This window comes from Theropithecus gelada, chromosome 2 (assembly GCF_003255815.1).
Source record: "Theropithecus gelada isolate Dixy chromosome 2, Tgel_1.0, whole genome shotgun sequence".
Lineage (NCBI taxonomy): Eukaryota > Metazoa > Chordata > Mammalia > Primates > Cercopithecidae > Theropithecus > Theropithecus gelada.
The window spans coordinates 137,637,077-137,781,255 of NC_037669.1; the positions used below are offsets into that span (position 1 = coordinate 137,637,077).

The following is a 144,179-nucleotide window of genomic DNA, read 5'->3' on the forward strand; positions in this document are numbered from 1 at the left end:
ATTAAAATTGAAGTTTTCTTTGACTGCTCATGACACATATATTATGGCAAATATAAAAGTAATTACTTACTTTGAAGGTTAGTCATGTTATACTAGTATAAAACAACTAAGATAAATATCAGAAATGAGATTTTATTTTAATGCAAAGTACAGTAAATAGGAATAGGAAATGAGGTTAGGGCATAAGAAATAAGTACCTTTTTAGGCTCTTAATGCAATTTTGAGATAATGTTGTGTTAATGGAAATATTATGAACTTTCTACTCAAGCAAACATGATTCTCAGTTTCTGTTCCACCACTAACAGACTGAGTGATACAGCATGTAGTAATTAACTTCTCTGAGATGTTACCCTGATCTGCATAACAGGAGAATATCTACTACCTCTAGACCATTGTGAAGATTAAATCCAGTAAGTGACTAAGACATCTAATAGCAAATTACAGATAGTAAATGATCTTTCCATAATTGACATTGCTATTTTTGCATCTTTCTTTAGAATGTGAAGTTTTAAAAGGACATTTGTATGATTTGAGAGTCTTCTTAGACATGAAATCATTTCTTTTCTCAGTCACTCTTCTCAGACTCTGCTACCATTTCTTGAGAAATTTGCCTTGTTACTTAAAGTTTCTCTTATGGGAAATACATCATGATTTTTAAACCTGTCTTAACTGGCTCTGTCATTATTATGTGACTTCATAATATTTTTCTAGGCAACTAAGCTCTAGCTCATCAGAGATATGCTATCCATGATGAATGAAGAGATAATATACTTAGGAAAATATTTGACCCATGTTTTACTTTTACCTGATGTAAGACAATGATAAAATTTTCTGTCCCTCCTTGGATACAGACAGGAATGTAACAAAACACTGGAGTATGATAATAGCCACAGTAGAATTAGACAGATTGAGCATCTCTCCTTTAAAACTGATAACTAAGTTGAAAGATTTTAATATAAAAGATTTCTTTTTTATGTGTTAAGAGTCATTCTTTAGAAATATCTGGGACCAGGAACAGTGGCTCACATCTGTATTGCCTACACTCTGGGAGGCTGAGGCAGGAGGATCACTTGAGCCCAGGAGTTCAAGACCAGCCTAGGCAACATAGTCAGAACTTGTCTCTACAAAACTTCAAAAAAAATTAACCAGGTGTGGTGACATGCACCTGTATTCCCAACTAACTTGGGAGACTGAGGTGGTAGGATCACCTAAGCCCAGAAGATGGAGGCTGCAGTGAACTGTGATCATGCCACTACACTCCAGTCTGGGTAACAGGGTACCACTCTGTCTCAAAAAAAAAAAAGAAAAAAATATATATATATATACACAATCATATGTTATTAGTCCAAAGGTGGTATCTTTCTCCTCTCACAAAAACCTAGGGGAAATCTTCATGATATCATCTTTTCAGACGTATTACTGATTGTGAATTACACTATTGAGAAAATGTCAAACTCTTCTTTAAGAATAAGAAAGGACAAAGTTCTGCCTTGGGTGGGGCCTTGGGAGACTCTTTGGGCGAGGAGTGAGGTGAGGTCAGCCCACCCTGTGCAGCAAGAAGCCTAGGCAGAGGGGAAGGATAACATTCATGGAGGAGGGCAGCTCAATGCCAAATAAACTAGTCACAGACAGAATGAAGCTAGCTCAAAGGGGTCAGGAAGAAAGATGAGAAATTGTTCCAAGACACTATGTCTGTACATAGAACTAAACATGTAAGGAGGATAGGTGAGACTGAAAAGCCTCCAGTAAGAAGAGCCAGGGACCACCTGTGACATTATCTCGGAGATGAACGGAGCCAATGAACGTAATTCAGTCCAAAGATTACAATTAGTAGAGGTCATCACCACTCAATAGCTCACTTCCCAAATGCTGGTTTAAAATAGAATCTCCGGTAATATATTTCTTCTCCAAATATTTTTTGGCCACTTGTGTTGCAGGACTATCTATTATGTGACTTTATCAGTCACATTAAGCTGACCCTGAAACTTACCTTGACTAAAAAATAATTCACTGACAGTTTGGGTGCAGCAAACATGTAAAATGGGCCTAGAATATTACTTCTTACCACACCAAAGAGAGAGAAGGCAATTAAAGAATACAAATCCAGTCTAGATAATTGTTTTTATAAGAACTTGTTAGTATTTTTATGTTTCATGGTATGATTTTAACAAGCAATGTTTATCTTTGAAAAAGACAGTACATTCTAAAATATTTCCAGATGAAAAGCCATGGTATCTGGAATTTGCTTTAAAATAATCTAGAAGGAAGTGGTGGAGCACAGATGAAACAAGTCTGACCATGAGCTAAGAATCGTTGAAGTTGGGTAATGGGGGTTCGTTATCCTCTTCTCTCTACTTTTAAATGTATATAATTTTTCATAATAAAAACTGTTTTATTAAAAATCCTTGACCTTGACCTTATTGTCATTTAGTTGGGTTGACTTTTTATGGTTAGAATCACAATTCAAAGCTCATTAGAAGGTTATTACAAGGAAAGAATATTTCTATGACCATTGCCTCACAGAATAGACATGAGGTTATAAATAATAAACATAAAAAAAATCCTAGCCATTTCCTTACACATCAAAGATGTCCAATAAATAGTGGTTATTTTTATCATCTGTTTGACTAATATATTCCAAAATGAGTACATCTGAAAATACAAACTGGAAACTTCCTAGAAATGTGGTAAATTGAAGTTATGCTAGAAGCTTCTCTCTCCAGCCCTTGCCTCTGCCTTAGCTAGTAAAATTTGTTGACATGTATTGAGAGCTCACAATGTACCAGGCACTGTTCTAATAGTCCTCACAATAGCCATATGGAATTGCTACAGAGTTAGAAAAACTGAGGTACTGCTGACAGAGTAAGAATATGAAGAAATGGCTTGTGTTCCTAACCTTGGGTTAGATTGTCTCTCCTATATGAACATAACTGAAGAAACTAGAATATAGCTAAATAAAAGTAAAATTATTTCACAGTATGCTGAATTTGGATATTTTCCCAAAAACAACAACAAAAAGTAGACAACACTGAGGCTACCTTAGAATCATGTGTTTTCAGACAGTCAATCATAGTAATCCCATTTGCCTTGTCATAATTGGTTTAGGAATGAACCTACAAGGTGATTTTGGCCAATAATACATGACAGAAAACCTAGCGGTAAGATTTTGTAAATAGTGTTCTTTGATACTACAAAGGAAAATTAACTTTTCTACATTTAGACATTGTCTTGTGACATCTGGATGCATGGCAGCCGTCTTGAGACCATGAGGTGAACCTAGCTCTTAGCTAAGTCTACACACTGCAGAAACTAGATGTCCAATAAAACAAGGTAAACCCTAGTTCTTTGATGGCATGTTGCACCACTGATTAACCAACCCTCGGCACTGTCATTTAGATCAGTTGGCTTCAACCATTTTCGTCCTCATTTCCTCAGGTTTCAAAATTACAGGAGGGACCAGCCAATGGGCTTAGCTTGGGCCACATGTCCACCCCTTAGGTCATGGAGAGTAGAACACCTCGAATGATATTATCATCACAATGCTGGCGTGCTTTACCACAGGTTGGAGAACTGATTTTATCCTATGGAGAAAATAGGAAGCTTCTGCTTTTAGCCCAGTATGTGATTTTTATATGATGATTCAGTATTTATACAGTAACACTGGCCTTTAATAAATTTAAGTTCATCCTAAATCCAAACTAAATTTATATGCAAATATTTAGATAATACATAATGGTGATTAACATTACAATCAGACCTTAAAATTTATTTAGGGTTTCAAATTGAGTTCTTTTAAAACCACATTACTATCTTCTTTACAATTTCAATTTGAGAATCTGTCTCCTCCCCACAATTTATGTAAATGGAGTAAAATGTCACCATCAAAGTTACAGAATAATGTTTTGAATGGTATGTCTATTACTGTCATAAATACACCTCATTAATGTAGGATCACAATGTAGTCTGCTATACCATTACAAAAAGTACCCGACTATGACAAAAATCAAACCCTAAGCATTTTAAATTATGTTTGCATAATAGCTTACAATATTTTGTTGTGGAAGAAATATTGACATTTTTAGATAGTTAAGATTTCAAAGCTCTTAATTTCTTTCAAAAAGCAGTCTGTGACGGGACGCAGTGGCTCAAACCTGTCATCCCAGCACTTTGAGAGGCTGAGGCAGGCAGATCACCCGAGGTCAGGAGTTCAAGGCCAGCCTGACCAACATCCTGAAAACTCGTCTCTACTAAAATACAAAAATTCGCTGGGCATGATGGTGGGTACCTGTAATCCCAGCTACTCAGGAGGCTGAGATGGAAGAATCACTCGAACCCAAGAGACAGTGGTTGTAGTGAGCCAAGATCACGCCACTGCATACCAGCCTGGGTGGCTGAGAAAGACTGTCTCAAAAAAAAAAAAATGCAGTCTGAGTGAAAAAGTACCACTACAGTGCCACTGTACTTTAGCCTGGGTGACAGAAGCAAGAAAGACTCTGTCTCAAAAAAAAAAAAAAAAAAGAAAAAGAAAAAAAAGAGCTGGAGGAACTTGGAGTAAATAACTTTAAAAATGCAACCCACTCACTCGGCAGATATTTATTGGACTCTTCCTTGTTCCAAGTACCACAATAAATCCGTGGTATATAATGATCAGCAAGATACATTACCTTACCTCCCTCCACAGTGCAGAAAAGAATACTCCTGTCTAAATAACCACTGTAATTAATGCTATGTCAGAATTCTACACTCAATTCTGTGCAAGATGGAGGAGTGCCAAGGTTCCCTTGGGCACCAAGAAAGAATGAGCTGGAGGTGGGAACAATATGGATTAAGTAGTAGCAATGTAGTTTGACTATAAAATTCATGGAATTTCACACTTCAAATTAATAATTCAAACCTGTAGAGCCACGGTTATATAATATACATATTTTTAGAAAGATAACTCTGGCAGCAATGTGGAAATGAATTAGTGTGGGGGTAAGACTGGAAACAAGAACACAGGGAGAAAGAAGTTTCAAGAGGGGAGATTTAGGACAGAGGCAAGTAACTGAAGAGGAGACTTGCATATGAGGATATTTAGAAGGTAGGATTCAGGACATTTTGTGAGTGACTAGAAAGCAGAGGAATGGAGTAAGAAAGGAGGTTAGAACAGTGATTCTTAAATGGTACCTGAGACAGCAGCATCAGTATCACCTGGGAACATGTTTGAAACAAAAACTTCTCAGGCCCCACCCTAGACTGTCTGAATCACAAACTACTGGTTTTCAAATATATATGCACCTTGGAATGACCTGGGCAGCTTAGAAAAAGAGTATACTCATCCTAGAGATTCTGATTTAATTGGGCAGACTCTCTAATTGGGCAGAAAGGGGCTGGGATGTGGGAGACCTAAAACCTCAGAAAATCATTATTGAAACACTTCGATTGCCAAGCAGAAGAGTAAGGAAACTTCATCACCTCAAAAACACTGCCAGAAAACGAAAGCATTATCTGAGGCTTAGTGGGCTTGGAATCAAGGCCAACTCTGCCATTAGCTAGCTCCTGAGCTTGTGTGAGTCACTTAGCCTCTCTGAGCCTCAGTTTCCTCCTCTCCAAAATAAAGCACTGACTAATAATCTGAAAGGTTATTTGCAGCTCTTTGATTCTAACAGCAGATTGAAATTTTAAGCTCTTTCAAGGACAAATCAAATACTTTCTTTTAAATTCATTGAGCTATTGCAGGGACTCTAGATCTCATTTGTGTGTAATAATACTGTCTACTCTTAAAATTCACTATGTGTTTAAGACTTTTATTTATAATAATAGAGACTGATACTTAGTTTAGGATAATTACCAACAAATTCAGCTAATGCACTAGATCAATTTATTTTTAACCTTGAGCCACCCAACTCAATTTTATAATAGCAAAACACTATGAAAATCCTAATGGTCACTAAAGGGTCGTTGTAAACACTAGCCTGAAAATATTATAATGCCTATTTAGTTCTTGAACAATTTATTAGGAAAATTTTAAAGATTGCATCCGTTATCTGAGTTGTGATTATTCTCTAAGCCTACAAAAAAACTCAGCTACTAACTCTGAGGTGGGTAGATAAGAATAATGAGTCACAAGTCTATGATTTTTATGTTTAGATGCAATTGCACATATCACATTTAGGGATTTGTGTCAAACTTGGGTTTAGATGGTGACAACTTATTTCTCTATTTTGAATTGATTCACAAAATGTCAGAGCCCTCAAAAATAAATCTCTTTGCAAAAAGACATCAAGTTATTTGAGATTTTTACTACAAAATCTACTATGCCTCAGATATGCTATCTCTAACTGTTCTTAAATGAACTCTTAGTTGGCATAAACCTTCATCATACCAGGACTCTTGATAGCTTCAGAAAAACACTTTATTAGATTCTAAAGCACTCAAGTCAAAACTCCAAAGAACAGGCTAACCTACAGAGTCTCCATGAATTACTCATAGCCCAGCTACTACTGGGGCCATAAAAGACAGCCTCAGGCTTGGCACAGTGGCTCACGCCTGTAATCCCAGCATTTTGGGAGGCCGAGGCGGGAGGATCACGAGGTCAGGAGATCGAGACCATCCTGGCAAGCACGGTGAAATCCCGTCTCTACTAAAAATACAAAAAATTAGCTGGGCATGGTGGCGGGCGCCTGTAGTCCCAGCTACTCGGGAGGCTGAGGCAGGAGAATGACGTGAACCCGGGAGGCGGAGCTTGCAGTGAGCCGAGATCGCGCCACTGCACTTCAGCCTGGGCGACAGATCGAGACTCCGTCTCAAAACAAAAAGAAAAAAGAAAAAAAAGACATAGCCTCAGAACCACAGAATTAAGACAGAAATTATTTATTCTGCTACCTTTAAAAGGATTATTTTTCATGTTATTAAGATCTCTAAAGCACTGTAAAATATCATGTTCTTATCAATATTGACTTTAGATAAACATTCTCAACGTGAAATTAGTTCCCAGCAACTTAAAGTCAGTTCTTTATTTGGCATATAGGTAGGGCTTACCATTCCCAATGAAACATTCTTCACATTGAATATTTCTAACCAATATAGAAGGTTCATGCTATCCATTAATTTATCAATATTTTTGCCTATTTACATGACAAATCTTTTGCACAGAAGTGAGAAATTTAACTATTAAGTGAATCTAGCTGAACACACATTATTATTATTTATTTATTTATTTTGCCTTCCTAATCTCAGTCTTCTTTTATTAACTTTTTTTAGTTCTATTGAGGTATAACAGACAAATAAAATTTTTATGGATTAATAGTATACAATGCAATGTTTTGATATACTACATAGACATTGTGAAAAAATTGACACAGTCAAGCTAATGACACATTCATTGATGCACATGGTTTCCATTTGTTTCTGTCATTAGAACATTTAAGATCTACTTTCTGAGCAAACTTCAAGTACATAATACTTTTTTTTTATTTTTAATTTTCTAATTTCAATGGGTTTTAGGGAAAGAAGTGGTGTTTAGTTACATGAATAATTTCTTTAGTGGTGGCTTGTGAGATTTTGGCACACCAATCACCCGAGCAGTGTACCCTGTATCCAGTGTGTAGTCTTTTACCCTTTGCCAGTCCCCACCCTTTCCCCCAGCTCTCCGAAGTTCAGTATATCATTCTTATGCCTTTGTGTCTCATAGCTTAGCTCCCACATATGAGTGAGAACATACAGTGTTTGGTTTTCCATTCCTGAGTTACTTCACTTAGAATAAGTGAACTCTCCAATTTCATCCAGGTTGCTGCAAATGCCATTGTTTTGTTCCTTATTATTGCTGAGTAGTATTCCATCGTATATATATATACGACAATTTCTTTATCCACTCATTGATTGATGGGCATTTGGACTGGTTCCATATTTTTGCAATCGCAAATTGTGCTGCTATAAACATGCGTGTGAACATGCAGCATCTTAAAAAATGTTTTTTAAAATCTACTTGAAATTCTCGTGAAGTCCTAAGAAAAATTTTTTTATAAAAATGGCCTCTGAAAGAGAGTCAAATGCTCATGATGGTAATTAAAATGCAGAAGAGTCGTAGGCTGCCCAAAAACAGATAGTTCTTGACTGGAAAAAAATTCTATGGGGGAAATTATATACCATAGGAAGTTATTGTATTGTACATTCTGAACATTTTGGAATATAGCTATTGCAAATGTTAAAGGTTTGTTGTCATATAAAAAAGACAAATAATAAAGAATCCTAAGTATTTGTTAAATCAACTACACTGTAGTAAGAGTAAACAAGACTCGAGAGGCAGAGGCTGAGGCAGGAGAATGTGGTAAACCCAGAAGGCGGAGCTTGCAGTGAGCGGAGATCCAGCCGCTGCACTCCAGCCTGGGCGACAGAGCGAAACTCCGTCTCAAAAAAAAAAAAAAAAAAAAAGAGAGAGTAAACAAGATCACAAGGTGAAATTACATAGTAAACTGTATCACTTTACAGATATTAAAAACAGTAGGAGCCACATAGATAAACATAGTAAGATGCACCATGATTTTAAAATGCTAGAGTGTAATAAAAGACAGAGACCATTTTTGTAGTCCTGAGAAAACAAAAAATTCTAGGTACATTTTGCCTCTAGGCATTTATGTTTCCACAGGTTTCTAAAAGGGAATTCTGTTTGGAAGAACTAAATGGGAAACAAAATTAGAAGCATTAGGGGAGATGGAGAAAGAGAGAGAGAGAGAAAGAAAGAGAGAGAGAGAAATCAATCTAAACTAGAGAACTAGAAGATTTGTGTATTGCATGTGTTTAATTGTGGATAAGTGGAACTACAAAAAGAATATTTTGTAGTCTTGTGTTGTTTTCTGTCTTTTAAATAAACTGGTGGGAGTCGTACATTGGGTATTGGCTATGTCAGCGGAAGAGTAAAACTCTTCTGGGGATATGTTTAAGAGACAAGTGTCTTTTGTTGGTTTTATTAATCAAATATTAACTAGCCTACAATTTTATTACTTTAATATGTGTCTCAAAGTCTGGTGGAATAATTTAAATCTAGGAATAACTGCAATATCTCATTATTAAAAGCCTATATTTTTATTCCTAAAGGTGCATTACCTTCTTTAATGAGATTCAAGAAATGGATTCTAGAATCACAGAGTTTCAGAATTGGAAGAGGTCTTCAATGTCACTCAGTCTAACCTTCAACTGAAATCATGAATCATTTCTAAAACTTCCCAAGCCAATAAGAATCTAGGTGCTCTTTGGACACTTCCAATCATAGGAAATCTCACTACTTCAGGGGATTCTCATTTGAATTTCAGTGAGTTCTGGTCTTTTTTTTTTTTTTTTTTTTCATTCATGTATTCACTTTAAATCTATCCCTTTCTAATTTCCCTTAGTTCTAATTTTCCCATTTGGAGAATCAAAGAATAGATCTAAGTTCTCTATTCTGTTCCATAAGCCATAAGCCATTATCCTCAGCAAACTAATGCAAGAAAGAACAGAAAACCAAACACTGCATGTTCTCACTTATAAGTGGGAGCTGAACAATGAGAACACAGGGACATAGAGAGGGGAACAACACTCACTGGGGCCTGTCAGGGGAGGGCAGTGGGGAAGAACATTTGGGAAAAGAACTAATGCATGTGGGGCTTAATACCTAGGTGATGGCTTGTTAGGTGCAGCAAACCACCATGGCACACATTTACCGATGTAACAAACATGCACATCCTGCCTGAAACTTTTAAAAAATAAAATTAATTAATAAAAAAACATAAAAAAGAAATAAATCTAATATCATTTCTCTAATAAAAACTCCATAAATGTTCAGAGATAACTATCACAAGTAGAACCCTTGGAAGAGACTCTAGTATGAAGTAACCACTCAATCAATGCAAGCTATTATTATTTTTATCATGAAAATCCCAAATTTTTTATTTTTCTGGCCTCTATAACTACTTTATTCAAAACCCCCTTATTTAGAATGTCTTAAAGACTTCTCTCTCTCTACCTCAACCTGACACCATGTTCAGGACACTCAAATTATTCACAGAGAGTTTGAGAACCTGACATGAGGTGACAAGATGCGACGTTTTCATCTTTTTTTTTTGCTCCCCCCTTCTTTTTTTTTTTTTTTTACAAAGGCAGCTTAACTCAACTCAAAAAACAAATATTTGTTGAAAAAGTTATACTCTGTTTGTGACACTATACAGTCTAGTCTTCTTCCTACGTGGCTGTAAAAAGAGAAAATTATAATGTAGATTTTCCTTTACTCTTTTACAATCATTATTTACAGAACTTTGATCCATTATCAATATACATTAAAATCCATTTTCATTCTTTATATTGTCATCAATTGATACTATTCATCATCTTTAATGTCACTATAATATGTATATTATATTATATTGTAAATAGTTATAACATATAAGTGCCCCTTATTTTTATAGGACAAATCCCATTACATCCAAAGCCTATAAAAAAAATTATTTCAGGATTCATTTTAGAATCCTCTAGGAAGATCCTAAAGATCTTCAGAACAATAAAATCCAATACAAAGAGAAGATTGGAGGAATCCTATGAAGAATTATGAACAATTTTTATTATAAAACTTGCCTAGTCAGGCCACAACCTAGGCTCTTTGTTTTGACTTAAAGTAAATACATTCTTACGTTCAAAATAGTTAACTTGGACATTATAATCATTATCATCAAATTGTATTTTAAAATAGTTATTAAAGGGACTTCCAATCAAAGATTGTGAAAACATAATTTTACTCAATTCTTCTCTACAAAATCAGCCATCCTTCCTTCCAAAAATAGAATTAAAAATAGAGACAACCTGTAATCCCAGCACTTCGGGAGGCCAAGGCGGGTGGATCATGAAGTCAGGAGATCGAGACCACCCTGGCTAACACCGTGAAACCCCGTCTCTACTAAAAATACAAAAAATTAGCCAGGCACGGTGGCGGGCGCCTGTAGTCCCAGCCACTTGGGAGGCTGAGGCAGGAGAATGGCGTGAACCCGGGAGGCGGAGCTTGCAGTGAACCAAGATTGCACCACTGCACTCCAGCCTGGGCAACAGAGCGAGACTCCGTCTCAAGAAAAAAAAAAAAATAGAGAAAAAAACCTCCATCTTTGATGACTAGTGCAGAGAATTTTTTGGTGAATGTGATGGGAAGATGACAAGAGCAAGCATGTCTCTGTAGTTGTCCAGAAACAGACTTATTCAAAATTCAGTGCCAAATGCTCTATCAAGAGGATATATCTTCTTTTCAAGCGCCTGTGAAGATTTCATAAAAACAAATCAAATATTACACTATCAAGAAAACCTAAATTCATTCCAAAACTTAAAATAATAGGTCACCTTCTCTCATCCAATATAATAAAACCAGTAATTATGTTTAAAAAATATGAAAACATATCCTCCCACCTAGAAATCAGAATAAAAACTCTCTCAGATAATTTTAGGGCCAAATGAAAAGCAGTCTAAATTGCACATAATTTTTGAAATAGAGATTATGCAAGCAATATGACACCTCTACTTTCTCCTTCATCTGCTTCCTCCTGTGCTGCTCAGTCTGTGCAAATCTGATGCATGTTTTATGAGGAGGCACCTTAAAGAGACGTTGATGTTCACCATACCCAGGGAAAAGGCGAAGGAAACAATCAAAGCTAACAACAGAAAATTATCCAGTTTTTAAGCAGAAAAAAATCTTATTGTGAGTGGAAAATTATGTCGTTGAGGTCAGAATATAATTCCAGATCGACGTTCAGTGATTCAATGAAATAAATACATTCACATAGTTAGAAATAAAAGAGCAATAATCATTTGAGCTCAAAAGAAAAGATGCTAGTTTACTCAATAACTGTTTTTCCATAGGCAACAATACAATCACGATTGGAAAGTTACCATTTGGTTTCAGCACATACAGACTAACACTTCCGTTCTCACTTCAAATCAGAACCCAGGGGATTCAGCTATAATGGAGTTCAGCTAAAATAAACAAGTAAATAACCTCAAGCATCCACATTACCTCACAAGAACAAATGAGAATAACTAATGAAATATGCAATCCAAGTTAAAAAAAAAAAAAAAGAATAATTTGACTTGTCAATATAAAGAGTTTTAAAAAATGAAAACTGAATTAGTAAATAATCCAGAAGCTTGTACTTTGAATAAAACAATAAAATAGACTACCCACTACAATCTAATCCAGAAAGAAAAGTGCCAAAACACAAATATTCAAAAAGGAATTTAGAAGGAGAAAAATAGCTAAGATACAAAAAAATTGTAAGAATTGTTACAAAAAGCTTTTCTCAACTGTATGCACATATATTTGAAAACCCAGAAGAAATGGATGATTTTCCCCCTTTCTCCTTTATTTCTATCCCTCATTGCTATTTCCCTTACACCTTAGGCATCTAATCTATTTTGTTTAATATATACACTGTTGTTCGCATGTGTACTTACAAAATATGAGTTAAGGCTTTAGTGTATTTCTAACATCTGTAAATAATACTATGTGATACATTTTCCTTTTCTTTCTTGAATTTTTCTTTTAAACAACCAGCTTTCTAAGATCCATCTATATTGCTCTGTGTACAAATCACCAATGTAGTTTTTTTTTAATTTTGTTTTTCCTTTTTTTTTTTTTTTTTCAATTTTGGCTAACACCAGTGCTTTTGACTGCTGTATGTTATCTGTCACATTTTATGTATCCTCTCTTCCAGTTATGGACACCCAGGTCACCTCCAGTTCACCACCCACATAACTAAGGTATAATGAATATCCTGTTACGTGTCCACTTATTAATTCATAAAAAATTTCACGTTCCTACCAGGTTATAGGTATGGAATTAAGGAATTAATTTCCCTAAGGAGTGCTTTCCTAGAATGCATCACTCTATACTTCCGCCAGCAATGAAAAATGTTTCCATGTCTTCATAACCCTGTCAGATCTTGGCATTATTCACCTTTCCTATTCTCGTTGGTCTAATAAGTGTAAAATGATATCTCATAATTGTTTTAATGTTTAGTTCTCTATTTTTAACACCTCTTCACATACTTCTTGGCTTTTAGTATATCTTCTTTCATAAATTGCCTGTTGGTACACTTTTCTCATTTTTGCATCAGGACAGTTGTCCTCCTACTATTGATTTGGAGCTATTCCTTTCAATAGATGCTAATCATTTGTTTTTCTTCAGTTCTAGCAACTACAAAAATATTCTTTCCTTTTCTCACCTCTCCATAAACCTTGGGCATGGTATTTGTTTTATAGCAAAAATTCTAAATTTTGATGTAAAAAGCTTCATCAATATTATTGCTTTGTAGTTTGTGTTTTAAGGTTTAATAAAAAAGATCTTCACTGTACCAAATTGCAAACAACTTTTTTTTTAAGTTTTCATTTCTATATTTAGGTCTTTAATCCATCTAAAATTACACTTCCTTGTGTTACAACATCAGGAGCCATTTTTATTTTTCTCCATAAAGTAAGTCAGTTTTCCCATTATCAGCTACCCTACAGCCTGTACTTCATGCGTTCATGCTTGAAATACAATAAGTTGTCATATACATTCAGCCTGTCTCTGAACTGTCTTCTGTTGTATTGGTACTTCATATGTTCTTGTATTAATACCATACTACCTTTACAACAATAGCTTTGTTGTATGTATTGTGGCTTTTTTGTAAAACTGACTTAGCTTTTCATGGACCTCTATTTGTTCCAAGTAATTTAAGCTTATTGAACTTCTCAAGAAATTCAACTTGAATTTTTATGTGGATTATATTTAATATGTAGATATTTTTAGAAATAATTATATCATTTTAATACTAAGTCACTTTATCCAGAATCATGGAATCTCTCTATCTATTTAGATCATCTTCTATGCCTTTTTGATTAAAGCTTTCAAGGTTTCTCTAAGTAGAGTTTGAGTGTTACTGGTTAAACTAATTCCTCAAATACTTCATAACTTTTAGTGTTTCAAGGAATGCAATTATGAAAATAAGTATTTTATTAGATTTTTTAAGTTGTTTGTTCCTGCTACTGATTTTTTAAAATTGATCTTATACCCGACAATTGAATTCCCTTTGTAGCAGTTATAATGTATCTGTAAATTCTCTGGGTAGTTTTATGCTTACGATAATTTCATCTGCACATTATGATAATTTTTTATTTACATATATCCTTTTCAAACTCTGTTCGTATTTTTCCTCATAGCACTGGTAATATTATTAATGATACATTAAATAGTAATGCCAATAGTGGATAGCCTTGTCCTATTCCTGTGGGGAGACAATTCTCCATGGGTCTCTCATGTTTCTGCATGTTTTGCAAGAAACTAACTGCCCTTTTTTCTACACTCTCTTTTCAGTGCAGTTTGTATACTAAACAGCTTGGGAAGAAAAATAAACTATCTCCTTCCAAAATAAAGGGCAAATTTGTTTACAGCCTTGGAAGAAAGGGATAGTGTCTCCAGCGTAAGGGGCAGGTATTCTCATTATAAACTGCAATCAGGTGTCACTTAATGATAGGGATATGTTCTAAGAAATGTGTCCTCAGGCGATTTTGCCACTGGATTATGCTAGTATCATAGAGTGTGTTTACACAAACCTAGATAGTATAGCCCACTGCACATCTAGGCTAGATGGTTCAGCCTATTGCTCCTAGACTGCCAACTTGTACAGCATGTGACTATACATGTTACTGTACTGAATTCTGTAGGCAATTGTTAACACAATATTTGCCTAAATATTTGTGTATCCAAACGTATCTAAACATTAAAAAGATACAGTAAAATAGTGGTATAAAAGATAAAATGCTGTACTTCTACAGGGCATTTACCATGAAAGAAGCTTGCAGGACTAAAAGTTGCTCTGGACGAGTTAGTGAATGAATGATGAGTGAATGTGAAGGCCTGGAACTTCACGATACACCATTGTAGACTTCATATACACTGTATACCTAGGCTATACTAGATTTATTTTTAAAAATTATTTATTCAATAATAAATTAACCTTAGCTTTCTGTAAGTTTATAAACTTAAAATGTTTTTCACTCTGACTTTTTGTGATAACACTTAGCTTAAAATGCAAACACATTATGCAGTTAAACAAAAATATCTTCTCTCTTTATATAGTTATTCTACAAACTTTTTATATTTTTAATTTTAAATTTTTTTTACTTCTTAAATTTTTTTTTTAAACTAAGACGCTTCACATTAGCCTAGGCCTGCACAGGGTCACAGGGTCAGGATCATCAATATCACGGCCTTCCATGTCCACATCTTGACCCACTGGAAGTTCTTCAGGGGAAATATCATGCATGGAATTGTGATCTCTTATGATGACAACGCCTTCTTCTGGATTACTTCCTGAAGGACCTGCCTGAGGCTATTTTACAGTTAACTTCTTTTTTGTAGGTATAAGATGCAAAATCTAAAATAACAATTAAAAACATAGTACAGTATATATGTAAACTAGTAACAGTCATTTATCATTATTATCAAGTATTACGTCCTTCATGTAATTGTATGCACTAGACTTGTATAGGACTAGCAGCACAATAGGTTTGTTTACACTAGCTATTTATTAAAGAGACTTCCAAACAAAGATGGTGAAAACATAATTTTACCCAACTCTTCTCTACAAAATCAGCCATCCTTCCTTCCAAAAATAGAATTAAAAATAGAGACAAAAACTCTAGCATCACCACAAACATGTGACTAATACTACAGACATGTGACTAATGTGCTACAATGTTATGACAGCTACAGTGTCACTAGGCAACAGGAATTGTTCCACTCATATGAGGCCACCTTTCTATATACAGTCTGTCATTTACTGAAACTTCATTATGACCAAAATGTCATTATGTGGCGCATGACTGTATTTGCATTCTCTAAACTCAGGGTTCCTCTTCTCTAACAACTCTTAAGGTATGTATGGATGTTACCTGACCCTCTGCACCTGTTCCTCTAGGAATTTGGGGTTGGGAAACTGGCAAAAGAAAATGATAGTATTTTGAGTACTGCTGTTGCAGTCTTTTATTTCTCAACCAAGAATTCTATGTCTTTTGCCAAGAAACTGTAGCAAGCTCATTTATTAGCTTGGCAAGTTAGCTTGCAAAGGTAAACTGTACCAACATTTCTTTGAAATATCCCCCAACTGGCAAAAACACATATGTTCATCTGTGTTGGAATTAATAAATAAATTGTGGAAGGTTCATAAACTTAAATACTATACATCAAAGAGAAAGAACAAACCACTATATTCCAAAACATGAATACATTTTACAAACATTATGTTGAACAAATGAAGCTAGACATACAAAATTACATTATCATTCCAAGGAATCCTGATCAATAATACAGATTAAAAATCAGCATAGTGGTTGTGGGAGGAAAGGTAGTAACTAGAAGGAGAACGACATGGCTTCTTACACTCTGCTAATGTGTTTTTCTTCAAGGTTAGTTCACTCTGTGAAAACTTATTGATTTGCACACTTATCATTTGCACACTTTTCTGTATTCATGCTATACTTCAATGGAATTCATTGAAAAATATTACTTCTTTGGATGAATCAACAGAAAATAATCTCTAGAACAGAAAAGAAAGTCGTAAATAGACCTAATTCATATGGGAAATTATTATACCTGTATATTAAAGGTGTCATATCAAATCCAGTGGGAAAAGATAGAATACATAAGATTATGTTGGTGCAACTGAATAGCTTCTTGGGAAATAAAAATAAAATAATGTTCTTTTCTAAGTTCTTATGCCAAAATAAATTCAACAGGTAAAAATTTAAATGAAAAAGTGGTAGCAAAGACTACTATCAATAAAAGAAAATAGCAAGTGTTGGCAAGGATGCAGAGAAATTTAAACCCTTATGTATTGTTAGTAGGACTATAAAACGGTGCAAACACTATGAATAACAATATGATGATTCCTTTTAAAATTAAAAATAGAACTACCACGTGACCCAACAATTTCACTTCTGGGTATATATCCAAAGAATTTAAAGTGGAATCTCAAAGAGATATCTGCACATGAATTTTTATAGCATCGCTATTTACAATGACCAAGAGATGGAAGCAACCCACATGTCCATCAACAAATAAAATGATAAACAAAATGTGATGCATACATACAATGGAACATTATTCAGCCTTGAGTATTTTCTTTTTTTTTATTTTGATGAGACTAAGTCTCTGTCGCCCAGGCTGGAGTGCAGTGGCACGATCTCAGCTCACTGCAACCTCAGCCTTCCAGGTTCAAGCAATTCTCCTGCCTCAGTCTCCTAAGTAGCTAGGATTACAGTCACGTGCCACTACGCCCGGCTACTTTTTGTATTTTCAGTAGAGATGGGGTTTCGCCATGTTGTCCAGGCTGGTCCTGAACTCCTGACCTCAGGTGATCCACCCGCCTCGGCCTCCCAAAGTGCTGGGATTACAGGCATGAGCCACTGTGCCCGGCCCAGTTTTGTATATTTTGATGATCTGATATTAGATACATAAATGTTTTTTATTGTTATGTATTCTTGTTATATTGACACTTTTATTAACATACGATGTCTTTTTTTGTCTCTTGTAAGCATTTTTTTGTTTAGTCTCTAATGTCTGGTATTACAATAATCTGCTCTCTTTTTTCTTACTATTTGCATGAAATATCTTTTTCTATCCTTTCACTTTTACCTACTGTGACTTTAGCTCTAAAGTGAGTCTCTTGTAGACAGCGTTTGGGATTGTTTTGTAAAGCAAAATAATAGGAAAAAAACTAATACGTACTTCAATGAGAAAATAATTAAATAAATTATAGTTTATCCATAAAATAAAATACAAAATAGTAATATAAAAATAATTAAGTGATGATATGATGCTTTCTCCAGTGAAATTTGATTCATGAAAGAACAAGATATTGAGATATATGTAAGTGTAGATTTCATTTGTGTGTACACATGAAACTGCCAATAGTCATAACTGCTGCACGAGGAGAAAGTAGTTTTTTTTTTGTACTTTTGTGACTGTTGTTTGCCATATCTTTAGTTACATTTAGCCCATTTTCAAGTCTGACTTAATGGCATTCATCTCAAATCTTTTTTGAAACAAATAAACTTTAAAATGTGTAATCTTTGTCTATTAACTTGTCTATATCCCTAACCTTTCTGGGCTGGCCATATTTCTTTAAATTCCAATGCCTTGACACAAGCACCAGAATACATCTGCTCGGACACCTCAAATTCAAGTCCACTATGTATTATCTTTCTTCCTTCCCTTTTCTCTTCTCTCTCTCTTTTCTCTCTCTCTCTCTCTCTCTCTCTCTCTGGCTTCCACTTCCCTTTCTCTCCTCTCTTTTCATTGCAAAGCTTATTAATCTGAGCATCAAATGGAGAATTTAATTGTGTATACAGTGACTTTTGTTATTCTGATCTGCTTTTCATCTAAGCTTTAAAAGTTCTTCAAGATAGATATTACTATGTTTATGAAGATAGTGGAATTCAGCCATAGATTAAGTGACTTGTTGAAGGATTCAAGGAAATCCACAACGAGACATTTGGGTTATCAGATTCTAACTTCTCCACTATAGTAACTAGAGAAATGATATCAATTTTCACCTTTGCAGGATTCTTATTTTTAAGCCCTTGCCATGTTTTTCTTTCATTCAAAAATTTTAAAAGTCCTTCATAAATGCTTCACTTCGAATGCACCTAAAGTTTGGGCATGGTGGCTCATGCCCATAATCCCAGAACTTTGGAGGCCAAGGCAGACAGATTACTTTAGCCCAGGAGTTCAAGACCAGCCTGGGCAAGAGAGTGAGACCTCGTCTCTACACAAAAATCAAAAAACAAGGTGGGAGTATGGTTTGAGCTTGGGAGGTCGATGCCGCATTGAGCCGTAATTGCACCACTGCACTCCTGAATACACCAAACTAGGGGTATTTCTCACTACAGATCTTAAAGACACTTCCACCTTTGTGAGTAGACAAGGCATGAGGAAAATCAGGGAGATCAATTTAATTTCTAATTGTTACCGAATTGCAGTGAACAAATGATTTTGTTTGCGTGCTTTAACATCTCAAGTGCAGAGTTTGGACAAAACCTAACTTTTTTTTAGGAAACTAAAAGCTACTGAGGTAATTTTTGTAAGACCTTGGAGCTCAATGATACTAAATGAAAAGAAATAACAGGAGGCCATCTGCTGATTTAGGAACTGTAAAATGTGTATTGCCTCAAGAAGTTCTCTTCGCTAGCAATCACTCTGATTTATTGAGGCTCACAGTATGCTTGGAAAGGCAAGAAATCCAGAGAATAGGGCAGAAAAATAAAGCACTTACCATCCTGTCCCTATAAGCCAGGGTTCTGTCTCTGAATAATCAGGTTCAATCCTAACCCCTTCGATTACCAGCAGTGTGGCTATAGTTTGGTCATTTAACCTCTGCTTCAGTTCCTCTGTCTGGAAAATGGGGCTAAACCTAATAGCCATATCATGAGATTGTGAAATTAAATTAGTCAATATATGTAAATAGCTTAGAAGAATGTCTAGCACATTATAAGAACTAAAATATTAGCCATTGGTATTGTTCCCATTAATGTTATTATTAATAATTATACATAATTTATGTATAAATATAACATATTTTATTACATACTATAGCATATTATTATGTATTTTAGAATAGACAGGGTATATGGACATGTCTAAATCTCACAAATGACCCAAACACTCTACCAATAAGAGATAATTTTACATTGAAATGTTCCTCCTTCATATAAACCAAGAATCAACAAAATGTTTTTTGAAAAGGGCTTTCTTGTTCACATAGCACCTTTCAGAGCTACTCAGAGTTCAACTCTGTTGTTGTAGCTTGAATGCAACCATTTAAGAAAAAGTAAATGAATGGGTGTGACTGTGTTCTGATAAAACTTTATGTACAAAAACAGGTCATAGTTTGCCAACCCCTAAAATAAACCAAGAAATCTTTCAAAGTCCTTGTTTTAACTTAGTGAGGAAAGCTTAGACTCAATAACACAGTTGGTTTTCGCTGAAAGACATAAGATAAAACATATTTCCCATTACATGCTCCAGATATCACCTCAAGACAAGATAATGATGCTTAAAGGGTGCACGGAGTGCTCAGGTTAAAAAGTAAAGCTATAGCACTTAGCAAAATTACTTCCAGGGCCATGTATGTCATTCATTTTGCAAAGGATTGGAAAGAGCAACCATCTTTGAGAACATGGTTGATTAACTTTTGGTACTTAAAGCAAACGTTGAGCAATTGTATGTGTAAAGAATGAGATATTTCTGAAAATGCTAAGAAAGACATTATTTTAAAAGGAGCAAAACCCCAATACATCCCGGTATGGGACAGAAATAATGAGTGTGCAGGGGGTGGCACATAATCATCATGGATTAGCATAACATAAACCATGCAAGATGAAGAGAAAGGGACTATATCAGAACCAGAAACTATTCTCGTAACTACATAACGGTTTTCACCAGCTATCTAATGAAAAAGAAACTAAAAATTAATGGCAGAACTGCCTTGCATATCATTTATAGTGACAGTAATTAACTCAGGGTAATATTCTATTTTTGAAATACTGAGATGTTAAAAGAATTTCTTTTTTTTTTTTTTTTGAGACAGAGTCTGCCTCTGCCACCCAGGCTGGAGTGCAGTGGCCGGATCTCAGCTCACTGAAAGCTCCGCCTCCCGGGTTTACGCCATTCTCCTGCCTCAGCCTCCCGAGTAGCTGGGACTACAGGCGCCCGCCACGTCGCCCGGCTAGTTTTTAGTAGAGATGGGGTTTCACCGTGTTACCCAGGATGGTCTCGATCTCCTGACCTCGTGATCCGCCCGTCTCGGCCTCCCAAAGTGCTGGGATTACAGGCTTGAGCCACCGCGCCCGGCCGTTAAAAGAATTTCTTTGAAATCTTGTAACTCAAGTGGACCTCATAATAAGGCACAAGGGTTCGCCTTGCATTACCTCATTACTAACTTAAGGCTTAGTCAACTTTTTTTTTTTTTTTGCATCAGAGCATTCTCATCCCAGGCATTAATTATTTAGTATATTGAGTCCCTTGGGATGAGAGGTTATTTTCAAAAAGAGGAATTTAAGGAAAGTGATAATATGAAAAATGATTAAACTGTAAGATTCACAAGAACAGGAACTACAATGTTCTGTCTACCACTAATGTACATTGTCTGATTGCTAAACACTCAAATAGTTGTTGAATAAATGAATGAATGAATGTTTCTAGTATATTATTACGCTTAGGATGGCAGTATGTTATTTATATTTTTATTCTGTGGGATGGGTTGAGTCATTCCCAATCCATTTAACGGCTTCACACAGCTCTATATAAAAGCTCTCCTCCAGATATATTTATTGTATGGCTAGGTAGAAGTTACATAACTACTGTGGTTAAGATCCATGTCCAGAATGAGTATTATTAAAATTGAATAAACAACACCCACTAATGAGAAAGCTTTTTCTCTCTAGCTGGTCTACTTTTATACATAAACATACATCTCTTTAACATTTTTGTGTCTTATCCATGGAATCGGTTAAAAAAAATGTAATTTCCCATTTGAGAGACCTTTAAAACAATCCCCACAAATGTCAAGTACTGTCTTTGAACTGACAGCATATTAATCAGGTTTCTAAAGATTATATTCACAAAAAAAGTCTCTCTGACTTGGAGTCATGTGAAATTGTGTCCTTAACTCATAGTGATTAGATAGTACTAAGATACTGTAGGTTTTTAATGATACATTGATAAAGAAGAAAATAAATCACAGCATTTGGGTTCTCCTATGATGCCAAATTGCTAGTCACTTTCTTGGAAAACTATCAGCTGAAGCAGACTATGCATGTATTTTATATAATAAAGATATATATACAATTATATAAATTATAAATTTATATACTCATATCTATTTGCATTGATAAGATATGACTTTTATTTATATGTTTTATGCATGAAATTGAATAATTTATGGATATTTCACTTGAGATTTGTTGATAAGTTTGTAAGCATCTTATGCTAAGCCAGTACTCTTAATGTTTTGGGTGCATAGCACGCCATTTCTAAAAACAGAAAAAAAAATACCTTCATGATTAACTTTATCTATGATGCTTTATTTATTTTTATAAAACAAACTAAACCATTTCATTTGGTCCTGTGGTAACTTTTTTATTGTTAAAGCCCCACATTGCTAAGAATGTTATTTTATAATATTCAACTATAACTTTTTACACTATTTCCTAGTCTTTGAGGATTTTCAGATGTGATGCTCTGAGAATTTTTAGATATAGTGTGGACTTTTAGAGAAATAAATTGCCTGTAGTGCTTTGCAAAGATATAATTACATCAGGGCTTCATAAACTATTAGCTTAATGGAATTATTGCCATGTAATTTTCTGTAGGTTGTTTAAATTGTCTGCAATTTATTCCTGTAAAATTTCTGTAATTTAGCACTCTGTAGGTTGTTTAACAGTTTATAATGCTATATTACATATGGTACATGTTTTAAAGTAGCCAAAGCAGCAGTGGGATAAAAATAAATGTCTTCACCTAAGCCGTTCTGGCAGAACCGTAATTTTTATTTAAATTAATGTAAATTTGCATTAACAAATTTAAGGACAGAATTTACAATCATTGAAGATATAAATTTCTGTTACAGATGAGAGAGATGAACAAAGCTCACTCACGGGAACTGAGTAAGATTTTTTAAGGCACAAAGAAGCTTCTTAGAAATCTTTCTTCATGGTCTCCTAAAAGTTATTTTGGTTATTTAAAATGCATTGAGAGTGATTTTTTTTCCCTCAGGAGGATATCTTAAAGAAAATGAAATTATGGCTCAAGAGAGGGTTTACAATTTTCAAGAAACTCTTCACTGATCCGTAATAATGTTCATTAACTCAATTTACAAACCATATTTTACCAACCTTTATGTTTTATAATATATATAATGCATTATAAATACATATATACATTTATAATACATATAATGCATTATAAAACATATATTTATATATTTTGTGGATACATATATAATACATTATAAAATATAAAACCTGGTAAAATATTGCAGATTAAAATTTTATAAAACGAGACATTTCAAACATCTTTGAAAGAAAGAAAAGCAGAAATAAAACTTTATGATTATCAACATCCATTGGAAGTGTTCCCAAGGATGGAGAACTAAAAGGGAGTTACTAGCAAATATGTATCTGTTGTGATTAAGAATACAGAACTAAACTACAATTTTAAAATCTGACTCCACCACTTAATAAATGTGTGACTTTGGACAAATCAATTAATCTCTCATGCCTCTGTTTTCTCACCTATGAAAGGGGAGCAATAATACATCTAACAATATTGGGATGAACTAGGATATTATCCAGTATCGGTCAACTCCCCAAATTCAGTGATTTACACAATAAATTTTACCTCTCGTTCATGCAAAACTTGCTATAGGTTCATACAGATCTCCAGAGCAAGCCTTAATCTCTCAGTTGGCTCAGAGATTTCAGGCTGCTTGAATCTTATACTACCTTCATATAGACAGTTTCCTCCATGCTATCACTGAGAAGGAGAAATCAGGCAGACCCAAGCATTAGTTCTTGCTGGCTTCCACCTCTTATTAGATGACAATGATGATTATTGTAAAGTAGGCAGGAAATAAAATAGAGATAAGGTTAACTGAACTTAAAAATTATATCATTTAATTTTAGAACAGGAAAAGTCTCTAAAAATAATCCAGTCAAACCCCTCACTGTGCTTTGAATGTGTCCCCCAAAGCTCATGTGTTGAAAAGTTAATATAAGTGCAAGAGTCTTGGAAAGTGGGGCCTAAAAAGAGATGATTCGATCACGAGGGTTCTGCTCTCATGAGTGAATTACTGCCATTACCTCAGAAGTGGGTTAGTTACAGAAGGTGGGCTTGTTATAAAAGTGAGACCATGTGCAGAGGCTCACGCCTACAATCCCAACACCTTAGGAGGCTGAGGTGGGTGAATCACTTGAGGTCAGGAGTTTGACACCAGCCTGGGCAACATAGTGAGAACCTTGCCTCTAAAAAATTTATAAAAAAAATTAAAAAAAAAAACTGTGCGTGGTTGCTTAAACCTGTAGTTCCAACTACTTGGAAGGCTGAGGCAGGAGAATCACTTGAGCCCAGGAGTTGGATGATGGTGCCACTGCACACCAACCTGGGTGACAGAGCAAGACCCTGGATCTTTATTAAAAAAAAAAAAGAAGAAGAAGTGAGTTCAGCCCCTTCTTTCTCTCTTTCTTTCATTCATGCTCTCTTGCCCTTCTACCTTCTACCATTGGATGATGCAGCAAGAAGGCCCTTACAAGATGCTAGCACCTTGATATTGAATTTCCCAGCCTTCAGAACTATGAGAAATAGTTTTTTTCTTTATAAATTTCACAGTTTGTGGTGTTCTGTTTTGGCAACCCAAAACTGACTAAGACGCCTCTTTATTTTACAGATGCAGAAACAGACACCCAGAGAAAGTACTAGAATTTTTGTCCTAGGTTACCTATCCTGCAATAGCAGAGTAAAGTTCAATTGAGATGTCTCTACTAGCTCTCTCCTGGCTGCAGTTCTACTACCAACCTTTGGAAGTGTGCTAAACATTCTTGTTTCTTCTGTAATATCCTAAAGAACAGTACAATATGGTGATTAAGTATCTCTTTTCCTAATTTATATTTAACGGAAAACCCAGAAATGATAGTAATAATAGAGGAAATGTTCTCAGACCTGAAATGGTACTACAGTAGCTATTATTAATTTCTATTCATTGCATATTAACAATCTGAGACTTACTGCCCAAACTAACTGAAAATGCAGGATTCAGTACCATATTGAAGAATAATATTTTTGCCATAGCAAGGAAGAATAAGGTTTGTGAGAAGAGGCAGAATGGCATGTCATACTTTGAAGTCTTCAAAAATAAGATTTGTTTTTCATCATGCTTTCTGAATCAATGTCATTTTAAAATGAATGTATGCCCAGCCTTTCTTACTCACACAGCCCTACACAGTCTATACTATCAGTAGGGAGAGCTAGAGTGCTGACTTAGCTGTTACATGTGGTTTTTGTTTCCATTTGCTGAGTGAGGGGGAAAATCAAACAATCAACATATCAAGATAAGTGAAATACCTGCTGTGTTTATTGAAGGGTGTGACTGGCAATGACTAATGCAATCATTTTCTACTAGAACAGATTCAGGTTCAAAATGATACTTCAGTTATTTCTAAAATGAAAAGAATGATTGCAGTTCTATTACTACTTCCAGTTATTAAATCATTGTCATATCAACTGTTTCCTTTCCCTTCCCCTGTTTCCATTTAGACCTCCAGCACTATGTGGGAGAATGCAACCATTTGGTCATGAGGCTGAACTGAGAAGAATGCTACCCTACAGCATACTGGGAAATGCTGGACCAGAAGTACTTCTGTTCGTTACTTCTTTGCTAAATCACTCATCTTGCAAAATTGACCATTCAGAGATACAAACTATTGCATGTCCCAAATACTCTGGTTAAAAATGTAGGGTGATCTTCCTTTTAGGCCCTGTATAATATCATCGGACTTTATGGAAAGTTAGACATATCATTTATTCGAATGACAGCCTGCTTACTTGATGCCATTGACAGAAAATAAATAGCTATAAATAAATGTCTAAAGCTAGTGTGACTCTATCCAAAGATTCTGCATAATCCCATTTAGAGTAATGAGGACTACAACGATAATCTTAAGTACACTAATTTTTTAAAAGAAATCTCCTTCATCTTATTCTTATACATGGCATCGATTATATTCTTCCTCCATTGGATTAAGAAGCAGGAAGTCTAGATAAGAATAAAAGCAGTCCCTTCGTTACTGGAGTAGCTTAGACCTCTCACAGGTGATATTTGTAGTTCACATCAAGCCTGAGCAAGTATTTGGACTAGTTTTACATGTTGAAACCAAAGGGGAAGCTTAGCAAGGACATTGTTTCTTGCTTTGAAAGAGGCAGGCTAAGATATATGTGTATCATTTTGTTCACACACTGAACTCCCCTCCCTTTTTTTCCTGCTTCTCTCCTGCTTGGAGCTGACTCCTCCTTCCTGCAGCTCTGAGGATCACAGGCTGATTGAAGAACACAGCAGTTCAGATGGAATTCTGCGCACAAGCTCCCTCTGACTGGCTCACGCTCGCCCTCTCTCTCTCTCTCTCTCTCTCTTTCTTTCTCTCTACCTTCAAAGCTGAAACCTACCTGACAATCTCCTGCCTTTGAATCCAGCTCTGCAACCAAATGCATCATTTTACTGCTCTTAAAAGTGAACAGAGTTTGATTATCTCAAGCTACAAGCTGCTTTGCTCCATAAGAAGAACCCCAAAGGATCCAGACATCATTGGTTTTCAATGTACCTGAAGAGTTGTTTTTTTGTGGGTTTTTTTTTTCTTTATTCCCTGAAACTTGACAGTGGGAAGGAGTTTTCGCTTTGTTTTTAGTTGGAATGTTGAAAAGTTGTTTGCTCGGGGTTTTTTTTTTTTTTTTATGCTTGAAATGGAACCTAATTTTTAAATATAGCTTGAGTCAGATCTAAAGGAGACACGCCTGACCATTTCCTGCAGGACTGACCGGGAGAACATCTAGAGGGGAACTTGGTAGGAGAAATGAAATCTGATTTGCAGCAGCCAGTCTTTCTTTTGAGAAAACTATCAGACTCATTGATAAGAGAAATTAAATATTGACCAAGGACAATGTCTTTATTTCTCAGTAACTTATCAGCAAATGACTCTAGCCTGTGGAAAGAGAATCATAATTCTACGGACCTTTTAAATCCGCCAGGAACTCTGAATATATATCTTTTTTGCTTGACATGTCTCCTGACTTTTGCAGCCTTGGTGGGCAGCATTTATTCACTAATTTCACTGCTGAAGATGCAGGACAGAACTGTTGTGTCCATGCTTGTGGCTTCCTGGTCTGTGGATGATCTCATGAGCGTCCTGTCGGTGACCATCTTCATGTTTTTGCAGTGGCCAAACGAGGTCCCCGGTTACTTCCAATTTCTATGCACCACATCTGCCTTATTGTATTTATGCCAGGGCCTCTCTAGCAACTTGAAGGCGACTCTCCTAGTCTCTTACAACTTTTACACGATGCACAGGGCTGTGGGGAGCCAGACAGCCTCCAGAAGATCGGGCCAGGTGCTTGGCGTGGCGCTGACCGTGTGGACAGCCAGTCTGCTGCTCTCGGCGCTCCCGCTGTGCGGCTGGGGCGCCTTCGTGCGCACGCCCTGGGGATGCCTGGTGGACTGCTCCAGTTCCTACGTGCTGCTCCTCTCCACCGTGTACGCTTTGGCCTTCGGACTCCTCGTGGGCCTCTCGGTCCCACTTACATACCGATTGCTGTGTTCTGAGGAGCCGCCGAGACTCCACGCCAACTACCAGGAAATTTCCCGTGGAGCTTCAACTCCTGGAACCCCTCCTACTGCGGGGAGAGTGGTTTCCCTGTCCCCAGAGGATGCTCCCGGCCCGAGTCTGCGGCGCTCTAGGGGATGCTCCCCGAGCTCAGACACCGTGTTTGGACCGGGTGCGCCCGCTGCCGCTGGGGCTGGAGCCTGCAGGCGTGAGAACCGGGGAACTCTCTACGGCACCAGGAGCTTCACCGTGAGCGTAGCGCAGAAGCGCTTCGCTTTGATCCTAGCACTTACAAAAGTCGTCCTTTGGCTGCCCATGATGGTAAAAGTGCAGTTGCTCACAAGGCGCGAGTGTGGGTGCCAGACAGTGTAAATGAGTGTCGGGACCGGTGTCGCTGGTTTGGGGAGTCACCAAGAGACACACAGTGAAGTCCACTTGCAAGTGTCTCTCGCTGGGTTTTAGAGATGCACTTAGATAGAGGAAGGCAGTCCGGGATAGGGCTAGTTGGCGGCAAAACCTTTGCTACTAAATGCTTCTCCTTTCAAAAGTCAGGGGCGTGGAGATCGCTTTCCGTCGCGAGCGGCTTAGTTTTCCATATTGGTGGTGGCCAAGGATATTGTCTTACACAGCAAAACCTGAGAGTATTCAGAAAAGGAGAAAGGGAATTAAAAGGTTTTTTCCCTTCAACCTTCTGTCATCCCTTTCTCGCCGTTCCATTCCCGCCTAGTAAGGACGACGCCCATCCTCAGCAGGGAGGGATAGAGGGGAGGAGAGATCAGTTGTGGAGGGAGAAGACAGGGGACAAAACAGGCTTTTGTTCCTCCTTCTAGGAGGAAGCCGATTAAAAGGTGGCAGAGTGGCGCCCCGCTGTGACGAGCGCGCATGGGCGGAGGTGAGGGTCCAGGGAGGCGACAAAGACCATTCGGAGAACCAGATGCAGGTTTCCCGGACGCCTGTTTCCCAGCTAGCGTCCTCCACGTTGTAGACTGTGCCTTTCTGGTGGAGTCTTGAATAGGCAGCGGGCGCAGACACGGCACTCAAAAGCAGAAACTCCTCCCAATCCTGTGCTGTCTGGCGTAGCGGGGTGCGTCCCGCCGTTCCCAACAGCCCACCACCAAGGACAGGGCGCCAGCTCAGTAGCAGAGCTCCCCTCTCGCTGTCAATCATGAAAAGGAACTGGAAAGGGAACTGAGGCAGCGTGCGTGGAGAAAAGGCTTGGGAAGTACAAAGTATAATTTTAGGTTAGATCTGAAGTTCTCTTGCCCTTGCAGATGCACATGGTGGTCCAGAACGTCGTGGGGTTTCAGAGCCTTCCCTTGGAGACATTCAGCTTTCTACTTACCCTGCTGGCCACCACTGTAACCCCAGTGTTTGTCTTGTCCAAACGCTGGACCCACTTGCCCTGTGGCTGCATCATCAACTGCAGGCAGAACGCATACGCAGTGGCATCCGATGGGAAAAAAAGTAAGTCCTCAACACCGCGGTGATTGGCAGCAATACTCGTTCAGTGACTTTCAGAAAAGTAGTCTACTAACAAAGCTGCCTCAGTAGGGAATGGAGAGTCCAAGGATAAATGTAAGTGGTAAATAGTGAGAGGAAATTATGAAACAATCACTACCACAGTTTGGGGGTAAATTTTAAATGAGGCTGGTTTTGAAAAACCCCATGAAGTGCTGTGGCACTGAATAATTATTTTAAGTAGGGAAAAAAAAAAAAAAAGGAAAGACTAGAATTCATTTAACACATCATGTCAACAAAGGCACTTAGATGATGTATTCACTGTAGTTCTTAGTCCAGAATAGAAAACAAACTCCTCTCCCAAGTCTAGAATGAGATGCAGCATTGCCATAACAAGCTTGAATTTGAAAAAGGATTATTAACCCTCTGAAAGGAGTTGAAAACTCATTACACTATAACCCATTATTATGCAATCGAACAGTAAAGAAAGACATTTTTGTTGTTTTACTGCTTGTATTCTTCCAGGGTTTTGGAAAGTTTTCAGAGTAAGGAATCAAGAGTGCTTGAAAACAGTTCCAAAACAAATTGCAAGTGTAGGCCTCTCTCTCTCTCTCTCTCTCTCTCTGTCTCACATAGGCACACACATACACACACGCGTGCGCGGGTGCCCTGGACCAAACACAAAAACAAACAAAACCCTCAGTTTAAAAAAAAAAAAGACACAAGTGACAGTTTGTTACTGTGTGTTCATGTATGAATCTAGCCAAGTTATTTACTTAAAGAAGATTCTGTGTTCTGAAGAGTACACCTAGAATGAGAGTGGAAAGTAGGGTCCATTCCAGAACTCCGTACAGTGTAATTGTTCCCATATTCTAAGACAGGAAAAGTGTTGAGGAGTGAGCTGTATATTTTGACTCTGCCAGGAAGAAAAAGGATATTATTGTATTTTTCCAGACAGAATATAGGATGTTTTATCACTTAATAAATCTGAGAATGCATTAGTGTATGCTGCATTAACTGTCCTATTAATTGTCCTTTGCTCAGATCATGCAAGTATATTATTATTAAACAGAGATGAAGGATAAATAAAAACAGTCCATCTCAGGCTATTTTAGGGTTGCAAAATCTAGAGAATAGGATGTTTTATCACTTAATAAATCTGAGAATGCATTAGTGTATGCTGCATTAACTGTCCTATTAATTGTCCTTTGCTCAGATCATGCAAGTATATTATTATTTAACAGAGATGAAGGATAAATAAAAACAGTCCATCTCAGGCTTAGGGTTGCAAAATCTAGAGAATATCAAAGTATACTCTGCAATCAATTAAACAACAAAGTTATTTGATGTAATTAGCCATGAACTGGCCATTTTTCTTATGTCATAATGATGGCATTTAAAATTTAGAATGTCTAGATATTTTTCAAATGACCAGAAAATTTTTTATTGTTAAGAATGTCATTAAGTTTTATTAGTAGTAGATGACAGATGCATTTGTCTTTAAAATAACCTTAGAACTTATAATAATGATGTGTCTCTAAAGATTAATATCCAGAGCAACAGTGACAGGGAAAATTAATAATAAACCCTTATGGGCCACTTATAAAGACATGTAACATAAAGGAAACAATTCACAAGCCTCAAAACTCTAACATTCTAATAAATCTTAGCATTTTGCCACTAAACTAGTAAACCAGCCCAGTTTTGCGACATCTAAAATTGTGAGAGGGATGAGTCTAGTGTCAGTGAAAATGAAAAGTCTTAGTGAATTGGTTGAAGGCAGTCATTTTTAAGAAGTGGGGACCATCCATCTCAGAGCTGAAAACAAAGCAGACAACAGACTTACTCTTGTAAATGACCTATGAAATATTCTACTTTCTGTACTGCACAGACAGAAGAGTCTTATGGCAGGCTAGCAGAATCAACAGTCACACTCATATCACAGGTTTGAAATTAAAAATATGTCTTTTGAGATCAAAATAACATTTTTTTCTAAAATTACTATTGCTTTTATTTGTGTTTATTTTAAAATTCCAAAGAAGGACTTATATGAAGGCTTATAAAAAAAGAAGCATGGCTTCACAAATAAAACATTGTGATAAACTTTAAGATACTTATAGTTCAAACGACTCCATTCCCGCCATGATCCAGGCTGTGATATCAGAACTTTCTGATAATAACAGTGATGTGTTTCTACTGTCTGAGAAGCCACCATCAATTTTGCTATTGCTAGTATAACACAACAAAATTTTAAAACCCCAAACATAGCACATGCTTAGGTGGACCAGGTGGTTGATCAGCTAGAGTATCTTAATTCTTCGATGGTTCGAGTTTTATGTTTAAACTTTTTGTCCGTAACAAACTAAGATTCCCTCTCTTTATATCCTTTATCAGTCAGCGAACTTCAGAAGCAAGGGAGAGAAAATATATTTTTTTCCTAACATATTTATCATAGGTTAATTTTGAAGATGTAAATATAATTATAAATCTCAACTTCACTAAATGGGAACTGAAAGATGTGCAACCAGAAAATGAATGTGAGCAGTGGAAAAATAATTTGCAGAAATAATAATCTTCTCCTGTTTCCAACAAGAATCTGTACTACTAGTGTCTCAAAAGTGTTTTTTTTTTTTTCTCAAATGATTTTAACATAGAGGTCTCAGGCAGTAGACATACTGGTTGGATAAAGCTATCAGACCCATTTTGTTTGCCTGACATGATGTTTTTTAAATAGGTAAATGTCAAATACATTATATAAAAAATAGATTTTTGATCTTTATTTTTTTTGACAAAATGATAGTATCTGGTAAGTGATATTACTCTGAAGAATGATTTTTTTTTACAAGTTGGTGTAATTACATCTAAAATTGTAATTGGCAAGATGTGATTAAAAGCAGAAGACTAGAGCTAATTCATATTTTATCGAGGATTTTGGAAGAATAAAGATTTTGCTTTTAAGAACAAAAAATTATATTTATTTTTTAAGATGTTTAGTATAAATTTCAAAGGATTCTGGACAATATTCTGATGGCTTTTAAGTTTCTTGAAAATTACTAATCAATGAAAGATCTCTGACTTTCACAAACAGAAATACACAATACAAAAAATACAAAAAAAATACAAAATACAAAATACACAAAATACAAAAAAAAGTTTTTAAAAAATCTCAACTATGTAATTTTTTAGTGATATAAAACTGTAGCACTGTCAAGGCCTTCCTCCTATAAACAAATCAATATTATAAAGATACCACTTTTTTGAAATCATATTTTATTCAGCTAGCATCATCGAGTCAAGGCTAACCTAACAAACCTTTCCTATCACATCAAGCATTATTCCTACAGGTTGCTCCATTCATTCATTCATTCGCTCACTCAATAAATACATATTTATTAGGGAAAACATCACTATGTGTCTAGCACTGTGCCGCATGTTCAATAAGGAACAGAAATTCCCAACCCATGACCCATTCGCTGAATTTGGTTCAAAGAGCTGGTTTTTAACCAATGTTTATAGTTACTTATAACTAATTTTAATTATGGACCGAAATTTTAAGATCAGGATATTTTATATCAAGTCTATGAACCTGGTTTGTCTGAAAAATTAGGATTCTTGACAACCCAACCCCTAATCTCCCCACAAATGGCTGGAGCTGAGAATCCTGCTTTAGGTGGAGAAAGAGCTTTCCCATTTGTCTTTGTTAATAATTAATGTTAGCTAACTGGCCCCATAGACACTTTTTATTTTCTGCTTTTGGTTCATTTAAAAAAAAAATACCCAGTCTTTATCCTCAAAGAACTTAGAAATGATTAGTTTTGACTCTGATTCTCATATTTTCTTCAACATAATTTTGATTATTAACTATATTAATGTATTTTTATAGGGATTCACCCCCTTACAACCAGCCTCTCATCTTACCTTGTCAACTTTGTGATATTGTTATAACCTATTATCTCAACTTAAGTATCTCAGGTACATTAGTTACTTCAGGCAGAATTTGCCATTTAAGTGATAAATCACTAACAAGAAATGTTTCATTGATTATACTGCACAATTACTGTATTTCGTCTGACTTAAAAACAGCACATTGTGTAACTCTGCTTCCATTAACATAATACTTTCATGGGTCTGATTAGCAATAAAGCAATTTCAAATAAAGGCAAATAACTCCAATTCTGAAAACAGCTAGCTTTAAATTCAGATCATTTTACCTGTAAGTAATCTTCAGTAGCTTTTGTCTGTCATCCCCAGTTTTCTCCAGCGTAAAATAGAATCAATAAGTTTTTTACTAAGTAGGATTGTTGGTGTATTAAATGAGATATTCGATGTGCAAAACGACCTCAGAATGTTCTATCACATCATGGTCTCTTGATAATCCTCCATTCTTTTCATAACCTACCTCACACAGCCCTTTGTCCCTTGTGATATGGAGGTGAAGTCCGCATTAACACATTCTGCACACTCCTTCACAAACATTACTCATTTTTACTTTATATATTTGAGATTACAATGTGCAACTCATAAAATTATAGTCATAGACATCAATTTTATCATGTTATATCACAAAATTGGGATTTTATGATAGCATTTGTTTTCTTAATGGCCTTGAATTGACAATTTGTCATTTTATATCTTTTTTGGAGAAAAATAGAAACCCATCAATAATTTAAACATCCTTTTAGTTCCTTCACCTTTCACATTCTTAAAGCAAGTTAAACAGCATAACTTGATTTTACTTGACTACATTACTAGAAGACGTCAATAAAAATATAAATGAGACAGTATATAAAATATGAACATCTATTTCTACTTTTATTTTTTCTTCGAATCAAAATTTTTCTTGCTTGTATTCTGGCTCAAATAACAATGAATGATACTGATAAATTCTATTTTTCAGTCAACAGAATTGGTTTACAAATCTTAGATTCTGAGAAACATCTCAGTAATAGAATCAGCATATGAATGACACTAGGGTATGTTGCAAAATGAACCAAATTTTACTTATTTTTGTAGAAAGTTTAAATCTTTTCATACATTTTTTTCTACCAAAGACAGCTAAATGTCTCACTATAAAACACAGAGCTATCAAAGTAGAAAATTTGTTTGACACAAACCATGTTTTGACAGATGAAAGAAAAAACATTAAATTATATCTTGTCTACCACCTTAATATAACTTGATTCTTAATATATAAAACTTACCTAGCATTTAATGACATTCAAAATAAAAATTGTATCACTTTCTGTTACTTTCTTGCTTTTTATTCTAAGACTTTGCATCACTCCACCAACTAATAGTACTATAATTAGTATATCATCATATTTCACCTGATTTAAATCATAAAAATTTTATGCATTCCTGCTAAACTCTTATAATAATCAGCTTTATAGACATTATAAAGTGCTTCAATTTGCAAAAAATATTAATCCATCTAATTTTTTACCGTTCATTTCACATTTACTTGTATCAGAAATGTACATTTTTTTTTTTAATTTAAAAGCTATTTAGCAGCATGGTCTAATTTTAACTGGATGCATTTATAGACATACAAATGACAAAAATTATACACCAAAATATTTAAAGAAGTTATATTTATTGGTGGTATTCTTAGCTGAATAACTCATGTAATATTAAGACTACTTAATTAATTTCTAGCAAAATAAAATTTATAAATAATATATCTTATCCCAAAATATAAGGAAATGTGCAAAATAATTGGTTAGACTAAGATAAGCTAAAACAATGTATTTGAGAATTTCCTAATGTATGGCTTAGTTTTTGTTATATAAGGCTTCTTTAGTGACCAAAAGAGTTTTTAAGATTGTATGTATTTCAAGACCCTCATTGTGTAAATGAGAAAAATTAGACACAGGGTAATAAGATAATTTTGTGAGGCATAATTTCTTTGCATAATTAACAAAAAGTAAATGAAGATAATTTTAAAACTTATAATAATCAAGTTGAATGCACTTTCTATTTTTATTTGCTATATATAGCCAATGTGGTTTATATCTACCTTACTAGCCATAAACTGTTGTTTTTATTTTTACTCAGTCAAGAGAAAAGGCTTTGAATTCAATCTATCATTCAAAAAAAGTTATGGGATTTATAAAATAGCACATGAAGATTACTATGATGATGATGAAAATTCCATATTCTATCACAACCTGATGAACTATGAGTGTGAAACTACAAAAGACCCTCAGAGAGACAACCGTAACGTCTTCAATGCTATAAAAGTAGAAATCAGCACCACGCCCTCTCTGGACAGCTCCACACATGGCGGCATCAATAAATGCACAAATACTGATATTACAGAAGCTAAACAGGATTCCAACAACAAAAAGGGTGCGTTTTCTGACAAAACAGGAGGGGATATTCACTATGAAGAAACTACCTTTTCTGAAGGGCCAGAAAGAAGACTGTCTCATGAAGAGAGTCAGAAACCAGATATTTCAGACTGGGAGTGGTGTAGGAGTAAATCAGAAAGAACCCCTCGTCAGGTACAGTAAAGATTGTTCTTGCTGTTAAATTAAAGGTGATACTAAATGTGATAGTCATGAAAAACATTATCAGTTGTTTATTTTATTCAATCTAGTCCAACATTAACTTCACTTGCCTCAATTAATTTCCATGATATTTAATTTTATTTCAAGGTGTCTTTTGAAGGACTTTTTAATTCTTTTAATCAGTTTAAAATCTATACATTTTATAACAGGAAGAGTTAAACAGGCTCTAGGGCATTCTTTTTTAACCTCAAGTAACCTGCATAAATTCAGATTAGATTCTCAGAACTCACGGTTCAAATTAATTTAGTTTGTAGATATTATTTTTCCCTCCTCTATTCCAAAGGTATCTCTTAAGTCTCCAAGGGAAGTTTTTTTTTTTTTTTTTTGTAAAGGCAAATATTTATACAACTTGCAGTGAGAAGTGTTGTTCTGTTGAAAGTATATTAGGCAGCTTGCCTATCAGTCTTACTAGAACTAATCCCTCCAGTACCCAGCAGAAAAAAAATTAATCCAGAGTACATTCAGGTGAGCATTTGCAAGCCCTTATGAATGTTCCATCTCCTTAAATATGGAAGAATGGTTTTATAGTATTTTATAAAGCTAAAAGAATTTGCATTTGAATTTCTCGTCCTTTCCTAAATTTCAGCCTTCCTAAAATGGTGAGGGATCCTTCTCATTTATTGAAATGGCAGTGTGACATTGATATGAGATTTTTTTCTTTCTCCAAGCTTTCATATGTGATAATTAAGTTGCCCTTGCTTTCCACACTATTGATTTCCTAGGAAAAAGGAGTCTTTTTTCTACATGAGTTAATGGAAATCAGAATCTACATGCACCTAATCTCTGGAATCAAAAGCATTATTTTAGAAATACACTGATAGGAATAATGTATTCATTGATCAAAAGTATGATCATATAACATGAACTATAAATATGAGCAGAATAATTTGAGATTTTCTTTATTCTCATTAAGTAAAACTACTAGTCTCCTGATATCATTGTTTTTAAAGTGAGTTGAATAGTAAAAGAAGGTGTATGAAATATATTATAAGAAGAGATAATTGTGCATATTGTTTAGAGATTAGAAATCAAAGGAAAATATGGAAAATATCACTAAATATTTGTCATAAATTAAATAATACAGTAAAAGGTGGAGGCCAAAGAACACAACGCACCATATGTTTAGAAAAAATGTTTTTTCCCAACTAAGAGGGGAATTCCGACACTTTCATCATCAATTTGCTCCTGAATAATCTAAACCTCTTAGTCTTGCACTTAGAAATTGTTTTAAGTTATGTTCATAATGAAGCGAGTGTGTGTGTGTGTCCATCCCAATAACTTGTAACTACCTTCGGTGCTAGTCACCTATATCATCCGCGTGATTAACCCTTACGGATTACAGCTATCTTGAATCTTACTCATATTTTTGTTACATTCTTTTATCACAAATGTATGTACTTCTAACATAATACATTGTTTAGCTTTGCTAATTTTGAGCCTTCTAAAGATGGTATCATGCTGTATATAGTCTTCTGGGGCCTGCTTTTGTTCATTTAACATTGCTGAGTAGCTCAATTTTCTTATTTATTTCATCAAAACAGTTGGAATTATTATCTAAAATACCACAACTAAACGCCTTCATTTAAAAGCCTTGGTTATAGTTTGGAAAGTGGAGTCAAATAACTATAACTAGAACATGAATAACTGTAACTAGAATGTGAAAAAATCAGACACTGTTTGCACATAAGAATGATGAACAACTTACCCACAATCTTCTTTAAATCAAAAATTAAAATGATTTATGTAAAGTATAAAACTTTGATCAATCCAGATATCTTTCAGCTATAAATATTGGCTTATTAAATATAGATATTTAAACAACTGTAATGATCAAGTCTTTCAGGAAACTTCTCTGAAATGGTCACCATGAAAAAAATGATTAGAGGTAAGATGGATAATACAATATTCTGGAAAGGTAAAACTTTTTATTTCCAGGAACTAATTAAAATTAAATAAAATACTATCATAAATTTTAAAACAACAGGAAGAAATCCTAAACTGCAGATTGACATTTTTTGTATAACCTTCCCTTAGTAAAAGTACCTGTGGTCTTTAAGGTTAGCCTCAAATACAAATACAAAATTTTAAATTAAAAAAGTGTTACAAAATTATACGAAACATTTTAAAGCACAAAGTTAAAAATGTTCACATTGTAATTTAAAATGTTAGCAAAAAACACATTTAGGACTGAAAATCTTATGAGAACTTTTCCTAAGACCAAAACAGCTTTTAATTCTTACCCTTTTCTTCAGCAGCAAATATTACATGGAAGTGAATGATGACTTAGAAAGGACTTTCATTTTTATCTTTTTCTTCCCAGTGCCGTTTGTTGCTCTCAGCTATGTTAACATATGTATCTTATATAGTGATGCATTAAACTGTGTGGTAGACACTGCAGTTACTCTATAAAAACTCTACTTCTTTTGATTGTTTTATGGTTGTACTTTCAAACATTTAGGCTCAATTTATCAATTTGTGTCTAATGGTACTACATTTAATAGTATGTGTTCTCGGGATTTTTTAAAAAGCAGATTTGATTTTAAACATATTTAGTGAGCTCTCCTTTATTTGCACAGTATGCTTTGTTTAATTTTTTATTGAAGTTTATGTTAACAATTCTCAGTATATTTTCTTGGAAGTCCTGGTAGGAGTTAGACTATCATCACATCAAGGTTAAGGTGTAGAAATGATGGTAATAGAATGGCTTCAGTAGATTTAAATGTGATCCAATAAAATTTACAAGAATTGAAGGTATTCATAAGACTGAAATTCAGTTTTAACCTGGTCACGTAATTGCTTCTTTTTGAACACCTAAGTAGAAATCTAAGCAGTTTACCATTTTGAAAGTTCAGAAGGAATAGTCAGAAGGGTCAGAGATTTTTAGTTAGAAAGTCTTAATGTGATAGCCACTGGTATGACTCTTTCTGAAATGAAATGATAATTTTCTAGAACCCCAAATTTTGTCATCTATGAATAAAGAAAATTAGACTTATAAAATAATTGACTGGCCTGTGGGTGATCACTCTATTTTCTCTTTTAATACTAAGTTCATACAGTTACCCTGGATTCCATTTTCTTTCCTTTTAATGTTCTGTTTTAGAGTTCCAGAAACTCACTCATTTATTTTTGTGAATCAAAAACATAGATATTCTGAAACTTTTAATCTATTTACAATCCTATCATTATAGGATCTGTAAGGCAGAAGGTCCTCCATTTTGCCAGTAGGCTGTTTTAAAAACAGATTCTGAAACATTCCCTCTCAAGTCGCCTGAGAATCAAGGAAATTTTATTTTCATTTTAAGGAAAATGTTTTAGCTGTCTAAAAATAGTTTTCTAAAGTTATGTTGTATCAGTTGTTAACAGAGTTTAGTAGCAGTATTGGTTTCTATAGTATTTTAAAAATATTATTGTTTAAGTAATTTTCATAGGAAACTACAGGATCCAAAAGCTAGCTAGACTATTTTGAGTTCTTTAGATCAGAGCCTCTCAGGCTTTAATGTGCATACTAGTCAAATGGGTATCTTATTAAAATGTGGATTTTGATTGATTAGGTATGAGATGGGATCCAAGATTCTCCATTCGTAATAAGCTTCCAGATGATTTCTGTACAAAACCAAGATCCCACCTCAGACCTACAGAATCAAAATTCTGTAGGTTAATATACACATTAAAAATTTAAAAGCACTGCTTTAGATTCTAATTGCTAGAGAATGGGCATGAGTTTGAAGTGCAGGGCAAAATTAATTCTTTCTGTTTAAGATATGATCCATTAAGTATAAAGCTGGAAAAAAATACTCAATACACATATCTCTTCCCTCTTCCTAAAAACTGTGCATCTTTTCTTTTCACTTTAAAAAACAAACTATTTTAAAAATGAGGACAGCATATTGCTGTTTTCTGTGACACTATTAGCTTAAAATGAAGATGCCTAAACTTGTCTGAGTAATTTCTGACATTTTAACTGAAATGATCATACTAGAAAAAATTCACTTAAAACCTATTTATAGCCTCCACCTGGTCATCTTAACAGAAATGATCATCTGGAATATACTTTAATTTTGACTACATTCATTTGTTTGAAGTGCTTAGTTTATTGCTCGCTGCTCAGAAACTTGAAAATTTGCTACACTGCCTAGTTTTTATAAAAGTATAAAGTTTATTGTTTTTATAATTATTAAACTAACTTACAAATATTGTAGAAAATCTAGAAATTGCCGATAAGCAAAGGAAAAAACTCATTTCCACCTACCCAGAGTTAACCACTGTTTACATTTTGTTGTATAAAATATCACGCTCTTTTCTATGCATATATTTTTACTTTTGACAAAAACAAACAAACAAACAAACACAGTCCTGCTGTATGTACTGCATGCGCTCTGCTTTTCTCCACTTAACAGTGTAACTTTAACCTCAATTTAATTGTTTCATCCCTTTGTGTCATTATCTCGTGTAGTTTACAGTGGCTATTTGAAGTGTGGCTGAAAACTCATCCATGAATATAAATTTGTTCTCAAGTATATAAAATCTTGGAAGTTGAACCTAAGGGAATTGTATTCTAAACTACTTCAGATATTTCATAGTACATTTTGTGATCCTCACAGCATGCATCATTTTGCCGCAATGAGTAAAAATAGCTCTAACTGCTCACGTTCTACAAATTCAAGGGAATTAGCATTGGGTCAAAGCTTTCATTGAATCATATATTTACCTGTTAGCTAAGAATTCTGTTAACATTCTCATAAAAGTCTCCTGGCTTATGAAACCTAAAAGATTGTGTACTGAAATGACCCAGCTGTGGCTTAAATCTCTTCTTGGTTACTCTCTACTTGAACTCAAGTAACTAGGAACTCACCGTATTTTTAAAACTTTTTATTGTGAACTAATACATGACCTACAAAACAGTTGCAAAAAATAGTACAGAGTTTCAATATATCTTAATTCAGTTTCCACTAACGTAAACATGTTACACTGTACAGTGCAATTATCAAGAAATTAATAACTAATCTCTAAATTTTATTTCAGTTTTACCAATTGTCCTCTTTCTGGTTCTGGATCTAATCCCTGATGATATATTGTACTTGTTTTTATGACTCCTTACCTCCAATTTGTAACAGCTTCTCACTCTTTCTTCGTCTTGCATGATGTTTACTCTTTTGAAGACTACTGGTCAATTTTGTTTTTGTTTTGGGAATACCCCTCATTAGTAATTGTCTTATTTTTCAGTTGATAGAATTAAAGACAAGAATATCACCAAAGTGATGTTTGTCTTTTCTAGTTCGTCATATCGAAAGGTACATGATGTTGATGCATCTTATGAAGGTGATGTTCCCTTCATAAAATTGGTGTCTGCCAGATTTCTCCATGTAAAGCTTCTATTTTTCCCCCTTGTGATTTTTAAGTGTCTTGTGAAGAGATATTTTGAGGTTATGTGTAGTCTTTTATCCCTAGCTAACCCCACCCTTTCCCCTGAGTCTCCAAAGTCCAATGTGTCATTCTTACACTTTTGCATCCTCATGGCTTAATTCACACATATGAATGAGAATATATGATGTTTGATTTTGATTCCTGAGTTGCTTCACTTAGAATAATAGTCTCTAATTCTATGCAGGTTGCTGTGAATGCCAATATTTTGTTCCTTTTTATGGCTGAGTAGTATTCCATGTATATATACACCACAATTTCTTTATCAACTCGTTGATTGATAGGGTTTTGGGCTGATTCCATATTTTTGTGATTACAAATTCTGCTGTGATAAACATGCATGTGCAGGTATCTTTTTCGTACAATGACTTCTTTTCCTCTGGGTAGATACCTACTAGTGGGATTGCTGGATCAAATGGTATATCACTTTTAGTTCTTCAAGGAATCTCCACGCTGTTTTCTATAGTGATTGTACTAGTTTACATTACCACCAACAGTGTAAAAGTGTTCCCATTTTACCACATCCCTGCCAATATCTATTTTTTTTTTATTTTATAATTATGGCCATTCTTGCAAATGTGAGGTGGTATCACATTGTGATTTTGATTTGCATTTCCCTGATCATTAGTGATGTTGAGTATTTTTCTGTGTGCTTCTGGCCATTTGTATATCTTCTTTTGAGAATTATCTATTCATATCCTTTGCCCACTTTTTGGTGGGATTGTTTATTCCTTGATGACCTATTTGAGTTCTTTGTAGATTCTAGATATCACTCTTTTGTCAGATGTATAGACTGTGAAGATTTTTTTCCCATACTATGGCTTGTCTGTTAACTCTGCTGATTATTGCTTTCACTGTGCAGAAGCTTTTTAGTTTACTTAAATCCCATCTATTTATCTTCATTTTTGTTGCATTTGCTTTTGTGTTCTTGGTCTTTAAGACTTTGACTAAGCCAAAGTCTAGAAGGGTTTTGCCAATTTTATCCTATAGGATATTTATGACTTCAGGTCTTAGATTTAAGTCGTGATCCATCTTGAGTTGATTTTTGCATAAGGTGAAAGATGAGGATCCAGTTTCTTTCTTTTACATGTGACTTGCCAATTAGCCCAGCACCATTTGTTGAATAGGGTGTCCTTTCCCCCACTTTATGTTTTTGATTGCTTTGTCAAAGATGAGTTAACTGTAAGTGTTTGGCTTTATTTCTGGGTCCTCTATTCTGTTTCATTGGTCTATGTGTCTGTTTTTATGCCAGTACCATTATATTTTGCTGACCATGGCCTTGTATTATAGTTTGAATTTGGGAAATGTAATGCCTCCAGATTTATTCTTTTTGCTTAGTCTTGCTTTGGCTATGTGGGCTCTTTTTTGGTTCCACATGAATTTTAGGACTGTTTTTTCTAGTTCTGTGAAGGAATGATGGTGGTATTTTGATGGGAATTGCATTGAATTTGTAGATTTCCTTTGGCAATAAGGTCATTTTCACAAAATTGATTATACCCATACTTGAGCATGGGATGTGTTTCCATTTGTTTGTGTCATCTATGATCTCTTTCAGCAGTGTTTGGTAGTTTTCCTTGTCTTTCACCTCCAAGTATTTTATTGTTTTTGCAACTGTTGTGAAAGGGGTTGAGTTATTGGTTTGATTCTCAATTTGGTTGCTGTTGATGTATAGCAGATCTACTGATTTGTGTACATGAATTTGTATCCTGAAACTTTGCGCATTTATTTACCAGTTCTAGGAGCTTTTTGGATGAGTCGTTAGGTTTTCCAGGATCATCGCAAACAGCAACAATTTGACTTCCTCTGTGCCAATTTGCCCTTTATTCCTTTCTCTTGTCTGATTGCTTGGCTAAGACTTCTATGTTGAATAGAAGTGATGAAAGAGGGTATCCTTGTCTTGTTCCATGTCTCAGGGCGTATATTTTCTACTTTTCCCTGTTCAGTATAATGTTGGCTGTGGATTTGTCATAGATGGCTTTTATTACCTTAAGATATGTCCCTTCTATGCTGATTTTGCTGAGGGTTTTAATCATAAAGAGATACTGGGTTTTGTCAAATGCTTTTTCTGCATCTATTGAGATGATTATGTGATTTTTGTTTGTAATTCGGTTTAGGTAGTGTATTACATTTATGGACTTACATATGTAAAACCATTCCTGCATCCCTGGTATGAAACCCACTTGATCATGGTGGATTCTCCTTTTGACATGGTGTTGGATTCAGTTAGCTAGTGTTTTGTTAAGGATTTTTGCATCTATGTTCATTAGGAATACTGGCCCATAGTTTTCTTTAGTTGTTATGTCCTTCCCTGGTATTGATATTAGAGTGATACTGGCTTTGTAGAATGATTTTGGAAGAATTCTCTCTTTCTCTATCTTTTGGAATAGTGTCATTAGGATTGGTACCAATTTTTCTTTGGAAGTCTGATAGAATTCAGCTGTGAATTCGTCTGGTCCTGGACTTTTTTGGTTGGCAAATTTTTAATTACATGTTAATCTTGCTGCTTGTTATTGGTCTGTTTAAAGATTCTATGTCTTCCTGGTTTAATCTAGAAGAGTTGTATAGTTCTGGGGATTTATTCATCTCCTCTAGGTTATCTAGTTTATGTGCATAACGGCATTCATATTAGCCTTGAATAATCTTCTGTATGTGTGTGGTATCAGCTGTAATATTTCCCATTTCATTTGCAATTGAGCTTATTTGGATTTTCTCTCTTCTTTTCTTGATTATCTCGCTAATGGTCTAGAGATTTTATTTATCTTTTCAAAGAACCACCTTTTTGTTTAATTTATCTTTTGTATTTTTGTTTGTTTGTTTGTTTCAATTTCGTTTACTTCTGCTCTGATATTTGTTATTACTTTCCTTCTGCTGGGGTTGGGCTTGAATTGTTCTTGTTTCACCAGTTCCATGAGGAGTGACCTTATATTGTCTATTTGTGTTCTTTCAGAATTTTTGATGTAGGTATTTAATACTATGAACTTTGCTCTCAGCACCACTTTTGCTGTATCCCAGAGGTTTTGATAAGTTTTGTCACTATTATCATTCAGTTCAAAGAATTTTTAAATTTCTATCTTGATTTCATTTTTGACCCAATAGTCATTCGGGAGCAGGTTATTTAATTTCCATGTATTTGCCTGGTTTTCAGGCTTCCTTTTGGAGTTGATTTCCAATTTTATTCCACTGTGGTCTGAGAGAATACTTAATATAATTTCAATTTTCTTAAATTTACTGAGACTTGTTTTGTGGCCTATCATATGGTCTATCTTGGAGAATGTTCCATGTGTTGATGAATAGAATGTATATTCTATTGGGTAGAATGTACTATAAATATCTGTTAAGTCCATTTGTTCTCGGATACAGTTTAAGTTCATTGTTTCTTTGTTGACTTTGCGTCTTGATGACCTGTCTAGTGCTGTCTTTGGAGTATTAAAGTCCTCCACTATTATTGTGCTGCCATCTGTCTCATTTCTTAGGTCTAGTGGTAATAGTTTTATAAATTTGGGAACTCCAGTGTTAGGTGCATGTATATTTAGAATTGTGATATTTTCCTGTTGCACTAGTTCTTTTCTCATTGCACAATGTCCCTCTTTGTCTTTTTAAACTGCTGTTGCTTTACAGTTTGCTTTGTCTGATGTAAGAATAGCTACTCTTGCTCACTTTTCGTGTCCACGTGAATCCTTATGTGTTAGGTGAGTCTCCTGAAGGTGGCAGAAACTTGGTTAGTGAACTCTTATCCACTCTGCCATTCTGTATCTTGTAAGTGGAGCATTTAGACCATTTACATTCAATGTTAGTATTGAGATGTGAGAAACTATTCTATCCTTCATGGTATTTGTTGCCTGAATACCTTGGTTTCTTTTTCACTGTGTTATTGTTATACAGGTCCTATGAGATTTATGCTTTTAGGGGGTTCTGTTTTGGTGTATTTTGAGGATACGTTTCAATAGTTAGAGCTCATTTTAGCAGTTCTCGTAGTGCTAGCTTGGTAGTGGCAAATTCTGTCAGCATTTGTTTGTCTGAAAAAGACTGTGTCTTTCCTTCATTTATGAAGCTTAATTTCACTGGATACAAAATTCCTGGATGATTGTTTTGCTTAAGGAGGCTAAAAGTAGGGCCCCAATCCCTTCTAGGGTGTAGGATTTCTGCTGAGAAATCTGCTGTTAATCTGATAGGTTTTCCTTTGTAGGTTACCTGATGCTTTTGCTTCACAGTTCTTAAGATTATTTCCTTTGTCTTGACTTTTGGTAACTTGATGACTATGTTCCTAGGAGATGATCTTTTCGCAGTGAATTTCCCAGGTGTTCTTTGAGTTTCTTGTATTTGGATGTCTAGATGTCTAGCAACACCGGGGAGGTTATGCTGGATTATTCCCTCAAATATGTTTTTCAAACTTTCAGATTTCTCTTTTTCCTCAGGAATACAATTTGTTCTTAGATTTGGATGTTTAACATAGTCCCAAACTTCTTGTAGGCTTTGTACATTTTTAAAAATTCTTTTTTCTTTGTCTTTGGTGGATTTGGTTAATTCAAAAGTCTGTCTTTGAGCTCTGAAGTTTTTTCTTCTGCTTGTTCAATTCTATTGCTGAGACTTTCCAGTGCATTTTGCATTTCTCTGAGTGTGTACTTGATTTCCAGAAGCTGTGATTGTTTTTCCTTTACACTTTTTATTTCACTGAAGGATTTTCCTTTCATATCCTGTATCATGTTTTTGATTTCTTGAAGTTGGACTTCACCTTTCTCTGGTGCCTCCTCGATTAGCTTATTAATCGACCTTCTGGATTGTTTTTCTGGAAATTCAGAGATTTCGTCTTGGTTTGGATCCACTGCTGGTGAGCTGATATGATCTTTTCAGAGTGTTAAAGAAACTTGTTCTGTCATATTACCAGAATTGTTTTTCTGGTGCCTTCTCATTTGGGCAGACTATGTCAGAGGGAAGATCTGGAATTCAAGCACTGCTGTTCAGGTTCTTTTGTCCTATGGGGTGATTCCTTGATATGGTGTTCTCCTTCTTTCCCTAGGAATGGGGCTTCCAGAGAGCCAAACTGTAGTGATTGTTTTTGCTCTTCTGGGTCTAGCCACCCAGCAGACCTACTGGACTCCAGTCTGGTACTGGGGAGTATCTGCAAAGAGTCCTGTGATGTGATCATCTTCAGATCTTGCAGACATGGATATCAGCACCTCCTCTGGTGGAAGTAGCAGGGGCGTGAAGTGGACTCTCTGAGGGTCTTTGGTTGTGTTTTTGTTTAGTGTGCTGGTTTTGTGTTTGTTGACCTTCAGCCAGGAAGTGACACTTTCAAGAGTGTATCAGCTGCAGTCCTATAGGGAAGATGCAAACTTGCCCTGGGGACACCTGGTTAAGTATTCAGGCCTCTCAGGTCGTGGGCATGGCTATAGAGCTCCCAAGAGATTATTGCTTTTGCCTTGACTACCAAGGCAGGTGGAGAAAGACCACTAGGTGGTAGCAGGGATAGGCATGTCTGAGCTCAGCCTCTCCTTGGGCAGGGTTTGCTGCAGCTGCTGTGGGGGATGGGGGTGCGGTTCCCTGTCCAATGGAGTTATATTCCCAAGGAGAGGATTATGGCTACCAACGCTGAGTCACACAGGTCACCAGGGAAGTGGGAGAAAGCCACCAGCCACAGGCCTCACTCCTCTCCCAAATGCAGCCCACAGTCCTTGAGGTCAGTCTCACTCCCACTGTGTCCCCTTAACAGCCTGGCATCTAATTTCCAGGCAGCCAGTGACCAGGCTGAGAACTTGCCTCAGACCACCAGCCTCCCTGCTAAGAATGTAAGCTGACTCACAGGTTTTTGGAGTCCCAGGGAGCCTGCAGCGGTGATCCAATTCCTTCAAATGATGTGTGAATTCTTTTGGCTTTCTTGGTATGTTCCTGCAGTAGTTCTTGGAACAAAAGGTCATGATGTGAGTCTCCACATGCTGCTCTGTCCGTCTGAGTGGGAGCTGCAAGCTAGTCCTGCCTCCTATCTGCCATCTTCACAAGGTCTTATTTCTACCATTCTTTCTATATTTAGTATGGGAATTCTACTATAAGGAAAAGCTATCTCTTCTCCTTCATTTACCTATTTATTTATTTATTAATGTCCGTATGGACTCATAGATGTTTATTTTAACTTATAGATCATAAACTATACTATCATTTATTTTGTTACCCCCAACTATCCTATATTTGGCCATTGGGAGCTCTTTTATGTTGGTATCTCTATCTATTCAACGTGCCGTAATCATTTTTTAGCATTTTCTGACTTTCCGACAGCACGAGATATTCTGGCATCATTGTGTATTTTCCTTAACCTTGCCTCAGAATCAACAGTTTTTCCAAGGAGCCCTAATTCCTTTAACTGGAAAATAGTATTGAGAAGCCGAAATCTGGGTGCTAGATATACTTATTGCCACTGAGGTATCTTGCTGCTAGCCCCTATCCTACAGAGCTAGGAAATGTGTGTGTGTGTGTGTGTGTGTGTGTGTACATGTGAAATAAATACACATGAACATATATATACACATGCTGATGTGTTTATCTATATTTCTATATTAATTACTCCATATTAGTAATTTTAAAACGAGTTTATACTGATACCTCCAATTCCAATCAACTACTACAGAGTTCTTTCAAGTCTTTCTTTTTTCTTATATACTTCCTTTCCTGACAGTGAAAAAACAGGCTCTTATTCACAAATATATTTACTTTTTTGCCCAGTTCTGATATACACATAAAGAAATTTAGAATTGCTAACCCACACCCTCACCCTGTAGGAAAAAAATATTAAGAGTATAATAATTACAAATGGTTCTTACCTTTAGCTTACAGGTTACAGTCAAAACATTATCTTTCAAAGTTACTTAGATTAGTTCTTTGCTTTTCCATTTTTCCATTCCCTGCATTTTATATTACATTTTTCATGATTTATATTTGACTGTTGAAGCATGATCAGGTTTTCAAATGTCAGAACGATATAAAACATGATGTGGTTTGGCTGTGTCTCCACCCAAATCTCATTTTGAATTGTAGCTCCCATAATTCCCACACACTATGGGAGGAACCCAGTGGGAGATCAGTGAATCATGGGGTTTAGTTTCCTCCATACTCTTCCTGTGGTAGTGAATAAGTCTCACAAGATCTGATGGTTTCATAAGGGGAAAATCCTTTCACTTGGTTTTCATTCTCTCTTGCCTGCCACCACCTAAGACATTCTTCTCCCTGTCTGTCATGATTGTGAGGCCTTCCCAGTCATGTGGAACTGTGAATCCATAAAACCTTGTTTTCTTTATAAATTACCCAGTCTCAGGTATGTCTTTATCAGCAACATGAGAATGGACTAATACAAAAGACATATACGCTTCATTCATTTTTCTTCCCTGATTTTATTTTTCTCATTCTTTCCACCTTGTTCCTACATACCCTCTATAAGTAACCAATCATATAGTTTATGGTTTAACATTCCTGTATTTCTTTTTGCACAACTGGGTAGATACATGTTTATCTTCTTATATCCCCTCTTCTCTTACATGTAGATATGCTTCATGCTTTACTTTTTTCCTTAACAATAAATACTAGACACCACTACACATTAGTTCATAGACATCTTCCTCATGGCTGTGTAATAACCCAGTGTGAATATACCATAGTAAATTTAACTACTCTAGCTTGTTTCCAATATTTTGCAGTAAAATCGGTACTGCAATGAGTAACTAACCTTGTGTGTATGTATTTGTACTTTGTTGGAGGCATAGCTTCAGGATAAATTCTTAGAATTAGAGTTTCTTGGTCAAATGATAAATGTAGTTTTGTTAGGAATCGCCGAATACCCCTCTAGAAGGATTATACCAGTTTCTACTCCTATCAGCAATGTATGGAGGAGGATCTTTTTCCCCATCACTTCAGTGAGAGTGTATATTATCATACTTTTAAACTTTTTCCAGTGTGATAGGAGAGAAATGATATCTCAGAGTTTTTTTAATTATAATTATCTAATTGTAAGTAAGCTTGAATAGTTTTTATATATTTAAGGGACTTCTGTCTTTTTCTCTCTTATAAATTGTTATTATTTTTTCTGACTTTTATATAGATTTTTTTCTTCTTCTAATTTTTAAGAGTTCTTTACATATTAGAAATATTAGTTATTCATCCATTAAATACTATGTTACAAATATTTTTCATCATTTATCAGATGACTTTTGATTTTTGTTTATGGTATTTTTTACCATGCACAATTTTGTGTTTGTTTGTAATAAAAATTGTCAATCTTTTTATTAATTGCATTTGAATTTTTTTAGTAATAGTTAGAACTCCAGTTTAAAATGGAATTCACCCATGCTTGTTTCTAAGTCCTTGTATGGCTTAATTATTTCTATTTTGATCCCAGGTCCATTTGGATTTTATTTTTGTGGTAGATAGAAGATATGGGTATAATTGTATGTTTTTTCCAAATGGTTGCTTGTAATTATTAAAAAGTATTATTTATTTAAAGGTCAATCATTACCCACAATGAGTTATCATCTTTATCTTACGCATTTCTATATCTACTTGGATCTATTTCTGGACTTTCTACTCTTTTTTTTTTTTGATATGGAGTCTTGCTCTGTCACCCAAGCTGGAGTGCAATGGTGCAGTCTCAGTTTACTGCAGCCTCCACCTCCTGGGTTCAAGTGATTTTCCTGCTTTAGCCTCCTGAGTAGCTGGGACTACGGTGCAAGCCACCATGCCCAGCTAATTTTTTGTATTTTTAGTAGACACGGAGTTTCACCATGTTAGCCAGGATGGTCTCAATCTCCTGACCTCATGATCCACCCGCCTTGGCCTCCCAAAGTGCAGGGATTACCAGTGTGAGCCACCGCACCTGGCCATATTCAATCTTTTTTGTCTTCAGTATAAATGAGGTTTTCTCTGTCATTGTACCCTCTCACTGGCTATTGTTTGTGTGTGTATTGAAGGTATTGATTTATGCCTGTAAATTTTATATCTGCCACATTACTGAATTCTTTTATTGTTTAAATTTATTTTATCATTATCAAAAATTTCTAGTCATAATATGATATCATCTGCAAATAGAAATTGCTTTACTACTTCTTTATTAATTTATGCCTCTGTTTAATTTCCCTTGTCTGATTATATTGGCTAATACTCCTAAAACATCGTTGAATAGTAGAGGAGGTGGTAAGCACTCTTGCCTTCTTCCTGATCTTAGTGGAAAGGTTTCTGATGTTTTCCTATTAAGAAAGATGACAACTCTCACTACTTTGTGAGGCAGCTAATTTAAATTTCTGCTGCTGCTGCTGCTGCTGATGATGATGATAGCTAGCATTTATTGAACACTTGCTATGTTTCACTTGAGGTTCTAAGTACTTTACATAAAAATTACTCACTTAGTAGTCACAGCAACTCTATGTGGTTGGTACTGTTACTCAATTTTACAGATGAAAAAACTGAAGCACAGAGAAGTTAAACCTAAAGTCTATCAGAGCCTGTGAACAAGCTTAGGTTATCTGATTCCAGAGACAGTCCATATGTTCACTACCATACACTGTTTCAGAGAGATAATTTTGATAGTTAGCAATCCTTTCTTACACTAAGTTTAAATCTATTCCCCTCACAGAGGCAAATTAATATCACCTAGGGGATCTTTAAATATGTCACAATGTCACCCACAGAAGCTATGATTTAATTGGTCTGGAGTGAGATTTGGGTATTATTCTTTAAAACTCTGTGTGTGGATATTTGAAAAATAGACAACACAGAACTAATATTTAGAGTATATAACTTATAAAGAACACCAATAGCACAACAAGAAAACACCAGGCAACCCAATAGTATGTGAGCAAAAGATTTAAACTGATACTTCATGTAAAAGGAAATTCAAATAATCATGGCCATGTGTAAAGGTATACCACGTCGTTAATAATCAAGATATCTCAATTAAAGTAACAGTGAGTGACCACCGCACACCCACACAAATAACTCCAATTAAGTAGTCTGAAAATTTCAAAAGTTAATGAGAATATGGAAAAACGTAAACGTATATAAAGTGTTGGTAGGACAAATTGTTAAAACCACTTTGTAAAACAGGTTAGCAATATTTCCAAAAGTTAAATATATCCATGCCTTATACTTCAGCAATGACACTCTTAGTTACACATCCTAGAATTGCACTGTCCAATACACTAACCACTAGTCACATGTGGTTGTTTACATCTAAATAAATTAAACATTTTTTAAATTTAAAACTTAATTCCTCAGGTGCACTCACCAAAGCTCAAGTACTCAGTAATGAGATGTGGCTGGTGACTACTGTACTGAACAGCACCCAAATGGAAAGTGACCATCTTGCAGTTCTATTGGATAGTGCCACCTAAATCATATTTACATGCTGGCAGCCCTGTTTTTTTCATAGAGTTAGCATTTAGGAATAGACCAAAAGTCCATCAACGTTAGAATATATTGTTGAATTATTTTTACAATAGAATACCACATGCAGAATTGTATTTTTCATGAAGCCAGTGAAGCTAAAACTTTGGGCAACTTGCTTGTGCTGATTTCTTCCGAGGCTAGGAGGATCCCTGTCAATGTGTTCATGGGGAAATATGTTTTCATAAGGTTAAAAAAAGAAGATTTCTGTCCTTTTTTAAAGAACAAAGCTAGGTAAGCTTTCAAGTCCCTTGAAATCTGATTCTACCTCTATCTAAAAAAGAACAAAACAAACTAAAGCTAACAAAACATGAATGAGTTTTGCAAACATGATGACAGCAATGTAGCATAAAAAGAGCTGACACCTTCAAGCCCTTTTTGCCCATGCTACTGCCTAGCATAAAGTGTCCCGTGTTGTACATTTGTTATCTGTTGTTTGGACCCAATTATGTCTTATCTCTGTTAAATTTCATCCTGCTTCCTTTAGTTTACTCTTCCTTAATTTCAATAGCCTTTTCAATGCTGTAAAAAATACTTTCAGATGCTGATCCTAAGATCTGGCTTCTATACTATGATTCCAAAATTTGTGTCACCCAAGTTATGCTTCATGTTTCTATCCAAACAGTTGATTGCAGATCAAGACAGGGCCAAAGACAGAGCCCTGCTATACTCTACTAGAAACAAGTCCTCTCATTCATTTTGATTTATTTAAAAACACTGTTAATATTGGCTGGGAGTGGTGGCTCATGCCTGTAATCCCAGCACTTTGGGAGGCCTAGGCGGGCAGATCACAAGGTCAGGAGATCGAGACCATCCTGGCTAACAAGATGAAACCCTGTCTCTACTAAAAAAAAAAAAAAAATACAAAAAAATTAGCCAGGTGTGGTGACTGGCACCTGTAGTCCCAGCTACTCAGGAGGCTGAGGCAGGAGAATGGCATGAACCTGGGAGGTGGAGCTTGCAGTGAGCCAAGATTGTGCCACTGCACTCCAGCCTGGGCAACAGAGTGAGACTCCATCAAAAAAAAAAAAATCACTGTTAACATTGTGGGTTCCAATAGTTATAATTTCCTAGTTGCCCTTGCAGTCAATATATTTTTCCTCCTTCTTGTTCACAAGGATACCACTAGGAAATTACAAAATGCTTTAATGGAATACTAACATAAAATTTTCAAATGCATTTTTTTCATCTGCCATTAGTTTATTCAGTAAATATTTTTCATAGAAGCACTGTGGATACAAAGCTATAAGACTCCTGCTTTCAAGCTCCTCACAGGCGTGTATGTGAAGAAGATTTTCAAACAATTAGCGGCACTCCATTGAGAAAAAAAGTGTACAGAATATAGACAATGCACTTAACAGACCACAGAACGTGGAGTGGTAAGTCCAGCAACATTCAGGAAGAAAGGAATTGATACACAAAGACTTAGTTGTAGAGAACTCATACTGTGGTTTGGTCTTACAGCTTTTTTTTCTTGGCTTTCAAACTCTGTCCTTTCATCTTAGAAAGACGGATCTTAGAAACTTTCATGGATCTTAGAAACTTTCTAGGAATTGATGTAAATATCACTTGTCTACTTTGTTGAATTCACTGCTTCCTATTTATTTATTTATTTATTTATTTGAGACAGGGTCTCACTCTGCCATCTAGGCTGGAATGCAGTGGTATGATCATAACTCGCCATAGCCTCCAACTCCTGGGTTCAAAAGATACCCTGCCTTAGCCTCCCAGGTATTGAGATTACAGGTGTCAGCCATGGTGCCTGGCCTGCTTCCCATTTTAAAAATTGAAAATATTTGCACAGTTTTAGTGTTCCCATTTGCTTTAAGGACATCAGCAACAACCATATTCATATAGCAACTTTTCACGGTAACTTTGAGTATAATTATTTTCAGAGAGAAATAATTCTACAGTATGCTTCATACTGTATGAAGCTACATAATGCTACAGAAATGCTTCTACAGTAGAAGGATCTCTCATTTTAATTTTAAATTTGTCTTTCTTAATGTTCACAAATACTTTCTTAGTGCTTTAAGATTCATTTACAAAGGATACAGAAACAAATTAGGAGCTGAGGATATCAGCTTCTTCTTTGCCATCCCTTAACTTGATGGCATTAGCTGCAAGAAGTGAGAACTATTCCTTTTTTTGACCTTTTGATTTAAACATAGGTTTCCAAAGACCTACTTTGTTGTTTTAGTATTTTTGCAAGCCACAGGTTATTATGTTTATTTAGACTTCCTAACATCAACCTTCCCATCTTTTGCAATGAGTAATTTACTGTATAAGTCTCCCTCAGGCCTGACCTGATCTGCATTAATTTTAAAGATGAAATTTTCCTTTATCCCTTAACTGGATCACTTATGATTATACAGCCAAAACTGCAGTCTTGACACTCATATGTGGGATTTTCTTTCCTGTTTTCCCCCCAAATTTGCCTTCTGAAAGTTTAAATGTATCTAGCCAAGTAAGTTCAGCATTTTTCTTCTGGATATCACATACTCTAGGAATTAATAGTTGTTTTTCTCCTTAGGTGTCCAACTCTTCTACTTTCACTAATTATTTCTCTCTTATTGATAAAAATTATATTCTAAGAAACTGTTCCTTCTTGCTTCCTGTACTCTCTGTGAGATGAAACTGTCAGCAAGGCAAGGCAAAAATATGCCATCTGATTTGCTTTATAGTTTAACAGATCTCAGCGAATCATTTGAAAACATTGCCTTGCTACTGGGCAAACACAGATCCTATTCCCTCTACCTTCATAAATAATCTCTGTTCAAGAGCCACCTTTTCTATACCTTAAGCTGTGATTTAGAAATCTTTATTTAGTTCAGTGGTACTATCTGCAAGGCCAGAAAAGTGTCAACACAAAAAGCAAATTAATACCACTTACTTACAATTATTAGTAATTTATAAGAGTCACCAATTTTAAGCAGTTACAGGAATTAAAAGATAAAAATTTCAGAAATCAGCTCATAGTTTTTTGCATTTCATAGCTTGAACCAGCTTTCTTCTCTCATGAATCATACATTAAGTGGTAAAACCAGGACTCAAACACATTTGTCATCCTGTGATACAACAAAAAATTCTACAATATTTTAGTATAAAAGTCTAGTGTGTATCCATTCATTTTGGAACAAACATTACTCTAGATAAAATGATCTTTAATATCCTTTGTTTTAATCACTAATTATCATGTGTTTTCACTTTAGTAATGGCTAGTCTCTTATGAAATGTTGCAGGTAGAGCACAGGCTTTGGAAACAGGCAGGCCTGAACTTTAAATCTCCTTCAAATATTTCAAGATTATCTATAACTCTTACCAACTGCATATAACTTAATTCTGTAACCTTAGGAGGGTGGGTTTACAACTTTTGATTCATTGCAATAAAAATGAAGCGGAAATTACTCAGAGATGATGTCATGTAATTCAATAGAACATAGTACAGTGATATCGGGGGGGCTCCAGGATTTCTACATAGAGAGAGCATCAGAATGACAATCTTGTGGAAGGAGTGTGTAGATAAATTATCTTAAAGTGCTTTGCATATAAAGCTCCTTGATTTTCATTAGAGAACATGTTTATTGAAGTGGCTTTGAAACCACCAGTGAAGAATATTGAAAAGGATACTAAGACCCTCTTCAAGGTTATCCATTGACACAACCACTACATATTATATGAAATATTACTTAAGGCAAAAAATATAATCTCTGATCCTTAGTAAGCTTATAAAACTATGAGGATTCAATATTGTGATGATTTGTACATAATTTCAAATACAATTATTGACACACGTACATGATAATAGTACAGAAGTACTAGTGACAGAACCTTCAGATATGCATGTATTTCATAGAGTAGGGGCTCTATAATATGCTGTGAACTGAATGAATAAATTTCAGTGAAAGCAATTGAGTATTTCAAGCTGGAGTGTGGAGGTGATTTAGGTGTTTTTAATAGAGTTGTTTCCTTGCTCTTTGGTAAAGAAACTCAAAGGATATCCAAGACTTCCTAATAATAGTGCACCAAAGATACCTCAGGCCATGCCTTCAAATATTTCTACAGTTTTAGATGACTAAATGGACCATCAATCTGTAGAGCAGAGGAAAGTTGCTAACAGCTCTGAAAATGCTGAGGGAATTTTGATTCCAATATGAAGACTTAAGTTCCACATTGAACTTAAAGTTCTATCTGGAACTCTAGGTTCAAAGTAGAATACAGAGTGATTAGAAAGAAGGATTACACACTTAGACTAAGGATAAAGGTGATAGTTACGACACTAAGTGATGATTGACAATTTTTGAACATTTTAGGGGAAAGAAAGGTTATAACTGGCCATCTTTATGTGAAAAATATTAATTTATAATAGCATTTATTAGTTTTCTAATATTACATAAGTTTAAGTTTTATAGGAGAGTTGCAGTATTTTTTACAAAAGTATGAAGAAAAAATTATTGTAATCTGAATCTTTGACAAGATATTCACATTACAGGTATAAGCTCTGACTTGTCTTTAATGAGCCTGACCTCTAGAGAAGTACTTACTATAGGAAAATATCATAAATCCAGCCAGTGGTGCTCAACCTCCTCCAGACGTTAAAACTTAAAAAAAATACTAATACCAAGGCCCAACTTCTGAATAACCAAATGAGGATCCCAGCAGGTTGGTACTGGCATTTAGTGTTTCTTAAATTAATGATTCCAATGAACATCTTAGATTGAATAACACTAGTCTGCATTTTATAAATCTAAGTTATAACATAATGAGGGGAAAAGTGTTCCAATTTTAATTAGAGTCCTTTTCTTATGTTTATTGGAGTCACATTCAGCTCGATGAATAGGATGAGACATTATTTTGTACTTTAATTTGAGCAAATGGTGAAAATTAAGCAGAGTTGACTTGATCCAATCTTCCTGCTGTTTGCCAAGTCATCAAGCGGTAATAATCATGAGCATCCATGAACAAATGGTATTGGTTTCTCTGAGTCAGTTCCTACATTGATGAAATGAGTCACGGCCATTTTTAATTATTTAACATCCAAGAGCACATATGGAAATAGTTGGGTTTTTGAACTTGTCATTTCAGCCAAATTTCAATTTTAGTAATTATTCTGCTTACCTCATTTCCCCATGATATTATAGGGTTGTTGTTGTTTCTTTCTTTTTAAATTGTACTCAAAGCTTCCTGTTCTCAGCTGTGTAAACTGAAAAACCACAATGGTTTCAATTCAGATGCAAATAGAAATAACCATTCTGAATGATCTATTTTATAGTTTAGGATAAAAGACCATTAAAATAAGCAAGAAAAATATCAGAGATAGAGAAAATTGACACAAGTTACTATAAGCAACTTTCTTCTCCAGTGAAATTTTTTGTTTCAGAAAGTCTAGATATTGTCATTGTGAAACCTTAAAGAAAGCCTGGACCAGAAGAGGAAAAGTGGTTTCCCTAATCATTACCTTAATTGTTATTTGTGTAGTACTTAGCAGTGTGTAACAAACTTTCACATGCATTGCCTAATTTCATCCTCTTTCTAGATAGTCAGGGAAGATGTTTTCTTCTGCTTTGACAGATAGTTGAACTGAGATTAATATCCCAATGGTGTGTTGATAAATATTTAACAACTGAAACTGGCATTGTGGGGAAAATGGATGTGTATATAAGTGTGTATATATATGTAAGCTTATACAAGCTTTACTGATAACAAAGGATGTGTGGCACATAATTTACAAATAATATTAACATAGATATTACTTTGTATTGTAATTTCCATATAGCTACCTGATTCTCACAGAGTGCTTTGGTTGATTTTTACAAAAATCTTATAACCTGTGCCAACCTGTAGTTACAACTGACAATATAAATGTCGGTTAACATTTATATGTACTAATGAGTTAGATAAAAATTAAAGAACTAAGGTATATGCTAAACTCACTTGCCAATGATATAAATGATTTCTTTATTGAATCACACAGTAGTTTTCAAATACACAATTTCCCATGCATCTCTTCCCAAGTCTGCATTCAATGTCACAGTGGTAGCTATAACTCAGCCATGGTGGGAGTATTTATAGCATGCAAGTCAGAAATTGCAACAAATTAGGACTTGTGATGTGCAGCAACACAATATTATATAGTATTTCCAACATACAGATAGAATAGATGGAAATAATCTCAAGAATGTGAGTAATAACAAAATATATTAGAATAATTGGGAGTGATGAGTTTTGAGTATTTATTGCCTTTGTTTTTAATAGAATTCAGTTTAATCTTTTATAATTTATTTTTAATAATCAGCTTGCATGATTTCTAAAAATTGCATGAGCCAGTCTGAGTCAACTCTAGCTCACTCCTGACACAATCCATTCTTTAAGAAAATACAGCATAAAATGCATTCAAAAACAGCCAAAGTCTGATCATATAAGCCATAGTCCCTCCAAGCTGCCTGTCCTGAACTGCTCTTTCCCTCTCTGCCATCTCTTAGAATGATCTTTTCTGACCCTTCTTAAAATCTGATTCTTGCTCTGTTTTTTTCATTTATGAGCCTGTCCTTTACCAGACACCTCACCTGAGAATTGGTTTAGGTATCTGGTCTTCTTAGTTTGACGCTCAACTTTCCCCAAGTAATAGGGGTTGGATTTGCTTCCATTTCAAATTCAAGCTCTAATTCAGCAACACTTCTCTCCTTCCTCTCAGCATATCCAAAAGACAGAAAAATCAGTGGGAAAGACATAAACACCCAAGTTTCAAGGCAGCATTATTTTAAGTTTTAAACTCAAGGCCATATCTTCTGACTCAATGTTTAGTGCTCTTAAAAAAACAACAACAACAACAATGACAAAAAAAAAAAAAAGAAAAAAAAAAAAGGAGATGACTAACACAAAAGACTACCTACATTTTTTTAACCTCTATCTCCCTCACTACTCCAGTCTGATAGAAATGATTCATGAAGAGCTGAAGTGTTAAAAAGACAAAGGGAAGAGCAAAAGGAACTCACACCCACCAAGTTCTTACATACATAATAAAGCCTGATCTTAATATTTATATTCCTAAAAATATTTTGTTTATATCAAGCTTTATTTGTAATTGTGTTTTTTAGAATCATATTTTGTTTACATTTAGATATATTATAATTTAGATTTAAATTCCCTAAAAATGATACCCTACCAGATTATATAATGATTAAACTCTCTAAAAATGACAACCTACCAATGCTGTCATACTAAGCTACAACAAATTTAGATTTGTGGAGACTTTGAAGCAAAAGAAGAGTAACAAAGTCATCTACAGATGGAAACATTTTAAGCCTCCCATTGCTACAATCAAAAGAACATGTATTTTAAGCAGATATATTTGTAATCAAGAATATTGTTGCTTTAGTAATGTCTAAAACTAAAATGAAAATTTCTTAATAATGGAAATAAAAAACATGTGAACTCTACTATTCCTCAACAATTCATTAGTTGCTTGAATTTGTTTCTTATGTGTCTGTTACCTGTCTTGTAAAATGAGAATAGTTATGTTGATCCCACACTAAACAAACATTTCCTAATTTTAAAAATCGGAGTTGATCCGAATGAAAAATTTACATAATTTTATATGATTTGTAAGTTAAAATTCAGCTAGGCAACATTAAAAAAAAATTGCATAGAACAATATGTTCCAATGAAAATCTCAGAATTCAGACCACCTCCGTGCTTTTTAGACTTAGGTTCAAAACTAGACACACATTAGCATATTTATAATTCTTGATTGCTGTTTCCTCTATCTGAGCCTAAGGAATCAGGAAAAATATTGAATAGTCAAGAAATTATACACTTTCAAATATTAAATATTTTGAAGCCCCTGGGTGTGTTTTTTTAATAAGGAAATCACATTTGGTTTGTTTGTTTGTTTGTTTGTTTGTTTAGGAGAGACAGGGTCTCCCTCTGTCACCCAGGCTGGAGTACAGGAGTACAGTGGCACAGTCATAGCTCACTGAAGCTTCCAACTTTTGGGCTCGAGGATCCTTCTATCTCAGACTCCTGAGCAGCTGGGACTACAGGCACACACCACCATGCCTGGCTAATGTTTATTTTTATTTTTTGTAGAAACAGGGTCTTACTATGTTGCCCAAGCTGGGCTCCAACTCCTAGGCTCAAGCAATCCTCTTGCCCTGGCCTCCCAAAGTGCTAGGGTTACAGGCATGGGCTAAAGCCCAAAAAGTAACTTTTAAATGATTTCCTGCTTTCCTACTATTTTTAAAATTATATATATATATGTAATTATATATATTGTGTTTTTAGAATCATATTGTGTTTACATTTAGATATATATATATCAAGGTTTAGAAAACATTACCTTTAACTGACAGAGTGTACATGTTTTTTAAGGTATTCATGGTTTTAGTCTTGCTCTAGAAATTATGATAAAACTTGATTTTAAATACACTTCCCAAAATCTGCCTTCTTAACTTGCTGCTCACCTAAGAATAAGTCGTTCTTAGATGTATTGCTCTTTTTTTGGTCAGTATCTCAATCTTCATATCTGTTCTGGTTTTCTAGCAAGTTAGTATCCCAGCACTCACTATTCTTTCTAAAATATTCTGATATTTAAAAATCCTTCCTCAATATAGTTTTTTACCTACATGAACTATAGACTTGTTCCATTGGTCTGTAGGTCTGTCTTTATGCCTGTACTATACTGTTTAAATTACTATAGCCTTGTAACATATTTTGAAAATCAGGAAATGTGCTGCCTCCAGCTTTGCTCTTCCTTCTTAAAATTGTTTTGGCTATTCGGTGTTTTTTGTGATTCCATATGAATCTTAGAACTATTTTTTCTCTTTCTGTGAAAGATGTGATTGGGTTTTTTGGTAGAGATTGCATTGAATCTCTACATTGCTTTGGGTAACATAGACATTTTAACAATATTAAGTCTTCCAACACATAAACATGGGATATCTTCTCATTTGTTTATATTCTTTAATTTTTTGTCAGTGGTTTATACGGTTCAGTATATTAGTCTTTCACCTCCTTAGTTAAGTCTATTCCTAAATATTTTATTATTTTTGATGCTATTGTAAACAGGATTGTTTTCCTAATTTCCTGTTCAGATAGCTCATTGTTAGTATATAGAAACACAGCTAATTTTTGTATGTTGATTTTGTATCCTGCTATATTACTGACTTACTTATTAATTATAATACTTCTTTGGTAGAGTCTGTAGGGTTTTCTATACATAAGATCATGCCATCTGCAGGCATGGATAACTTTAATTTTTTCTTTCTCACCTACATGCCTTTTTTTTTTTCTTGCCTAATTACTCTGGCCAGGATTTCTCTACTAGGCTGAATAAAAGTGGCGAGAGTGGGCATCCTTGCCTTGTTCCTGGTCTTAAAGAAAACACTCTAAAAAGCTCTTCACTATTGAGTATAATGTTAGCTGTGATAATCTCATGTATGGCCTTTTCATGTTAAGGTAATTTCTCTCTATTTCTAGCCTGTTGAGAGTTTTTAACATGAAAAGATGTTGGATTTTAACAAATGCTTTTTTGCATCTATTAAGATCATGTGATTCTTATCTTTTATTGTGTCAATATGGTGTATTACCTTAATTGATTTTCATATGTTGAACCATACTTGCCTTCCTGGGATAAATTGTGCTGGTCATGGGTGTCTGATCCTCTTAGTAAGTTGTTGAATTTGGTTTGTCAGTATTTTCTTGAGGATTTTCGCATCTATGTTCATCAAGGATATTGGCCTGCAGTTTTCTTTTCTTCTGATATTTTTGTCTGGCTTTGGCATCAGGTAACACTGGCCTCATAAAATCAGATTGAAAGTGCTCCATCCTCCTCAATTCTTTAGAAGAGATTGAGAAAAACTGGCATTAATTCTTTTTTGAATGTTTGGTAGAATTCACTATTAAAGCTATTTGGTTCTAGGCTTTTCTTTGCTAGGAAGGTTTTGATTACTGTTTCAATCCCGCCACTGGGTCTAGGTCTGTTCAGATTTTCTGTTTCTTCATAACTCAATCTTGATAGGTTGTATGTTTCTGACAATTTGTCTGTCTCTTCCAGGTAATCCAATTTATTGGTATATAGTTGCTCATAGTAGTTTCTTACAATCTTTTTATTAATAGTTTGGTTCCATCTGTTGTAATGTCTCCTGTTTTATTTCTAATTTTATTTATTTGGGTCTTCCCTCTTTTTTTTTTTTTTAGGATCTCCCCCAGTTGTATGGCACCATGACCATGCCAGGGGTAGGGCCCGTGGCAAGAGGGTATCCCTGTCTCTCCTGCTGGTTTTCATGTACTTGGTTTTACACTTGCTCCAGGATGCAGGAGACTTGTGACTAGTTTCTGGATTTCTCACAAAATAAATTAGTTTGTGCTTTATTATAGAATCATTGTTTCCATTGAGGAGAGAAGGATCCAGGGCTTCTGTTCTACCATCTTGCTGACATTACTGAATGAATTTTCAAATCTTTGTATCTCCAGGATCCTAGTATGGTGCCTAGTGTGAAATGAATACTCCATAAGAATGAATGAATGAATGTTCTGGGGTTCAACCACTTTCTCCCATATTTCCCTACAAGTGATTTACCTTTCTATTGAATTTTGAGGAAATCCATTTGTTCTTCCTCCTCACCTGGATTAACTCCCATTCCCATTCAGGGGGAAGTGCTTTTATGCAAGACACAATGTTTCTTTGTGTGCGTGTGTGTGTGTGTGTGTGTTTTATATGTGTGAAATGTTTACCATAATCCTGGTTCTTCTAACAGTAGTCAATTTATCAGAAAGAATTCTGTTTTCTAGTGTCTGTGCCATGAATGATAAAGTTATGTGTTAGGATAGTCAACCTCTAAGACATACGGATAGACTGGAGTCAAGTTAAAGGCAATAGAGTCAGGTGGAATAGAGTTAGGGAATGTTGAGTAATGGATCATAGCCTGCCTGTCAGCTCCACAGGCCTTGCTGGGAAGGAGGCAAGGACTATGCTTTCTGAATGCTGTTTCTAAGGTACCAGAAAATTACTCCTAAATTAGCCCTCAGGTAAAAGCACAATTGGAAGCTCAAGTATACAGAAACGGAGAAAAATGCAGAAATAGCAGCTTAGATAACAGTGGAAAGCTGGGGAGAAAGATAGACAGAGACAGAGACAGAGAAAAAAAGATGTAGAGAAATTATTTGAATTCTCCTAACACACTTAGGAAAAGCAAAAGGAAAATTGGATTCCAAATTGGCACTTTTCCCACAAACAACAGTTCATAAGGGGGTATGTGTATATATATATACACACACATATGTATGATCCCATGTCTCCTTCAATTATGTATGTGTGTGTATATCTATATATATCTATATATATATATATATATAGATATATATGAATACTGCTGTTTACTCATCAATTTACAGTGTATTTTTCAAGACTAATTTTACAGATGAAAAAACAGTAAATGTAAATGCACTATAAATGTAAGGTAACATAGATCAGTGGATTTTTCTAAATAACTCATTAACTAAAGCATACTTTTCCAAAATAACCTGAAAAACCAGTGTTTTTAAAAGTATTTTATTAGAAACTATACAGTTCACATATCAAAATGCTTTTCTGCAATTCAAAATAGGCAAATATGATTATTTCTTTATTTTAAATATATCTGCACATTGAGGCAAGTTATAAAAATCAATGTCCCCACACATAAAAAAAAAAAAAGCTATGCTTAGGCTTGTTTTTCTTGCTGTTTGTCTTATTATTTTTTTCAGTTTTTTTAAGGTCATGCCATAGAGGTTCATAAGATGTGTACTGTTTAATAATAGAAACAGCACAAGTAGAGTAAAAATGTTTCCAGTTTTGATTTGTTTTGTTTTTCCTGAAGGCAGATTTTTTAGCACTCTGGAGAATGCCCGGAGCTCGCTTGATATAATGATAATAATGTACTCTCTAATAAGAAATCCTGGTTCTTTAGATGTGATCTCATTTATTTTTCACCATTCCCATGAGATGGAAGAAGGCACAGATTTTTGAAGTTTAATAAGACACCCAGAGATAGTAGATGATTGAACTAGGGAAATAATTTAGGCTCACTGACTCATACTCTACCAAAATTGAAGGAGACATGGGATCTGACCTATACTTGGCTCCAGACAGGTTTGAGCTTATGTCAGGTCACTGCATTTCAACCTCAGACACCTGAGAAGAATATGAGTATACTTGTGACATGGCCTATATTATTCACTCAACAAACATTCATTGAGCCCAAGGCTGGGTCTGAAACATTCAGAGCCAAATAAGATCAAGCCCTTGTTCTCAAGTAACTCAGAGATCAGAAGGAACGGGAGGGCACAGATAATGACAGTACCTCAAGAAAATTGAGTTCTACAGTTTGTGCAAAAGTGTTACAGGCACAGATAATCTTGCCAAAAGGAAAAGTGAAATCATTACAGCTTTCACTGTAAGCCTTAAAAGGAGTAATAGTTCACCCTGCAGAAAAGGTGGGAAGAAGAGAGTGTGTTCAACACCCAAAAGCATGAAATGTCCAGGAACTTTTCGCATTTCTTTTCAGTATAAAATGCATATTCAAAAATCGTCATGATAGGTATTGTTTTATATATATTCAGTTAATGGTTTTAAATGTTAACATATGTTGTAGCATAATCCTAGATTCTCTCGGCTATTTCCCTTTATAGGGAAAAAAAAAAAAAAGAAAAATATACTTTAGCTCCTTCTTCCAAAAAAGAAAGGCTGAATTTATCCCAGTTGAATAGGAGGGAAATACATACGTTATTATAAAATTTTTAAAATATTGGCTCTTCTATTCAGACATGTTTAACCTTATTATTGGGAATGGTTTTGTAACAAAACAATATAACAATATTTTTTAGCTATCCAAATCTTAACGTCAGCTCTATGAGAATTCAATCCGCAGTGGTTTTGCTTCTTTTTTGTCCCTAATCTTATGTTTTCTTCAGCAATGTCTTTTACAGGAATAGCTTGTCCATAGAACACACAGTCTCTCTAAGGCAGGTTCTAGGTGAAATCAAAGAGTGGGAGGTGGTGTCTCCTGAGGGGATGACACATATTGCCTGAAGGAACTGGTTTGCACTGCAAAGGGCTTCCTGTGCAGTAAAGAGATGAATACAAGCTCAACCTTGGAACTCTGATCTTCTCTTTTTAAATGTCTGTACAAACAACATTTTCTTATGACTACAGAGTCACACTATGAGACAGTGCCACCCACATTCCTCAACAGAGTATGCCCTTGACATCAGGTATGAATCTCTGGTGGGAACTCGTCAGGCTGAGTCTGTACTGTTGCAAACAAAGGTAGACAGACATTCTTGGGTCTTTACAAATGATGTGTAGCTCTTTGCAATTGTGTAAGTTTTAATTGCAGGTCTTTAGAGTCAGACCCAGGTACTTCAAAACTGGTATTGTCTAGTCCTGATTCACAACTATTGTTAGACCTCTTTTTGACTCTCAATTCCCTTGACTAAAAAGGAGGATGAAAACACTCACTTCACCAGATACTAAGGTAAAACAATATAAAAGTATGAAATATCCTTCAAATATTAGATATTTGTTGTTCATTAAATATGTATTTAATAATGTATTCATTCAACTAATATTTGTCACAAGTCTTTAGTCATTTCCCTTACCTGTACCTGAAGAGACAGAGAGTTATAGAAATTCATGAAAGTTATTGCACTGGAGATCTTTGGATGTGTGACTGTCCCTTACATGGCTCCTAAGAATGAAGTTCTTGTGTAGATGTGATTGTATAATAAAAGCAAACCAACCAAAAAGAGTTTCCTTAAAATCACGCAGCTGGTAAAAAGCCTAATCAACATTCTACCCAGAGTGTCAGACTCCAGTATTCACTTTCAACTCTGTTTTTGCCCTACTCACACCCCAGGAGACAAGGCAGTAATTCACAAAGAGGACAATTATTGGTTTATTGGAATTTTACAAAGCATTTGTACCTAAGGGTGTTGTTCCTGTATTAAGAGTGCCTCTTCTGATTTTTAAGCTTCTTAGCGTTCACAACCATTACAAAAAGTATGAAAGCCCGCTCTGAATTTTCCATCTCCAAAGAATTTGTGGGGATTGGGGATGAAAGCCAGGTGAAATAAACTCCAATTCCATCATTCTGCCCTACAGCAAACATAGCATTAATTTCTTTTCAGCAAATTAGCTGAAAATCTAATCATCTCTAGTTAAAAATATCTAAACACCAAGTCCCCAGGCACAAACAGATCCAAGTACAACACATAAGCTCAGCTCTGCACTTCATACTTGTATCCTTTAGGAAACACACACATATCCTTTGAGAAACAATATTTCTGAAGCACAGGCATGTACTCTACCACACACAAAAGATATTCATCAAAGGCTTTAGTTTATTTATATATTCATTTGGAGAAAGTCCATAGGAGAATTTGCCAGGAATGAAGATGAAGAAGAGGCAACAGTGATTCATATTTTGCCCTCTTTTGCCCAGGAGAAATATTGATAACAGTGGTCATCCTGATGATAGAATTCCAATGACAAACCCTAAATTAGCTCTAACCTGGCACAGAGTAATTATACCTAAGGGCACATAAACCCCAGAACTTTGGATGGCTTCCTTGTTGCTGGGTAGATTTTGGACTCTTAGCTCTGGTTCTGGAACTGATTAATTGTGTAACAGTGAGCAGGCTCTTTGCCTGTGTTTTCTCATCTGAAAAATGAGGTATTTGAGAAAAACAGAAAGATTGAAACTAAATAGCCTCGGGTCTTTTTCAGCCCTAAAACGCTATTGTTTGTAATTCTTTCATACATTGCACAGTCCCCAAATTCCACTTTGAAAAGCTTCTGTCTCCAGAGTATTAGGGTTTTCCCCATCCCAGTCACATCAACACAACTTTTAGGCTTCCATGGTTACTATATAATTGTCTCAGTTGGTATTTCTCACTGATGTTGTTTAGAAGAGCTGTAGAGGTACGCACCTTGATTATTGGTGCAGTTATTGATGAGGCAAATAACCTTGGTCTGGAATAATTCTTTTTATGCTTGGGGTGTTCCTAATTGCTAAAGAGCCTGAACATATAGAAGCTATGAGGAAGTGTCTGTACTTTCACTTTATTAATAATAGCTATTTATAACTTTGCTTTTTGAGTTTAGTTTACTGAAAATAAGATCTTACCTGAGGCTTTATGTAAATGCCTGGGGCTTTTTAATCTTCACAGTTTTCTAAATCTCCTTTAACTTTCAGCACTCTAAGTGCAAAGTACATTGTTTCAACGCAGTATCTTGTATGTAAATTTCTCTCATCTTGTCTTAGTTGGCAAGGGCTGTTATAACAAAATACCATAAATAAGCTTATAAATAGCTTATTTCCTCCGAATAGCTTATAAACAACAAAAATGTATTTCTCACAGTTCTGGAGGCTGGAAAGTCCAAGATCAAGGCACTGGCAAAGTCGGTGTCTGGTAAGGGTCTGCTTTTTGGTTTGGAGACAGCTGTCTTCTCACTGTGTCTTCACATGGTGGAGAAAGGACAAACAAGCTCTCTTGGGCTGTTTTACAAGGGCACTAATCCCACTCATGAGGGCTCTACCCTCATGACCTAATCACCTCTTAAAATGTCCCCCAGTACCATAACTTGGGGAGTTAAAGATCAACATACAAATTTTGGGGGGACACAAACATCCAGACCATAGCATCTCCTCAAATATCAAGGAATGACTGTAGTACCTCTGTTTTCCAAGCATATGCCCATGAACTCTAAACACTGGAAAATTTGCCACACAAAGTATAAATGAGAACTCTGTCATGGAAGTGTCCATAAATGACTTGAAAAGAGTCTGCAAGTGTCCACATATGACTGTATCAAGTTAATGGGCTTTTTTTTTTTTTTTAATTACTTCGATGTAGCCAGCAGTGTGCCCCATATTCACTGTGAAAGACTCACACAAAGTAATAAATAAAAATACTGCCTCCTTCCTAGGAAAGAAATCTACAGATTCAGGTGCCCCCAATCTCAGCCAAACCTTCCTTGAATCATTTCCTATAACAGAACTGCCCATGATTTCAAAGAAGCAGAGATGATATGTTAACTCTGAGATAGCTTAAATTTGTTCTGCTCAGTGGAATGTCTCGCCCCCATTCCTGTTTCCCCAGCTTCTGCCTTCCCCAGTTCTCTCACAGCTGGGTCAACTCATTTAATCTTCTACAGATCCAGCCTCACTATTTATTTTCAGAGCAATTTGGGTTTTAGCAGGATATAAATAAGTAGCCTCAAGTCCAATGTCTCCATTTATCTAGGCTTATTATAGCACCCCTTTTCCTGCAGGCTGGCCCCAGCGATGGGCACAGGCACTATGTCCTAGGCTGCCCTCGCTTCATTCTCAATGAGAGCCATTCTGTATTGTTTCCAGATCTCACCACCCTCATCTCAGCCCTAATCCTGCCCCAGTAATTTCAGTCCACATTGAAAACAGACCAAGTCATCAAAAATCAGTTCCCTGAAGGAGCAATTTTTTGAATGACTAATTCACTGAATGTAATGACTTTTCTAATGTGCCAACAATTTTGTTGAAACATTTATTTTGAGTATATTAAATTAATTTGGATATATTCTTGTTGAGCCTATATTAAAGACACACTTTGTTTAGATATGATTAAGAATGTATTCTTCTTGAGTATATTAAATATGAATATTCTCATCAACCTATTCTTCAGGAACATACTCATAAGAAAACTGAATGACTCGTGATCTTCAGCATTTAATAAATTTGAACATTATTTAAAATACAGCTGAGTAAAATATATTAATTGAAGATATTCAAAAGGACTATTTTTTAGTATGAGATTTTGATAATTGAAAAATTTGATCAAGTGGTCATTTGACTTTTGACCCTTCAGTGAATTAGCTTTCTGCAAATTGACTTGTCAGTGTCATCTCGAGCCATCTGGGTGCTGTGTTCATACTTCTATACTTGTCAGCAGCCTTCCTTGATTTCTGAGTGTTTTCCACACCATCCACCTTGGTTGAGTTCTGCTATATCTGGCCCCTGGTGTTGACTGGAGAATGCCATTCCCTGAAGTAGCTGGGTCTTACTTATGTGACTGAAACACCATTGCTAGATAACTTGCCCTACCCAAATGGTGCCACATAGCTCTAAGACCCAACTCCTTCTCTTCCAATCTCCTGCTCAGCATCACTGGCGAACCTTGAGCTATGACAGAACCCATAGCCTGTGCTCTTCTACTTTCAAAACCCAGATTTTAAATGTCTTCTAGTCTCTCATAATCATGCAAACGGGATAAGAAAACTTGAAAACTCTCAGGGGTATATATTAAGATTGACTCACTATGTTGAGAAAAATCTTGTTTGGCTTTTAGCAGACTATCTCTATTAGAAAAAGCCTTATTATTTAGGGTATGATAGAAGTAGTTAGGCAAGAAAGTGGATCATTTTTAGCATCTATTTCATGCATCTGGGTTAAGAATAATATTTTCCCTTACTTACTGATAAAGACAAATATGTATTCCTAAACAATTTATGCTAGGAAGTAATCACATATTTTTTTAATAGTTCACATCACCAAATTCAATTTTGGGTATTATGACTTATCAACAAGGCTTTCCTGGTCTTTCATAAACAGACTTCAAATAATTACCTTTATTTCTTCAAATAGACCTAGATAAGTTGTTAGAATAGTTCCACCAAACATCCTAAAGTCTGTTTTACCTTGCAGATCCTCATCCTCACCACGGATATAATGACTTTATATTAAATATCTTAAACCAATTAGAGATTTCTGGTATGGTATGAAACATTTCAAAATAATTATCAGTTATATATTTAAAAAAAAACTAAACCCTAACAACTTGGAGACTAACAGAGCTGTATTAATTTATAAATACAGCCATTAAATAGTAAAACTTTATTTTTCTTAGCACACAAGAAAAATGCTAGTTTAAAAAGCTTGATTTCTCAGATAAAAGTATTGTAATAATTGTTGAACTGCCACATGTATAAGGTATAGTTATCAGAAAAGCAAATATATAAGGAGCAACAAGAACACATCAGTTCTTTGGGTTATTTTCTGTTAGATTGCGACAACGTGAATGTAGCAGACGAGTTCATGTGAATAGCAACAGGAGTTGGGGTCCAGTGAATACACCATGATGGTCTACAGTGAGCTTCTCTAAGGGTATCCATGTTTTATTCAGTATAAGAATTTTAACCTGGAAAAAAATATTTCAATTGCATCTATCATGATGGAGTGCTTAACTGCCTTTTGGAGGCTTTATTTATAATAATGGTTATCTCAAACTGACTACAAGTTAGAATTATCTAATGATGTCCAGTTTCACATAGACTAATTAAGTTAAAAAATTCTGTGTGTGGAAACCCGATCTTTGTATTTTTAAAATTTTCTCCAAGAGAATCTGACGAGTATCTAGAGTTGAAAAACACTAGAGTTGAAAATCTAGAGTTTTGAGCATAATATCTGCTGTATTCAAAAAGTAAAACAGCTATAGGAATTTTCCTTCAGCTGTTTCTGCTAATAGAGTCTGGTCATTGGTTTTAATGCTCCTCCTTTGAAAATCCCATATCTAACATTGGCTTAGCTCAGAAGATACTGAGCTTGAATTTGCTTGGGACTTATTTGGACACCTGGTCTAATAGCAAGTGATTAAGCTAGTAGGCTTTCATTATAAAAAAAAAAAAAAAAAAAACTCTATATGAATAATTTAATCCTCAAATGCTTTTATAGAGTTGGATATTGGCAGTTTGAATTTAATTGATTTAGGGACAAAAATTTGACCTTGAAATAATTTATGGGGCTGGGTACCATGACTCATGCCTCTAATCCCAATACTTTGGGAGGCTGAGGCAGAAAGATCCACATAAATAATTTAGTGGAATCATATAAATGTAAGAATAGTGTAGAGGCAGTTCTGTTGCAAAATATGGTTTGTGCCTTTCTTGTTAACTTTATTTTGTTATCTTCCTTATTTCTGTTAAATGACTGGGATAACAGTGGGGATTAGGAGAGATGGACATCAATTCAAATAGAGAAACCTTTACACCAAACAATAAGTTTTTGATTTTGAGGGTTTCTGCAGTGCAATATAATGCATGCCGTGAACTTCCTGGAAGCACAGTGAAAGCATCAAAGCTAGTTCCAGTCCACTGCACACCATTGATACTTGCAAGCTTAGCCAATGGGAGATTCTCAATCTCTCTCTCTCTTTCTCTCTCTCTCTCTCTCTCTCTCACACACACACACACACACACACACACACACACAAATTTTGTCAGAGGTGTTAATGAATAAGAGCTAGCAAATGTAAACTGTGTACCAAAACAAAATATATATGTATATATATTCACTTATCATATGAGCCTGATTATTCGATTCTCTAGACAATTAGAAGATTATTTTGGGTTTTGTTGGAGGAGTTGTTTATTTTTGTTTGCTTGCCTGCTTGTTTCTACTAAAAGATGAACAGAAAACACACATACATGTATATATCCCCAAATTTATCCTGTGTTTAAATCTTATATTTTAAGAAAAAAATACATAGAACTTATACTATCTGACTTCAAAACTTGCTATAAAGACATAGTAATTATGACAGTTCAGGACTGGCATAAAGATAGACATATAGATATTATAAATGAAACAGAATTAGAATCCAAAAATAAATTCTTACATTTATGGGCAATTGGTTTTTCACAAAGATGCCAAACAATTTAATAGGCAAAGTTTAGACTTTTCAACAAATAGTGCTGGGACACTTGGATATCATGCAAAAAACAAAAACAAAAACTTAGGCCCTTGCCTCATACCATACACAAAAAGTAACTCAAAATGGGTGGAAGATTTAACTGCCAGAACTAACAAAACTTATAGAAGAAAATTTAGGAAAATATTACTGTGACCCTGCATTAGGAAAAGAGTTCTTAGATATGACACCAAAAGCACAATCCATAAAATAATAAATTGGTAAAGTTTAACATCAAAGTAAATAAATAAGTACATTTAATTTATAAAAGAAAGTAAACAAATAACTTTGTCCTCCAAAAGACATCATTAAGAAAGTGTATAGATAAGCCATAAACTGGAAAAAAAAAAAAAAAAAAAAAAAAAAAAACCTTTGCAAGTGATATATCTATCTGATAAAGGACTTTTATATCCAGAATATATAAAGAACTCTTACAAACAAGACAACCTAATTTAGCCAGTTTTTAAAATGCAGAAAAGATTTGAACAGATATTTGATCAAAGATATAAGAATGGCTAATAATCACATAAAAAGATCCTCAAAATCATTAGATAAACAGAAATTAAAACCACAATAGGATACCACTACACATCCACAAAAATGGCTACAATCAAAAAGATATACAGCAATAAGTGTTGGTAAGGTTAAAAAATGAAACATGCATTGCTGGTGGGAATGTAAAATTCTAAATTTCTGTACAAACTATTGCACAAAGTGTTTGGAAAACAAAGTTGTACAAACTAATTGGACAATAGTTGAGCAGTTTCCTTTAAAATTAAACATAAACTTATAACACAACCCAGCAATTCCACTCCTCTCATTCTACCAAAAAATATCAAAAACATGTGTCCCTACAAAGGCAGCTACATGAATGGTTACAGCAGCATTGTTCATAACAGCCAAAGATTGTAAATAATCCAAATGTTCCTCAAGTAGAGAATGGATTAAAAATGTGGTATATAGTTCGGGCGTGGTGACTCACATCTGTAATCCCAGCACTTTGGGAGCCCGAGGTGGGCAGATCACTTGAGGCCAGGAGTTCAGTACCAGCCTGGCCAACATGGTGAAACCCCGTCTCTACTGAAAATGCAAAAAATAATAATAATAAGCCAGTTGTGGTTGTGCACACATGTAATCCCAGCTACTCCAGTGGCTGACACTCAAGGATCACTGGAATCTGGGAGGCAGAGGTTGCAGTGAGACAAAATCATGCCACTGTACTCAATCTGGGCAGCAGAGAGGACTCCATCTCAAAAAAAAAAAAAAAAAAAAAGGTGGTATATCAATAGAATGGGATCTCATTCAGAAATATAAAGAAATGAACTCCTGATACATCTTACCACATGAAAAACTTCAAAAACAGTATGCAAAGTAAAAAAGCCAGACCCAAAAGACTACATATTGTGTGATTTCTTTTATATAAATGTCCATAAAATTTAAATCTATATAACCGAAAGCATGTCAGTGATTATCGGGGCTGGGAAGTTGGAATCAGGAATTAACTAAAAATGAGCATGAAGCAATTTCTGTGGGGTATAATGGAACTGTTCTAAAACTGGATTGTGGTGATGGTTTCACAACCTATAAATTTACTAAATATCTTTGAATTGTACTCTTTACAATGAGTTCGTTTAGTGGAATTCAAATTATATTACAAAGAAGTTGTTAGTAAAAATAATTGCGAGTGGGCCGGGCACAGTGGCTCACACCTGTAATCCCAGTACTTTGGGAGGCCGAGGCAAAGGGATCACGTGAAGACAGGAGTTCAAGACTAGCCTGGCCAGATAGTGAAACACCGTCTCTACTAAAAATACAAAAATTAGCCAGACATGGTGGCGCACACCTGTAGTCCCAGCTACTCAGGTGTGCGCCACCTGAGTCCCAGCTACTTGCTTGAACCCTGGAGGTGGAGGTTGCTGTGAGCCAAGATCATACCACCACACTCCAGCCTGGGTGACAAAATGAGACTCAATAATAATAACAATAATAATAATAATTGCAGAACAGATCAAGATCTTCTAGCGCAAAGTTCACTGTCCAATATTAGCTTACAAAGACATGCTTTATAAATTTAAAGACAAAACATCCTTTGCCTAAAATCCCTTTTATTTAATATTTTTGTTAAAAGGCCACACTATCAAATATTCACTAAGTCATAACACATTTCTATTCCATTTACTTTAAAATTATGTTCCACTGCCAATTCACGTCTTTTTACTTTATAAATGCCTGCTATGATTTTCTACTCCCCTCTACCCCATGTATTTTATTGTTTGTTATCCTCTGTTTGTTTTTTTTTTTTTCTTTTTTAATTCAGGGCTACCAGTGCTAACACTAAAAGCTAACATTTTTGAAGTTTACACTCTTCTAAATACTTTACATGTTTGTTTTATTTCATTATTCCACCTTACTTTATTTAGTTCTCAAAATAATTCTACGATGTGGTCATTATTGTTATCTTTTTATTACGTAAAGGCAACTGAGGCACAAAGAAGTTGCCTTACCACAGAGTGGTAAGGCCGAAATATGACTCCTCTACCCAACCTCTTAACCACTGAGCTGCACTGCCTCTCAGGAGCAGTGCAAGAAAGGGAGTGTTTTGCGTTTTATCTTCCCTATTATAATAGACATGTATATTTTTAGATAAAGCTCTCCAAAACAGGAATACCCTGCGAACTGTATTAATATACTGTTCCTTTCCTCCAGTTTCTCTCAGACAAAACATGAAATATGTGAACACATTATATGAATTTGTTTTCCATTCCTCCAAAATATTTGTTTGGTGCTGGTAGCTGGAAAAAAATTATAAATTCACATACTATATAAATACACATACATGTACACACTTACAAATTTATTTGACTTCATTGTAGAACTTTGACATTAATCCCAATAACTAATCCCTTTATACAGTGTTTCATCCTGACATACATTTAAGGAAGAACAACCTGAACAGGGAAAATTGACTTATATAAGCACATAGCTACTATAGATGTCTTTTTAGAAACTGATTATTGATACAAAGCAGAGAAACTTAAAATATCTTTAACTAACTTGAAGTCCTGACCATATGACTTCTTTACAATGAGATGAGTACTGTGAGACATGCTGCTTCCAGCAACTAAAGATTGAATTAAATAATTAACAAATACATGATAAAAATAGGAATACATTGTATACATTTTGTATTAACTAGGGTTTCCTAGAGAAACAGTAGATAAATGATAGATGATAGATAGATAGATAGATAGATGACAGATAGATAGATAGATAGATAGATAGATAGATAGATAGACTGATTAATAGATTCATTATAGAATTTGGCTCACATGATTATGGAGACTGAGAAGTCCCACAAATTTCTATTCAGAATATGAAGAAGCTGGAAAGCCAGTGTATAATTCAGTTCAAGGCAGAAGGCCTGAGAACCAGGGGAGCTGATGGTGTGAGTTCCAGTCCAAGGCCAAAGGCCCTAAAAGCAGGAGCATGGATGTTAGAGGACGGGGAAAGATGGATGTTTCAGGTAAAACAGGCAGCAAATTTGTGTTTTCTATGGCTTTTTGTTCTATTTAGGCCCTCCATGGATTGGATGATGCCCACCAGCATTGGTGAGAGCAATATTGTTTGCTGGGTCTACTGACTGAGATGCTCATCTCTTCTAGAAACACCCTCACAGACCACCCTCACCCCTCAGAAAATAATGTGTTATCACCTATCTGAGGATCCCTTAGTCCAGTCAAGTTGACATATAAAATGATATACTTTCCATAATCAGGGACATGAACATCTGTCTATTTTCAACGTAATTCATCTGTTAAAATGTTTGATAAGACTGACTGCAACTGGGGAATATGAGATATGAGAAAACATAATTTTATTTGTGATAAATTTCAGTGTTAGGATTTATTCAGCATGTTAAAAGTTTACATTCTGGAATGTATAGTCCTCTGGTAAAAATAACGTTTTAGTTTCAATTTGACAAAATAGCCTACAGATACTTTGGACAGGAATTTATAGAGAGTTAATACCAACAAAAATGCCCTGTGATAGGCTATGATAATGGTACTGAATAGAGTTCGATAGAGGAAATAGAGAGAAAAACTCTCTTAAAAAGATTACAGTCATTTGAATTAATACAACATGTACATAATGTAATGTTTTGACATGGAACTATTGAAGACAAAGTGTCCTCAAATCATTTGTTAAATTTTTTAAGGTAATGTTTCCTATTTAACCCAAATAAAATTGAATATTGACACAGTGTGCCTCTAGTAGGAAAAGGAGAGTAAAGGAAAAGAAAATGAAAGAAAAGGAAGCAAGTGATATTAAAAAGTGGCTCTTGGGTAAACATTTTAATTAGAATTTCATATTGAATATTTCTTAAGGAGCATATGAAATGTGAATTTTCAGGAACAAACCTCTGCCAAAAGCTGCCATATAACTAATTCTAAATATTTATCTTTGCTCAAACTATACCACCTTATATAGCTTGGAAGGCTAGTCAGAGGAAACAAGGCTAAGTAACTGTAATAGCAGTCTGTTAGAAAGGATGGGTGTGTTATTGGAAATGCCAGTAGGTTTGCTTAGCCCATTTCAAATGTTTCTCTGGGGACCAAAGGCTGCCTCACTAATGATGGTATCAGAAAAGCACAAGGCAAGCCAGCAGTCAATTGCTTTTCAATCTTCCCTTGGTTCATAAGATTTGTCATGCTTTCTTCTAATATATATATATATACCCTTTGGACCTATATCATGACCCATACAAATTTGGCATGCCAGTGTTCCTCTTCTTTGCTTTTTAAAAATCAGGATATTAATTTTTATGCATTTTGACTAACCCTAGTTTGAGTCTAAAACATCCCTCTATTTCTGGATATTGTGAGGGACTAGAGAGCCCTCACCTCCACCTACCTACCATTTGGGGACCCTTGGGGAATATAAAGACTTTTGAACTGGGTGTGATCACTCATGCCTGTAATCACAGCACTTTGGGAGGCCAAGGTGGGTGGATCATTTGAGTCTAGGAGTTCGATACCAGTCTGGCCAACATGGCGAACCCCATCTCTACAAAAATACAAAAATGATCTGGGTGTCATGGAGCACACCTGTCATCTCAGCTACTCAGGAGGCTCAGGCACAAGAATCGCTTGAACCCGGGAGGCAAAAGTTGCAGTGAGCCAAGATTGTGCCACTGCACTCCAGCCTGGGCAACAGAAAGAGACTCTGTCTCAAAAAAAAAAAAAAAAGGAAGAAAATAGAAGGAAAAAAAAGACTTTTGTTGTTCATTTTAGATATATGATTGAGTTCTCAAACAGCTCATAAATTTCTTAAACTGGTCAGGAAAACAATAAGCACCCAAAAGATATTTTCTGCTTTTGTTGTTTTGTTTATTTTTGCCCTTTTTTATTAGACACAAAAATTAAAATTTATTTTCCCATTTTTCTTTATTCATTAATTGAATGAACATTTATTAAGTGCCTACTATATGTCAGACCTGTATCAGGCACTGTGAATACAGCAATGAACAATCATCTACTCTATTCATGGTATATTAGCTTTACCTAAAATCTCACTCATCATACTGGTGCAGAAGACTTGAGGTGTAGAGGCCTGAACAAAGGAGTCCTGAGAGAAGTAGAAGACAGAGAATTCTAGATGCAACCCATGTATGTTCTTTTCTAAGCCATTTAAGTACAAGAAGGTAGAAAACAGGATGAGTTGTACCTCTTGTTCTAATCATGTCTATTCCTAAAATATACAAGCACCATATTTCCTTGAACAAAAACATCTGATGATTAGTTCTGACAAATACAAACAAATGTAACAAGAGAGGATTTTATAAAATTGAAACTGTCAGATAAAACACAGGCTATTTGATTAAAGTACTTGGCAATCAGTGATGAAAGCTCATGGTTTCCTTTTAAAACCTTCCAAGTGCTTTTCAATGTAGGTTTCATCAGCCACTGTCCCAGTATGGGCCCCTGGTAGTAAAGAATCTGTATGTTCATCTTTACATTGATTCCACTGCAGTAGCCTGTTTGCTTATCTTTTATTCCCTGCTCTTTCAGGGATCAATGAGCTTTTCAGTTCTTATCCTACCTGATATCTAAGCAGCATCTGACACTGTTCTACTCTGTCCTTGACTTTTATGACGTAACACATTCCTAACAATCCTCCTACCTCTTTGGCTCACTTTTTCTCAGCCTCCTTTATTGTCTCCTTTATCTCTGCCCATTCTTTAAATGTCCATGTTCCTTAGTACCCTCTTCTCGTTTCACACAAACTCCTGATTCAATTTTATTTCAAATATATACCCAAATATTTACTGAAATATATATTCCAGAAAAAGTATCTCCTGAGCCCCATGTCCCAAGCCCAGTCTCCTGCTACTGAATTTCTAAAATTGGACATTCAATTTCACCACAATTTTAGCTTTACAACACTGAATGTATTATCTTCTCCTGAACCCATTATCCCATCCTCCCAAACTTGCTTCTCTTCTGTGTTTCCTGTCTCTGAAAATAATACCCATCATCATTCAGTTGCCCAAGCCAGATACTTGGTCTACATTCTTAACTCCTCTTCCTCTGCCCCAACTCACATCAAAGCAGTGACCAAATCCTAAACCTAGATATGTCTTGATATACCAATATCTCACTATAGCCACTATTTCTCATCCATCCTCATCACCATTCTCTCTCCATGACCTCCATAGTGGTCCTCTGGCCTCTAGGTTTGAACCCCTTGCTCTGGTTTGAAAATAATGGTGTCCCCTTCAAAACTCATGTTGAAACTTAATCCCCAATACAACAACAGTAGTAACCTTTGGAAGGTGAATAAATCATGAAGGCTCTGCCCTTATGCAACTTTATAAAAGAACTCAGAGTTGAAAGGAGTGCCCTCTTGCCATTCCCTCCCTTCGGCCACGTAAGAAGATATTATTCACCCCACCGGAGGATGTAGCAACAAGGTGCCATCTTGGAAGTGTAACGCCAAAGGTTCTTGCCTTAGCGGCAGCCCGCAGTGAAAGGAAGACATGGATCGCAAGAGAAAAAAAGCTGTAGATTTTATTGAGCAGAGTGACAGTACAAAGCTTCCACAGCGTGGAAGGGATCCCAAGCCGGTAGCCAGTGTTAGATTTTTCAATTACCTTTTAAACTCTTTAAGGCGGGAAATACTTGCATGTGGCAGGAAGATGTTACCAGAGGAGAAACAAAGACAATTAACATATCTCAGATCTTCAGGAGAACCGGAATTGTAACTTAAGTTTTATTTACTTTATAACCTTGCAGGGGCATGGCAAAGGAGACAGGATCTCACAGGACTTTACAAACTGTGTTTACAAGGAATTGGAATTGAGAGCATAGATAAGGTCTGCTGATCACAGAAAAACGGACTTTTAACATTTCTTTTAGTTTCAGGGGAGGGGGAAGGGAGAGAGGGAGAGAGGACACAGGGAAGCTTACAACAAAATGTTCACTGTTTATAGCTTTCTTGGGGAAGAAAACAGAGGCACAAATTCTGATGTTAGGAATATTTTCAGCATATATCTTCAATATTATTCATCCAGGACCAAAGTAAGTCCTGATGCAGGAAAGGAGTGAGTTTCACAGCTTTCTGAGCCCCTACTCCACCCAGGAGGCCCAGCTGGAACTTCTCTCAGAAGCCTAGTGTAGCCTCCAGCAGACACCAATCCTGCCAGAGCCTTGATCTTGAAATTTCCAGCCTCCAGAACAGTGAGCAATACATTTCTGTTCTTTATCCAGTCTCAGGTATTTATTTTATTAAAGCAACACAAATGAACTAAGATGGAAATTTGTTGACAATAAAACCAAGCTATGTAAAATATTTAAAGAGGTTTATTCTGAGCCAATATGAGTGACCATGTCCTAGAGAACAGTTTCAAGAAATCCTGAGAAATTGTACCCAAGGTGGTGAAGTTACAGTTCGGTTTTACAGATTTTAGAGAGACAGAAGTCACAGACAAAGATATAAATCAATACATGTAAGGTATTGATTTGGTTTGGCCCAGAAAGGCAGGACATCTCAGTGCCAGGGCTTACAGGTCATAGGTAGATTCAAAGATTTTCTGACTGGCAATTGGTTGAAAGGAGTAAAACTTTGTCTAAAGACTTGAAGTCAGTAGAAAGACATTCTCAAGTTAAGGTAAGGGGAGTTGTGGAGACCAAAGTTCTTGTTACTCGGATGAAGCCTTATAGGTAACAGACATCAGATAGAACAGACGTAAATGTCTCTTTTGGACCTTAAAAGGTGTCAGACTCTTAGTTAATCTTTCCTAAATCAGGGAAAGGCCTAGCTGCATTAATGGAGATTGTCTGCTGGTGCAAATTTCCCCCACCAAAGGCAACTTTGCAGGGCCATTTTAAATTATGTCACAGAAATGTATTTTCGAGTAAAGTATTCTGATTTCCTTCAGGGTCTGCTATCTGTCATGTAATGCTGTACCAGGAATTTAATATCTTATTGCCTCAAAGAGATCAGGCTTATGATCTCTATTTTAATGTCAATGCTGGTCAGTTGTTCCTAAACTCCAACAGGAAGAGAGTATAACAAGGAGTGCCTGACCTCCTTTTTTGTCATGGCTGAGAATTTAGTTTTTAAGATTTCTCTGGGGGTCTCTTTGGACCAAAGAGGGTCCAGTCATTTGGTTGAGGGCTAGGATTTTATTTTTGGCTTACAAGTTGGTACCATAAGTAAGGTATTGTTATAACAAATACCTGAAAATATGGAAACAGCTTTGGAACTAGATAATGGGTAGAGGCTTGACCAGCTTTTAAGTGCATGCTAGAAAAAGCCTAGATTGCTGTGAATGGAGCATTAAGGGCAATTCTGGTGAGGGCTCAGAAGAGAAAAGCAGTATAAAAGCTTCAGTGTTAGATATTATCTAAGTGGTCATGAACAGACTGTGGGTAGAAATGTGGAGAGAAAAGAGCATTTTGAAGACATCTTAGATGGAAATAAGGCATATCTTATTGGAAACTGAAGGAAAGGTCATCTTTGTTACAAAGTGGCAAAAAACTGGCTGAATTATGTTCATGTCCTAATCCTTTGTGGAAGGCAAAATTTAAGGGCCATGAACTAAGACATTTGGTGGAAGAAATCTCTAGACAAAGTGCTCAGGGTGGTGCATGGTTTTTCTTAACCACTTATAGTAAAGTGTGAGAAGAGAAAAAATAGCTCAAGATCGAATTTACAATCAAAACTAGAGCAGAAGGTAAAGATCTGGAAAACTTTCAACTTGGTTATATAAAGAACCAAAGTATGGTTAAAGAGGGAAAACTGAGGGTGTGGCCAAGCTACTCATTGATAAAGAGATTAGTATGAATAGAGGGAAGCCAGATGCTGTTGATCAAAACAATGGAAGAATCATTCTGAAGGCATTTTGGAGATCTTTGAGACTGCCACTCCCATCATAGGCCAAGAATGACAGAGCCTTGAAGGCAGAAGTTTCAAAGGAGGGGCCCAGGGCACCTGTGGAAACTTGGGGCTTGCTGCCCAGGGCCACCTCAAGTCTCTCCTCCCCCATACTCTAGTGAACTGCTCCCAACTGTGGGGTTAAAAGGTATCAACATTCATCATTGAAGTGCTGCTAAGATTGCAAGCATGCAAAGTACACAAGTTGTGGAGGCTTTGCTACCTCTACCTAGATTTCAAAGGATGACTCAGAGAGTCTCAGGAGGCCAGGCAAAGAAATGCTGCAGGAGCGGGGTGGCTGCAGAGTCTCCAGTAGAGCAATGCCTAGCAGAGTCATGGGGTGGGGCCACTGCAAAAAGTCCCCACCAGGGCAATGCCTAGCAGATCTGTGAAGATGGGGTCACCACAGAGTCTCTACTCAGGCAATGTCTCATGAAGCTGTGGGAGTAAGGCTGTCCTGAAACTGCAGAACTCTAGAACTGCCAGAGTGCAATCCCAGCTTGCAGGCACCTGACTCCAACTTGTGAGAACTGCTACATGAGCAGCACCCAGCAAAGTCATGGGGGTGGGATCCAACAGGGCCTTTGGAGCCCAACTTTAGTCTCAGTATGTCTATAAGACAGGAGATAGAGCTGAAGAAGATTATTCTCAAGCCTTGATATTCAATGTTGTTTTCCCTTTTTGGTGTTGGACTTACTTGAAACGTATTACTTCTTTCTTCTTGCCTATTTCTCCCTTTTGAGATGAAAATGTCTGTGTCAGGCCTATCCTACCATTGTATTTGGGAAATAGATAATTTGTTTGATTTCACAGGCTCATAGCTAAAGAGTAATTTGCCTGAGATGACTAATACCTTGAGGCTCACTCATATCTGATTTACATGATATTTAGATAAGACTTTGGACTTAGACTTTAAAGTTGATTCTGAAACAAGTTAAGACTTTTGGGGGCTATTGGGATGGAATGATGTATTTTGTATGTGAGAAAAACATGAATTTTGAGGATCCAAGAGTGGAATGCTATGGTTTAAATCAGATGTCTTCTCCAAAACTCATGTTGTAACTTAATGCCCAATGCAATAGTATTAAGAAGTATGATTTGTGAAAGGTGATTAGACCTGTGGATTCTGCCCTCATGAATGGGACTGTTGCAGCTTTTTTACTCCCATAGTTCAGCAAGCAGGAGGGAGTGGCACCAGTGGCTTCACCTCTTCACTCCCATACCTTGGTGAGTAGGAGGGAGTTTTGTGCCCAGCAGCTTCACTTCTTCTCTCCCATTGTTCATGAGAAGGAGAGAGAGTTATAGATTTTTTATTCCCACTGCCCACCGCTCAGCATGGTTTCCATTCCTGCATTTCAGTGAATTCCAGGTTCTTGTCCCACAACCAAGAAGAATAAGGTACATGAACACTGGAGAGTGAGTAAGGCAGAGTAGACCTTTATTGAGCCACAGAAAGAAAGCTCTCAGTGGGAGGGAGACCCAAAAGTGGGTTGCTGTCTGTGAGGCTGAGTCTGGGGTTTTTATGGGCTTACAATAGGGGAATGCATGCTGATTTGTCCATGAGTGGTCTTGGAAAAACTACCTTTGGATTGAAAAGGCATCATTCAGAAGGAACCAATTGAGAGAGTGGGCAAGACAGGGATGGAAGTTCCCACTCCTGTCATGGACTCTATCCAGAATTGGCAGTTTGGTTTTCAGGTTTTAGACTGTCCTTGGCTTGAAGGTTGGGTTACAATGCGGATTGTCCCTGTCTGCCTAAGGAATTTGTCTGTCTCCAGTCACTATCAGGATTAGCACCCTTATAAATGGGCTCAAGGTTGAAGAGAGCACCCTCTTGCCTGTCACTTTTGCTATGAAAGGACACAGTGTTTGTCCCTCGGGAGGCTGCAGCAATGGGGCAGTATCTTGGAAGCAGAGAGCACCCCTCACCAGACACTAATGCTAGAACCTTGATCTTGAACTTCCTAGCCTCCAGAACCAGGAGACCAATTATTCAAGACTGAATAATTTGTAAATTATTCAGTTTGTAGTATTTTGTTACAGCAGCAAAAGTGGACTAAGATAACCCTCTGATCTACACATCACAGCCCAGAATAAATTTGCAAAAATATAATTTTTCTCCTGTCAACTTTGTGCTTAGAACACTTTGGTAGTTCCTTTCCCCTTAAGGACAAGGTTGAAACTCCTTAATGTGGCTTAAGTGGTTGACTCCTGTGGTTTCATCTCTCCTCAACCTCCCCTTGAACCATTTGCTTCAGTTTCCAACCTATTAATTTTATTTCCTTGAATATGTCATGCTCTTTCTTTCTACAAGACCTTTGCACCCTCTACCCAAATTCTTCTTAGAGGATTCTTCAAAGAATATCTGCTAATGTGTATTATCAAGTGATCTCACATGTAATCTTTTCCCAGTGGAATATCTCTAAATAGCCCTGATATTTCTGCACTGAATCCTTAATACTGACCATTGATACATGGGTGGATCCAGGTTATATAGGACTTGAATAGTGTTTGTTTGGGAAAGACAACTGTAAGAAAAAGTATGCAAATCATGAATACAAAATTAGATAAAAAAATGAATATTTATTTACAATAAAAACAATAATAAGTGCATTGGTGCATTGGAGATTCAGACACATTTTGTCTGAGATCTCTTTAGGCCATTTCCCAGATACAGTTACAAAGAATGCATTCTGATTGCAACCTGGCTTCCAGTCTTCACTCAGGGCACTGCCACTTTCAACAATAATCAGCATTCAGAATTGCCCATGCATGTGATTGGTTGTGGAACTTAAACTTCTTTAGCTTCATGATAAATGTTTCTTTCCCCTGAAGTTCTGATATTTTAATAGTTTTTAAGTGTTTCAGCTAACACAAATGCTTATTGGCTTCTTTAGTTGTAATTCTGACTAAAACTTGGGAAACAGGAGAATATGGAAATCTAGCAAGATATTTCTCCATGTCCTTTTTTGGGCTGTCAGTAAATTAACCAAGGAAGTGCTTGCTTCCATGTGACATCACAGCTCTGTCATCATTTTTTAGGATATTCTAAGTCAAGTGGTTCTCAAATCTGGCTATATATGAAAATCATCTGGAGAACTCTTCACAAATATAAACTTTGGCTTCCAATTCTAAAATACTAAGTCAAAACCTCTCAAAGTAGAGACTATAAATGTATCTTTCTAATAAGCTCTGCTTGTATTTGTATGTGGTCAGTTCAGCACCAATCTAAGACTGGCATTTGGAAACAACATGTCTAAAGAATAAAGATTAGAGGTCTGGATCCTGGAAGAACAAATAGGCTCAATCAGTGCATTTAATGTTCCTCGAATACTTTTATAATAAAGGGAATTATTGGTTCTAAGAAGCTGGATACCCAGATTCCTAGACTTCCACATTAGGAAGGCCAATTTATTCTGAAACCCTAACAAGTTTTGGTAGAGAAAAGAAAAAAAGCACCCTGTACTGGTCCAAAAGTTTTGAAAACAAAAGCTTTGGAGCATTACAAATTTTCACCCTATAAAATTAAAATATACATTAGTGCATATGATTGTCCTATCCATTATATGCACAGTGAATGTGAATTAAAACCAAAACTGAGAAAAATTTTAAATTCAAACATCTTAGTAATTCCATCAATTGAAAAAGCACTATCAATCAGGTTACAAAGAAACATGTAGATTTTATTAGGACGCATACTTTTCTGTATTCCTGATGTTGTTAAAATGCGTATGCTATTCTCTCCCCAGGAATAAGAAGACTAGTTGAATATGCCATTTTCACTTTCACAGAACTCATTTCCTCTGAAGGCAAGTGTCTAATTTCTGAAAAGTGTGCATATGAGTGATGTTCTATGTATAACTTCATCATTAGCTTTCTTTTTATTTGAGATTCAATAATACCGCTAGAATTTTCAGTTAATTTTTTCTAAAGAATCTTTGTAATAATGTATTTTAAAAAGAATTGCTTTAGTATCTTCTGTGTGGGATGGGAAGATTTTGGAGACTTTGTCTTCTAAATCAGTTTTAGAAAAGAATTTTCCACATACTATATTCTGTTGCTATGTAAGTAGTGGGGAGAAAGAATACTTAAAAGCGGAAGAAACAACAGAGCAGTCTTTTCATACTCCTTTAAGTTTAAGACTTGAAATTTTACTTTGTATTTTCTTCAAAAGAGAAATTAGTTGTGTTCAGTTTTGTCTTAAGGATAATTACTTTATTGTTTTTAATAAAAATAGCATTTGCTCATTATTTGTAAAATTCAAGCAGTACAAAAAACTACCAAGAAGAGAGAGGCTTCTAACCTAAAATTATACTACCCAGAAATTACCATAGGTCTCTATGCACATACGCAGAGAGAATAATGAATGGATGTTTGGGTGGACAGATGGATAATTATTTTGTATCTCCAGTCCCTGGAGCAGAATCTGCCTCATATTAAGTACTCAATAAAAATACAGTGAATGAATAAATCGAATTATCTGTCTATTTTTTTTCTAGTGCCATACTGCCCAGATTGGAATTCCAGTTCTACCACTTATTGGCTGTTTGACCTTGAAAAAGATACTTAACATCTGTACATCTCAATTTTCTCATCTGTAAAATGGGGATAACCATAATACACACCTTCATCAAGGACATTCTTAAGTGAAATTATTGGTTTATTTTTTACTCTATGTGTGCGGTGATTAGATATACAGTGGCTACCAAGAAAATGTGGTGCCACTACCTTGATTCTTGTTAAACTGCCAGCAGTTTTACCCACCATTGCTTTAGTACCTTTAGAAAAAATGTTAACATGGTGAAAATGACAAATAAAACCTTAATATAGTCATTAAAATAGTTTTGGCCATACAGACCCCCTGAAACTGTTTGTAAGATGGGTTTTGACCACAGATCCCCTGAAACTTCTTGCAGACCTCATTTTGAGAATCATTACTTTAAACCATCTCTTGGCAAAATGGAATCCATTCATAGCCAGAATTCTCAGGTTTTTTTCAACTGATCTTCTTTCTGGGCAACTGCTTACAGAAGTGGATGAATGTTTTGTTTCTGTTTGGTGGCCACCACTCTTAGAAGTTTTTGCATGAGACTGGACCCTTATTTGGTTGTTGCTAGTGAATCTATGACTGTTCTCTTTCTTCATTTTACTGGATAAGAGAGATTCTGTGATTGGACTACCTTCCGCCACTTTCATCCATAAATATTTCTGGGTTTTTGAATTAATTAAAATCTTCATATTTTTCTTCACTATTTTAGTTAGGTTTTCTCTTCCGTTGGTTAGGATTTTGTATCTATTAAGGTTTAGTCCAAGGAGCAAAAACACTATGGGTGTTGTGGGATAAGATATTTCATTTAGAATTGTGGAGACAGCTGGAGAAGAAGAGGACTTGAAGAGAAGTTTGAGGGTCAGAGACAGAGTTACCACTCAGTCCCCTTGAGAAACCAAGGATGTCTAGCCAACAAAGTAGGACCACAAAAGGGAAATCTGTGGAGAGGTCTATGAAAAGCTGTTGCCTCTGAATAACCACGACCTCTGTGTGCCCATAGCCAAGCATCTGGGATAGATCAGAGGCTCTGTTGGTCAACAATAACAGTAGTTAAGAAAACCTAGATGTGGAGCAGAAAGGCGTGATGACAAGCTGGCCCCTGTCTGGTACCCTTCTTCTGTCTGTCTCTGATTCTGCCTATGAGAAGATTTTCAAATGGTTATGGCCATTGCTTTTTACACTTTCTAAATAGCATGTAACTTCCTTTCCTGGACGACTTCAATCTGGAGAGATACAAGAAAGAGACAGGGAAAATGTAATTAATTCCCAGCTTAGCTTCACTGACAAGAATACAAACTACCAGAGTATAATATGCCAGATGTTATGTTTTTAAGGCATAAATATTAAACTTATCAAATTATTTTCTAGATAAGGAGTATCACAGAATTTTCTAAAGAATGTCCCTTATTTTGCATGAAAAAAAACTGAGAAGAAAATTCCATTGATTTGAATAATGCTATCCATGTAGCCTCTATGGAGTTAAATGATTTCTTTCACAAGAGTTAAAATTACTAACATTATCGTCATGTAGAAGTCATCCTTAATTTTCTATAACCTAAGGCACTTCTTGGTCCATGTTCTTTAGATATATTTCAATAGCAAAATGAAGCAGTATTCTCTCTATCACCAGAAAAGAGTTAACACTGCATTATATATACAAACATGCACACGCAAATATATAAGACATGTACATATCTGTATATACCCATATCTACAGGATATTACGTGGTCTCTTACCTGTATTCAAGCTTAATAACTGTTTCCTATTGAAAGAGGATATAAATTAGAAGTATATGCGCTTCATTAAATCATCCTTATAGGTTTTGTTCTAGTTCACAAAGGTCTATGAAACACATAAACATTGGTTTATAATCTGCTTTCTTTTCTTTCTTGTTATATCTTCCCACCTCAGACATTTTCATTACAGGCTGTGTAGTGGCTTAGATTTCATATGTTTTGGAAGGATACAAATATTCCCTCAACAACAATGCTTTATTGATAAATAAAGTTTCTTTTGAAGTGTCTTGGATCCACAATTTCTTTGGGGAAGTTTTTAAAGAAGGTTTTGTGATTTTAATTTTTTTCAGAAGAGATTTTATACTTAGATATTTTTCAAGGAAAAAGGTGCTTTCATTGAGGGTACTTTGCCAAAATAGTCACAGAATTTTAGAATAGGAAGAGATAAGAGATACATTGGGGTTTATTTAGCCCAATTCTTTATAGATAATGAAACAAAGATCTTTTATGAATACACTCCTTGTTTATACAGGGTCATACAGCTATTTAGTGGCAGAACAAGTGCTGTCTTTCATGGTCTCCTGAATGTCAGTAAAATGCTTTTTTTTTTTTTTTTTTTTGAGACAAAGTCTTGCTCTGTCACCCAGGCTGGAGTGCAGTGGTGCTCACTGCAACCTCAGCCTCCAGGGTTCAAACTATTCTCGTGCCTCAGCCTCCCAAATTGCTGGGATTAGAAGCATATACCACCATACTCAGCTAATTTTTTTGTAATTTTTGTAGAGATGAGGTTTCTCCATATTGGCCAGGCTGGTTTCGAACTCCTGGCCTTAAGTGATCTGCCTGCCTCAACCTCCCAAAGTGCTGGGATTGGAGACATGAGGTACCTTGCTTGGCCAAAATGCTCTTTTCTTAAGAATACTTCATTGAGGAATATGTTACACAGCCTTTGATATAGTTTGATTATGTGTCCCCACCCAAATCTCACCTTGAATTATAATCCCCATGTGTGAAGGGAGGGACCAGGTGGAGGTAATTGAATCATGGGAGTGGATTCCCCCATGTTGTTCTTATGATAATGAGTGAGTTCCCACAAGATCTAATAATTTTATAAGCATCTGGCATTTCCCTTGCTCTCACTCATTTCTCTTGCCTGTTGCCATGTAAGATGTTGCCTGTTTCACCTTCTGTCATGATTGTAAGTTTCCTGAGGCATCCTATGCCGTGCAGAACTGTGAGTCAATTAAATCTCTTTTCTTTATAAATTACCCAGTCTCAAGTATGTCTTCATAGCAGTCTGAAAATGGACTAACACAGCCCATAAGTCATCCACTTCAAGGGAATAAGTCAATGATTTCTAGTAAGTTTACCAACTTGTACAAACATCACCATAAATCAGTTTTAAAACCTTTTCATCACACCAGTAAGGTCCCAAGTGCCCATTTGCTCTTATTCCCTGTCACTAGCTTCCTCTGCCCTAGGACACTGCCTAGTGTATTTGCCTCTGTAAATTTGCTTTTTAGTTTGATGCTCTTTGTACCACAATATGATGTTTGATAAAAGTATTCTTGCCTTCCCCACTTATATGAATATCATCAATGTAAACTTTAACACCTTTTCTGGAGTATAGCAATCTTACAAAAACATTGTATTTATCCTTTTAAACGGTCTTACAAAGGAAAATATATCATTTCTGACCTAATTCCGGTTAATTACGTATGAGAAATTTTTTTCTTGCAAATATTTTTGTGCGGTATTTCTAACATCCAGTCAAATGAGTGCTTATCATTAAGATATAAAAAATTATTTCATTTCTTAGGATTCATTTATTCTTGATGAAATTTTATTTTCTTGTAAACTGGAATCAGTGTATGCTTACTTTCAAGCTAGTTTATCCTCTTTTATTTTGTTAGAAAAACAGAAATAATGGATAAAATATGGAAATAAATTTGGATACACATCATATCTGATTTGAAATGCCATTTTAGGAGATAAAACTAGAGATTTCATTTCTATTAGAACTGAGAATGGAGAACCCTGTCTAATAATTTAAAGAGCAACAACACACTTAAATCCAAAATTCCCTAAGGATTTTTTGTAGCCTGTGATGATTGTACACACGGATTCACACAGGGCTAAAAAGTATGAATTCAAAATACGAGAATACAAATTCCCATAATAAGAAATAAAGTGGAGAGGCATGGTGTCTCACACCTGTAATTCCAGCACTTTGGGAGCCCAAGGCAGGCAGATCACAAGGTCAGTAGTGAGATCAGCCTGACCAGTGTGCTGAAACCCCATCTCTACTAAAAACACAAAAATTAGCTCGGCCTGGTGGCACACACCTGTAATCCCAGCTACACAGGAGGCTGAGGCAGGAGAACCGCCTGAACCCAGGAGGCAGAGATTACAGTGAGCCAAGATCGTGCCACTGCCCTCGAGCCTGGGTGACAGAGTAAGACTCCATCTCAAAATAAATAAATAAATAGTAAATAAATAAAGTAACTTAAGTATTATGATATATTCATTTCAGAAGCTTATGTTTTGGCCATAAAATCAATGTAAAATGAGGTTTCATGCAGAAACTTGATCATTTTTCATCAGAATAGTTCATCATTTTCAATATCGGTACCATTTGAATAAAGCATTAGGCCCGGCTTCCTTCCACGCTGTTGCTGACTGCAGGTGGTTGTGGCCCCTGTGCCCAGAGGGAGGCAGTGGTGGCCAGTAATGCCTGGGAAACTCCTTGGGGGCACATTATGGAGCTGGAAATACCCTTGGAGGAGTCTGAGAGCCAGAAGAAGGAGAGGCAAAAGGCATTTATTGACCTTAATTTGTACCATACTCTTTGCTGAGCATCAAGGAGCTTAAACTAAGTAAGAAATGGTCCCTAACCTCAAGGAGCCTGTAGAGGAGTTGTGGCATCTTTCCTCCTCCCACCCCCCTGCCCTCCAAAAATAAAAAGGGGGGCAAAGGGAAAAATTCCTGAAACACTCAGAGGATCACAAGATGCTGGAAAATGCACAGATAAAATTTTTACTGGAGACATTTGACCTGGAAAAAAGAAATCAGCTGAAGCAGCTAAGGTAGCAGTATTTGAAGGCTGACATTCAACAAAAGAATGAGGCTTATTTTGTATAGCCTTAGGAAGCGGAATCTACCCCTCTGACCTTATCAATAAGAGCTCTATGGATATCACAATTTCAGATAAGGGATTATAGACCCGTACTTCCCTTATAGGGTTGTTATGAAGATTTAAACAAGATAAACTGAAAACACATTACACAGTGCTGGAGTGACAGAAGGAAGTCAAGGCACCATTATGACTCGGATGAGAAATCAAAAACAAGAGAAAATGGTGTTACAGATGACCTGGATGTTCCCAAGGCCAAAAAAGAAAAAAAAAAAAAAAAAAACTAAAATGAAAGAAAAGCTAAATGGAGACACTGAAGAAGGATTTTATAGACTTTCAGATGAATTCTCTAAATCTCATAAGAAGAAAAGATCTACCAAATGGAAATGTTGATGAATATGAAAAAAAAATCAAAGCGAATATCATCCTTAGATAGTTCTACTCATAAATCAAGTGATAATAAACTAGAGGAGACCTTAACACGTGAATAGGACGAAGGAGCCTTCTCTTATTTCTGTATTTCTGAAGAGACTATAAAGTTTCTGAAAGGTCAAGGGGTAACATATCTCTTTCCTATTCAAGTTAAGACCTTGTCCTGTATATGAAGGAAAAGATTTAATAGCTCGAGCATGGACAGGAACAGGAAAGACTTTTTTTTTTTTTTTTTTTGCCATCCCTTTGATTGAAAGACTCCAAGGAAATTAAGAAACAATTTTTAAAAAGCTGCTCACCAAAGGTACTTGTTTTGGCTCCAACTAGGGAACTGGTAAACCAAGTAGCCAAAGACTTCAAAGATAAAACTAGGAAATTCAGCATGGCATGTTTTTATGGTGAAACACCATATCAAAGCCCAATTAATCATATGCAAAATGGTATTGACATCTTGGTTGGAACCCCTGGTCATATAAAGACCGTCTGCAGAGTGGCTGATTGGATCTTTCTAAACTGCACCATGTTGTGCTTGATGAAGTGGATCAAATGTTAGATTTAGGTTTTGATGAGCAAGTTGAATATATGATTCACGAATCCTACAAAACTGATTCTGAAGACAATCCTCAGACTTTACTTTTTTCTGCAACTTGCCCACAGTGGGTATACAAAGTTGCAAAAAAAATTACATGAAATCCAGATATGAACAGGTTGACCTTGTTGGAAAAATGACTCAAAAGGCTGCAACTACTGTGGAACACTTGGTCATTCAGTGTCATTGGTCTCAGAGGCCAGCAGTTACTGGAGATGTCCTTCAAGTCTACAGTGGGTCTGAAGGGAGGGCTATTTTTTTCTGTGAGAACAAGAAGAATGTAACTGAAATGGCCATGAATCCACATATAAAACAGAATGCCCAGTGTTTACATGGGGACATTGCACAGTCACAAAGAGAAATTACACTAAAAGACTTCAGAGAAGATAGTTTTAAAGTTTTGGTGGCAACCAATGTGGCTGCCCATAGTTTGCACATTCCTGAAGTAGACCTGGTGATTCAACATTCTCCTCCTCAGGAAGTTGAGTCCTATATCCATCGCTCTGGATGCACAGGTAGAGCTGGACAGGGATTTGTATATGTTTTCATCAACCAAGAGAAAGAGGTCAACTAAGATATGTGGAACAAAAAGCAGCAATTACTTTTAAACGTGTAGGTGTTCCTTCTACAATGGATTTGGTTAAATCTAAAAGCATGGATATCATCAGGTTTCTGACTTCCGTTTCTTATGCTGCTGTTGATTTTTTCTGACCATCAGCTCAGGGACCGATAGAAGAGAAAGGGGCGCCGGGTGCGGTGGCTCACGCCTGTAATCCCAGCACTTTGGGAGGCCAAGGTGGGCGGATCACGAGGTCAGGAGATCACGAGGTCAGGCTAACACGGTGAAACCCCCTCTCTACCAAAAATACAAAAAATTAGCCACGCGTGGTGGCGGGCGCCTGCAGTCCTGTGCTCGGGAGGCTGAGGCAGGAGAATGGCGTGAACCCGGGAGGCGGAGCTTGCACTGAGCCGAGATCGGGCCACTGCACTCCAGCCTGGGCGACAGAGCGAGGGTCAGTGGATGCATTGGCTACAACTTTAGCCCACATTTCTGGTGCATCAAGCTTTGAACCACGATCTTTGATCGCCCTTGAAGACCATGACTCTGGAAAGCCTAGAGGAAATACAGGATGTCACCTGTGCCTGGAAAGAATGCAGTATCTCGGATTACCAGCATGTGTCTCCTGAAAGGAAATATAGGTGTTTGCTTTGATGTTTCTACAACTGAGTCAGAAAGGTTACAGGCAGAGTGGCATGATTCCAACTGGATACTCTCAGTGCCAGGCAAATTACCTGAAACTGAAGAATATTATGATGGAAACAACTCTAATCCCAGACAGAGGAGTGACTGGTCAAGTGGCTGGTCGGGCAGGTCAGGCGGGTCAGGTGGTCGATCTGGTGGCTGGTCAGGTAGACAGAGTCGACAAGGGAGTCACTCAGGAGGTTGAAAAGATGGTAGAAGACGAAGTGGGAATAGAAATCGATCAACAAGTGAGGGCCACAAATGGAGTTTTGATAGAGTATTTGATAGTTAATCTACCAATGTCAGCTTGCCTATTTCTGACTAGTTATGTACATTATCCACCAAAAATTAGCCCGTGATAGTTGAGGTATGTGTCTGCTATTTTCAAAGAAGTTGGTCGTATTTTTTTAAAAAAAGTATTTCACAAGAATGGTTGTAAACAAATCTACTTATCCAGTTATACCTTTGAATTAAGAAACCTTTTATTGTCTCTTTTTAGGAAAAAAAAAATAGAATATTAGATAATTAAAGACATTTGAAAAGATAAGATTTTGTTTTTTATTTTATGTAGCTATAAAGTTGGGTTTTGAGGTGTTTCTATTATACCTTCAACTGAAATTATCTCCTCTACTTCTCCAAATTGTGAACCCTATAAAATAACAAAATTTATTTATCCATTAAATTATTTGTCCCTATAATTTGAGGACTGTAAGAAGCCAGAGTGTCTGTCTTTTGCTATTCAGAGCGTGGTTCCTACACCAGCAGCTTCAGCATCATTTGAAAACTTTTAGTAAGTGCAGAATCTTAGGTTCAACCATAGACCCCATGAATCAAAATTTGCATTTGCACAAAACAAGTTTTTAATTTAATGAAATCCAATTTATCAAATATCCTTTTATGGATCATACTTTTTGTGTCAAATCTAATAACTCCTTCCTAGCCTTAGATCTCAAAGATTTGCTCCTATATTTTTCAAATAAAAATTTTAGTTTTATATTTTACATTTAAGTTTACGATTCATTTTGAGGTAATTTTTTAATAAACCATGAAACAGTTGTAGCTTATTTTATTTTATTTTTTGCATGTGGATGACTAATTGCCCTACCACTGTTAGTTGAAAAGGCTAACTTTCCTCCATTGAATTGTTTTTGTACCTTTGTAAAAAGTCAGTTGGGTATATTGGAGTGAGTCTACATTTGGATTCTCTATTCTGTTCCATTTTTTTATGTCTCTATCCCTCTAGCAACAACACAATTTTGATTATTGTAGCTATATGGAAATTAGATATCCTGATTCCTCCCATTTTACAGTCAACTCTCCATATCTGTGGGTTCCTATATACGAATTCAGCCAACTTGGGATCAAAAATATTCAACTACAAAATTGTGCCTATACTAAACACATGCAGACCAGACATTTTTTCTTGTCAGTATTCCCTAAACAATACAGTAAACAGCTATTGACATAGCATTTACATGATATTAGGTATTATAAGTAATCTAGAGATGATTTCAAAGTATATGGGAGGAGGTGCACAGATTATATACAAATACTATGCCATTTTATATAACGGACTTGAGCATCTGAAGATTTTTGCTATCCACAGGAAGTCCTGGAACCAATCCCCCACAGATACTAAAGATCAACTGTATTTATTTTTTTGAAATAATTTTGGTTATTCTGGTTCATGTACCTTTTCATTTTAATTTTAGAATGATGTTGTCTATAACTGCAAAAATATATTGCTAGGATTTTGACAGGAATTATATTAAATGTATAGATCAGTTTGTACAGAACAGATATCTTTACTGTCAAATCTTCCAGTCCATGAACACAATATGTCTCTTCATTTATTCAGATTGTCAATTAAAGTGTCAAGTAGTTTCCAGTATATTAGTCCTATACATGTTTCATAAGATTTGCACCTAAATATTTAACCTTTTTAGCAATTATAAATGGTACTGCATTTTCTATTCTAATATCCATGTGTTCATTGCTAGTACATAGAAGTACAGATGATTTTGTACATGTATCTTATATCCTGTGACCTTGCTTAGCTCAATCATTAGCTTAAGGATTTTTTGTCCATTCTTTGGGATTTTCTACATAAATCAATCATGTCATCCACAAGTTGCAACAGTTTCATTTCTTCCTTTCTGGTCTGTACAATTTTTGTTTCCTTTTCTTTTCTTTTTCTTTTTGAGACAGGGTTTCACTCTGTCACTGAGGCTGAGTACAGTGGCATGATTATGGCTCACTGCAGCCTCCAACCCCCATGCTCAAATGATCCTCCCACCTCAGCCTCCTCAGTAGCTGGGATTATAGTCACACACCACCATGCATAGCTAAATGTTTTTATTTTTTGTACAGAGAGAGGTGGAGGCTACAGTGAGCTGAGAGCATAGCACTGCACTCAGCCTGGGTGACAGTGCAAAACCCTATCTCAAATAAGTAAATAAATAAATATTGACACAGCCTTAAATTTCTGAAAGAAACCCTGCTTGATTATTGTACTTAATTCTTTTTATAGATTGCTGAATTCTATTTGCTAATATTTGTTAAGGATGTTTGCATCTATATTCATGAGTGATACTAATCTATAGTTTTATTTTTTGTACTGTCTGTAGAGTTTTATTATTAGGATAAAACTAGGTTTATAAAATGAATCAAGAAGTATTCATTCATCTTACATTTTCTGTAAGAGATTGTGCAGAATTTATATTAATCCTTACTTAAATACTTACTAGATTTCTCCAGAGAAAATACATGAGCCCAGAGAGGTTTCTTTTTGAAGGTTTTTAAACTGCGAGTTTAATTATCTTAATGGTTACAGGGATATTCAAATTATCTATTTTGCATTAGGCACATTGTAGTAGTTTGTGTTTTTCAAGGAATCAATCTACTTCATGTAAGTTGTCAAATTTAAATGTGTAAAGGTGTTTGTAATACTCCCTTATGATACTTTCGATGGCTGCAGAGCCTGCAGTGATATCCTGTTTCATTCCTAATACCGGTAATCTGTGTCTTCTCTTTGTCACTGCTGCTAGAGATTTTTCAATTTTATTGATCTGTTAAAAAAAAAAAAAAACTTTGTTTCATAAATTTCCTCTTTGTTTTTCTGTTTTCAATGTCATTGATTTCAGCTTTTATCTATTTCGTCCTTTATATTTGCTTTCAGTTTAGTTTGCCCTTCCTCTTCTAGATTATCAAGGTGGGAGGCTAGACTATTGGTTTAAGACTATCCCTCTTTTGTAATGCATGCATTTAGTGCTTTAAATTTCTCTCTCAGATCTTCCCTAGCACAAATTTCAATAGGTTGCATTTTCATTTTCTTTCACTTTTTTTTATTATTTCCCTCAAGACTCCCTTTTTAACTCTTAGATGATTTAGAAGTGTTTACTTTAGTTTCCAAGAGCTTAGAGATTGTCTTGCTATCTTCTGCTATTTATTTCTACCTTATTTCTGTTGTGGTCAGAGAACACACTGTTTAATTGTGTTTCTTTTAAATTCCTTAGGGTTTGTTTTATGACCTAGATATGGTCTATCTCAGTATATGGTTCATGGGCACTTGAAAATAATGTGTATTCTGTTGTTGTTGGATGGAGTGTCCTATAAATAAACATTTTCTATCCATAACATTTTCTACAAATGTTGATTAGATTTTATTGATTAATGGTGCTCTTCTACACTCTTGCTGATTTCTTTCTAGTTATCCTATGAATTGTTGAGAGAGAGGTATTGAAGTCTCCAACTTATTTGTAAATTTGACTATTTCTCCTTTCAGTTCTATCAGTTTTGCTTTACATATTTAACAGTTCTGTTGCTTGCTCTATACATATTTAGGATTGCTATGTCTTCTAAGTGGATTGATCACTTTATTATTATATAGTAATTTTCCCTGTCTCTGATAACTTTATTTGGTCAGAAGCCTATTTTATCTGGTATTATTATAACCACTCTCGTTTTTCCTTTGATTGATGTTTGCATGATAAATCTTCTTTTTTTACTTTCAGCCTGCTTATATTATTATATATGAAATGAATTTCTTATAGACAATATATAATTGATTTGTGTTTTTAATCCATTCTGCCAATGTCTGGCTTTTAATTGGTTTATTTAGACCATAAGAATAAACTCCTGCAGAGGAATCTGCTGTCTAATTCGGAGATAAAGATTGTAGAAATCATGTTTTATTATCTACCTCTTTCTAGTCTCAGCTATTGGCACTAGACACTAGGATTAGAAACCTTAAAAACATCTTAGATTCCTCTCTCTTACTCACCTTCCAATAATAACTAACATTTATGGAGCACTCACTATGTATGAGGCACTCCCCTAATCATTTCACGTGCATTAACTCATTTAATTGTTATATTTTGCAAATGAGACAACTGAGGCTTAGAGAAGTAAGGATTATAGAGATAGTGACTCAGGTGTATGCGACTCCACAGCAGTACTTCCCCACGACCCTCCCCAGCCTCAATAGTTTTGCCTTTGCAATATTTCTATAGCCCATCCCATGTTTGCCATTTTTGCTACCTATGGAAGTTCAGATCTTGTTTTTTCTCTCCATGTATGATTTTAAAAACCTTCTATTGGCACTCTCTTCCACCACACTCTCCTTTCTCCAATTCATCTTAGACCCTCAGTGGCATCATGGAAAGGATTTGGAATGTGAGCTGAATTTAGATCATAGTTAAAACTTTACCTTCCTGTATTACCTGGGCAAGTTAGTTAATCTCTTCATATTTAAATTTATTTGTCTGCAAAATGCAAATAATTTTACCACCCACGTGATAATATTATATATTTCACTTGTAGTAGATTTCACATGTAATATGATTTGGCAGTGTCCCCACCCAAATCTCATCTTGAACTGTAGTTCCCATAATCCCCACATGTCATGGCAGGAACCCGGTAGGAGGTAATTGAATCGTGGGGACTGTTACCCCCATGCTGCTGTTCTCGTGATAGTGAGTGGATTCTCATGAGATCTGATGATTTTTATAAGGGGCTTTTCCCCTTTGTGCTCAGCACTCCTTGCTGCCACCATGTGAAGAGGGATGTGCTTGTGTCCTCTTCCGCCATGATTGCAAGTTTCCTGAGGCCTCCCCAGTCACACTGAACTGTGAGTCAATCAAATCTCTTTCCTTTATAAATTACCTAGCCTCAGGTGTGTCTTTATTAGCAGCATGAGAACCAACTAATACAATATGTAAAATGCCAAGTGCAGTGCCAGCACATACTAGACACTTAATATATATTCATTACCTTCCCTTATTACCTCCCTATGACTCAATTATATCATCTACGAGTTCAGGATAATTACTCTTTCTATTTTATAAGGTTGTTGTGTATATTAAATAAGAAAGTACATAGAAACTGCTTAGCAAGAAGGTTGATACATGGCTGTTATTCAGCAGGATCAGTAAATATTTTGGGGGATGGATATCAATCCTAAAAATCTGTTACTCAGTTGTTAGAGTTTTCATCTTTAAAAAGAATAAGCTGGCCAGACGCTGTGGCTTCAAGGTGGGCAGATTACCTGAGGTCAGGAGTTCAAGACCAGCCTGACAAACATGACAAAACCCTGTCTCTACTGAAAATACAAAAATTTAGCCAGGCATGGTGGGGTACACCTGTAATACCAGCTACTTGGGAGGCTGAGGCATGAGAATCACTTGAAGGAGGTGGAGACTGCAGTGAGCCAAGATCATGCCACTCACTCCAGCCTAGGTGACAAAGTGACACTCTATCTCAAAAAAAGGAAAGTAAAAAGAAAAAGAGAAGAAAACAAAAACCTTAATTTGTAACTTGAACCTTTTGAGGATTAAATGTGAAATGTGTTAAAATTCTTAGCACTTTTCATGCCTCTTATAGACCCTTGATGAAGGCCCTCATTTTCTTGCCCTTGTTCTCTCTTTCCTTGAGGAATTCATGTGTTTTCTCTAATTTGTGTTCATTAAACATTTAAATGAAAATGACAGAATGACGCAAGGTATATTCTGTGAGTTGAATATGTGAAAACAGTAACCACATAGTTTTGCATATTGAATAAAAAATAAAGTCCAAAAAGTAAATTATTAAAAATCTATTTTTGTTTTTCTCACAAAGTTCTTGTTCTTCATGCTATTTTTTTTCCACTCTCAATGTCCCTATCTCTACTAACCATCTTAAATGGTCGTGTTCCACTTTAATTCCTCAATGTCTGTATTTTAAGAGGCCTAAAGTCACCCAAGTCACCTAATGATCATCTATATGAGTTTAATTGAGATTAAAATTGTCAGTCATTTGGGTTACTCATGAGTTAGTGACAGAATTCTACCTTGCAGGGCAGAAAACCTACAGCTGACTCTTAGCTAGAGCAGATTTCTTTTAAAATAACAACATGATACAAATAATAGAAAGAGCACTTAACTGAGAGTTAAGAAAACTGAGTCCTGATGCCAGTCCTGATACGACCTATGTGACCCTGGGCAAGTGTTTGATCTCTCTGGCTGTGAGTTCTTGTTTCATAAAATAAGAAATTTAAATGCCATAGTTTCTGCTAAGTGCCATGATCCTAGGTGCTATATTATGTCTTTCTAAAACTGGAATGATTCAGATTATCAACAGACTACTTCACCACCTTAGGAAAAAAATTTGCAGCAACTCTTTTTATATTAAAATTTCACCCTGAATTCACCCGGAGGCTCATAGTGAAGAAATCAAAACATTCAATGTGCCCAAGGTCAGTAAGTCTGAATCAATTATCACAGGAGATTATGAGTGCTAATGTGTTTACATGGCATGCTCTCTTCTCCTGGAGCATTTGTGTGGCTTAAAGACTGCTCTTTATTACCAAATGAAAAAGCTCCTTGCCACCTACACTCAAGAATATAGCAATAAGGGATTATCATTATTCCTGACAGCATATGCTAATTCATAGACTTTTAAACAAAAAGAAAGCAGAGACTACAAAATGAATCGTTCTATGCTCTCTGAATCTATCATTCTTTGTCATGCAATAACTTTCACATACAATTCAGTGCCATAATATTTTATTTTGATAAAAACAATCTGTTCTAATATGACCTTCTGATGTACTTGTAACTATCATCATTTATTATATAGGACTGTTTAAATATAAATGTTAAACAGCAATGTTTCAAAAAATGATCCTATTTTTGCGCGAAAAGTTAAAATATGGAATCTGGAAAGGACATGAGGTCAGTTTTGCCAATTTATGCACACTTTTGTTTATCCATTCTACAGATATTTTTGAGGGCCTGTCATATGCCAGACACTGTTATAGGTAGCAGAGAAGATAAAGATCAACAAGGGAATGTTCGCTTCCTTTGAAGAGATTATATTATATGTGGATTTGACAGAAATGGCCACATAGCCCCAGTGTCCAGAAAAAGATGGTCTGTTGTAGGACTTTTAAAAATAAGTTTTTTTCCAAATGTATTTTTGCACATGTTTGCATACAAGATTGAATTAGTTTCCTAGGGCTGCCGTAACAAATTATCACAAATCAAGATGTTTGAAAACAACAAAAATGTGTTGTCTCACATTTCTAGAGACCAGAAGTCTGAAATAGGGTGTCATGAAGACCATGCTCCCTCTGAAAGCTCTTGGGGAGGATCCTTTTTTGCCTCTCCCTAGCTTCTGGTGGCTCCAGCAATCCTTGGTGTTCCTTGGCTGGTGACAGCATAACTCCAATTGTTATCTGCATCTTCACATGACTGTCTTACCCCAGGTACATCTGCGTCCAAATTTCCCTCTTCTTATAAAGATAAGAGTCACTGCATGAGGCCCATCCTCACTCAGTATGACCTCATACAACTTGCTTACACCTGCAAAAACCCTATTTCCAAATAAGGTCATATTCACAGTTTACAGGGGGACACGACTTTGGAAGAGGATGCTATTCAACCCATTACAAACATGAACATAAACCAATATTAACAGTTTTTGTATCATATTCTACTTCTTTCAATTAATGTTCATTTTCTGTTAAGATACTATTGCCTTTTACTTTTGAAGTCTCTTTTTGAAACTGTCCTTAAACTTTCTGAATGATTTTCAAATTTGTTGGCTACATTGTGGTTTGTGATTCAAGTTGTATGGTATTTCCTTGTTTGTTGTTATTGTTTCCTGAGATGAGACTCTTTATTTGAACTTTACATTGGTGGCTTGTTGGACTCAAATGTTTATTATAGTTTTCCAGTAAAATTAGTGAGGATAATCTGACTTATTACAGACACTGGACACTTTGAGAGTGTTATATATATTTGTCTTACTAGAACCATAGGATTATTTTAATCACTTTTCCTTTTAGATAATTTTAAAATATTTCTTTCCTGTCATAAGTGCCATTCTCTACATTTTTTCTTTTTCTTTCTTTTTTTTTTTTTTTTTTTAAATGTGAATGGGAAATTAGCTATGCACCAATTGAGACTCTCATTCTAGTCAACCAAACCATTAGGGCAAATTTTTGAAATAGTGCCCTCTACCCAGCTTGTCTCTTGTCTCTTAACCTAAAAATAGAACAAACCCCAACACATACTCCAGATGATGAACCCTGCGGCTAACTACCAGCATCCAGCATCGGCAACACACTCAGTACCCTGCCCCTACATCCTGGATGCCTTTCTAGCAATATTTTGTAATCTCTGCCTCCTTCGCTACCTAATAAACTTCCTTGATCAAGAGTAATCATGATCATAAGAAGATAATTTAGAAATATAGAAATACTGAAAGTGAAATGCCAAGCCACTATTCACTCCCAGAGGAAACAATTCTTGGCGTGTAGCCTTTCAAACTTTTTTCTATGCCTGTCGTATATAGGTATGCTTGTATGTCTGTGAATCTATTTTCATTCCTATACATGTTTAATTTTCTGGGCTGATTTCTCATGATTATTTTTAACAAGAAAACTAGATTTTTAACAAGAAAACTAGATCATACTGTACAGATTGTTTTGCAATTTGCTTGCTTTTATATCTTAAAATGTATGGAAATTATTTTACCCGGGCAGAACTTACAGCCTTCCCTCAGCTGTTCAAGATAGCTTTTCAGGACATGACTGTATCACAGTTTATTTAACTATTTTCTAAATGTAGACCTTTAGACTGTTTCTAATTTGGGGCTTACAAAACTGCTGAAATAAACTAACATTATGATGTTCTGGTATTTGGAGGAACCAACTCACAGACATAGGGTCAATGGTAAGCATATGTAATTTTTATTTTATAGTCAAATACAATCAAAATGTACTCTAAAGATGGCATCAATCTTTTTATTTCTGCTGTTTTTTTTTTTTTTCTGTTTACCTTTTATGGAGGGCATTCTGAAAAGCTAAAATGACCATTGTTTTTAGTTACTTTTAAAATTATTTGTAAGGCCGGGCACAGTGGCCACAGCTGTAATCCTAGCACTTTGGGAGACTGAGGAGGATGAATCACCTGAGGTCAGGAGTTCAAGACCAGCCTGGCCAACATGGCAAAATCCTATCTCTTCTAAAAGTACAAAAATTAGCCAGTCCTGGTGGGACACCCCTGTAATCCCAGCTACTTGAGAGGCTGAGGCACAAGAATCACTTGAACTCGGGAGGTGGAGGTTTCGGTGATCTGAGATCACATGTACCACTGCACTCCAGCCTGGGTAACAGAGTGAGACTTTGTCTCAATAAATAAAATAAAATAAAATAAAATAAAATAAAATAATTGGTAAAATTGCACATATTTTTATGTGTTTACTCTCCATTTTTCTTTAATTGTTTTTTGCCCACTTCCCTTTTCCATTTTTCTGCCAGAGTGTTTATCTTACTGATTTAGAAGCATTCTCCATAGCATCACTATTCAACTTTGTTCTATATAGACTACAAATGTATTCTTCTAGGTTGCCTTTAGTCTTTCACTTTTGTTTATAGTATATATTTCTGTGTAGACATTTTAAAGTTTTTTGCAATGAAATCTGTCCACCTTTTACTTTGTGGTTTCCAGTTTTCATTCCAGATTTGGAAAGGTCGTATTCACGCAGCACTTTAAAATAATTATTAAGAATAATTTTTTTAAATGTTTGCATGTAACATCAGAAAGCTATCTAACTTAATTTTGTAATGGATAATGAATAATATGTAAAAAGTTTATTGGAATAATTTATTCTGTTTTTTGTTTGTTTCTTTTTAAAGTATAATTACCCTGCTTATTTTGAAATGCTATCTTCAGCGTATACTATATCTACTTTCTTGGCTGTATATTTTCCTTCATGGATTTACCAAATCTTGCAATGAACACCCTGTATTAATTGCTGTAGCTACATATTATACTTGGGAATCCACCTTATTGTTTGTTTCCAAGTGTTCTTGGTTATCTGCAAGCATTTACCCCTGAAACTATATCTTAAGAGAAACTTCTAAAACAAAATTTCAGTGGAACTTTTATTAATATTGTATTAAATCAGTAAACTAAAAGAAAACTGCCGTATTCGCGAGAAAGTTTTCTCATTCAGAAACATTATTCTTTCTCTCTTATTCAAGATTTCGTTTATTATTGCTGTTTTTTCTTCATAAAGTCTCACATACTTCTATAGTATTGTTGCTATTTTGGATGGTACCTTTTAAAAATTATTTTTCAACTGGCAATAACTATTGATTTCTTAATATTTTTTACCTAAAATTCAGCCACCTTGTTAAACTCCCTAATATTTTTAGATTACTTCTTTAGAATTTTCTAGGAAGATAATATTTTCATCTGTAAATTACAATAATGTTGTCTCTTCTTACTCATTATATATATGTCTTATTTTTTTCTTGATTTTTTGCACAGCTAGGACCTCTAGAACAATGTTAGACAATAATATGGATATTATCTATAAAAATTGAGCCCTGCTCTGGGAAGGATTCTCAAGTCTTCTTTTTTCTCACCCCACCTACGTTAGGCACCCCATTCCATTGTCTCATAATACCCCAGCCTGGGTCTATTTTAGCATCAAACACATGGACATGCAATTGTTCATGAGCTTGAGCATTTCTGTATTCTATGTGCTCTTAAGGTATGAAAGTCTCATTGTTGCATTGCTATGGAGTTACCGGCTAACCCAGTTCTTACTACATAATAGTGATTCAATTAGTTTGTTCTCTTAGCTTTTTTTTTTTTTTTTTTTTGAGATGGAGTCCTGCTGTGTCGCCCAGGCTGGAGTGCAGTGGTGCGATCTCGGCTCACTGCAAGCTCTGCCTCCCAGGTTCACGCCATTCTCCTGCCTCAGCCTCCCGAGTAGCTGGGACTACAGGCGCCCGCCACTATACCCGGCTAATTTTTGCAATTTTAGTAGAGATGGGGTTTCACCGTGTTAGCCAGACTGGTCTCCAACTCCTGACCTCAGGTGATCCGCCCACCTAGGCCTCCCAATCTCTTAGCTTTTAACTCTGTATTAGTCTTCACCCTACATTCCTAAGAGAGATGGAAGATTCTGTCAGCTTCCTCCTTGTATCATACAGATATTACTTCTTTTCAGTTTTACTTCTCCTTCAGTTCAAGCTCCTATTTTCTCTTACCTAGAGAAATGTTTCTCTAACTTAAATAATATACTAGTCTCTTACAAAGGAAAAAACTTTATGAATCTCGCTGTCAAATCAAGTTTTTGTGATTTTGCTTAAAGATATACAAATAAAATTGGTGTAAACTTCTTACACTTACAGTTCTTATACAAATCTAAAACCAAACCAAATTTTTACATTTACTACTTTCAAAACTAGCATAACTAAAATGACCAAATTACAGTCAGTACTGTTTTGCCAAAACTAACCTATCAATTTTGAATTAATAATATAAAGATGTACACTTAGATCTGTTTCTATATAATCTGTCTCTGTGTTTTTCCCTCGTTTTTTAGTTGTGTTAAAATACACATGAAATTTACTATCTTAACTATTTTTTTTTGTTTTTTTGAAACAGAGTCTCGCCCTGTAGCCCAGGCTGGAGTGCAATGGCGTGATCTCGGCTCACTGCAGCCTCTGTCTCCCAGGTTCAAGCGATTCTTCTGCCTCAGCCACCGAAGTAGCTGGGATACAGGCGCATGCCACTATGCCCAGCTAATTTTTGTATTTTTAGTAGAGACAGGATTTCACCATGTTGGTCAGACTGGTCTCGAACTCCCAACTCGTGATCCACACGCCTCAGCCTCCCAAAGCGCTGGGATTACAGGCGTGAGCAACCGCGCCCGGCCGTTATCTTAACTGATTTTAAGGGTAGAGTGCAGTGGTATTAAGTACATTTATATTGCTGTGCAACTATCACCACCATTCATCTCCAGAACTCTTTTCCTCTTGCAAAACAGAAACTCTACTCATTAAACAATCACTCTCCATTCCTTCTTCCCTCCAGCCCCTGGAAGCCATCATTCTACTTTCTGTCTTTATATTTTGACTACTCTAAGTACCTCATGTAACTCTAATCATACAGTATTTGGCTTTTGGTGACTAGCTTATTTCACTTAGCATAATACCTTCAAGTTTCTGTGTTGTAGCATATGTCCAAATTTTCTTTCTTATTAAGGAGAATAATATTCCATTTTATATATACAATATATATTAATATTATATGCATGATAGATAACATATAATTAATAAATAATATATTAATATTAATGTATTATTATATAACATATAATTATATATGCTATATATATACCGTATTTTGCTATCCATTTATTCATCAATGGATATGGGCTGCTTTCATATTTTACCTATTATAAATAATGCTGCTATGAACAAATATACCTTTGAGACCCGATTTTCAATTCTTTTGAGTATCTGCCCAGAACTGGAATTCCTGGATCACTTGGTAATTTTATTTTTTAATTTTTTGAGAAAATGCCATACTATTTTCCATATCAACTGTACCATTTCACATTCCCACCAAAAGTGCTCACATGTTCCAATTTCTCTATATCCTTAACAATATTTATTTTCTATTTTGATAGTAGCCATCCTAATGGGTGAGGTGGTATCTCATTATAGTTTTGACTTACTTTTGTCTAATGATTAGTGATGCTGAGCATCTTTTTATGTGCTTCTCAGCTTTTTGCATATTTTCTTTTGAGAAATGTCTATTCAAGTTTCTTGGCCATTTTTTAATTACGTTGTTTATTTTTGTTGTTGTTGTCTGTGGTTTTACCTCTATAACTCTCAAATAAACCCTACTCGTTTGAATAAGAATGTTTCACGAAATGATTTTAGTAACTTGAGACTTTGTGTGCTCTTTCAGAAAAATCAGACTTCATATATAGCCAAACTCTGGCACTATGCATTTCTCAAATGCCAATTTTAATCACCTGTCATTTGATAATTCAATAAAGCTTGTTCGTTCATTTTAAGGTAAGGTTAGCATGGGGAAGTTATTGAAATCTACATTGTATGGATGCATAAAATCAGGTGCAGAAAAATTCTTTGTTACTTTTGCTTTTGTATCAACTACTTATCAGTGAAGCAAGTTGGCACATATAATGACATAATTATGCTGTTAAAGCTCTAGCAAAAGTTTCTTTAAGATAGCCATGCCTATACTGCTGGGTACTGTCTAATAACTCATTTTTTTCATCACATTATTAAGTTTTAGAAACATTTTTTAAGCACCAGGTTTGGGTATTTTTTTAATTCTGTAATAAATTAAAATGTCAGAAAGTTCAGCTTTCAAATTAACTATGTCTCTTAGGCTGTATTTATAATTCACATTATTAAATAATAATATTATTCTTAAATTTCTAATTCACATTATTGAAAGATATTATTAAATGACAGTCAACTTTTCTGACTGAATAATGTTTCAGTCAATTTTTATTCAGAAAAAAAACAGAAGTTTCAGTCTTTGATAACAAAAATGTTTTCTCAGGATGGAAAGTTTTCAGTATAACCCTTTAACTGGTGATTTATCACTCAGAAAGCAAGGTTTTAAAATTGTAAATCTTGACCGGGCAAGATGGCTCACACCTGTAATCCCATCACTTTGGGAGGCCGAGGCAGGCAGATCACGAGGTCAGGAGTTCGAGAGCAACCTGGCCAACATAGTGAAACCCTGTCTCTACTAAAAATACAAAAACTAGCTGGGTGTGGTGGCATGCATCTGTAGTCTCAGCTACTCAGGAGGCTGAGGCAGGAGAATCACTTGAACCCAGGTGGCGGAGGTTGCAGTGAGCCGAGACGGCGCCATTGCACTCCAGCCTGAGCAAGACAGACAGAGCAAGACTCTGTCTCAAAAACAAACGAAAAAACCTGTAAATCTTTTTTTGATTTTTAAGATCAATTTCACGTGTCCCCTCTCCACAATATGAAATCTCCCTACCCACAATAGTCATTCCTTGGACCTTATAGTATTTGGTACCTATCTCTCAATTACTACATTTAGAACTAAAATTTTTATTTTGTTTCTTTACGTGACTTTCTCATCCAATCATCTGTGGGGTCTTAAGAGGTAGCATCTCCATACATCCAATGCAACCTCAGAATCATGTACATCCTTACTTAGCAAATGTTTAATGACTGGATGTACAATAATAGGAATGAAACCTACTTTTCTTTTGCCAGAAGTTGCCACCACTCAAATATTAATAGTCTGATGCTGTGATGAACCTGTGTGGTTCCTCTGTCTCTCTTACTTCAGCCAGCATTACACATGTAGAGTCAATGAAGTTCTTTTCCTTGGCAGACGGCTGGACTGAACATTACAATGTAAATTTTCAAAATTTCCAAAACTTTAGAGTGCAAGATTCTACAGTTAGGTTTCTAGGTCTCCTTATGAGTAAAGAGAATTCAAGACCCCCTCACAGAGAATAACCAGGAAAGAATGATCATATGTCTCACAGCCCACACTGTATTTTTCTGTAGTCTCTCAATTCAAGAAGTAGAGCATGAAGGCGCCCCTAATGAAATTCATCCTCTTTAAAACTTCTTTAAATAGAAAATAATCTAAACTGTTCTCCAGTAGTGAGAACCAGTCTTCCTCTAGCCACTGTTGGGTCCAGATTGAAAATGCCCATATCAAGTAGGGTGATCAATCTCCCACTGTCCCGACTCCTGCCCATTTGTCTAAGACTGGGGGATTTCCTGGGATGCAGAAATTTCAGTGCTAAATATGGGACAGTCCCAGGAAAATTGAGAAAGCTGGTCATCCTAAGTTGGAAAAATGCCATTATCTCCCATGCCAGTTCCCCAGGTGGACAGACACACTTAGGCCAATCCAATTAGTAACTGTAGGCTTTACAGGTGGTAGGCACTTATATAAAAAGTGTCTGTGTACCTCTACCACCACCACCACCCCCCTTATTTATTTATTTATTTTTTTTGGACTACAACATTTCTTTAGTTAGAGCAAGAGATCCCAAACTTTACTATGCAACAGAATCACCTAAAGGGCTTGTTAAAATACAGATTGCTTGACCCTGTACCTGGGTTGAGACCTAATTGAGTAGGTCTGGGATAGTGCTAAAAACCTGTATTTCTGACAAGTTACCAGCAGCTGCTGATGATGCTGAGTTGGAGACTCAGTTTTGAGAATTACTGCTCTAGAAGTTTTGCACATTATCATCTTCTGGGACTAACACATAATCAAAAATCAAAACATGTCAGTTGAAAGTATGAACACATGAATCAGCAATAAAAAGTACAGACTATTTTAAGAATCAATCTTATTTTCTACATTTCTGAAGCACCTTTCAGTGGTAAGTACAGTTTTTAAAAAATCTTAATACACAAAGCATAATAGAAAAAGTTTACACTTTTAGGCAAGTTTTTGAAAGAGGTAGAATAGTATTCTTTATTATTGGATTTACTTTAATGACTGATTTCTCTGTAGAAAAGTAAGCACACCATAGCATAATTCTAGTGACATTTGGTTCCTCTTATGTATACTCAAACCTAACAGTTGAAATATCTTTTGTCCTTAAGTCACAGTTTCGCAATTATCATTTACTCTAGCATACCAAACAGGAAAAAAAAAAGTTCATGTTGATAACACAGTCTACATTTCTTCCAACTTTTGCAAACATTTTAATGTAACTGAGTCTGTATCACAAACATAAAAGCAATTTCAGATTGTAAATATGCATTCAATTTTATGTTCAAATTCTGCCTTTGAAAACATCTATTGCTTCCCATCAGTACACACCTTTGCCTTTAACTGGGGAGATATGGCCCTTATCTTCAAATAAATGTTCCTAACTACCCTCATTAAATGTCTGATTTGACCTACGAGAAACTGACGTATGGTGCTTCAGTGGCAGTATTTAAATCCCATATCTATAAAATGTTTCTAGGGAAATTGATCTGAAATAGAAAACTTTTATCATTCTGATGAACAAAATGAATTTCTAAATGTCTCAGCCTCAGAAACTAGCTTTCAATAATAACAATTCTGTTTTTGTCCCCAGCGTTCCGGTGGTGCCCTTGCCATTCCCTTGTGTGCATTCCAGGGGACTGTGTCTCTCCATGCACCTACAGGGAAAACCTTGTCTCTTTCTACCTATGAGGTAAGCGCAGAAGGGCAAAAAATAACTCCAGCCTCTAAGAAAATAGAAGTCTATCGATCCAAAAGTGTTGGCCATGAACCAAACTCAGAAGATTCTTCATCCACGTTTGCAGACACCAGTGTGAAAATACACTTGGAGGTTCTTGAAATTTGCGATAATGAAGAGGCCTTGGACACTGTGTCAATCATTAGTAACATCAGCCAGTCCTCCACACAAGTCAGATCTCCATCCCTACGTTACTCCAGGAAAGAAAACAGATTTGTTTCCTGTGATCTAGGGGAAACGGCCTCATACTCCCTCTTTTTGCCCACCAGTAATCCTGATGGTGATATCAATATCTCCATTCCAGACACCGTAGAAGCACACAGGCAGAATAGTAAAAGGCAGCATCAAGAGAGGGATGGCTATCAGGAGGAAATCCAGTTGTTAAATAAAGCTTACAGAAAAAGAGAGGAAGAAAGCAAGGGTAGTTAATGGGTATTTGGTCTAACAGCAGCAAGAATGGATCTGCAACGTCAGCTGTGAAACTAACACCTTTGTTATGAGACTGATTTCCTTTTATTTGTTGGTTTACATAAGTTTTACTGATTTAATAGTTAATTTTTTGTGGGAACAACTAGAACTAGTGTAAACAATTAAGTGCATTTGATGTGTTACCTAGAGATCACACACTGTGGTAATTAAAAGATTTTGCTTCTTATCCGATTTCTAAAAAATCTGTTCTAAATCAAATCTTGGCCTACTTTACTAGTGTTTTTGCTTATGTTTGTCAACCTCCTAGTAAACAGAAAATTGTATAAACTCAGTTACTATACTGTTCCATGCATATGTTTCTACATATAATGTTGGCCGTTACTGCAAAGGAGTAAAAAGAGAAATTTTGGGAATGGAAGAAATGTAACAAAACTCCAAATTGTATTTGAAGGAACTTGCCTAAATGTGGCTAGCAAAACAAGCTTATTACACTTACTGCTTTAGCTTTACATTCTTCTGTAAAATGAAAAATTAGCTTCCAACTGGGAAACATGCATGTTCCTAGTCTATAAATAGTTGTTTCCTTCATTTCTACCAAATACAAATTGTTTACTGTTTTTTCTTTCTTTCTTACCTATAACAGTGTTCCTTTCATCTTTTCAGTATGTCAGGACTGTCCCATAAAACAAGTATGTTGTGTGTTAGAGGTGGAATTAGAAGTATCTTTAATTAAAACATTATTGGAAAAAAGTTGTAATCATATAATTGTATACTTTTTCCTAAATTTTTTTAACTTGAGTGGAAATTGGGGGAAAATACTGGCAGATTCAGTTCTGAGAGGTGCCTTCAAACATGGTAGGCTTCTGGATACAGCAGTCCAAAATCCTATAAGTCTAAAACAGAAGTATCTGTTTTTAAAGCTATGGATTGGGCAAACTTTCTTAGTTATTCTTGAAACAGAAAAGTTTACTTCAAATATTATATCAAGTTTAGGTGCTTTTTTGTTTCTTCTCTAAAGACGTGTTGTCTCAAAGAAACAATTGAACCTATTTTATTAAGTGATTGTAAGATATACATTTCAAGACAATTCTAGAAGGCATTACATTGCAAAAATGCAGGAATCACCTTGGCAGAATAATAGCAATGTGTATTTCAAAAATTATAAAGTGATTTTTCTTCAAATTGCTTTATTCTAACCTTCCTGTAAACATATATGAAATATATTACCTAAAAGTTTATTTTCCAAAGTTACTAAGTTGACACTTTACGTGGTCTTAGACTTTGTGCCCCTCCCCTCACTCATATACTCTATTTATTTACAGATGAATGAATTGTATTTTAGAATGATTTATTTCTGTTTCTATTTTTTTAGCTTGAATGAGAATTCAAAATTGCTTGACATGGGCTTTCAGAATGTTTCATCTTCAAAGGGTGTTTTGTTGCCACAAGGACAAGTCATTTTCAAAATAATTATCTCAATGGATTTTCTCAATCTTTAACTTCTCATTATCTAGTTGTCTAAATGTGGGAAACATATGTATTACCACTAATAATGTTTGTAAAGCAAGCCTCAAATAATGTGTAACATATGAATTCAAAGTCAAACGTATTCTCATTACAAATATATTTTATTTTAAAAGACTGTATCACCAATATTAACAGCTATTTTCACACAGTGACAAATGAACAGATCAATCAGATATTATAAATCAGTAGCATTAAATGTCTTTATAAAAGAAAAATTGAATTGAATATTCTAATAATGCTTTGTAAAAGATAGGCTTTGATATCTTAAACTTAGATGTATAATTTTCTGAAAGAGAAAGGTGATATTGCTGCTTTAAAATGCAATTTCAGGCAAAAAGTAAATTAGACACAGGATCATAATAAAGCTGAAAAACAGCAAAGATTTGGAGGCAAACACATTCTTTATAACTGCACAGCAATTTGAATGGGACAGAGATTATAGCAGAAATCAAGGTTTAAAGAGCATTAAGAAATAGATAGAAGATAGTAATGCCCATTTTCCCTCTCATTTTATTTTAACTGAACAAAAGTCTAAACTAGGGGAATTGGAAAAATAATTAAGATATTCCCATTTAATTGCACTTGGTTGTTGAATTAACTGTATAATGGATGCACATAAAAATTCTGCTGCATTGAAACAACACCAGGATTATTTAGCCCAAAGTCATAGTTTGAAAGGCTAATCAGCATCATATTACTAACATGTAACACTTCAAATTCCAAGCCAACAATAGCTAAGTATACAAGAAAAATCTACTAGAGCTGTGCTTAAGCATGAATGGCGCTCCAAATCCTTGTTAAGGGAGGAGAAGATTAAACTACACAAGTTCACTTAAGTCTACTTACTCTGTAGAGTGATTGATTATAAAAGTGTTTCTAGTAGAGGAAATAAATACCTTTATAGACATCTTGTGATATAGCCAAATACCTTACCCTTGTATAGTTATATTGTTCTTCTTATTAATAAATACTCTATTTTATATAGTTATCTCTTTTCTCTATAAATTGATGTATCTGAAGGCAAAAACTTCTTGTTACCTAATAAAAATATCACCATCTGGTGGTGACTCCTATAAACTGCAAATACATAATCCCCAAGACTCCCTAATAGTATAAACACCTAATACATAATCTCTAAGACTTCTGAGAGTTGTGACTGACAGAGGCAACTCTTTGAAGATAGCAAATGCCATCATATTACTTATAATATAATAAAAAAGTCTTAGTTATGCATTTTTGGAAGCTTTTCTTGACATGTGTCTGTAATATTGGATTTTATAAATCAATTTTCTCTTAATTTCTTATACTTTTCAGCTACCCTAATTCATTTCTTCATTCTAATATTTAATAAATGACTATGACATACTAAAAATTGTTCTAGGTACTTGGTTTTATAACTTTTGAACAAAACTCAAACAAAACAAATATATGTATTTATATTTACTGAGCTTGAGACAACCACAAAGTCAGAGAACACAGTCCACACAAGATTGCTCTCACTCGTGACACAAATTGCAAATTGCAAATTCAAGGAGTTCTCAAAACCACTGCTAGTTTCAATAACTCACTAGAAGGGCTCACAGAATTCATAGAAAACTGTGTACTCATGGTTATGGTTTATTACAGCAAAAGGACACAGAATAAAATCAGCCTAGAGAAGAGGTCACAGAGCCAAGTCCAGGAAAAGTTGTAAATGTGGAATTTCTATGGTACTCTCCCCATGGAGTCATGGATGGCATTACTTTCTTTGGCGTCGATGTGTGACAACTTGCACAGAATACTGCCAAGCAGAAAAGCTCAACTGAACCTTGGTGTCCAGAGTCCTTACTGGGGCTGCATCATGGTGGGAGCAAGGGTAAGCATGGCTGACTACTCACATGACTGATGTCTCTTTCAGGCTCTCCAGGAGGCCAAGTTGATACAGAATGCCCAAAAGTCCCCTCTCCAAAACACATTGTTACTATCTGCTGGTCCAAGGCCCCCAGACAAACAAAGATACTCTTCAGCCATGACATTCCAAGGGCTTAGAAATTACCTCCCCAGAAGCTGAGGACAAAGGCCAAACCTCTCTTTGGATAGGTTACGTTCTTTTCTATACATTTACATATATACATATGGTAGTGATAAGTGTGTGGTACACATATATGTATGCTGGTATTAAGTGTATTGACAGAAAATAGGGACCAGAGGTAACAATGGCCAAAGAGTAAAATTAGAATAAAGGGACAAATATGGGAAGAGTGTTTGTTTTCAATAATTTAGTCAGAAAAGCCTTCACTGATAAAGTAATATTTCATCAGAGCCTCAAATAAAGTGAGGAAACATGCTATGTGATTATCTAGGGAAATCACAGTTCCAGCAAAGGGAACAGCAAGTATCCAGAAGTAGGAGTGTGGCTTTTGGAATCTGAAACCATTAAGGAGGTCAATGTGAATGCAGCTGAGTGAGAAAGGGAGAAAGTAGTTGGAGATAAAGGCAAACAGATAATAGCAGGAGGAGATGGGCTATTAGTGCCTTGCAGACCAGGTATGAACACTGAGTCTTGTTTTAAATGAAGTGAAAAGCCATCAGAGGGCTCTGAGCAAAAAAGTGACATGATCTGATTTCAAAAATGATTGTCTATTGCAAGGGCCAAAGACTGTACAGACACAAAAACCACCACAGAAAGAACACTTAGGCTATTCTAATAGTCTAGGCTAGAGATGATGTTGGTTAGGTTTAGAGTGGTAGTAGTAGAGATGGCATTAGAATTGTATTCTGATGCAATAAGTGGAGAGGATTTCCTTGGTAACATGAAATAAATCACACATTTCTTAAAAGCCTATGAAGCCTATAGCTTGAGGGAAGAACAATTATCACATTTATTTTCTGTCAATACTCTGCAATATCTCAATGTTTCTCCACTCCTCTATGTATCACAGAGGCTAGAAGACAGAAAACTTTGTTTCCAAGACCCTCTTTTCTGCAAAGTTCAGGTTTAGCATCTAACAATGAAAGGCATTTTACAAGATTTGGAAGGCAGAGAGCAGCAGCAGTTAAATGAATGTTCCTTATCATTCCTTTCTTCTTTAAGATATGGCTCAGGGGTCTAGGTTCATGTAGTTTTACAATGTTAATGTATGGTTCTTATGATCATTTTGCTCATCTGCATCAGCCGACAGATGGGAAAAGGACATGAAGGATTCTGCACTGGATTGCTTGGTGAGACTGGCTTGGAAGAACTGCACCTCAGTCATTGCAGCCTCTGCTATTGGATAGAACTCAATACAGAACCACAGCTGATTCCAAAGAAGACTAGGAAATATATCTAGCTGTGTACATGAAGAATAACCCAAACTATGGCGAAGAACTAGCAAGTCTGTCTCTGTTGCATGCCCTATAACCAACTAGACAATCACATACTGTACCATAATAGAATGTAAATAGCGCTCCCTGCCCATTTTTATAAGCTGCAGAGGCAGAGGCATTGCACACAGTAATTGAACAATGATACATTTTCCCAACTTTGAATTGTACGGTCTTAACCCTGAATCTGTGACGTCAACACTCTAGTTCAGACTATAGTGCTCCAAATGTAAGGTGGTTTGTTTATACAATCTCTTTTATAGCTTAAAGTACAAAGAAGATCATATCTGCTAGTCTTTCCTACAGCCTTGAAGTCTTAATTTCAAATACATAGAGAATACATATACACAAACATTCATACACAGGCATAGAAACATATATTCCTCTCAAGAATAGGCAATCACTTTCCAGAATTGAGCAGTCAAAGATCCAAATATAAAACAACTTTGAACACAATCTGTTGCAATGTTATATAGAGCAGTTTAGATAATCGAAGGCATGTTGTTTTTGAAACACTTTGTTACAGAGGAAGACCTTTGCTCTACCTTCACATATACGTAGTCTCACTGGGTAATTTTTCAAGAATAAGGGAAAAAATATGCCTCAGAGGTAAATTGTATTCTCTACCACTTAGTAAAAATACAACTTCTAAAAACTTCCTTTTTTTTTTTTTTGAGACAGAGTCTCATTCTGTCACCCTGGCTAGAGTGCAGTGGTGTGATCTCGGCTCTCTGCAACCTCCGCCTCCCAGGTTCAAGCAATTCTCCCGCCTCAGCCTCCTGAGTAGCTGGGATTACAGGCACCTGCCACCACACCCAGCTAATTTTTGGTAGAGATGGGGTTTCACCATGTTGTCCAGGCTGGTCTTGAACTCCTGACCTCAAGTGATCCGCCTGCCTCAGCCTCCTAAAGTGCTGGTATTACAGGCGTGAGCCACCATGCCCAGCCCCAAAAACTTTCTAATGTCAGGTCAAAAAATATTAGGAGTTTAGACAGAGCCATGGTTAACTACTTAGCGTGGTAAGGTTACATTATCTACTTGCTAACTGAACCTTAAAAGGCCTTATATTTTCATTATCCTTTTTAAATTAAAAAAAGTTCTATTCATTAAAATTTCTTAGTACTCTTTCACAATACTTTTTCCTAAGATCTAAGATTGCATGTTTACACTGGGTGAGGAAAATCCACCAATTTAATGAGATTGTGTAGTTTTAAAAGGAAAATACGTTATGAAAATCTCTCAAGAAGGTTTTAAATGTGGATCTTGAAACCCTATGACCTTACAAAGTCACAATTTTTGTTTTCTTTTTTGTGGGAAACAGATGGAATTAGTAGACAGAAATGGCATTTGTTCATACAAATATCTGGTTCACCTAGCATAGTGTTTTTCTAGAATTGTTTTCCTTCCATTCCACATGCTCTTCTCTTCTTCCATTTTTTTTTCCTGAGACAGAGTCTTGCTCTGTTGCCCAGGCTGGAGTCCAGTGGCATGAATGCACTCACTGCAGCCTTGATCTCCTGGGTTTAAGCTATCCTCCCACCTCAGCCTGCCAAGTAGCTGGGACCACAAGCTTTGCAACATGATGCCTGGCTAATTTTTGATTTTTTGTAGAGACAGGGTCTCCCTGTGTTGCCCAGGCTGATCCCTAATTCCTGCATCCTGCTCTTCTAATGTGACTTTGGCTCTATACTCCCATGGTGTGCTAAGGCCCTAGCCACCCTTAAACCTAAGTGGACACCTGTAACTGTCTCAACTAGTAAAACATAGAGGAAGTGATGCTATGTGACATTTTAGACTAGTTCATAAAGATGTCAAATGTTATGTACTTCTACCTTGCTTGGTGACACCTGCTCTTGAATCCAGCTGCAATGCTGTGAGGAGGCTCAAACTAGGCCACACAGAGAAATCAAATGGAGAGGCTATGTGTAGGTGTTCCAGTCCATAGCCAGATTTTACATTCTATAGAAGGGTACAGTCACTTTTATCAGCATGTCCCTATCCCCACCTCCAAGTGGAAGTAGAAGTTAAAGGTTTCATTTTCCAAAAACACTGAAGAAAATCTCCTTCACCCCCATGCCTTTATGAATATTACAGCTATGAATAAATTATACAAGAGTTGTTTCACAGGGTTCAGATTTAAAAAATGAATAAAAGATTCCCTGATCCTGAGAAAATTGTGACAGTTTCCAGTGGTGGTGTGGTTCTGTGTGGCTCACCTTTGCTGCATTCCAGACTGGACAGCAGGTATGATGGGGAGAGCAGAAGCTGGACACCAAATGCTGTGGGTTTGAAAGCAATGGCTATGCATTCTGTGGCCCAGGCCATCATTAATGAAGGGGACATTTGGAAGAGACATCTTGGTTGCCTGCCCAAAGAACAGCACACAACAGAGGACCAGTAAGAGAAACAATGGCAATTACAACAAACCATTCTGTTTGTTTTCTGGCATTAGGTAGTGTTAACAATTTCGTGGTTCTGATGAAGACAGGGAAAAAAGAAAAAGCAGGTAACAACTGACATTTTCCTTCCCATCAATATCTCTCAGGTCTTTCATTGAAAATCTTCCTTTTGTGCAGATTTTTACTACAGTGACATTTGTCCTAAAGTGTTCACCTAAAGGAATAGCCTCAAGTAATACCTTAAGTACTAGTTCATGCTGAAGAAGTATGGAATACAGTAATTTCACATTTATAACTAAGAATCGACTTAGGATCAGCAAACATGAGGTGAAGGGCAATAAAAGACTGTATCAGAAAATAGAGATAATGCTAACTTTCTCTGGGGCTGTCATGAGGATTGTGTGAAATGAGATAAGGAATTGTATTACTTTTCTAGTATAGCCATAAGAAATTACTACAGAGTCTTAACTAACACAAATTTACTATCTTAAAGTTCTGTAGCATAATGTTTTGACAACAGTCTTCATTGGGCTAAAATCAAGGGGTCAATATTGTATTTCTTTTTATTTATTTATTTTTCTTCATGTTAGATGAGCAATGTGCCGATGTCATAACAAGGTTAGAGGGTCGCACATCTCACACGTGCATATGAATACCCAATGATCATGCTCATGAACTACAAAAGGATCAGTATGGTTCTATTCTTTCTGGAAGCCCTGGGGGAGAATCTATTTTCTTTTCTAGTTTCTAGAGGCTGCCCAAATTCTTTTGCTTGTGACCCCTTCCTCCATCTTCAAAGCCAGCAACAGTTAGTAAAATCCTTATGTCACATCACTATGACCTTCTGTTCTGCCACCCTCTTTTACTTTCAAGGACCCTTATGATTACATAGGGCTCACCCAGATAATGCAGGATATCTTCCTACTTTAAAGTCAGCTGCATTCATCAGGTTTCCCAGAGAAACAAAACTAATAGGATAGCTATAGATACACAGAAACTGAGCTATATCATGAGATTGGATCACAAGATTATGGAGACTGAGAAGTCCCACAATATGCTTTCTATAAGCTGGAGACCTGGGAAAGCTGGTGGTATAGTTCTAATCCAAGCCTAAAGGCTTGAGAACAGAGTGCTGATGTCCAAGAACAGGAGATGGATATCGTAGCTCAATAAGAGAGAATGAATTAGCCTTCCACCTTTTCGTTCCACTTGAGCCCTCAATGGATTGGATCAAGCACACTTACATTGATGAGGGTGATCTTCTTTACTTAGTCTATGAATTCAAACGCTAATCCCTTCCAGAAACACCCTCACAGACCCACCTAGAAATAATGTTTTACCGGCTCTCTGAGCATCCCTTAGCCCAATTAAGTTGACACATGAAATTAATTATCACATTAGCTGATTAGCAACCTTACTTTCCCCTGGCCGTGTAATATATTCACAGTTTCCAGGGAGTTTCCATGAACATCTCGGCCAGGCACAGTGGCTCACATCTGTAATCTCAGCACTTTGGGAGGTTGAGGTGGGAGGATCACTTGATCCCAGGAGTTCAAGACCAACCTGGGCAACAGCAATACCTCATCTCTACAGATAAAAAAAAAAAAAAAAAATAGCCAGGCATGGTGGTGTATACCTGCAGTCCTAGCTACTTGGAAGGCTGAGGTGAGAGGATTGCTTGAGTCTGGGAGGTCAAGGCTATAATGAGCCATGGTCATGCCACTGCCCTCCATCCTGGGCAACAGAGTGAGAGCCCCCTCCCCAAAAAAAAAAACACACAAGGACATCTTTGGGGCCATTATTCTGCCACAAATGCCTGTCACCTAGTCTAATACCTAGCAAATGCTAAGTGACAAATAAACACTAATTCTCTTCCAACCTTACTCTCTGTATTAGTCTGTTTGTGTTGTCATAACAAAATACCACAGCCTGGGCAGCTGAAACAACAGAAATGTGTTTCTTAAAGTCTGGAAACTAGGAAGTCCAAGATCAAGGTGCCAGCTAATCCAATTCCTAATGAGAGCTGTCAACGAAGAGTGAAACTCTCAAACATTTGAAGAGATTTATTCTGTGCCAGATGCCAATGACCATGGCCCATGACACAGTCCCAGGAGATACTGAGAACATGTGTCCAGGGTGGTCAGGCTACAGCTTTGTTCTATATATTTAGGGAGACACGAAACATCAATCAATACATGTAAGATGTACATTGATTCCATCTGAAAAGGTTGGACAACTCAAAGGAGGAGGGAGTTTTCCAGGTCATAGGTGAATTCAAAGATTTTCTGACTGATTGAAAGAGTTTATCTAAAGACCTGGAATCAACAGAAGGGACTGTCTGGGTTAAGATAAGTTAACCCAGTTGTGAGTTGTGGAGACCAAGGTTCTTATTATGCTGATAAGGCCTCCAAGGTAGCAGACTTCAGAAAGAAGAGATTGTAACTATTTCTTATTCAACTTAAAAAGGTTCCAGATTCTTAGTTAATCCTCTCCTGGATCATGGAGAAGATCTGGAAAGGGAAGGAGATTCTCTGCAGAATGTAATTTTCCCCATGAGAGACAGCTTTGAAGGGCTGTTTCAAAATATGTCAAAGAAATATATTTTGGGGTAAAATGCTTTCTTTCAGGACCTACTGCTATGTTGATATCATATTGCTACAAAGAGTCCGTTCTGTCAATCTTAAGGTCTCTACTTCAACGTTAATACAGGTCAGCCATACCTGATTCCAAAGGAAGGAAGGTATAACGAGGCATGTCCAACCTCCCATTCCCATCATGGCCTGAACAAATATTTCAGGTTTACTTTAGAATGCTCTTGGCTGAGAGGATGGATCCATTCAGTTGGTTGGGAGGGCTTCCAGTTTTATTCTGGGGCAAGGTGTGGTGGCTCACATCTGTAATCCCAGCACTTTGGGAGGCCAAGGCACGAGGATTGCTTAAGCCCAGGAGTTCAAGGCCAGACCAGGCAACATAGGAAGACCTCATCTCTACCAATGTTTTTAATTAGGTGGGTGTGGCAGTACACGTCTATTGTCCCAGCTACTCTAGGGGGCTAAGATGGGAGGATAGCTTGAACCAGGGATTTCAGGGCTGCAGTGAGCCATGATCGTGCCACTGCAACAGAGTGAGGCTCCATCTCAAAAAATAAAATAAAATAAAATAAAATAAAATAAAATAAAATAAAATAAAATAGGAAGAATTTTAGTTTTGGTTTACGGAGCTATTCCTGGAGCATAGATGGCTGTTTTGTCCTCACATGTCCTTTCCTCTGAGAGGGAGGAACTAGCTCTCTGATGCCTCTTTTTAAAGGGCAGTAAACCTTTTATCAGGATCTCACCTTTACGACCTCATTTTGATTTAATTACATTTTTTTAGAGGCCTCTTCTACAGCCACACTGGGAGTTAGGGCTTCATGGTGAATTTTGCATGAACACAAAGATTTAGCCCATAGCACTCTCACCATTTTCTTCCCACTTGGCCCCTATCATCTTCAATATGCCTACTCAATCTCATCTCTTAGACAATTGACATACTTTTCATATTAGGAGTGTCCAATTGGGATGCTTTTGTAGAAATTATTTATTCCTATGACCTTAATCACATGTGCCAAGGACTCTCAAAATATATAATTTTAGTCTACTCTCTTTGTGCTTTTCACTTTTCAACTTTTCTTTTCTTTCTTTTTTTTTTTTTTTGAGACAGAGTCTAGCTCTGTTGCCCAGGCTGGAGTGCAATGGCACAATCTCGGCTCACTGCAACCTCCACCTCCTGGGTTCAAGTGATTCTCCTGCCTCAGCCTCCCGAGTAGCTGGGATTGCAGGCATGCACCACCATGCACAGCTAATTTTTGTATTTTTGGTAGAGACAAGGCTTCACCATGTTGGCCAGGCTGGTCTCAAACTCCTGGCCTCAAGTGATCTGCCCACTTTGGCCTCCCAAAGTATTGGGATACAGGCATGAGCCACCACACCCAGCCTCTGTGCTTTTAACTCTTATAGCCAACTGCTTTCCAGATACTCTGTTTGTATGTTTCATAAGTTCCTCAAAGTTGAAATGTACAAATAAAACACATTAACTCACTCTGCCCCCCATCCCCAAAATGTTCCTTGTCCTATATTTCTCGTCTCAGGATATAATGTGTCTCCTCATGTGTTAATAATTCAAATCTTAAACTTGGAGTCATTTAACTCTTCTAATTCTCCACATTCAATGAATCATCAAATTAATTTTATCTTCTAATGTCCCCGATTCCAATTATTTCCATATGTAATGCCCTGTCATCCCATTTTGCCTCCCCTACATCATAGCACATTAACTAGTTTCCCTGTATCCACTCTTGTCTCCGCTATTTATTTCTAATTGAAGCAGTCAAAATAACCACTCCTCTGCTTATAACATACCACTGTTCCTGAAGTGGCACATAAGGTTGTCCATAATCAGACCCCTATCTACCTCTTTGGCCTTCCCTATCAGTCTTTAAGATTCAGGGTAGTTGTCTAAGCTCTCCGATGTTTCACATCATCATCTGTCTTTACATATTGTTCTCTACACCTGTCATACTTTTCTTCTGCCCATTAGTCTGGCAAAAATCTACTTACGTCAAAAGTTGTTGCATAACTCACCTAACTCCAAAATTAAATTCTTTTGCTGTAATATCTCATGCCTCTTAGGGAGGAAAACTTTTTGTCTATCCTCTTAGATTCAGTGTTTGCAGGTCCCAGAGTTAAAGTGACAAAACAGATTAGCAAGAGAAAAGACAGACTTAACCACATACATAATAGAGTTCACAGAAAAAGGTGATTCAGGGAGGCAGAATTCCGGCTTATCTACCATCTTAAAAGGGGAAGGGAAGGGGAAAACACCACTTATGGAAAAAACAAATGACTTTTAGAAAAAATAAATGACACCTTAAAACAGATGCCAGATATGATAGCTTTGCGACAATGTCTATTCAAGCGTGTTGCCAGCTTCTAGCATCCAGTGATAAGAGTCAGTCTTCTCTGGTTTCCCTCCCAGGGAGGAGATTGATTTGAATTTTTCCGCGTGGTTCTGCGTTTAGACAGGTAGATTTCAGAAACTCAAATGTCTTTGCTCAAAATAATTTTTAGGTCACAGTGGTGTATCGTAGACCCCTTCCTGGCATACAACATTTCCCTTTCTTAATTCACTGCACAAAGATAGCCTTTGTCTTTCCCTTAAGACTGTAGGCAAATGAAAGTTAATGCCATACTTGCTTTGTTCAGTGAGTATTCCCAGCACCTTTACAACAGTTAACCATAACATGAGCTATATATCTCCTGGTGAACATCCAAGCCTGTGTGGCCCAATTACTTGATTATTCAAGAACAGCTTGCACAAAACACTCAAGTGTTCTGGTTAATAAACAGTATATGGTTTCAAATGAACATATCAATCTTCAAAGTAGTTTATTTACATTGCCTAAGAGCTCTGCACTGAATTTGGCTAGACACGCTCATCTTACACTATTGGATAAATGTAGTAAATAGTGACAATACTTTCAAGGAGGTTAAGGGTATTTTAAATTATATGTTTGAAAGATTGTCAGGCTGTTTTCAAGACTTAAGAAGAACTCATTTTTTAGAGAGTTTTAGAAGACGGCGAACTGATCCACGGGTTCTTTCGTTTCAATCAACGTTTACTACCCTAGGACCTAAGTGCAAGAAAACTGCGGATTTTACCAGGAGTAAGAAAGTAAAAACCAAAAGCCATTGGCTCACTTGCTGGGCCTAGCGAAAGAAAATCTACGGGCCTTTGGCTGGCTGTTGCTCCAGAGGTACAAAGGTAAACAACTCAGGGGTATCAGACAAAACCAGACCCCCGCCACCGTCCAGATCACCGGGGTCGTCACGCGGTGACATCACCAGAAACCGCTGCTTGTGATGCTAAATGGCCCGCCCTCTTGCGCTGCGCTACGGAAGCAAAACGGAAGTGGGCGCACAGTGCCTTCCGGGATCGGACGCCATTTCCAGCGGTTGCTGGTTCTGACGGGTTGTAGTCCGCCAGGACAATGAGTTATGACTACCATCAGAACTGGGGCCGTGATGGGGGGCCCCGCAGCTCCGGTGGGGGCTATGGAGGGGGGCCGGCAGGGGGTCATGGAGGGAACCGAGGCTCCGGAGGAGGCGGCGGCGGCGGAGGGGGTGGTCGAGGCGGCAGGGGCCGGCACCCTGGGCACCTGAAAGGCCGCGAAATCGGCATGTGGTACGCGAAAAAACAGGGACAGAAGAATAAGGAAGCGGAGAGACAAGAGGTAATCTCGGATTCGATAGTGGAGGGGATGTGGCAGCACAGGTTTTCTTCTGTCTCCCGCTGCCCCCTTTTTCCTGGTTTTGTGTCTTAAGTGATGCACGTGCTTTGTGAAATGCAAATAAGGCGCAAATGTATCGTGTGGGCGCTCCCAGTAGCGGGCGTACTGCTTAACATTAGCCATGCGCATCTGAAGAAAAACAGGCAGGATTTATGCAGGCTGAATATATACTTTGCTTAGAGGACTTGAGAACTGTGACAAAGCAAATGTTAAGTTCACGTTCTAACCGAAATTAACTTTATTAGGAGTGTTGTTGTCGTATCTCTGGCCATCCTTTCACTTAGAATAATAATTGTCACTTTAAGGTCTTTGCCTGGTGAAGAAGCAAATAGCTACCTTTCTACATTTGAGATAGGTTTGCGCGGAACAAAAGCAGGCAGACACTACTTTGGCTGTGGATCGTTCAGGAAAATAGTCCAGCTTTTATTATTAGTGTTAAAATTATCCGCAAACCTAGGTTTGGTTTTGTTTTGTTTTGTTTTTTGTGTTGGGGTGGAGAAATTTCTATTGATTAGCAGATTCTCTTTGAAAAGGAAAATGAAAGGAATCTCCAGAGATGATTTGGCTTACTCTCCTCTCTTCAGATGATTGTCAGGTTGATTTGTATCTTAAAGATCTGCAGTAAAGGAAACAAAGTTGTCGGAGTGACTAATAAATAAAATTCTAATAAAAATAATTTTTTATCATTAAGCAGGAACTTAGTATATGCCTTTGGTGACTTCCTTTTAAAAACCACCTTATAAAATGTATTATAGAGTGTAATTAGATCATCATTTAGGCTACTTTTTTTTTTTTTTTTTAAAGACAGGATTTCACTCTGTCGCCCAGGCTGGAGTGCAGTGGCGCGATCTCAGCTCACTGCAACTTCGACTCCCAAGTTCAAGCGATTCTCCTGCGTCAGCCTCCCGAGTAGCTGGGATTACAGGCGTCCGCCACCCCTCCGGCTAATTTTTGTATTTTTAGTAGAGAGGGGTTTCACCATGTTGGCCAGGTTGGTCTCTTAACTCCTGACCTCAGGTGATCCACCCGCCTCGGCCTCCCAAAGTGCTGGGATTACAGGCATGAGCCACCGCGCCCGGCCTAGACTACTATTTTAAAACCATTCCATTTCTTTATTTAACCATGTCATGTTCATTCAGGTGTTTCCGGGGGCCTTATCCATTTATCTTCATAACTTAAACTTCTTTAAAAAACAAATCCACTTCTTTTACAGCCCCAAATTAACTTTTTCGTTGGGCAAACCGGCTTTTGAAAATCAGGATAGGGATGTCTAAGTAACTTTACAGCTTTTGTTTATTAAGGCTCTGTTTCAAACAAGGTTTTATGCATGTTGCTCCAGGGACTTGAAGAAATGTGGTATTCAAGGATCTTACAGTCTAGCTGGGAAAATAATACCTAAACAGATGAAAAGTTAAATAAGTCAGGAAAAAATGTTCATTATTGTTTCCACATGAAGGATATAGCCAGTTGTGCAGTGGATGTTATGAATGGAACTTTTGATTTCTACTTGCGTTCCTATCCTCCTTTTAGTGGTGACCTGACCATTTATTCACTTGCCAAGGCCAAATAAGATTTATCTTTGCTTCTTCCTCTTCATTTCAGCAAATCTCTGCCTTCTTAATATATCCCAATCTAACTGTTCTTACTTTCTAACTAGTCATCTAGCTTCCATTCCTTCTCTGCATTGTCTGTGCTTTGCAGAGCCGCCTATGGTGATCTTTTAAAAGGAAAAATTAGATCATTTCATTCCCTAATTCACAACTTGAATTTGGAAGTCGGGTCACTTCTGTCTCAGTCTAATACATTTCAATTGCATCTTGACATGTTTTCTGGAAATCTTGGTAATATGGCTTCAACATAACAGGTTTACCACTTTGCACATTTCTCCGAGCCCATGTCCCCAGTCTGATATAATTATAGCTTTTGTAAACATAATTTATTTTTACTTTTTATTACAGTGTCATACTGTTCTCCTGTCTAAAATGTACCTTTCCATCTTGTTTTAATGTGAGTATTTTTCAATGGGCTCATCCCAGTTCTTCTTTGACCAGCTTTAGCTGATGTCATTGCTTCCCAGTCAGAATTTCGGTAACTTTTACTTTTAAAGTCATGTCATGTGTTTTCAAAATGAATAGTTTTTTTTTTTTTTTTTTTGAGTCGGACTCTCAGTGTGTCACCCAGCCTGGAGTGCAGTGGTGTGATCTCGGCTCACTGTACCCTCTGTCTCCTGAGTAACTGGGATTAGAGGTGAGCACCACCACACTCGGCTAATTTTTGTATTTTTAGAAGACACAGGGTTTTGTTATGTTGGCCAGGCTGGTCTTGGGCTCCTGACCTCAGGTGATCCACCAGCTCCGGCCTCCCAAAATGCTGGCATTACAGGCGTGAGTCGTGTTGCCTGGCTGAAAATGAATGCATTCTTGAACAAATGTTCTTTCAACAAGTATTTATTGAGGACATTATTTTTGTGATGGTATCTTAAGCACTGTATTAATATAGGCTCTACAGAGATTGTGGTTTGTTTGGAGCGATAAATATAATACAATATTAAGGTATTAGAGAATATGTGCTATCACCTAACTCAGGTCAAGGTATTTTAGAAGATTTTTTAGGGATGGTAACCCTTAACCTGAAGTTGAAAGATAGCAAAGTGAATGTACGTGTGTGTGTTTGAAGTTTGGGGTTTGGAAAAGATTCCAGGCAAAGGCAGTAGCATGTGCGACAACACCGAGATCAAGGAAACACATGTTCAGTTCAAGAAACTGTAAAAGATGAGAACCTGGATGTGGAGAGTAGTGAGATGAGGTTAGGGCAGTCAATTTCAAATTTGTTGGCCGCTTTGCACAAAAAGGAATATATTTGAATTTACAACCCAGTACACACATATGTATAACTAGATGAAAAGTTTTGTAAAATAACATTTAATTACCTGCACATTGCTTTGAAGTTTTTTTGTTTTTGAACTTCTCTGTTCTCTTTTAATGCTGTTCATGATCCTTTAATATAATTTCAGAAACAGCAATTTGAAAATCTCTGGGCTAGAAAAATAAGCACGGCCTTGAGATACATTGAGTCTTTCTAAGGACTGTAGCAAGCTGGTAAAACATTTTAAACAAAGAATGAAATGACTGGATTTTAAATGTTTAAATTCACTCTGGTAGCAGTATAAGGAATGGATTGAAGAGAGGCAATCCTGGTTCAGGGAGACCAGTTAAGTAGCCCTTGCAGTAACTAAGGTGAGAAATGACAGCTTGAATTAGCACGTTGGCAGTGGAGATGGAGGGAAGTGGACAGATTAAAGTGATTTGGGAGGTAGTCTCAAAATGATTTTGTGATCTATTTTATCTGAAGGGATAAGTACAGTGTTAATGATGACTCTTTTATGCCTGTCTGTAAGGATCAGGCTTGTTGGAGAAAGGTGATTGGCTCGGCTATGGACACTATGAGTTTGATATTGTTACAGGGCATACAAATGAGGATTTGCAGGAGGGAGAGGGCTGTGTAGATCTGATGCCTAGAAAAATCTAGGCTGGAGATAAGTATTTGGCAGTTAATGGGCTCATGGGTAGTAGTTGGAGTGTGGGAGTGAATAGTCAGAAACGGAATGGGCCCAGCCTGAATTCTGTAGACCATTGCTTCTCAGACTTGAATGTGCATAGGAATCACCTGACATCTTGTTAAAATGTAGAACACTGGTGGGATCAGAGATTCGACTTTTGTTACAGGCTCCCAGGTGATGCCAGTGTTGCTGGTCTGTAGATCACTCAGGCTGTCAAATACAGAAAATGAAAATTTAAGGGACAGGCTGAGGAAAAGAAGGTTACAAAAGAATCTAGGAAGGATCAGCCAGAGAAGAGAAAAATAAGATGTGTGTTGTTTTGAAATCTAAGAGTAGTGTTTAAAGGAGAGAAGAGTGTATCATCAACAAGAGGAAGTAATTGATAGTGGCAAGCATGCACAAATGACGTAAGAGCTGAGAATGTCTATTGGATTTATCAACAAGGTCGTTGATGATCTTAATGGGAGCGCTTTCTGTGGCATTGTAGAAGTAAAAGCCAGATTGCAGTTGGGTAGCAAGTGAAACAGAGATTAAGAAGTGAAACATTTTCCAGCAGTTTTGCTGTGAAGAGGTGGAAGAAAAATAGGGCAGTAGCTGATAGGGGTAAGGGAATTCAAGAGAGGGTTTTTTGTTTTTGTTGTTTCTAAGGTGAAGAGATTTGACCATGTTCATGCCCTGATGGGAAGCGCCCGGTGAAGAGGAAATCAAAGTGGGCCAAATTATACTGCAGTAATAACTGACCCCCAAATCTTTATGGTTTACAACAAGCCAGGTTTGATTTTCTACCACATTACTAAAAGAGGCAAACTAGAATACTGATTGACTGCCTAATGTCTACTGGAGAGGTTAGGAATTTAGGAAAGCAAGGTAAATTTCAATGAAGGAGGTGGCCCTGAGGACATGAAAGGAATTGGACTGCGGAGCTCAGGTTGAGGGGTTAGCCTTTAAAACACACTTCTTTTTTAACAGGAAAGAAAAAAGGATAAATTCTGATACAGGTGGGTTTAGGTTTGGTGATAACCAACTGAGGACCTTTTCTTCTTGGGGCTTTTGTTTTGTGAAAAACTGTGTGTGCATGCTGAGGGCAAACAGAAAGGTGGTGCTGGCCTGTTACAGAGAATGGGGAGATAGTTTGAAGTAGTTGCACATGATTAGAAAGCTGATACGATAAATTTGGTGGACATCATTTAGGGTCTGTTGCCAGGAACTGAAAACTAGAAGCAGGATATTTGAGAATGTCCAAGAAAGCAGGAAATAATCAAAATTCTATGACAAAAGAAAATAGTCATGAAACAAAATGAAACAAAATGTGTTTCTGAGATTCTCCAGGCAAGGAGTGAAATAAAGTGAAGTGTGGTAGAAGAAGGTTGTTGAGTGGGAGAGAGGCATCCTACAATAAGGCAAGATCCAAGTTTGGAATTAAGGTATTTTCTCTGCTATCTGGTGCGTCCAGAAACTCATTGTGGGGAGAACATCATTAAAAATACGAATCTTTTTATTTAGAGTGTAAATTATGTTTTCAAGGTCTAATCATACATGTTCATTGTAAAAGATAGATTCAGCTGTTCATTCCTGGGGCATATACCATGGCCAGAGTTATATCTGGCAGAGGCACTGCAAAAAGTATAGGATATGGAGAGTGAATAGCCTCTTTTTAAATTAATAGTAATAAAAACAAGATCCTACTACACTACTGACTTTTTTGATTTAATACTTTGGTCATCTTTCCTGTTTCTATACTTGCAGAAAGATCTACCCACTCTTAACCATTGGGTGTACTACAATTCAACTAATTCCTTATTGATTAGCAGATGCTTACTTGGTATATATGCATTGTGTAAGGTATCTTAAAGACTACCAACTAATGTTGACTTTTTAATTAAAACTAATTTTGTTGTGATAGTTTGGACTGAAAGATTGTGTAGATCTGTTTATTTTCTGTAGACTGTTATCCAGTAATTTACCTTTCCCAAGGGACGTGAAATCTCATAAAATTAGAATAATCTTTTGTGCTGTTATGGGCAGGAGGTGGGCAATGTGTTGTGAAATGTCAATCTAAGAAATTGTTTACTAAACAAAATACAGAGTAATGAGTTAACATGGAAAAGTGAGAACTGTAGGAATAGCAGATACAGGTTATGTTCTAACTAAACAGATACATCAAGAAACCTTAAGAGGACTTTTAGTAGACACATTTTATATCCTGACAACTGAAATTAGCCACTTATTTTCACTTCAAAAAAGGAGGTAGCGTATAGTTCATTGGCCTTGCTTCCTCAGATTTGTTTTATTACTAACTTCTTATTTTTATCACATTAGGTTATCCTCTTACTCGTGTAAACTTATTTGAGCTTTCACAAAGCATGGAATACTGAATTAGAATTAGAATGTCTCATAAAACCCTGTCTCTTGTCTTAAACATGCTTATGTCTTGTTCTCCTGGGACATATACTCCTCCACCCACCCTGGGTTTTCAAACTTTATGTTAAACTTTGTTATGACCAGCTATTTTCCTGTTTGTTTAATTGGGATAGAATACAGTGAAGAGAAGATAAGAGTTGCACTGTACAGAGTAAGGAAAGTATTTTGTGAAATTACGTAGTTGTATATGTGTGTACTGAGTCATTAGTTTTACTGCAGATTGCTATGAAAAAAATAAAAAACAATTGAAATCTATTGCTCTAGATTTTAGAATATTTTACACATTTGCCATCTGCTTTCATCAGTCTCCTTACCTTAGCTCCTGCTTCCCTCTTTTCTCCCCAAAAATAACCAAACCTCAAAAACTAAAAACATCTTGAAGAACATTCCCAACTGCCTAGTTGTTGGATACAATGGTAATTTTTTCAGTTCTCTGCCTTAGTTATGTCAATTTTATACTTCTGATTCCTTTTTTTAACACCTTTCTTCACTTCATAGGGGTGGTTTGTCACTGTGTGCTCCTAGTCTTTTGCTTGTTCTCTTGATTATTCCTCTGACTTATTTTCTTGCCTTGGCCCCCTGAATGCCAGACTTGGTCAACCGTCTGTCCTCATCTTTGGAGGTGGTATTACTTGTAAATTAAAAGAATCCTGTGTCTGTGTGATTTCAACTTTACAGAACACTCCAAAATTTCTATCATAACTCTAAAAACAAAACCTTTCAGAGATCCATTTCCATATATTCATTTGGCTAATCATTATTACAAGTTGGGAACTTTCATCATTGTTCTTAATTGCCTAAAATCCAAACTTAGCATCCTGTTTTGACCTCTATCACCACTACATGTACACAAAAATGTACAGTAACACAGAGCAGCCTCCTCCTAATGATTCATCTTACTGCTGTTCTCTCGTGATCCACCCTCGAATTTGGAAACAGTCGTCTTTGATTCTTCCTTTTTGTCTGTCTCCAACTTCCACCAAATAGTCATTAAGTCCTATGGTTTCTTTCTTTCGATTTTTGACTGTTTTCTTTTCATTTATACTTTTACCTTCCGCCTCCTTTGGTTCTTTAACACACTCTAATTTTCACCACTCCTCATGTGTTTCCTTTTGCCTATGGATTTATATGCACATTAGAACCTAACGTTTGTAGACCCGTAGATTTTGAAGAATCTGTTTTTCAACTTACTATGTCTAAATATAAAAGTCTCCAAAGAATTGGGTTTTGGCAATTTTTTTTTTTTTTTTTTTACCTTGGACATTTCTTAAATGCGTAAAGTTTCTGAAAATTTTCATGCTTCACCATGGACCTTTATCTTTGTCCAATTTGTTGTGTTTTATTCTCATTCTTTGAAGCAACTGCGTCATTTGCCACATTGGATCACCTAATGAGCACTGATCAATTTTATTTACTCCTTCTGAGCTCAGCCTTACTTACCAATATATTCTTCTGTTTAGTGTTAAGAACTTTCAAATGTGCATTGCGACCAAACTATTTCCAGTTTTCAACTTTTTTCTTAAACCATTTGAGTTTTAATAACGTCGAAATTTTAATATAAGGAGAAATTCATAATAATTAGTATGTGAGGATTGGGAGTAAGAGAACCAGAGTTGTAGGAAGAGACATAAATGAGTTTTCTTTGCCAGTCATAATAGGGCTAATTTTTTAAATGCTTGTTGGAAAAGGTCTAGAAGGATATGTACCAAAATTTTAATATTAATTAATTAGGTCTAGGAAGGGGGATTGGGCTAGAGGACAAGTGTGAATAACTTTCTTTTACATGTATTTGTTGAATGTATATTACTTAGCTTTTATTTTCTTTAGTATCAAATAATTTTTGCATATGCTTTCTTATGGTGACAAGATGCTTTTTTCTTGGCACAAACTAGAGAGCTGTAGTACACATGGATGAACGACGAGAAGAACAAATTGTGCAGCTACTGAATTCTGTTCAAGCGAAGAATGATAAAGAGTCGGAAGCACAGATATCCTGGTTTGCTCCTGAAGATCATGGGTACGACAAGAAGTATTGTTTTAAAGAATAGGCAAAGAGTAAAAAATAGCATCTTTATTTTCTTCAATAAGTGAAGTTTAACCTTGATGTACTTTTTTTTCTTATGTAGATTAAACAGATTTAGAGAATGACTTTTAAAAATTTAGATGGCATGTTTCTACAGGAAAGCTAAATGGTATGAATAATAGTGTATCTGGATATGAGTTGTATTAAGTTGTTATTTATTCTTCTCCCTACCTGTCCTCTTTGTATTTATGAAATTATTCTATCTGCGAGGTCTGCAAGAAGTGAAATTGCTACTGTTTTAGAAAGGTTACAAGAACTGTATCATTTAGAGGAAAAATTAGTACAAGTATTTCATGGACTGTGTATTGTAGCATCCTATTTTTAGCTCAGAAAGGGTGGCAAGAAAAAAAGATGTTGTGACATGAAACAAGTTCAAGAAAACCAGAAAAAGAGAAACACTGTAACTAACCGCAGTGACGGAATGACTACTGTGTGGATTTTTTTAACTACCACAAGGAATAACTTAATATGGCAATATCTATTTAAAGGAAGGAAAAATTTGAATTTGTTACAAGAATCTAAGTATATTTTCATAATTACTGTACTAAGAAAAGCTTTGGATTTGGATGACTGTGAAATAGTTCAACAATGTTTTGTTTTGTTTTGTTTTGTTCCAGGGTTCGAGTGGCTCTTCATCTGACCTTTCTTATTTTCTTATTTTGTCAAAACAGATATGGTACTGAAGTTTCCACTAAGAACACACCATGCTCAGAGAAGAAACTTGACATCCAGGAAAAGAAGTTGATAAACCAAGAAAAAAAAATGCTTAGAATCAGGAACAAATCATATATTGACCGAGATTCTGAGTATCTCTTGCAAGAAAATGAACCAGATGGAACTTTAGACCAAAAATTATTGGAAGATTTACAAAAGAAAAAAAATGACCTTCGGTATATTGAAATGCAGGTAGTAGAAAGATGTCAAAAAATATTTTGTCATTTTTTTTCTTATACTTTCTAAAAATGTATATATGGTTAGAGGTAGCTGCATGGCATAGATCAGTGAGATCCTCAACAAGACATCCTCGGTGGGAATTACTTTATTTTCGAATGGTAGAGAAAAGCAGTGGGAATGGAAGTTACACATAACCTACAGTATCCTATCTCATCCACAGAAGCTTATGTGGTGAGGAGAAGAAATGTTTGAGAAATGCTGGTGCAAATGGAAAAAAAAAAAACTTACTCTTCAGCTTTTCTAGGCCAGTTTAGTGAGGTGCCATGTGCATTAAAGGCAGTTAAAATTGTAAAGCTTGTTCCAGGTTACTTAATACATCTCTTTTTTTGTAGATGATAAAATTAAATATTTCAGAAGTTATGTGATGTGCTATGTTCACTAACATTGTAAATACAGGACTATCACAAGACCTGAGAGTCTCCTGAATTCTGATATTTTCTTTCTACACTAGGCAAGATATTTTAAGGTCCCTTTCAGTTAAAACATAAAATTGTATGATTTGTGGGTGTTCTAGAGGTGTAATAAAGTGGTTGCATGTATGTGTGTATATTTTTAAAAGAAATTACTGAGGGAACTCTGAGGGCCATATCTTAATATGTAAATACACATTGCTGTTTTTGATAAAGAAAGGATATAGCACCTCCTATAGGAAAGAAAGGATCCCTCAGCTAACTGATGAAAGCTGAATTTCCTTATTAGGAAAGAATGATCCACGGACTGTTACTGATGAAAGTTGGATTTCCTTATTAGAATAGATAAGCCGAGGTTGTCCAGGGCCAAATTGTGTAGCTCTTTGATGCCTGTTGGGTAAAACTGATTTGAAAATGGAGGAAATTTCGGGATGAATTAATTCAGAATCTTCTGGTTGAGAAGAGCTGCTTGAACAGCCTTAAGAACAAGGAGAATTAGTGTCTTTTTGCTGTGTATGGTAGACAGAACTCATATACTAAAGATGGGTGATTGATCTAGTTCAGAGAAAGAAAAATGTAAAACATTTGAAAAGTTGATGGTCTTCCTATTTCTCATGTGTTGTCATAAATGCTTCATATATGCTACATGATTTAAGCTTCTCAATAACCTTGAATAAGAGACTACATGTCTGTTGTAGATGAGGAAAAAGATTTAGGTTAAGTGACCTACCTAAGGTTGCATAGCTCATAACAGAATCAGATCTAAAATTCAGCTGTGTCTAAGAACTCAGCTTTTTAATCATTTTTAGCCATGTGCAATATTTTTTCTTGATGTTCTTTAATAAACATTAATTTTCTGCTTCCTGGATACCAATTATTGTGCTATATATGTGTGTGTGTATGTGTATATATATTTGAGACAGGGTCTCAGTCTGTGACCCAGGCTAGAGTGCAGTGGTGCCATCATGCTCACTGCAACCTCGACCTCCCGGGCTCAAGTGATCCTCCCACCTTAGCCTCCTGAGTAGCTGGGACTACAGGAATGTGCCAGTACGCCTGGTTAATTTTTGTAATTTTTGTGGAGACAGGGTTTTGCTTTGTTGCCCAGGCTGGTCTTGAACTCCTGGGCTTGAGCGATCCTCCCACCTCAACCTCCCCAAATTCTGGAATTATGGGTGTGAGTCACCACGCCAGCCAATTGTGCTTATTACTCTTTTTTTAAGAGTAATAAGATATTTCCTGTTCTCAGAGAGCTTACAGTTGAACTATCTCACATCTTGGTGATGGTCAAAAGCACATAGAAACTTTGGCTGCCTTGGGAAAGAATATTGGGCTATACTTCTCTTTCCAGTGGCATTTACATGTGTAAATCATATATGGTTAATGCCAGTTTGAAATGCAGTGGGATAGCTTGTGTATAAGTATGTGTTAATATGGTAACATTTGACTACCTGGGGTGTTAATACTTATGTCATTAAAAAATGGTTTTTAGATAATTTAAAAATTATTACAAGAGAAGTTATTATAAGGTAAGGTAAGTGTGGTAGCTTTTGTTATTTTAAAATCGCTAGAATTCATTTCAGTCATCACAGTGATTGTTATTTTTATGGTGCTGATAAGAATTACCTGACCATGACAAACATGACAATAATATAATACTAGATTACCAAAGACAATTCTAATTTTATTAATTATATATATATATATATATATATATAAAAATTATTTCCTTTTTTTTTTTTTAAGATGGAGTCTTGCTCTGTCACCCAGGCTGCATTGCAATGGCGCGATCTCGGCTCACTGCAATCTCCACCTGCCAGGTTCAAGCAATTCTCCTGCCTCACCCTCCCAAGTAGCTGGGACTACAGGCGTGCGCCACCATGCCCGGCTAATTTTGTGTAGTTTTAGTAGAGACAGGGTTTCACCATGCTGGCCAGGCTGGTCTCAAACTCCTGACCTCATGATCTGCCTGCCTCGGCCTCCCAAAGTGCTAGGATTACAGGTGTCAGCCACCGCACCCCGTCAATTTTTTCCATTTTAATAAGGGGCGTTTGTTAAAGCTGACTTTATTTTTATGCCACTGAAGATTCTTTTTTTACATTATATGTACTTAGTTGAATGTAAACTACAGTACTGCTTCTTAAGTATTTTTATGTAATATGGGTATAAAGTTCCATAAAAGTTTTCAGAATTAGGAAGAAATTGTCACATAAATACGGGAAAGAATAGTCATTCCTTTTGTAGTATTCTAATTGTAATTTAACACATTGGAAATCTATTGAGTAGCTTATATGTGTCAGAAACTGGTATTTGCTTTTTATATAAAGGTTTTTCATTTAGACATTGTGGCAACCCTGTGAGATAAAATCTTTTAGATGTTCACACTTTAAGTATGACTTAACTGAGATCACAGCTGTAAAATGGCAGTACCAGATTTTCTGACTGTGCAGATACTACTTTTCTCTTACACTCAAAGGCAAGTATCCTGAAATAATTTCTGAATCTGCTCCAGTGTGCCTAATGTATTAGTAAATAGTGTACTGTTGGGTGGGAAAAGATAATACAGAAATCAAATCTAAGATGAATATATAAAACATATTGAAAAATAGTGAAAGTAATTTAGCAATCATTAGAATGCTGTTAGGACAGATCCGATTTCATTTTACTGCCACGGAGTTTAAAGCATTGTCTCCATTTTGCTGGGAATGGAGTTCTGGTTTTGAATGTTTCAGACATAAAAGGAATTGATAAATTATTCTTTATAATTTTTTTACACAAGCCATAAGATAATAAAAATACTTTTGGATTCTAGCGAATTTACCCTATGATGTATCCTAATTACCATGATTATAATTTAATTACATATCTTTTGTGAAAATTTAAAACTTTTTTTAAATTTCAGCATTTCAGAGAAAAGCTGCCTTCATATGGAATGCAAAAGGTAAAGTGTTTTTTTTTGCACTATTTAATTTGATTTACAAATTAAATACACAATTTTTTTTTTTTAAAGAGCTCTGTATCAAGAAAAAAATGTAAATTAATGAACTTTCTTCTACAGGATAGTATTGGAAGTTAATTTTATTCTTTTGAATTAAGGACAAAGAAATAAAAGGACATAAACAATTTTCCTGACGTTTTCTCCTGTTTTTGTTCATAATTGAAATCTTTGAAATTTAAAAAGTAAAATTTCCTCTTATAAGTTACTTTGGATAAATACCTTGCACTTAAGTCAAGACCAGACACTTCAGTTAAGATTAATGTACAAATTAATGTATTAATTAAAATCAAGGTGCGAAATAATTAATGTACTACTAAAAATACAGTTCTTTAATTTATTACACTATATCTTAAAATATGACTACCCTATATAGAATAATATGATCTCTCATCCTTCTCTGTTTTCTCAACCTTATTTTATTTTACTTTATTTTTTGCTTTTCATAGCACTTATTACCACCTGACATTTGTGTGTCTTCCCTTCCCAGGCCAGTGTAAGTTCTTGAGGATAGGATTTGTTTTGTTCACTCTGTGTCTCTTGACTCAGAACAGTGCCTGGCATTCTAAAGACATCCAGTAAACAAATACCTATTGAACGGATGAATCACATTTCACTTCTCGGTATTTACCAGCTCTAATTTCAGTGTTCAAACTTAAAACTTTTTTCTGATATATATACATCTATATATATGTATAATGTGTTAGAATAAGTGGGGAAATTTTTTTTTTTTTTGAAAGGGAGTCTTGCTCTGTCACCAGTTGGAGTGCAGTGGCATGATCTCGTCTTACTGCAACCTCTGACTCCTGGATTCTAGCGATTCTCCTACCTCAGCTTCCTGAGTAGCTGAGGTTACAGGTGCCCACCACCATGCCCAGCTAATTTTTGTAGTTTTAGTAGAGATGGGGTTTCACCATGTTGGCCAGGATGGTCTCGAGATCCGCCTGCCACCGCCTCCCAAAGTGCTGGGATTATAGGCGTGAGCCACTATGCCTGGCCTAAGTGGAGAATTTTTAAAAGGTAGGTTTTCAAATTAAATTGTTTTGTACATGAAAATAACCCCTAACATCCCTTTGAGATAGTAAGATGACTTTCTTTATACAGTGAATATTATTATTAAAAATACTAATACATGCAATTTTGTAGAAGAACATCTTCCCCAAGTATGAGGTTTTCTAGATAGCTTTGGTTTAGATATTTAATGACTTTATTTTAATTATTTGAAAGGAAGTCATTTTAAACCACAGTATTTTCTTCCTTGTTCCTAAAATGGCACATAAAACTTGTTCTGCAGACAAAGCCATATTTATGAATTATGATATAAATTCGTAATGTCATCAGTAGTTGTTTAGGCTGGGAGTTTGCTTCTGTAGTCAGTAGCCCCACATGTCAACATTATTTTAATTCTTCTGCGTGGAACTTATAAGCTATCTCTTCTTGTTTATATCAGTATGTTTTTCTTTAACAGTGCTTTGGCTTTGTTCTTTATAGTTTGGTGCACTTATCTCTTGCAGATTGGTAGATCCAGATATCCAAACTGCCAGTATTGGATATGACAAAATTTAGAAAACATTAATATATTTTTTAAAAATAATTATCTTTAGTTGGTCGAATTTTGATTAATATCTTTTTTCAAACTTAGACAACATGTGATATTCTTTATTTTCCCTTTTGAAATAGGAATTGGTAAATTTAATTGATAAACATCAGGTAACAGTAATAAGTGGTGAAACTGGTTGTGGCAAAACCACTCAAGTTACTCAGTTCATTTTGGATAACTACATTGAAAGAGGAAAAGGATCTGCTTGCAGGATCGTTTGTACTCAGCCAAGAAGAATTAGTGCCATTTCAGTAAGTAATCTCTTAACTTATTACAAATGTCTTTTTTAAAGTAATCTTGCTAGAACCTACTGATTCTGAAGGTGTGCAGTGATTCTTAATTAGGCTTAGGATTTGTGACTGTGAAAGCAAATATTTGCTTAACGTGTTTAATAATAAAGGCCAAAAAATTGAGTAACCACGGTCTTTACAGATAATAGATATTTATGAATTCAAGATAAACTTTATATCCAGGCAAATTTCAGTGTGTATTCACAAGAATGAAATAGATAAAATGTTTACGGAATTGATTACAAGCTTCAAATAATCTCCATCATTTGATTCCTTTACATTTTACTACTTGGTTTATTTAATTTTTTTTTTTTTTACTTCTGTCATTTTTTCAGTATAAGTATATGAATGATGGTGAAAGTGGGAAACCTTTTAAGCTGTATTTCTATAATCAGTGTTTTATTTAATTATTTTTTGAGATAGGGTCTTACTTTGTCACTTAAGGTGGAGTGCAGTGGTGATAACACGGCCTCAGTGCAGCCTCAACCTCTAGAGTTCAAGTGATCCTCCTGCCTCAGCCCCCCAAGTAGGTGGTACTATAGGCATGTGCCACCATACCTGGCTAATATTTGTATTTTTTGTAGAGATGGGGTTTTGCCATGTTGCCCATGCTGGTCTTGAATACTGGGCTCAAATGATCTGCCCACTTAAGCCTCCCAAAATGCTGGGATTACAGGCATAAGCCACTGTGCCCAGTCATAGTCAGTCATTTTGAATGCAGCTACTCAGTAAGAGGAAATTTATCATGAGGAAAAATAAGGTATTGTTTCTGGTTTGTCAAGTCCAAAATTTTGGGAAGGCATACATAAGTAACACTTATAAGTAACTTATTTCAGGTTGACTATACGAAATCCAGAATGCTCCCAAATCTAGAACTGTTTTGAGTACCAACATGGAAATGCTCACTAGAGCATTTCACATTTTGGATTTTCAGATTTGGGATGCTTAACAAGGGCAAGTATAATGAAAATATTCCAAAATCCGAAACCGGAAATACTTCTGGTCCTGATCATTTTGGCTAAGGAATACTCAACCTGTACATTGATTTTGTTGTTACTATTTTTAGTTAGATGACCTAGTTAAATATGTTTTATATATTTTTTAAAGGTGTTTGGGGTTTCTTGTCATATTTCAGTATGCATAGTGAATTTATTTATGCTGTATAATTTTGTGTATAAATTATAAAGGTTTGTGTTTGTCTTTGGTTTTATGACAGTGCTGTTTATCACGTGTCTAAGTTATTTAATATAGAATCTGTGGTTAAAAACATTACCAATTACGACAGTATTTCTCAGAAAATACAGTATATGTTTTAAGCTTTGGTTTCTAAGAAGTACTATAAAGAAAGAGCAGTAGACTTCACTGCTTTTAAAAAAAATTGTGTAAATTTATGGGATACAAGTGCAATTTTGTTACATGCATAGATTCTGTAGTGGTTAAGTGAGGGCTTCTAGGGTGTCCATCACCCACATCATATACATTGTACCCATTAAGTAATTTCTCATCATCTGTCCCCCTCCTACCTTCTCTTCTGAGTCTCCATTGTTTGTCATTCCATACTTTATGTCAACATATACCTGGTTTTTAGCACCCACTTATGTGAGATATGATATTTGTCTTTCTATGTCTATTTCGACATGATTTCACTCTCACAGCTGAATAGTATTATTCCATTCCTTATCCATTCATCCATTGATGGGCACTTAGATTGATTCCATATCTTGACTATTGTGAATGATACTGTGATAAACATGCAAGGCAGGTGCTTTTTGTTTGTTTGGTTGGTTGGTTGGTTGGTTTTTTTGATACTTTGATTTCTTTTCCTTTGGGTACAAACCCAGTAGTGGGATTGCTGGATCAAATGATAGCGCTATTCTTAGTTCTATCCATATTGTTATCTATAGAGGCTGTACTAATTTACATTCCCACTAACAGTATGTAAGAGTTCTTTTTTATCCATGTCCTGGCCAAGATCTATTATTTTTTGACTCATAGTAGCCATTTTGACTAGAGTAAGATGATTTCTCATTGTGGTTTTAATTTGCATTTCTCTGATGATGATGTTGTGCATTTTTCATATACCTGTTGGCCATTTGTATATCTTCTTTTGAAAAAAGTCTGTTCTTGTCTTTTGCCCTCCTTCTAATGGGATGATTTGTCTTTTATTGTTGTTGTTTGAGTTTCTTGTGTATACTGGATATTTGTCCACTGCTGAATGAATAGTTTGTACATATTTTCTTCCATTCTGGAGATTATCTGTTTACCCTGTTGATTATTTCTTTTGTTGTGTAGAAATTTCTTAGTTGATTCCCATTTGTCTATTTTTATTTTTGTCGTCTGTGCTTTTGAGGTCTTAGTCATAAATTCTTGGCCTAGACCAGTGTCTGAAAGAGTTTTTCCCTAGGTTTTCTTCTAGTAGTTTTAGTTTCAGGTGGTCTTCACCCTTTTATGGGGATGATATTCCAGGAAATAGCATAAAATTACGGAATGGTGAAAAATAAACCACTTTTGTTATAACACAGTTTTGTAGCTAGACTTAAATATTTTCACTAATATATAGCCGTTATTGTATATGCAGATAGTAGGAAGAAATGCTAAGTAGGTAATTTTTTTCTTCTTTTTTCACCATCTGTTGGAATTTGAGTAGACAGGTTAATGTGGTCTGTCAGTGTGTACTAGGTATACTTTGGAAAGTTTTACTTCCAAATTATTATTTCTTAGAAATTATGCCATTTTCTATTTCTGATCCCTTATTATCACTGTTCTGTCATGAAATAACTGTCAGTTACTTTTAGTTGTACAAATCAGTATTAGATTATAACATTTCATCTTTCCAAAGCTTATTTTTGGCAGTTGTAACTTTCAAAGCATGACCAAGAACTAGAAATTCAACACCAGTCCCTACCACAAACAAAAACACAAGGGAAGAGTATCAATATGTAATTACTTTCGAATTACACATAACTTCTACAAGTTTAGATCTTGATTTGCAGCTCTTAGAAAAGACCAAAAATGTATAAATTAATGAGAGGATGCTATAGAAAGGCGCTTTGAAACTAGTGATGAGAGAACTTGGCCTTAGAAGATTTTATAAGAGGAAATGAAAAATAAGCATGAACAGCTCTTGAGAGAGGCACACACTGTTTTAGATACCTCAGATTTTAATATCTGTTTTTTTTTTTAACTCATTTAGAAATCTGAAGAGCAATTTTTCAACTGTCCGAGATTTTCATGGATATTCAGGATATTTGTTCTAAAGGAAATTATATTCTCTTTATATTTTATTTGAATTAAAGGTTGCGGAAAGAGTGGCTGCAGAAAGGGCAGAATCTTGTGGCAATGGTAATAGTACTGGATATCAAATTCGTCTCCAGAGGTAAGAAATGTTCACTTCTTATATGCAAGCAGATTTTATGAAACTTTGAAGCTGGAGATTCAAAAGAAAGGATATTTTCCTCATTTTTATGATGGTTATTACTATTACAATTACCATTTAAAGTAATTGCAGCATAGATGGCTTGCTGCCACAAATTTATCTTTTAACCCAATCGGACTTCGATTGCCTTTTTAAAATGGTGCTTTTATATTTGGAATGATTAGAAAAATAAACATTTTTCCTGGACATAGATTAGTAGACCATTACTCTCTCTGAAAAGATTGTGTTCTATACCTTTCAGTACCACCTCCACACACTTCTGACTGACTTTTTAAATTGATTTTGGTATCTTAACCCCCTATCCAACTCCACTGTGCAGTACATATCTGGTCCTTTTCTGGAGCTTCGGACTCCATATGCCTTTTTATGTTTTAATTTACTTAACGTTTTTTAGAGATAGGTTCTCATTCTGTCGCTCTGGCCGAAGTGCAGTGGTACAGTCAGCTCACTGCAGCCTAAGACTCCTGTGTTCAAGCAATCCTCCCACCTCAACCTCTCAAGTAGGTGGGACTATCAGTGCACACCACTATGACTGGCTAATTTTTTTTACTTTTCAAGACTGAATCTCCCTATGTTGTCCAGGTTGATCTTGAACTCCTGGGCTCAAGCAACCCTCCCATCTCAGCCTCAAAGTGTTGGGATTACAGGCGTGAGCCACCACGCCTGACATGTTTGCCTTTTCAAATGAGTGAACTTTCCAATTATGAACCAAATATTTAGGCCCTGTAAGTAAGTCAGTTGTTATCTCAATGTCAATGGTCTTATCTTTTAAAAGAAATTAACATTGTATCAATGACAACAATGATAATGTATAATGAATTTGAATGAAGTATTTCCCATTACCCTATTGTGGTGGGTGTTCTTATAACTAAAAAAAAAATATGAAGATTTTCATTAAAACTGAAAGCATTTCTAAAATTGAAGATATAAACCTTTGTGGTAGTTAGCTAATTACTAGGAAAGAAAACCAAGAATTATTAGTTCATGTCTTTCATTCACAGTCGGTTGCCAAGGAAACAGGGTTCTATCTTATACTGTACAACAGGAATCATCCTTCAGTGGCTCCAGTCAGACCCGTGAGTATGTTTCAATTAAGGAAATATAAGTATTATGAAAAGATGTAATTATTAAATTGGATTTTACTAGTCATTAAAGAAAAATGGTTTTAAAATTTTGTACTTCACACTTCTGCCTTAGGTGTTTGTCCAGCGTTAGTCATATCGTACTTGATGAAATCCATGAAAGAAACCTGCAGTCAGATGTTTTAATGACTGTTGTTAAAGATCTTCTCAATTTTCGATCTGACTTGAAAGTAATACTGATGAGTGCAACATTGAATGCAGAAAAGTTTTCAGAATATTTTGGTGAGTAAAATGTGTAGTTACTCCATTAGAAAAGGTACTAGAAAACCACTTAATTAAAAAAAATTAATATGGTACTAGGTAAAGAGTAGTCAAAATGAATGTTTAGCTATTAATTTTATTTTAATACTATTCTACCCTACAGTTTCATGGATTAGACAGTTGGGTCTATTTTTAAATGATGGCATCATCTCTGATAGTGAGGACAGGTAGCTTCTTGTTGCTACCACCACACAATTAAGATGGCATCGTTGAAGTCAAACCACAGATTTGCGTAATTTTATAAACTTCTTTCTGTAATTTTTCTGTGGCTTTTATCTACTATCACAGGTTAGGGTGGCAGTTTTCTGCTAATACTGCTAGTGACCACTTAACGAAACACCTTCAGTGTTCCAGGTAGTATATTTGCCACTTTGTTTTCCTTAGTCTTTATAATACTTTATGAGGTACGTACTATTAATCACATTTTTACAGATGAGAAAGCAGCCTCAGAGCAGTTAAGTAGCTTTCCCAAGCTGAACATAGATTGGACCAGCTGCAAAGCACATTCTTTTAAAATCAGTCCTAACTGTCTTTCCTCCTTATACTTGTGAAGGAAAGAAGGGGAAAGGGAGGGAATTACAATGTAATAAAGTTATGTTTAATAAATGTTCTTGTCATCAGCATTATAAAAGTCCTTTAAAATACATCCCAGTTAAACTGAAAACCATGTAAGGTTAGTTGGGGTAGGTGGTGGTGTTGTTTTTTTAAAATGAGGCTTCTAGAACTAACATTGAGTACCTTACTCAAATGTATGCACGTCATATGTAGAGCAGTGATACCTGCTCAGATATTTTGACCTCCCATGTGATGTTTGATTTTTCAGTGTGTACTGCTTGTTTTCCTTGTTAGGAAATGTAAAGAGCATTTAAATAACAATGCTGAAGTGATTTTTTTATTAGTAATTTTGGAATAGTAGCAATTTATTTGTTTAGGTCTTGTTTTGATTACTTTTCTCCACTAATTCTGGGTACTACAAGTAGTAATGCTTATCTGGAATTCAGTAAAACTTCGATATTCTGGATATTCTGTTATGATACCATCTGGGTTAATGATGAAGAGAAAATAGACTTCTAACTAATGGATTTTGAGTTCAACTTAAAACTCTATTCTTTGGTATTCTGTGTTATTTTGTAGAACTGAGATGTGTGTACAGTTTGGTAGCAGTAAAGTGGTATTGAGTGAAGACTAGACTGCTGCTTTTTATTAAAGTAGATATGGATAAATAGGGTAGAACTGTAAAAGCTACAGGACCATTTTCTGGAATTAATAGTAAGTAATAGAGTCATTGTCCTATTTACAGTATATTAATTTTTTTAACATTTGAGTACAAATTTATGCTTATATTTTGTCTGCTGTGATAGGTAACTGTCCAATGATACATATACCTGGTTTTACCTTTCCGGTTGTGGAATATCTTTTGGAAGATATAATTGAAAAAATAAGGTAAGTAAACATTAGAAAATAAAAAACATTAAAAAGTACTAATATATCACTTTTCTTATGTCAAACTTTAGTCTCAGAAACCCACCATTGACTACTGCCTTGTAAAAAATTTGCTGGGAATTAGCTATACTTGGCTGCACATTAAAATCACCTGGAGCTTTTTAAACTCCAGATGCCTGATTTATACTCGCTACCTAAATTACATTACAATGTCTGAGGTAGTAGCCAGGCATCAGTGGTTTTTTGTTGTTGTTGTTGTTGTTGTTGTTTTTGTGAGACAGAGTCTCTCTCTGTCACCCAGCCTATAGTGCAGTGTAGCCATCTCCACTCACGGCGACCTCCGCCTTCCAGGTTGAAGTGATTCTCCCACCTCAGCCTCCCAAGTAACTGGGATTACAGGCACACACCACTGTGCACAGCTAATTTTTGTATTTTTAGTAGAAACACAGTTTTACCATGTTGGTCAGGCTGGTCTCAAACTCCTGACCTCACGTGATCTGCCCGCCTCAGCATCCCAAAGTAGTGGGATTACAGGCATGAGCTACCACGCCTGGCTGGCATCCGTGTTTTTTGAAGATCCCTGGGCAGCAAAGTTTGGGAACCTTTGTCTTTAGTGTTTGAGCCGTTTTGATGGTTCTGTTACCTGATTTTTACTTTCCTTTGTTGGCTTCCATTGCCTAACATTTAAATATAATTTCCCCCAGGCTTCTCAATCATTTATGTTTTCACTGTGCAAACCTGTTTATATCCCTGACTGTAGTTGTATATTTTCACAGCTTTCAGTAGTATAGCTTCAGAACTGAAGCTTCTCCTGATCTTTGAACTGGCTTTCTACTCAGTAGTAGTCTAGTACCACAGATGCCTTG

The 144,179-nt window shown here is 36.0% G+C and overlaps 2 protein-coding genes, 1 non-coding gene and 1 pseudogene across 6 annotated transcripts in view; 3 read left to right on the plus strand and 1 right to left on the minus strand.

Annotated features, from left to right (window-relative positions):
• The first annotated feature begins 26,633 nt into the window (after positions 1–26,633).
• Positions 26,634–111,879, plus strand: GPR149 (G protein-coupled receptor 149). Its single transcript, XM_025376840.1, has 4 exons — positions 26,634–27,714; positions 28,665–28,857; positions 34,906–35,354; positions 108,547–111,879. Exons 1-4 carry the CDS (start codon positions 26,734–26,736, stop codon positions 109,117–109,119), a joined length of 2,196 nt encoding a protein of 731 aa, XP_025232625.1. The 5' UTR covers positions 26,634–26,733; the 3' UTR covers positions 109,120–111,879.
• Positions 90,208–91,630, plus strand: LOC112619051 (annotated as a pseudogene). Its single transcript, XR_003118160.1, has one exon. The product of XR_003118160.1 is annotated as an ATP-dependent RNA helicase DDX50 pseudogene (transcript).
• A 5,096-nt stretch (positions 111,880–116,975) lies between the features above and the next one.
• Positions 116,976–117,079, minus strand: LOC112619948. The gene has a single exon (XR_003118420.1). It is a non-coding gene; the product is annotated as a small nucleolar RNA U13 (small nucleolar RNA).
• Positions 117,080–122,338: 5,259 nt separating this feature from the next.
• DHX36 (DEAH-box helicase 36) overlaps positions 122,339–144,179 on the plus strand; it is a 51,175-nt gene continuing 29,334 nt past the window's right edge. For all 3 annotated transcript variants that reach the window (XM_025377055.1, XM_025377057.1, XM_025377056.1), the window contains exons 1-9: positions 122,339–122,662; positions 130,592–130,716; positions 131,454–131,688; positions 135,049–135,087; positions 136,822–136,992; positions 140,328–140,407; positions 141,469–141,543; positions 141,665–141,831; positions 143,232–143,313. In XM_025377055.1, coding sequence (XP_025232840.1) covers positions 122,420–122,662; positions 130,592–130,716; positions 131,454–131,688; positions 135,049–135,087; positions 136,822–136,992; positions 140,328–140,407; positions 141,469–141,543; positions 141,665–141,831; positions 143,232–143,313 — 1,217 coding nt within the window. In that variant the 5' untranslated portion in view covers positions 122,339–122,419. The remainder of the gene's footprint in view (positions 122,663–130,591; positions 130,717–131,453; positions 131,689–135,048; positions 135,088–136,821; positions 136,993–140,327; positions 140,408–141,468; positions 141,544–141,664; positions 141,832–143,231; positions 143,314–144,179) is intronic.

What these genes read in the sequence shown, in the direction of transcription:
- GPR149 (XM_025376840.1), top strand. Translation starts at nt 26,734, where the DNA reads ATGTCTTTATTTCTCAGTAACTTATCAGCAAATGACTCTAGCCTGTGG. An exon ending in TCCTTTGGCTGCCCATGATG is followed by an intron (nt 27,715 to 28,664) that starts GTAAAAGTGCAG and finishes TTGCCCTTGCAG; the next exon opens with ATGCACATGGTGGTCCAGAA. An exon ending in GGCATCCGATGGGAAAAAAA is followed by an intron (nt 28,858 to 34,905) that starts GTAAGTCCTCAA and finishes ATTTTTACTCAG; the next exon opens with TCAAGAGAAAAGGCTTTGAA.